We start from the raw sequence: 144,179 nt of genomic DNA, 5'->3' as shown, positions 1-144,179 counted from the left end.
CCTACTGAGAGGGGTCCTCCCCCTCCTACTACTATTAATACTAAATTAAAACATGAGTGGACGCAGCTACATGAGGCTGCCCTTGCGCCACGCAGTTCATAGGCAGATGCAACTGTCAGTTTAAGCTGACAGAACCTTCACAGTTGTCAACAGTGAACATCAATTCAGAACAGCGGGCAGGGCACATCCAAACAGCCTCACAGGGCAAAGCCTCCCAGCTGAATGTCAGGGCAAAGCAGCAGGGCTAACATTTTAACCGCCCGATCACACAATCCTGTGTTTCAAACAAACAAACATAAACACGAATAGCTGAAAGAGGAGGAGCCCCACACCCCGCACCACATACCGGACCGTCCATCCCAAGCGACACAGCACTCTGTGAAATCAATACCACTCTGTAGGGTCCAACAGCACACGGCAGCAGCATAAGCACTCAGCAGTGCACAGCCAGCGACAACTCCCAATGAGGTCTCTAAATAACAAAACCATCCACAACAGCACATGCATCGATGAGCCCACAGCTGTGGCTTGAACCTACCTTTCCTCACAGTAACGCGGAAGTGAACACGCCCAACAAACACCTGCAGCAAATCTCTAGTGAGCACAACAGAGAGAAGGGCGCACTCTGCCTTCTTTTATGAGAGCATTTTCCTGCACTATTTGGCTGAACTCAACCCACCAGCTGAAAATCATTAAGATCATTCACCTTGCTACAATCCACCCCCACAAATTGAATTATTGCCCTGACGATGGAACAACCTAAACCATTACAACCCATAGCCTAATTAGTACCACCTACATCTCACAGGGCGAAAAGGCCCCACACGCACTGCAGACCGCGGAAGATGGTGAACATTAGAATGATGACCCGCAATGGCCTTAGTTGTCCACCAAAGCACAATTCCCTCACAAGCAAGGAGAGAAGAAACACCGGACCCCACTGGAGCAGAATCTACTGGCAAAGATGGCACAACTATAACTGAGTCTGCCGGTGGACTCAAGTGCAGAGGAGCAGGCAGACTCACAACCTCCGCAACCTCTACCTGATAAGCAGGTTCGGTCACCACCTCACCTAACACAGGAGTAGACACGGGGTCCTTGGACCCCACCACCAACCATCCACCACTGTGCCACCAATTCCTCTCCGACTGCTCCACTGGAGGCGGATAAGAAACCACAGCCTCATCACGGGAATCAACACCTACCACAGCCTTAAACAAAGAACGATGAAACTGCTTGGCTCTGGTTGAATCATCTTTTGGGGCAATTGTATAAACCATTCCCTCCTCCTGTGGTGCCCTCAGGACACAGTACACCACTGAGGACCACTGATCCTGGATCTCGTGACGCCCCTGTATCCCAAATTCTCACAACCAGATCAAATGTTCCTCCTTCAAAGGAACATTGTGGACACGCTGATCATGATCTTTCTTACGGCACTCTGCAGGGGCCTTCAGCCAATCCCGAGCTCCATCGAAAGCCATCTGCAAGTAGGTCTGGTGCTGCCACATCCACTCATGAACAAATCCACCCACAGGCTCTTGAACTCTGCCCAAATGAAAATCAAATGGGAGTCTTGGCTCCTGACTGAACATCAGCAGAAAAAGAGACTCCCCAGTTGTCTGATGCAGAGAAGGGTTGTAAGCATATAGAACCTGAGGCAAACAAGAATCCCAATCATGCTTCCGAGATACAAGCAGCATACGCAACAAATCATGAAGCCTTCTATTAAATCGCTCACATTGCCCATTCCCAGATGGATGGTATGGCATAGTCCGGGATTTCTCTATGCCATACAAGTCGCACAACTGCTGAATCAATACACTCTCAAAACTCCATCCCTCAATCAATCAATCAATCAACTTTTTTCTTGTATAGCGCCAAATCACAACAAACAGTTGCCCCAAGGCGCTCCACATTGCAAGGCAAGGCCATACAATAATTATGAAACACAGTCTACGTCTAAAGCAACATAACCAAGGGATGGTCCAGGGTCACCCGATCCAGCCCTAACTATAGGCCTTAGCGAAAAGGAAAGTTTTAAGCCTAATCTTAAAAGTAGAGAGGGTATCTGTCTCCCTGATCTGAATTGGGAGCTGGTTCCACAGGAGAGGAGCCTGAAAGCTGAAGGCTCTGCCTCCCATTCTACTCTTACAAACCCTAGGAACTACAAGTAAGCCCGCAGTCTGAGAGCGAAGCGCTCTAATGGGGTAATATGGTACTACGAGGTCCCTAAGATAAGATGGGACCTGATTATTCAAACCTTATAAGTAAGAAGAAGAATTTTAAATTCTATTCTAGAATTAACAGGAAGCCAATGAAGGGAGGCCAACACGGGTGAGATATGCTCTCTCCTGCTAGTCCCCGTCAGTACTCTAGCTGCAGCATTCTGAACCAACTGAAGGCTTTTAGGGAACTTTTAGGACAACCTGATAATAATGAATTACAATAGTCCAGCCTAGAGGAAATAAATGCATGAATTAGTTTTTCAGCATCACTCTGAGACAAGACCTTCTGATTTTAGAGATATTGCGTAAATGCAAAAAGGCAGTCCTACATATTTGTTTAATATGCGCTTTGAATGACATATCCTGATCAAAAATAACTCCAAGATTTCTCACAGTATTACTAGAGATCAGGGAAATGCCATCCAGAGTAACGATCTGGTTAGACACCATGCTTCTAAGATTTGTGGGGCCAAGTACAATAACTTCAGTTTTATCTGAGTTTAAAAGCAGGAAATTAGAGGTCATCCATGTCTTTATGTCTGTAAGACAATCCTGCAGTTTAGCTAATTGGTGCGTATCCTCTGGCTTCATGGATAGATAAAGCTGGGTATCATCTGCGTAACAATGAAAATTTAAGCAATGATCAGAATGTGTACGAGCTGGAATCCTAAACCTTGAAACCACTGAGTCACCAAAACCTGAGCTTCCGTAGCAGCTCGCTGATCATGGGTAGGGACTGCTCACATGTATTTACTGAAGATGTCAGTGATCACAAGAAGATCTTCTATTCCACCATGGCTATGGTCTAAAATGGTAAAATCAATGGCAAGAGTCTCATTAGGCCGGGACTCCAACAGGTTTCCCATAGGGCCACGAGCTGCTGGTTGACTCACCTTGGCCACCTGGCACCTTTCACATGCCTGGCACCAATCTGCCACCTCAGCAGACATCCCTCGCCAACAACACCACTGACACAAAAGTTCTAATGTCCTCTCAACCCCTTAATGACCATGCCCTTGATGAACCTCAGTCAATACCATCCATCCATTTTCTTCTACTTTATCTGGAGTTGGGTCGCGGGGGCAGCAGCTCAAGCAAAGCCGCCCAGACCTCTCGATCCACACACACCTCCCCCAGCTCCTACAGGGGAACCCCAACGCATTCCCAAGCCATCCGAGAGACATAGTCCCTCCAGGGTGTCCTGGGTCTTCCCATGGGGCCTCCTCCCGATGGGACGTGTCCGGAACACCTCTCCAGCGAGACATCCGGGGGCATCTGGAAAAGATGCCCGAGCCACCTCAACTGGCTCCTTTCGACATGGAGGAGCAGCGGCTCGACTCCGAGCTCCTCCCGAGTGACCAAGCTCCTCACCCTATCTCTAAGGGAGCACCCAGCCACCCTGCAGAGGAAACTCATCGCGGCCGCTTGTACTCGCGATCTCATTCTTTCAGTCATGAGCCAAATCTCAAGACCATAGGTGAGGATCGGAACGTAGATCGATCGGTAAATCGAGAGCTTTGCCCCCCTACTCAGATCTCTCTTCACCACAATGGTCCGATACAGCAACCGCATCACTGCCGATGCTGCACTGATCCGTCTGTCGATCTCACGCGCCATCCGTCCCTCACTCGTGAACAAGACCCCGAGATACTTAAACTCCTCCACTTGAGGCAAGGACACTCCACCAACCTGGAGAGGGCAAAGCACCTTTTTTCCGGTCAAGAACCATGGCCTCAGATTTGGAGGTGCTGATTTTCATCCCGGACCACTCGGCTGCAAACCGTCCCAGTGCACGCTGAAGGTCCTGATTTGACGGAGCCAACAGAACCACATCGTCTGCAAACAGCAAAGATGAGATTCTGTGGTTCCCAAACCAGACCCCCTCTACACCCTGGCTGCGCCTAGAAATTCTGTCCATAAAGATAATGAACAGAACCGGTGACAAAGGGCAGCCCTGGCGGAGGCCAACGTGCACTGGAAACAGGTTTGACTTACTACTGGCAATGCAAACCAAGCTCCTGCTGCGGTCATACAGGGATCAGATAGCCCTTAGCAAAGGACCCCGGACCCCATACTCCCAGAGCACCCCCCACAGGGTGCCCCGAGGGACACGGTCAAACGCCTTCTCCAGATCCACAAAGCACGTGGACTGGTTGGGTGAACTCCCATGAACCCTCGAGCACCTGATGGAGCGTGTAGAGCTGGTCCAGTGTGCCGCGACCAGGACGAAAACCACACTGCTCCTCCTGAATCCGAGGTTGACTATCGGTCGAATTCTCCTCTCCAGTACTCTGGAATAGACCTTACCGGGGAGGCTGAGGAGTGTGATCCCCCTGTAGTTGGAACACACCCTCCGGTCCCCCTTCTTAAACAGAGGGACCACCAACCCGGTCTGCCAATCCAGAGGCACTGTCCCCAACTGCCACACGATGTTGCAGAGGCATGTCAGCCAAGACAGTCCCACAACATCCAAAGATTTAAGGTATTCAGGATGGATTTCATTCACCCCAGGAGCCTTGCCACCGAGGAGCTGTCTAACCACCTCAGTGACTTTGGCCTGGGTAATGGATGAGTCTGCCTCTGAGTCCCCAGTCTCTGCTTCCTCTTCCGATGATGTGACGATGGGATTGAGGAGATCCTCGAAGTATTCCTTCCACCGCCCGACAACATCCCCAGTCAGGGTCAACAGCTCCCCATCCGCACCATAGACAGTGCTGGTGGAGAGCTGCTTCTGCCTCCTGAGGTGTCGGACGGTTTGCCAGAATTTCTTCGAGGCCGAAAGATAGTCCTCCTCCATGGCCTCTCCGAACTCCTCCCAGACCCGAGTTTTTGCCTCTGTGACTGCACGGCTGCGGCACGCTTGGCCTGCCGGTACCTGTCAGCTGCCTCCGGGGTCCCACCTACGAACAAAGACAAGTAGGACTCCTTCTTCAGCTTGACAGCATCCCTTACTTCAGGTGTCCACCACCAGGTTTGGGGATTGCCGTCATGACAGGCACCAGAGACCTTGTGACCACAGCTACGAGCGGCCGCAGCGACAATGGAGGTGGAGAACATTGTCCACTCGGACTCCATGTCTCCAACCTCCCCTGGGATCTGGGAGAAGCTCTCCCGGAGGTGGAAGTTGAAGACCTCGCTGACAGAGGGTTCCGCCAGTCGTTCCATCAGACCCTCACGATACGTTTGGGCCTGCCAGGTCTGACAGGCTTCCTCCCCTCCCAGTGGATCCAACTCACCACCAGGTGGTGATCGGTTGGCAGCTGAGCCCCTCTCTTCACTCGAGTGTCCGAGACACGTAGCCGAAGGTCAGATGATACGACTACAAAGTCGATCATCGACCTCCGGCTCAGGGTGTCCTGGTGCCACATGCACTTATGGACACCCTTGTGCTCGAACATGGTGTTCGTGATGGACAAACTGTGACTAGCTCAGACGTCCAACAACTGAACACCACTTGGGTTCAGATCAGGGAGGCTGTTCTTCCCGATCACCCCCCTCCAGGTCTCATTGTCGCCGCCCACGTGGGCATTGAAATCCCCCAGGAGAACAATGGAGTCCCCAGTCGGAGCGCTATCTAGTACCCCTCCCAGGGACTCCAAGAAGCTCGGGTACTCTGCACTGCCACTCGGCCCGTAGGCCGAGACTACAGTGAGAGACCTGTCCCCGACCTGAAGGCGTAGGGATGCGACCCTCTCGTTCACCGGAGTAAACTTCACACATGGCGACTGAGCTGGGGAGCAATAAGCAATGCAACCCCAACTCTCCGCCTCTCCCCGTGGGCAATGCCAGAAAAGTGGAGCGTTCAGCCCCTCTCCAGGAGTTGGGTACCAGAGCCCAAGCTGTGCGTGGAGGTGAGCCCAAATATCTCTAGTTGGTATCTCTCAACCTCCTGCACAAGCTCAGGCTCCTCCAGGCTTTAGGAGCTGTGCACCACCAACCATTACCTGGAAGTCCTGCACCCCAGGAGGGAGCTAATAGGAGAGGGCATCAGCATTCTTATTGCTGTGAACTGAGCACCCGATTTGATTTCCTAACTCCTGGGCGGAGTGAGATGGCCTATTTGACTGAGAATCTGACAAAAAGGGTTGGCTGCGGGCCATCACCCGAACTCCATCACACTCCCTGGCAAAGTGACCTGGTTTCTCACAGTGCCTACAAATTATAGAACCCTGAGGAACTGGTTGATGAGACTGCTGGAAATCCCACAAGTGGGAAATACTCTGAGTCAGCAAATTCAACTGCTCCTGCTGCAACTGGAACATCTCCCTTACTTCCTGCAGTTCTGATGCCTGAGAAGAACTAGTTCCCACCTGCCCACTGCCCTGAACCACACACTAAGTACCCACAACAGAATGGATGGACGAGCTACCACCCTTCATACCGCCAGGTAGACCCTCTCATTCCCACCTAATTGCCTCACTCCTAACCTCCAGCAAGGTAGCGGTAGGCTGCTGGCACACAAACTGCTTCAACTCGCAACGCAGTGACCCATCACCACATACTCCACAAACTGATCACGTAACAAAACCTCTGCAATTGGGATACAATTGTGTGTGCGCTGCTTAACAGATGCCATCAGGCCCATCAATGTTAATGAAAACCCCAATAGAGTCTCTCCCTCGCATTGTCGGCGGGAGAAAAAAGCCTTTTGAAGTGCTACATAAGATTCTGTACACCCATACAACTCCTGCAACACCTTGATGAACTTTACTGGGTCTGAACGCTGTTCACTGGAACGTTGCTCAATTTCCTCACGTGCCTCTCCCTCCAGATGATCAAAATAAAAAAATGACTGATCGGCTTCAGGCACGACAGGCTCTCATATCCGCCAGCCATTTGGCCAACCCCATGCCTGTCTTTCTCCTAAACATTTTCTGTCTCAGGTAAAAAAAAAAAAAAAAAAAACTTTTCCATTACCAGAGCACTACCACTGGAGGACACATTCTGTGAGGGCTCTATACTCAGACCAGGCACCGCCTAAACCAACTCTCACTGCAAATTGTGCTGTAATGTTGGAATGTGATGTACCTGGATAACATTCAGGTGATTGTGCTCGTTCGATCGTTCCACACAGCTGGCATGGCTCGGCTCAAGGTTGACTGGCACACTCCCGACAGATCGGCCAGCTCATGCTGGAATGCTCCTCATTGTATTGCACTCAGGGCTGGGAGGAGTTCTGCACGCAACTCCAGTAACACTGGCCTTGGTAAACGAAAACCACTTATGAGCCACTTTTCATCATTTGCAAGTAAATCCTTGCATTCACTGAATACACCCTCACGTCGGATTGCACCATTTGCAAGGTCCTCTAACAACATTAAAGCAGCCATTTTTAATGCCATTTTATGCATCACTTTGCGCGTACTTTTATATCCACCCATATAAATGCAAACACGTGGGTGTGCTACTTGCTCATAAGTGTGTCTTTGGTGTGCACATCACTCTGATGACTTCTTGTTTTCACACTTTAAATGGTTCCCAGCATTAACTCTACATATCAGCAGAGGAACAATAGCTGTAGAAACGTTTGTACACTAGCCAGGATTTTTGTGTGATGCACTGCATTTCCATGGTCATTTCACTTTTGATACATCTTAATGTTGGCATGGAGACAATCGTACACCATGTTATTGTGTGTATCCACGCTTCGTACATGAGGCCCCTGGTCCTGATATATCACACATCAGTTTTTGTTTATGTTAAATGACAATACAGGGAATGGCTCAGGGGAAAAAAGGGGATGGCTATCCATGGAAGTTTAATTTGCAAATATCATCACAGTGTGAGCTTTAAGCCTTTGATATTCAGCTGAAAACAAACCTTTCAGAAACACATCTGTTCTAGGGCCGAAATCATTTCATCCATAATCGTGTCAGCAAACTGCAAAATGATGGTGAAAAATAAGTTTGATATAATACTCTGACCATTTAGAGATTAAAAAAATAAAGTTTAAAAAGATTGTATTAGTAACCATAGAAAAGAATCTCTTCCCATCTATACATAGGTTCAGTCAAGCTGATGAAAGTTGCAAGAAATGCTGAAGTTTGAGTGGGTGTTTTGAGACCTCAGAGCCCTGGACAGGAGCCTCATGACGTATATGTTCTAAGTGGCAGCATAGCAATGTGAGGACATTTTTTTTTCACTATCCAGCTGTGGGTAGTAATGAAAAACAAAAAGCAGATCTTCAAAATAAATGGACCTGACACTTGGACCTGCAAGAAAAACATCTACCACCTGCTAGGATCTCTTTTCAAAATGTTATGTTCGAGGTGCACAGATGACACGCCATGATGAACACGTTTCATTTGTTTGTGTGGTGCATCTGTGTGTGTGTGAGTGAGAGAGAGGATGCCACTTTCACCATGGTTCAAGGCATGCCTGCTGTCTTTTAGCCTGGTTTGTGACAGGGATTTTCTCTCTCTCGCTCATCTGTTCTTTGCCAATGTGGATTATAGCTCTCTCACAGCTATCATGATCTTACACAAACAACATTTGTCAGCTCATTTATCACTATTCCCTCAATTGTCCACTCTTATCTATTCATCTACATTCTATTTCTGCATCTTCGCCTCAGGGGTGAAAACGCACTTTACCTCTGCATCTGAACATAACCTCAAAAAGTCCTCCTGGATATAAGGACACATCTGCAAATGTCATTGGTAATAACTGATGCTTGACTGATTTGATAAATTTCATTGTGTTTCTTGGTAACTAGACAGGTGCAAAAATCTGTGAAAAAGGAGATTTAAATGCTGGTACAAGTAGCAGTAAATGGCCCTGGGGCCACCAGTTCAGCAACCTGTGTTACAACCCCAATTCCAGTGAAATTGGGACATTGTGTAAAATGTATAAGCGTTTGGGAACTGAGGACACTAATTGTTGAAGCTTTGTAGGTGGAATTCTTTCCCATTCTTGCTTGATGTACGACTTCAGTTGTTCAACGGTCTCCGTTGTTGTACATGTATTTTGCGCTTCAAAATGCACCACACCTTTTGCACAAGCCGAGGCTCGTAAGCATCACTGGTAGTGCAGAAAGGGTAATATGACAACTTTTCTCTGTTTTGTTAAGTTATTTACATTTTCGATTGTTGTATTGTATTACTTTTCAGAATTTCTCTTTTAATTTGCACATTTAATGTTTACATTGAAAAAAATGCTAATGTGCGCTTTGGAAATAAAACCAAAGTTTTCATTTTTGTTGTTTTCAAGTTAAGGTTCTATATATTTTTGTTATTATGGCTGGTTTTGCTTTCTGTGTTTTTTAACTCATAAGAATTGTCATTTTAAATTTGTTTGATGTTTGCATTTGGAAAAAATGCTGATTTTTTTGTCAGTGTTGTTTTTATTTAATTTGTATGATGAAAGCTGGTCAGAGGGCCCCCTAGGAATTTTTTGCTTGGGGCCAAATGAGGCCCTTGCAGCACCACTGGTCTTCAGGTAGTGGCGGTAGGTGGTCCAGATCTCAAATCCGTACAGCAGAGTTTGCATGACAACAGCTATACAGACGCAGATTTTCATCTCAAGTCGAAGGTCTCTGTTGTTTAAAACATGGGTGTAAAGCCAGCCGAAGGCAGTTCCTGCACACTTAAGTTGGTGTTGGATCTCATCATCGATGTTGGCATTTGACAACACATTGCTGTCTAGGTATAGAATGTTCTCCAGAACCTCTGTGAGGTTGGACTTTAAGGTTCTTGTTGTGGGCAGCCTGTTGTCTGAATCTCTCCCCTTCCCTTTTTCACCTCTTGCGTGTGTGTAGTTTGTTTTCCCTCCAGGTGACATGCTGCAGAGTCAAGGAACACCTGCTACTCGCACCTGAGATTCATCTGCGGCTCATCAGGAGTGGGTTACTTAAACCCCGGCTTTCAACTTAGTCATTGCCGGATTCTTCACATTGACTCAACATGAGCAATCCATCACCTTGACCTTGCCAGAATCTCAGCATGAAGTCTGCGCTTTCCACAGCTCATCTCAAGGTAACATGGCCTCCTCTAATTTCCATATTAGAGCTCGATGATCGTTTGGTGTTTCCAGACACCCTCCTGCACAGCTTCCACGCTGCACTCTCTGCACGACGTCACTTTGGACTTCATCTGCTCTCTGCCTCAGAGCGCACTGCTCTACCACATTCAGCTAAGTTCCTGCATGTCTCTGAGATCCCATTCTCACCTTGCTTCTGTTAGTGACTGTGCATGACCAAGAAAAGTTTCCAAGAACTAGTACCAAGAACTATTTCAAAGAACTATATGAAAGCTGATATTGAACCACTAAGAACTTTCCAAGTGCCACGGCCCTGGCCCATGTTGTTCAGTTTGCAGGTTGGGGAGGGCTTGTTTGTCTTTGTGGCTGCTCCTGCCTCTGCTTTCTGCCCAGGTGCTCCTGCTTCACCTCCTCCCTTCTTGTGTGGCTGTGGCTCCACCTGTGTCTGATTGCAGACTCATTAAAATCTGGGTGCAGGTGTGCATGGAGCACTCCTCCTGTCTCCACCACGCACACAGGGCTTGGACTGTTGGAGTCCTGCTGAAGCCAGCCATGGACTTTTAAGCTTTTCTGTTTATTTGATTAATTTACACTTCCACACACTACACGCACTGCAACACTTGCACACATACTCACACATACACGTTATTTTGTTTAAATAAATATTGTTAAACCTGGTCCATGTTTCGTCTCCCCTCTTTTATTACTCCCTTATCGAGCCAGGGGTGTAACAAATGGGGGCTCGTCTGTTTTAAAATAGGTGATTGTTCACGTGTGGCAGATGTGACTCAGCTTATTTAAGGTAAGAATCCTTTTGGTTACTTTTGCTAAATGTCATTTGATGTTGATTAGTACTGGATTGGTCGAGTGCGTTTGTAGTTTCTTTGGTTTGAAGTTTATGAATGGGATTTTTCCTATGTTTTGATGTCATTTGTCTTATATGGTGTTGTGCGCTTTTGGGGAGACGCAGGCTCGGTTGTGTGGCTGGAGATGTGTTTGGTCCGTTGTACGTATTTGTTGTTTTTATGAGACCCATTTGGTAACCGTATAAACTGTAATGTGTACCCTTTATTAAAAAGTGGGGATTTTCCTGGCAGGTTTTAGGCATCGTTCTCAAAAGGCGAGCGATTGCTTGAGGGTTTTTAGGGACGGAGGCCAGTGCGGGTTGAAGCATTCCACTCTTACCTTTCCCTTCATCAGCTTGGGGTGTGTTCAGGGCTATTATGGCTGCTGAGAGTAACACGTAATTCCCTCTCTCTCTCTCTCTCTCTCTCTCTCTCTCTCTCTCTTTATTTATATATATATATATATATATATATATATATATATATATATATATATATATATATATATATATATATATATATATATATATAGGCCATGTAAGGTTTCTCTCTTTGGCCTGTGTTTTATTACTTACCAGTTGCAGGCTATGTTTAGCCTGTATGTTAATTTCTGTGATGTGTGATGTTGGACAAAAATGAGCCTAAGGGCTAATCCTCCAAGTGCACTTTATAATTCATGATAAATCATAAGTTATCCAGCTTGCCATCTTTGTGCATGCCAAGTTTTATGCTGTGAACATCTTGAATTGAAAGAGTAAAACAACACATTTAAGTGTTCACACCATCTCTATCATACGTTGATCCTTTGGGATGCTGGCTGTGATTGTTACTTGTATTGCCTTTACTGCTCCATCACTGTGCCATTTACACTAATTATATTGTTTGTAGCCTCACGGGCCAATACATTGCCCTGTTTACTGCATTACAATTCAGGGATATTAATAATGTAATGTAACAAACTTCTTTGGAATAACATTAAATAGTAATCTATAATGTATTACATTTTTAAAGTAACTTGCCCAACACTGCATACAGTCAAAAGTTGTTAATCTTGGGGCACCCCACAAGTCTACCAAAACTGGTGAATGTAGATGCTAAGTTAATATTCTGTTGCCAAACTGATGGTTGACACAATGAATATGTATAAATAAGTGCCCTTATAGGTTTGTTTGTCATCACTGTCCACAAGGATGTTAAAATTCTGCAGATTACGCTGAGATTGGTTTTACAAGTTCAAAAGGGCTATTTTAAAATGAGATTGTAGTACTAATGTTATGGCTGCTTGACATCACATTATGTGGGGCCTTCTCCAGGGGGTCACCCCATTTCACCTGAAGTGAAAGATAACATGATATCAGATGATGTACCATAATCATTAATTACAATGCAGTCATATGTATTGTTCCATAATCGGCCTCTCTGCATCAGGAGCATGCTTACTTTAATGTAGTTTGAGTACATTTTCCACTGCAGTCCTCATTTAAAAAAAAAGAAAAAGAGAGAGAGAAAACAGTAAATTCGGTTCATGCAGTTCCTCTGTAGCTGGACAGGATGTGTCGGCATGTACAGCCGAAATATGCGTTCACAGCGGGGGCGCACATAGAACTTAGTTCCATGTGCGCAATTCAACTTAGTTGAATTGCTGGCTGTCTGAGTGGTGTCCAAAAAATGAGGTGGGCTTCATAGATAATTGGCAAAGCTTCTGGGGAAAACCTGGTCTTGTTAGGAGAGACGGCATCCATCCCACTTTGGATGGAGCAGCTCTCATTTCTAGAAATCTGGCCAATTTTCTTAAATCCTCCAAACCGTGACTATCCAGGGTTGGGACCAGGAAGCAGAGTTGTAGTCTTACACACCTCTCTGCAGCTTCTCTCCCCCTGCCATCCCCTCATTACCCCATCCCCGTAGAGAATAATATAGCACCTTCAACTGCACCACAGACTAAAACAGTTAAATGTGGTCTATTAAACATTAGGTTTATCTCTTCTAAGTCCCTGTTAGTAAATGATATAATAATTGATCAACATATTGATTTATTCTGCCTTACAGAAACCTGGTTACAGAAGGATGAATATGTTAGTTTAAATGAGTCAACACCCCCGAGTCACACTAACTGCCAGAACGCTCGTAGCACGGGCCGAGGTGGAGGATTAGCCGCAATCTTCCATTCCAGCTTATTAATTAATCAAAAACCCAGACAGCGCTTTAATTCATTTGAAAGCTTGACTCTTAGTCTTGTCCGTCCAAATTGGAAGTCCCAAAAACCAGTTTTATTTGTTGTTATCTATCGTCCTCCTGGTCGTTACTGTGAGTTTCTCTGTGAATTTTCAGAACTTTTGTCTGACTTAGTGCTTAGCTCAGATAAGATAATTATAGTGGGCGATTTTAACATCCACACAGATGCTGAGAATGACAGCCTCAACACTGCATTTAATATATTATTAGACTCAATTGGCTTTGCTCAAAATTTAAATGAGTCCACCCACCACTTTAATCATACCTTAGATCTTGTTCTGACTTATGGTATGGCAATTGAAGACTTAATAGTATTCCCTGAAAGCTCCCTTCTGTCTGATCATTTCTTAATAACATTTACATTTACTCTGATGGACTACCCAGCAGTGGGGAATAAGTTTCATTACACTAGAAGTCTTTCAGAAAGCGCTGTAACTAGGTTTAAGGATATGATTCCTTCTTTATGTTCTCTAATGCCATATACCAACACAGTGCAGAGTAGCTACCTAAACTCTGTAAGTGAGATAGAGTATCTCGTCAATAGTTTTACATCCTCATTGAAGACAACTTTAGATGCTGTAGCTCCTCTGAAAAAGAGAGCTTTAAATCAGAAGTGCCTGATTCCGTGGTATAACTCACAAACTCGCAGCTTAAAGCAGATAACCCGTAAGTTGGAGAGGAAATGGCGTCTCACTAATTTAGAAGATCTTCACTTAGCCTGGAAAAAGAGTCTGTTGCTCTATAAAAAAGCCCTCCGTAAAGCTAGGACATCTTACTACTCATCACTAATTGAAGAAAATAAGAACAACCCCAGGTTTCTTTTCAGCACTGTAGCCAGGCTGACAAAGAGTCAGAGCTCTATTGAGCCTAGTATTCCTTTAACTTTAACTAGTAATGACTTCATGACTTTCTTTGCTAATAAAATTTTAAAAAATTAGTTGGCTATGTACCACAGGCTTTTAAGGTGGCAGTAATTAAACCATTACTTAAAAAGCCATCACTTGACCCAGCTATCTTAGCTAATTATAGGCCAATCTCCAACCTTCCTTTTCTCTCAAAAAGTCTTGAAAGGGTAGTTGTAAAACAGCTAAGTGATCATCTGCAGATGAATGGTCTATTTGAAGAGTTTCAGTCAGGTTTTAGAATTCATCATAGTACAGAAACAGCATTAGTGAAGGTTACAAATGATGTTCTTATGGCCTCAGACAGTGGACTCATCTCTGTGCTTGTTCTGTTAGACCTCAGTGCTGCTTTTGATACTGTTGACCATAAAATTTTATTACAGAGATTAGAGCATGCCGTAGGTATTAAAGGCACTGCGCTGCGGTGGTTTGAATCATATTTATCTAATAGATTACAATTTGTTCATGTAAATGGGGAATCTTCTTCACAGACTAAGGTTAATTATGGAGTTCCACAAGGTTCTGTGCTAGGACCAATTTTATTCACTTTATACATGCTTCCCGTATTATTAGACGGCATTGCTTAAATTTTCATTGTTACGCAGATGATACCCAGCTTTATCTATCCATGAAGCCAGAGGACACACACCAATTAGCTAAACTGCAGGATTGTCTTACAGACATAAAGACATGGATGACCTCTAATTTCCTGCTTTTAAACTCAGATAAAACTGAAGTTATTGTACTTGGCCCCACAAATCTTAGAAACATGGTGTCTAACCAGATCCTTACTCTGGATGGCATTACCCTGACCTCTAGTAATACTGTCCCCCCACCCTTAGGACAAGTTTTTGTTTATGTGATGAGGGCGTCTCTTAATAAAAAGAGCGGAAAAGCAGGCCAGACTTTAGTGTAGCCTTGGTGTACAGCCTGGCCGCACTCCGCGCGTGATTAATTTGACTTTCTGTCTCACTGGTGTTTCTTGACTCTGTTTGTCTTATCAAAGGTTTTAAGAATGTTTGGAGGAGAAAATACCCAACAGTTCTGTTAGACCTCAGTGCTGCTTTTGATACTGTTGACCATAAAATTTTATTACAGAGATTAGAGCATGCCATAGGTATTAAAGGCACTAGACATAAAGACATGGATGACCTCTAATTTCCTGCTTTTAAACTCAGATAAAACTGAAGTTATTGTACTTGGCCCCACAAATTTTAGAAACATGGTGTCTAACCAGATCCTTACTCTGGATAGCATTACCCTGACCTCTAGTAATACTGTGAGAAATCTTGGGAGTCATTTTTGATCAGGATATGTCATTCAAAGCGCATATTAAACAAATATGTAGGACTGCTTTTTTGCATTTACGCAATATCTCTAAAATTAGAAAGGTCTTGTCTCAGAGTGATGCTGAAAAACTAATTCATGCATTTATTTCCTCTAGGCTGGACTATTGTAATTCATTATTATCAGGTTGTCCTAAAAGTTCCCTGAAAAGCCTTCAGTTAATTCAAAATGCTGCAGCTAGAGTGCTGACGGGGACTAGAAGGAGAGAGCATATCTCACCCATATTGGCCTCTCTTCATTGGCTTCCTGTTAATTCTAGAATAGAATTTAAAATTCTTCTTCTTACTTATAAGGTTTTGAATAATCAGGTCCCATCTTATCTTAGGGACCTCATAGTACCATATCACCCCAATAGAGCACTTCGCTCTCAGACTGCAGGCTTACTTGTAGTTCCTAGGGTTTGTAAGAGTAGAATGGGAGGCAGAGCCTTCAGCTTTCAGCCTCCTCTCCTGTGGAACCAGCTCCCAATTCGGATCAGGGAGACAGACACCCTCTCTACTTTTAAGATTAGGCTTAAAACTTTCCTTTTTGCTAAAGCTTATAGTTAGGGCTGGATCAGGTGACCCTGAACCATCCCTTAGTTATGCTGCTATAGACTTAGACTGCTGGGGGGTTCCCATAATGCACTGAGTGTTTCTTTCTCTTTTTGCTCTGTATGTACCACTCTGCATTTAATCATTAGTGATTGATCTCTGCTCCCCTCCACAGCATGTCTTTTTCCTGGTTCTCTCCCTCAGCCCCAACCAGTCCCAGCAGAAGACTGCCCCTCCCTGAGCCTGGTTCTGCTGGAGGTTTCTTCCTGTTAAAAGGGAGTTTTTCCTTCCCACTGTCGCCAAGTGCTTGCTCACAGGGGGCCGTTTTGACCATTGGGGTTTTTACGTAATTATTGTATGGCCTTGCCTTACATTATAAAGCGCCTTGGGGCAACTGTTTGTTGTGATTTGGCGCTATATAAATTAAATTGATTAAATTGATTGATGTGATGGTAATGCTCTCCCATGGCCAGACAGGACACAGGTGCACTGTGATCTTTTGGAAGTGCTTCAATAAAAATACGAGGTCTGTCAATAAAGTAACGGTCCTTTTTATTTTTTTCAAGAACTATATGGATTTCATTCATATGTTTTTTACGTCAGACAAGCTTGAACCCTTTTGCACATGTGTGAGTTCCACGCCTGTCGGTGACGTCATTCGCCTGTGAGCACGCCTTGGGAAGGAGTGGTCCCGCCCCCTCGTCGGATTTTCATTGTCTGGAAATGGCGGAATGAAAAGGACTTTTTTTCCATCAGAATTTTTTCAGAAGCTGTTAGAGATTGGCACCTGGAAACCATTCGAAATATTTATCTGGATTTCGGTGAAAATTTTACGGGCTTCACAGAAAATAAGGTCTGTTAGTACAGCTTTAAGGACAGCTTTAAGGACCCCTTTAAGGACGCTCGGCAAGCCACGCTTCGAGCTGTGACGACATGTCCAGCTCTCCACAATTTCACTGATACTTACTGGACTGGTAAGCATTGAAAGCCGAGATAGACATGTCCAAACTTGTCCTCTGACACGTTGAAACGGAGGTGTTCCTTTGTCTCACTTCCAAAGCGAATCGGTCGTGACTCGCGAAGCCTCCGCGTGGCTTTCCATGACAAAATCTCTTGAGCCATCCGTTTAGAAATGGTCCGGTCGTCGCAGCTTGGAGCGTGGCACGCCGAGCGTCCTTAAAGGGGTCCTTAAAGCTGTACTAACAGACCTTATTTTCTGTGAAGCCCGTAAAATTTTCACCGAAATCCAGATAAATATTTCGAATGGTTTCCAGGTGCCAATCTCTAACAGCTTCTGAAAAAATTCTGATGGAAAAAAAGTCCTTTTCATTCCGCCATTTCCAGACAATGAAAATCCGACGAGGGGGCGGGACCACTCCTTCCCAAGGTGTGCTCACAGGCGAATGACGTCACCGACAGGCGTGGAAAAACTCACGCATGCGCACGAGGGTTCAAGCATGTCTGACGTAATAACATATGAATGAAATCCATATAGTTTTTGAAAAAAATAAAAAGGACCGTTACTTTATTGACAGACCTCGTAAAATAAAAAATAATTTTGGCACACTGGCATTGTCTTCATTCCCTGCACACCGTCCATGAGTGCACTGAGGATCTAAAACTTAAACGTATTTGCAGTGTGGTCCTTAATAAAGATAAAATTTTAAAAAATGAAGTGGGAGTACTCATGTTGTCTTCATCTTCCACACAGGTAACATCCAGCACGTCGTCTATGCATGCACAGTGGGTGGGTACTAATCAGTGGCATTAAACTTATTTCCACTGCTGTCCTCAGAACAATAAGAAACAAATAAAGAGATAAAACATTGTTAAATCATCTCCTGTTGCATTTATAATAAACATTTGTATTTTGTTTACAGTGTCTCTTTTTTGGTTGAAATGCAGATAATAATCTACCAGACTTAAAATTGTACAGATTAATTTCCATGCTATTTTATTTGTCTAAAAATATACATGTCCAAGGTTTCTTATGATAATCAAGAAATTAGCTCATCTGAATCCGCAGGTAAGTATGGTTTTAATTTGCAGATGACAAAAGGTTTTGTTGGGGCAGTATGTCTCATGGCCAGTTTTCTACTTTGCTAACTTCATATAATAATAATAACTTCATATCTCCTTGTACAAATAATGATAATAATAATAACTTCATATGTCCTCTGGAATCCCATGATGCATACATTTCTTCTGCTTACCACACTACACGGACAGAACACTTTTACTTTTACACATACCGTTTAAAACAGCGCAAGCAGTCATCGCATATAAAGGTCAACATGCAACATCTTTCAACCAATCACATAACTTTACTGATCCACACTGAGTGGAATGGCTCCCCCATCTGGGTGCGGAGCTGGAGAGCAGGCAGCAGTGCAGGCAGAGCACTGTGTGTTCAGTTTGCAAACTGAAGTACTAACTCCCTGTTCAGTGAAGGCATCTGTTCAATACAGCGTCTAAAATTTAAGTCCGTTTCCTATTGGTTTTTGATTCTTCTGGTTTTGCTCCCCATTAAACCGAGAAAAGTCAGTAACTGCAACCCTTTATTTTCTAAAGAATCTTTTTTTTTACTATTTTAATTACAAGTGTCCTCATACAAGAAACGTTTTTACAGTAATCAGAAATTAATTTTGAGGTAAAAATAAAAATTGCAAGGATTTTCTTCAGAAAACTGCTGTGTATAAATGAGCAGTTCTTTGACACTTTTCCACGCTGTAGTCTTCCGTGTTTTGGCCTGATGCCTCGTTTCTATTGGGCAGTGCAAAGCTATGTCACAACGCACAGTGGCGAAAGCTGGATTGGACTGAACTTTGACAGTGGCATTTTGATGACAAGCAGCAGTGCGCACTTCCGGAAAAGCGTCGATTTAGAAAAAACGCGAAGCGTCTCATTGAAAATAATGCTTCTTAGAGCGATCCATGACACATCTAACACTCTCAATGCTTGCAGTGTGAAAGGCCCATTATTTCCGCTTCTGTTCTCAGACAAATAAGTAAAAAAAATAAATAAAGGAAAACACAATAAATAAAGTTTGTCTGCCTGTTTTGGCCCGACAGGTCGCATCCTGTCCGCTCACTTGTTTGCACGGCAGGTGGGTGCCGGCCCAGCTGCAGAGTTGGGTGGCTGCTGGACTCATTGTTCCCTGATCTGTTCAAAAAACAAGTGACACATGGGTACCACCTTGCGACTCAGGCAAGGGGATGTCGCAACTCAGTGAGATACTTGCTTTTGGTGTACAAGCCAGTAAAAGCTTCATTATTTGCAAGAATCATACTAACTTCTTCTTAGCTGCTTCATTATGTGTTGCCACAGCAGCTCATCATTATGCTGACATCTACTGGTCAAATAAATTACAGCAAAATACTAATGTTATAACTCATTTTTCTTTTGATTTCTCCAGCAAGTAATATAATAGTCATTATTGACTACATATTCAGAATAACTCCAGATCATCTAACAGTTACAAGGGACGATTGAGAAGTTCTGAGCCTGCCCCTGCTGCGTTAGCAGTGTCTGATTGAAGCAAAGACTGCAGGCAGTAACCAAAATGCGGCTATACTAAAATACGAAATGGATGAAATGGAGCCTGATAATCACTAAATGTGGGTGAAATGTAAGGAAATGGAGCAGATTGACCCCAGTCTGACTCCAAATATGATTAAATATGATTCAATTAATTTCTTTTCTTTCATTATTTTTAAGTGAAATGGAGTGAAATGGGCACTGATAATAAGGAAATGGGGGTAAAATGTAGCGAAATGGAGCAGACTGACTCCAAATATGATTCAGTTAAGTAATTCTCATTATTTTTTTTTGCAGAATGGGGACTGATAATAATGAAATCGAGGTAAAACATAACAAAATGGAGCAGACTGACCCACTGACTGAAGTTTCATTTCTTGAACGCCAGATGGCACACCTGCCCCTACTACATGTACTGAGCGCATCTCACAAAAAAAAAAAGCCAAACAATTAAACAAAAGTACTTATTTGGGGTCAGTCTGATTCATTCTGCTTCATTTCGCTCCATTTTGTCCATTTCATATTTTAGTATGGCCCACTAAAATGGGATGTAAGGTGAGACAAAGGTGATTTATTTTTCAAAAACACACGTGAGCGAGTTCAACAAACAAAGTGAGAGTCAAACAAAAACACAAAACCAACACGCAGGCAGGGTGAAGCAGCGAACAAATTGGATGAAACAAAGGGATGTAAATTTGCTCTGTTGAGATATCCCATAATCCCTTGCGCACCAGAGAGGCGTTACAGTCAAATCAACATAGAGAAACCACATGAATTGAAACAATTGAAAATGAATATTATATCACCATATTGCAAATTTGTATGCCTTTCATTACATTTATAAGAGACTGAATGCATGACACCCTGAAAACTTGCTAAAACAAATATTCCAAATATTACATGTGTGCTACATTCAACCTGCGTGGAACTTCATGAATGCAAACTGAATTTCAGACATCTTATATATATTACTATGGAACAAAAGGCACAAATAGTGTTGTAAAGGACAATAAGCAGGGCGTTAAAGAGCAACTTCACTTTCCCCCAAAATGACATGAACAGGAAGTGATCATGGCTCACAGCAATTCCCACTGTAACTAGATTAAATCACTTGAGATTCTCGCATGATTTACATGAAACAAACACAATAACAATGTCTAAAAACGTAGATAATATATTCACAAGAGTTTTATTCACAATAAACAAAGAGTTTTACCTTGCAATGTTAATGCTGTTGTCCATGTGTAGTGGTTAAATTGCAACATTATCTGATCATCTCAATGCATTTTTCAGTGTTACTGACATCTTGCACAGCATTGACCTCTCTGAGATTTTGCGGGATTTACGGGATTTGAAACCTCAATAGGGCGAATAAACGGTAAACACACAGAGGTGACAAAGATAATCCAAATAATCACAACTAAATCACAGGAGGAACCAAAGAAGAATCCAGCAACAAAACAGGAAACAGTGCAGGCTTAAATACTGAAACATAACTGACCAAGCAACTGACAGTTTGGAGTGCTCTAGAAAAATGGAGGCCAGAAAACAACACACGCACAGAAACTAACACACAAAGTGACTCATACTTCAAAAGAATCCTGGGGTAAGTAGAACCACAAACATCATGACAACAACAATAATAATAATAATAATAATCATACTAAAAAGGAGAACCACAAAACAACCTAGTACAAAAAAACAAGCAAACAAAGGCGGAACACCAACATAGAACTCAATGAAATGTAGAGAGTGCAAACAGGTGCAAACACAGGAAAACAACACGACTAACAGAGGAGAGAATACAGAATTGAAACACATTGATACTCAACATAGGGACACAGATGGGAATGATCACAAAGGCAAAACACAGAAAGAGATGGACAGAACACAATGACAATCAACACAGAGGACAAACCACAAAAGACCCAGAAAAGGTAGGACATGGTTTTCCATCTTATGCATTATCATAAACCAACATTTCTGAGCATTGCACCCATTGAGTCAAAATGTCACACATTCTTGAGAAATGCTGGTTTCTCGGAATTATAAGATGGATAACATGCCATAATTTTTAGGGATCAAGCTCAAAACTTCTCAAACACCCCTCATAGTTTCACTGTATAATTTGTCTTGATTATATGTGAAAATGGATCACTGAAAAAAATGCTACTTTGGATCAACTTAAAAAAAATTGATGTAATTTGTTACAGCTAATTTTTTTAGTTTCTCACAATGTATATTTATGATTTTGTAAAGTGATTCCAGCAGATTTAAAATGGAAACCACAAGTTTCCATTAGACCAATGTAAATAAGTACTTTGAATGAAGTGCACTGTGTTTCACTTTTTTCAGTGATGGATGGGTGGATATATGTTGGGATATTTATTACTACAGTGAACATTGACCATATTCCAAATTTATATTTCAAGGAATTTTGTTTATAAAACTGCAATAAATACAACTGTCAGGGTCAAACACCTTTAGACACAAGAAAGAATGGACACGGGATGCAGCAAATCTTTTTTGTCAGCTTTGCAAAGGGAAGAGCAGTCTCAGAGCACACAGTCTCCACCTTACTCTCTTCGACTGTCTCTCTTTGCTCAGCATCTTTTATTCACTCAAAAAACGTGATGTACATGCAGGGCGTGATTGTATAGTTATTGGTTAAAGGCTCACATGAGTCATACAACATGTCAGTTACCTTGAGTAGAGGCACATGCAAAACATCCTGTGCAGCTGTTGAGCAAAGATCAATTAAAATCCTTTCTTTAGGATTGTTGACTTCTACTCCCTTCTACTCCCATCAAACAACCCGTCTTCAGGCAGGATGTGAAACCGACTGGTGCTCATCAGTTCTGTTGCTTACTAACTTCCCACTGGAACTTTCCTCGTTGCAGGGCTCAGCGGTCAGCGCGGATGTGTAACACAGCACAGTACAGAAATATAAGCATGAGATAATGAAATATTGAACAAGTGATAATATATAATGCTGAACAAATGATAACTGTAAAATGATTTCCGTGGTATTAAGAGCATAATTTCTCCGACAACAACGTATTACCATTTCATGTTAGAAATTTAAACAAAAATATCTCTGCCTCGCTCCCTCACTTCTAAGGATTCACTTATTTTAAAATTTCCCAGTGGCATCCCTGTTGTTTATAATGGGAAAGGTTTGGATGAGTTGATAACTGCAGGCAATACTGTAATGTTTGCCACTATTACTTACTTCAAATGACTGTTTCAAAATGCTTTGGTTTTGAATATACCCTGTAGTTCTGACCTACAAGAAGTTCTTAAAAAATTAAAAAAAAAACAGCAGCCAACACAACTGGGGTTTTGCACAAGCTCTAAATCCGTGAAGGAATCTGAACACCTTGATATGAGGTCATGGAGACTTGTAATTTATTGACACATACTGAACAGTGTAGTCTATGTTGATATGAGACAGTAAGATATTTAATAAATTTTTTTTCACATCACAGTTAACAGCGGTTTTATTGCCAATTGAAAACTGAAATGGTAATACTAGCCATCTGGGTTTTATCAAGGGGAGGTGATAGTCTTAGGGGAGGTGATGGTTTAGTGGTTAAAGCGTTGGGCTAGAGACCAGAGGATCCTAATCAAATCCCAGCCTGACTGGAAAATCACTAAGGGCCCTTGGGGAAGGTCTTTAATCCCCTCGTTGCTCCCGGTGTGTAGTGAGCACCTTGTATAGCAGCAGCCTCACATTGGGGGGAATGTGAGGTATTATTTGTAAAGCACTTTGAGCATCTGATGCAGATGGAAAAGAGCTAAATGCAGTCCATTTACCATTTATCATGGTTTACTGTGAAACTGATAGTTTTATTTCTATGTGAGATAAAAAAAAAAAAAAGTTTTAAAAAGTAAAGTTTGACTATCACTGCCAGTATTATCCCAAATATAGTCAGTGTGCTGAGTGAGCTCTTTGTATGAAACTAAAATACTAAATGGAAGCAAATATAAAAAGAGCTACTGAAAAAGACTGATATTCTGAAGAAGACAAACAGACCTGTCACATAAAATCTTTTTTTGGAAAGTGTGCAGACAAGCAGAAATGTGTTTCATTTGCCCTTGCCACCTTAAAAATTGGAACATATACTACAGCTCTCATTTGAGAACTTGTCCTTCAGTATGAGACAGCCAGTTAGATGGCTGAAATCTCTTGAAACCTCAGTAAAAGAGATGAAACTTTATTGATTGGTAGGAGGAAATGGGATCATTGCCTCAGCACAAGAGGACAGGGTGCATTGAGGGAATAAGAAATGAACTGTAAGCATGCAAAGAGAATATAAAATAATAAAATCAGTTGTGGTGAAATAAACAAACAAAGGTAGACAACAACTGTTCAACTAACCATTTTCTCATTTCATTGCCCAAGTTGTCACACAATAATTGATGTTTAATGAGCAATGCAGTTGATGCCCCCATTATTTTTATTAACACTGTAATATTTGGCTTTTTGATTCATTAATTTTCTAAAACCTGAGCAAGGGGCAAGGCACACCCTGGACAGGCCAGCAGGCTATCACAGGGTTGACACACAGAGAATCAAACTCCGTCACACCTATGATCAATTTAAAGTTTCCAGTTGCCCAAGCCTGCATGTCTTTGGAGCTGTGAGGAAGTCAGCGCAAACACACAAACATGGGAAGAACATGCAAGCCAGGCCACCCATATATATATATATATATATATATATATATATATACACGAGGTCTATTAGAAAAGTATCCGACCTTATTATTTTTTTCAAAAACCATATGGATTTGAATCACGTGTGATTACATCAGACATGCTTGAACCCTCGTGGGCATGCGAGAGTTTTTTCACGCCTGTCGGTTACGTCATTCGCCTGTGGGCAGTCTTTGAGTGAGGAGTCGCCCACCCTCTCATCGATTTTTTCATTGTTTAGGAATGGCTCAGAGACTGCTGCTTTGTTTGATAAAAATTTTTTCAAAACTGTAAGGCACAACTGAGTGGACACCATTCGATAAATTCAGCTGGTTTTCAGTAAAAATTTTAACAGCTGATGAGAGATTTTGGTCTGGTAGTGTCGCCATAAGGACGGCCCACGGTGCCTGACGGCGATCTGCGCTTCGAGGCGGCAGCGTCTCGCCGTTTGAAGTTGAAAACTTCCACATTTCAGGCTCTGTTGACCCAGTAAGTCGTCAGAGAACAGAGAACTTTCAGAAGAAGTCGGTATGAGGAGTTTATTCGGACATTCCATTGTTAACGGACATTTTGTAATGAAAGAACGTGCGGGCAGAGTCGCATGTCGGGCCGGACCCGACTGCGGGGGGTCGCGACAGGAAAAACACCTCCGTTGGAAACCTTAACGGGCAAGTTGGAACATGCCCAAGCTGTTAAACAATTTCTCAGTTACTCACTTGTTGAAAGCCATCAAAAGCCGCCTGAATTTTACAAATGGTTTTCAACACAGAGGTGTTTTTCCTGTCGCGGCGCACACAGATTTGCTGAGTCGTCACGGAAACGACTTGGCGAATTTGCGCGCACGTCTTTCATTAAAAAATGTCCTTAAACAGTGGAATGTCCGCATAAAGTCTTCATGCCGGCTTCTTCTGAATCTTCTCTGTTCTCTCACGACGTCCTGGGTGAATTAAGCCTTAAATTAGGATGTGAAAATACTCACGCATGCGCACGAGGGTTCAAGCATGATTGGTGTAATCGCACGTCATTCAAATCCATATAGTTAAAAAAAAAATAAAAGGGTCGGTTTATTATCTAATAGACCTCGTATATATACCCTGCGGTTTTGCAAGTTCTCCCACTTAGAAATCATGGAGGGGTCTGAACTTTTCATCTTAGGTGCATGTCCACTGTGAGACACATAATCTAATAAAAAAAAAAACAGAAATCACAATGTATGATTTTTTAAATAATTTATTTGTATGTTACTGCTGCAAATAAGTATTTGAACACCTACCAACCAGCAAGAATTCTGGCTCACACAGACCTGTTAATTTTTCTTTAAGAAGCCATCTTAATCTGCACTCTTTACCTGTATTAATTGCACCTGTTTGAACTTGTCACCTGTATAAAAGACACCTGTTCACACACTCAATCAATCACACTCCAATCTGTCCACCATAGCCAAGACCAAAGAGCTGTCTAAGGACACCAGGGACAAAACTGTAGACCTGCACAAGGCTGGGATGGACTACAGGACAACAGGCAAGCATCTTGGTAGAAGACAACAACTGTTATGATTATTTATTAGAAAGTGGAAGATACACAAGATGACTGTCAATCTCCCTCAGTCTGGGATTCCATGCAAGATCTCACTTTGTGGGGTAAGGATGATTCTGAGAAAGCTCAGAACTACACAGGAGGACCTGGTCAATGAACTGAAGAGATCTGGGACCACAGTCACAAAGATTACATTAGTAACACATGATGCTGTCATGTTTAAAATCCTGCAGGGCAGCAAGGTCCCCCTGCTCAAGCCAGCACATGTCCAGGCCCGTTTGAAGTTCACCAGTGACCATCTGGATGATCCAGAGGAGGCATGGGAGAAAGTCATGTGGTCAGATGAGACCAGAATAGAGCTTTTTGGAATCAACTCCACTTACCATGTTTAGAGGATGAGAACAACCCCAAGAAAACCATCCCAACCGTGAAGGATGAGGGTGCAAACATCATACTCTGGGAGTGCTCTTCTGCAAAGGGGACAGGGCAACTGCACCGTATTGAAGGGAGGATGGATTTGGTCATGTATTGCGAGATTTTGGCAAACAACCTCCTTCTCTCAGTAAGAGCATTGAAGATGGGTCATGGCTGGGTTTTCCAGCATGACGGTGACCCCAAACACACAGCCAGGGCAACTAAGGAGGGGCTCTGTAAGCAGCATTTCAAGGTCCTGGAGTGGTCTGGCCAGTGTCCAGACCTGAACTCAATAGAAAATCTTTGGAGGGAGCTGAAACTCCAAACCTGAAAGATTTGGAGAAGATCTGTATGGAGGAGTGAACCAAAATCCCTGTTGCAGTGTGTGAAAACTTGGTCAAAAACTACAGGAAACATTTGACCTCTGTAATTGCAAACAAAGGCTACTGTACCAAATATTAACATTGATTTTCACAGGTGTTCAAATACTTATTTGCAGCAGTAACATACAAATAAATTATTGTGATTTCCGGATGTGGTGAGGGAGACAGCTAGGACAGTACTGGGTATGACATCTGGACAGTGGAAGGAAGACAAGGAGACTTGGTGGTGGAATGAAGAAGTCCAGGAAAGCATAAGGAGAAAGAGGTTGGCGAAAAAGTTTTGGGATAGTCGTAGAGATGAAGAAAGTAGACGGGAGTACAAGGAGATGTGGTGTAAGGCAAAAAGAGAAGAGGCAAAAGTGAAGGAAAAGGCATATTGCGAGCTGTACAAGAAGTTGAATAGTAAAGAAGGAGAAAAGGACTTGTACCAATTGGCCAGACAAAGGGACAGAGCTGGAAAGGATGTGCAGCAGGTTAGGGTGGTAAAAGATGCACATGGTAATGTGCTGACAAGTGAGGAGTGTGTGCTGAGAAGGTGGAGGGAATATTTTGAAGAGCTGATGAATAAAGAAAATGAGTGAGAAAAGGCTGGATGATGTGGTGAGAGTAAATCAGGAAGTGCAAGAGATTAGTAAGGAAGAAGTGAGGGCTGCTATGAAGAGGATGAAGAGTGGAAAGGCAGTTGGTCCAGAAGACATTCCAGTGGAGGCATGGAAATGTCTAGGAGAGATGGCAGTAGAGTTTCTAACCAGATTGTTTAATAAAATCTTGGAAAGTGAGAGGATGGCTGAGGAGTGGAGATGAAGTGTGCTGGTTCCTATTTTCAAGAACAAGGGTGATGTGCAGAGTTGCAGTAACTACAGAGGCATAAAGTTGACCACAGCGTGAAGTTATGGAAAAGAGTAGTAGAAGCTAGGCTTAGAAAACAGGTGAAGATCTGTGAGCAGCAATATGGTTTCATGCCAAGAAAGAGCACTACAGATGCAATGTTTGCTCTGAGAATACTGTTGGAGAAGTACAGAGAAGGCCAGAAAGAGTTACATTGTGTGTTTGTGGACTTAGAAAAAGCTTATGATAGTGTGCCAAGAGAAGAGCTGTGGTATTGTGTGAGGAAGTCTGGAGTGGCAGAGAAGTATGTTAGGGTAGTGCAGGACATGTACAAGAATAGTGTGACAGCGGTGAGATGCGCAGTCGGAATGACAGACTCATTCAAGGTGGAGATGGGATTACACAAAGGATCAGCGCTGAGTCCTTTCTTGTTTGCAGTGGTTATGGACAGGTTGATGGATGAGATCAGACAGGAGTCCCCATGGACTATGATGTTTGCAGATGACATTGTGATCTGTAGTGAGAGTAGAGAGCAAGTTGAGTCTAGGGTATATAGGGAGAAGGATGCTGAGGATGGAGCCACCAGGCAGGAGGAGAAGAGGGAGGCCAAAGAGGAGGTTTATGGATGTGTTGAAGGAGGACATGCAGGTGGTTGGTGTGACAGAGGAAGATACAGAGGACAGGGTGAGATGGAAACGATTGATCTGCTGTGGCGACCCCTAACGGGAACAGGCGAAAGACAAAGAAGAAGATGTCTCTCACAGTGGACATGCACCTAAGATGAAAATTTCAGATCCCTCCATGATTTCTAAGTGGGAGAACTTGCAAAATCGTAGGGTGTTCAAATACAGTGGTCCTTCGCTATATCGCGGTTCACCTTTCGCGGTCTCGCCAGTTCGCAGATTTTTTTTTAGTGCAATTTTGCATGCTTCTTCTTTTTTTAACTGTCTGCTGTGCTTAGTTGCAGCCAAAATCTGGCAACAGGTCCAGAGACTACACTCGCTGTTTTGATGAGCGCTGCAGCAGTGAAGAAAAAGCACGTGCACTGTGTTCTGCATGTGTCTGTTTATAAGAATCTTCTCACTCAGAAGAAAAAAGAGCGCCAACAACTACCCGTATCACTCAGAAAAAGACACCTGCACCGAGGTGGAAAAAGACGCTGTGCAGAGGCGCCACGACGAAGAGACACGATCAGAGGAACTGTGACATACTGGTCAGTTACTATTAATAATTTCTTATCCAACCTCGTAGGTTGATCGTTAAAATTAAATTTGTTAGTTCTAAAAGCCATCATAATTATTTATAGGAAAACGTTCTATTTTTATTTCGCAAACAAATGTTTGGGCCTGAAAACAGGTTTTGATCTTTGGTTTCATTCTATATAATACTGGACTTATTTTTGTACTAAGGTTTGAACTTGAACTGAGAGTGTTTACACAGGAGAGAAAAGTGAGAAAATGTTTGTAGTGAGGGGTTTTACAGCCTTAAAACATCTATAATAATTGTAAAAAAATAACGCTGCTACTTCGCGGAATTCACCTATCGCAGACTATTTTTAGAACGTAACTCCCGCGATAAACGAGGGAACACTGTACTTATTTTCCTCACTGTATATATATATATATATATATATATATATATATATATATATGGGTGTGTATATGTATATACATCTTATATATTATCTTAGCTCATACATTCTGTACATTTTGTAACATTGTATAGTGTGATGTTTTACTGCTCTATTTTTTATATTTTTTACTTTTTTGTCTTTTATGTTAGCACCAAGTACCGCACCAATTTCCTAATGTTGTGAACTTGTTCACTCATATGGCAATAAAAATTTTCTGATTCTGATTTGAACCTGGGACTTTCGCACTGTGAGACAACAACAATGCAAACAAATAAGTCATCATGCTGCCATGTGGCTTGGATTAAAAACATCTTTATATGTAATTAGAATGCAAAGGTGGGAAAATTGTATATATTAGTATGGTGAAACAATATACGGTCAAAATATATACACTTTCATGTCCGTACATAGTGAGAAAAACATCCACCATAACACTTGTGATCTTTATGACAATGATATTCTTACAAATGTAGTATAACTTGGTACTCTGCAAGAAAACAATACTCTTGTACAGAATTCAGATTCCCATGGTCTGATCCCAGATAAGTTGTTGAATTGGAGTGAATGAGTGAGAATTCAGATTTCATTTTCAACCCAACCATATGGAGTACGTAAGCCAGCACATTTTGTGTGTTGGTCCCAAGCCCGGGAAATTGAGGAGCATCATCGGAAAGGTCATGCAGCATGAATTTTACAAATCACAATATCCATCCATCATTTATACCTTAAACCCAATTTTTCCACTTAAGGCTTACAGAGGGACTGGAGCCTATTCCAGCAGTCACTGGGCAAAAGGTGGGATACACTCTGCACTGGCTGCCAGTCTGTTGCAGCACTGACACATACAGACAGACAAATTTGCAATCGCAATTACACCTACTGTCAGTTTAGAGTCACCAGTTCACTTTACCTGTATGTTGTTCACAGCAGCTTGTGGGCCACCTTACTGAGAATAACCTCTTAGACCCACCGCAGTCTGCAGTGCGGTGGGTCATGCACCATTTCACAGAGACAAGCTAGGGGTCTCCAATTGGCTCAAAATGCTGCTGCCAGAATTTTGACCAGAGCAGAAAGTCCAATCACAATACCCTGACTTTCACTGCCTGTCTGTTTCTCTGAGGTCTGATTTTAAGGTTCTGTTGTTATCCTATAAAATTATTCAGAGACTAGTGCTTCCCTACCTAACTGACCTAAATACACCCGATGTGCCAGCCCAGCTCAGTGTGCAGGACTACTTTGTGTCGCTAAGGTGAATATAAAGACTGCAGGCCACAGAGCCTTTGACTGTTGTGTGACTGTTTTGTGGAATGGTCTTGGAGATACAGCAGTCTGATTCTGTAGAGACATTCAAGTTCCAACTAAAAACTCATCTATTTTCCCTCTCTTATGGCTAGCATACTGGCATAGTATGGAACTGTGCTTCCCATCTTTTTAATTCATCTAAATAGCAACAGAACAGGTCTCAGCCTCATTTCACCTAAATTCTGGGTCTTCGTGAAGCTCAGGGCAAGCTCCTGGTGATCACCTTAGTAGTCTCTGTAATTTACTGTGACCTCATACCTTAGGTGCACTTACGTATTTCCAGCCGACTGATTCTGCTCTTTTCTCTCTGTCTGAGGCACTAATGAGACATCAAGGGCACTGGCCCTGCCCTGGCTAAAGCTGACACAGTGACCTGTGAACTACCTTTACACATTGGTGTGTGCACTAAACTGACAGGGTGTGTGGCCACCGACACAAGCGGCTGTGGAGATCTGTGGATCTGAACATCACGGCTGGAGAACATGTACTGTGTTTGGACGGACATGAACTAACAACTGTCCGTTGTGACGCACGTGTGTCTGCTTGCTGTCCTCATGTGGACATACATAAAAAAATATATTGCTGTTGCAATGGGCTGCAGCGAGTGTGCGCATGATGCGCACATTGACAGATGATACAGACCATCAGATCATAACACGCAGTGGGTGATCTCACTGTCACATCACCCACTTGAGCTCTGTTCCACATGATGCAGTGTCTGTCCTGTGGCATGGCGTCCACAGGACACACGTGTTGGGCAGGACACGTGCGGAGGGCTGGCTGGACAAGCCGCCAGCAGATGTGGACATGATAAGAGCACACTGCCTCATCATTCATGTCATTCATGATTGTATGTCTGTGACCATGAGTCATCTACAGAGGAACAGTTGGATCATACTTGTATTGCCCACTTGAAAAGAGGGATTCAATAAAATGAGGTGTTTTTATATGGTGTTTGGTTTTATTTTTTCTTAAATACATCCATGTTCGTCTTGATATCAGGCAGTTTCCGCACCTTTTACAGGACAGCGATGGTAGCTCAGTTGTAAAGTTTCTGGATGGCAATCAGAGCTTTTGGAAAGTGTAGGTTTGAATCCTGTGGGTGGCATGTATTTTTATTTTTTCACAGCAGCTGCGCAATGTGGTTACACATCACGCAGCTGCTTGCACTGTGTTACTGCGTGCATGACACCGTCGCAGCATGTATTTTTTATTTTTTTAATTTTTTTTCACAGTAGCTGCACGATGTGGTTGCACATTGTGCCCGCATGCACGAAACCATCGCAGCAGCATTGTTTATGCCTGACCATCAGCTCGATATTTTTGTGGTTCGTACCATGTGTGAAGGGGCTCTAAGTAATGCACTTTGGTTTTTATGCTATATATATATATATATATATATATATATATATATATATATATATATATATATATATGTTTGAATAATATTTAATAACATATGATATTTAATTAAATTCCTTGAAAGGGGCAGGAGTGCAGGAACTTGATCATGTTGTTATAACTGATAGAAGGAGGGGTTATCTCTCCTCTTTGTTGGTTACTTGTTGTGGACAGCCTTCTCACTGAGTTAAATAATCTCAGACTGTACCCCCAAGAGTATGCAGATGATTTAGCTAGCTTTACTGAGGTATTCTGTTTGAGGACTGTTTCAGATCTCATGCATAGGGCTGGCATTGAGGCAATATGGCTAAGCCTGAAACTAATTTGTCGAGGGGTTTGGGGGCCGCCCAGGTCCCCAATGGGGTCCAGGGGCAAAGCTGGGGGCCTTCTCAAACCTGTTTGGAAAGCTATCAGGAACACACCAATGTTAAAGATTTTAAACAATCATTACCATCTTTGTGGTCAAGTGGGTTGTGTTTTACAATGCAGTTTTCTAAAGCAAAAATAAAATAACCAAAAACAAAACTTGGGCATAGGTTTCCCTAACATCTGCAGGTTTTGTCTACATACTACCATCACTGAACACTGTTGCTGCTGGGCTCATATTTTCAGGGCAATTATTTAATTTGCCCTATTGACGTATCCTATAATCCTTTGCGCGCCAGAGAGTCGCTGCAGTCAAACAACATAGAGATGTTGTGGGCTGCCTGTTCTGTCCTGCTGCTGCTGCTCCTCTTTCCTCCCTCCTATCTCCCTCTCCTGCACAGGTGACGCACCGCAGGCTGATCGACACACCTGATTCACATCTAATCAACATCAGTTTATGAACCCCAGCTCCTCATTCCATCTTTGCCAGAAACTCTGCAAACCTTCCATGGTAAGATTGATCATTTTGTTCATGCTGTTATATTTTTCTCTCTCTGTGTTTCTACACACCAGCCGAAAGAGCCACCGCTTACATGTGACGCAACCTGTTGCCACCAAGACTCATCTGCCGCCTGTAACTGAGCTCCGACGCTCAACTTCTGCCAAGTTAAGTGCTTACTCATCTTTTGCTCATACAAGCTGCTGCACACTGAACTCTGCTTGGAATATCATACAAACTGAACTGTGAACTCTTCCTGATAGAGAACAACTAGAAGAAGAAACTGAACTGATTTCTATCTGTCTAACTGCCTGCTTATCTGGACCAAATCAAATCAAATCAATTTTATTTATATAGTGCCAAATCACAACAAACAGTTGCCCCAAGACGCTTTATATTGTAAGGCAAAAGCCATACAATAATTACAGAAAAACCACAACGGTCAAAACGACCCCCTGTGAGCAAGCACTTGGCGACAGTGGGAAGGAAAAACTCCCTTTTAACAGGAAGAAACCTCCAGCAGAACCAGGCTTAGGGAGGGGCAGTCTTCTGCTGGGACTGGTTGGGGCTGAGGGGAGAGAATCAGGAAAAAGACATGCTGTGGAAGAGAGCAGAGATCAGTCACTAATGATTAAATGCATAGTGGTGCATACAGAGCAAAAAGAGAAAGAAACACTCAGTGCATCATGGGAACCCCCAGCAGTCTAGGTCTATAGCAGCATAACTAAGGGATGGTTCAGGGTCACCTGATCCAGCCCTAACTATAAGCTTTAGCAAAAAGGAAAGTTTTAAGCCTAATCTTAAAAGTAGAGAGGGTGTCTGTCTCCCTGATCCGAATTGGGAGCTGGTTCCACAGGAGAGGAGCCTGAAAGCTGAAGGCTCTGCCTCCCATTCTACTCTTAAAAACCCTAGGAACTACAAGTAAGCCTGCAGTCTGAGAGCGAAGCGCTCTATTGGGGTGATATGATACTATGAGGTCCCTAAGATAAGATGGGACCTGATTATTCAAAACCTTATAAGTAAGAAGAAGAATTTTAAATTCTATTCTAGAATTAACAGGAAGCCAATGAAGAGAGGCCAATATGGGTGAAATATGCTCTCTCCTCTAGTCCCCGTCAGTACTCTAGCTGCAGCATTTTGAATTAACTGAAGGCTTTTCAGGGAACTTTTAGGACAACCTGATAATAATGAATTGCAGTAGTCCAGCCCAAAGGAAATAAATGCATGAATTAGTTTTTCAGTATCACTCTGAGACAAGACCTTTCTAATTTTAGAGATATTGTGCAAATGCAAAAAAGCAGTCCTACATATTTGTTTAATATGCACATTGAAGGACATATCCTGATCAAAAATGACTCCAAGATTTCTCACAGTATTACTAGAAGTCAGGGTAATGCCATCCAGAGTAAGGATCTGGTTAGACACCATGTTTCTAAGATTTGTGGGGCCAAGTACAATAACTTCAGTTTTATCTGAATTTAAAAGCAGGAAATTAGAGGTCATCCATGTCTTTATGTCTGTAAGATATTCCTGCAGTTTAACTAATTGGTGTGTCCTCTGGCTTCATGGATAGATAAAGCTGGGTATCATCTGCGTAACAATGAAAATTTAAGCAATGCTTTCTAATAATACTGCCTAAGGGAAGCATGTACACTCAACAAAAATATAAACGCAACACTTTTGGTTTTGCTCCCATTTTGTATGAGATGAACTCAAAGATCTAAAACTTTTTCCACATACACAATATCACCATTTCCCTCAAATATTGTTCACAAACCAGTCTAAATCTGTGATAGTGAGCACTTCTCCTTTGCTGAGATAATCCATCCCACTTCACCGTTGTGCCATATCAAGATGCTGATTAGACACCATGATTAGTGCACAGGTGTGCCTTAGACTGTCCACAATAAAAGGCCTGTCTGAAAGGTGCAGTTTTGCTTTATTGGGGGGGGGATACCAGTCAGTATCTGGTGTGACCACCATTTGCCTCATACAGTGCAACACATGTCCTTCGCATAGAGTAGTGTCAATTGTGGCCTGTGGAATGTTGGTCCACTCCTCTTCAATGGCTGTGCGAAGTTGCTGGATATTGGCAGGAACTGGTACATGCTGTCGTATACGCCGGTCCAGAGCATCCCAAACATGCTCAATGGGTGACATGTCCGGTGAGTATGCCAGCCATGCAAGAACTGGGACATTTTCAGCTTCCAAGAATTGTGTACAGATCCTTGCAACACGGAGCCGTGCATTATCCTGCTGCAACATGAGGTGATGTTCTTGGATGTATGGCACAACAATGGGCCTCAGGATCTCGTCACGGTATATCTGTGCATTCAAAATGCCATCAAAATGCACCTGTGTTCTTCGTCCATAACAGACGCCTGCCCATACCATAACCCCACCGCCACCATGGGCCACTCGATCCACAACACTGACATCAGAAAACCTCTCACCCACACAACGCCACACACGCTGTCTGCCATCTGCCCTGAACAGTGTGAACCGGGATTCATCCATGAAGAGAACACCTCTCCAACGTGCCAAACGCCAGCGAATGTGAGCATTTGCCCACTCAAGTCGGTTACGACGACGAACTGGAGTCAGGTCGAGACCCCGATGAGGACGACGAGCATGCAGATGAGCTTCCCTGAGACAGTTTCTGACAGTTTGTGCAGAAATTCTTTGGTTATGCAAACTGATTGTTTCAGCAGCTGTCCGAGTGGCTGGTCTCAGACGATCTTGGAGGTGAACATGCTGGATGTGGAGGTCCTGGGCTGGTGTGGTTACATGTGGTCTGCGGTTGTGAGGCTGGTTGGATGTACTGCCAAATTCTCTGAAACGCCTTTGGAGACGGCTTATGGTAGAGAAATGAACATTCAATACACGAGCAACAGCTCTGGTTGACATTCCTGCTGTCAGCATGCCAATTGCATGCTCCCTCAAATCTTGCAACATCTGTGGCATTGTGCTGTGTGATAAAACTGCACCTTTCAGAGTGGCCTTTTATTGTGGACAGTCTAAGGCACACCTGTGCACTAATCATGGTGTCTAATCAGCATCTTGATATGGCACACCTGTGAGGTGGGATAGATTATCTCAGCAAAGGAGAAGTGCTCACTATCACAGATTTAGACTGGTTTGTGAACAATATTTGAGGGAAATGGTGATATTGTGTATGTGGAAAAAGTTTTAGATCTTTGAGTTCATCTCATACAAAATGGGAGCAAAACCAAAAGTGTTGCGTTTATATTTTTGTTGAGTATATAAAGTGAATAAGATTGGTCCTAGTACAGAACCTTGTGGAACTCTATAATTATCCTTAGTCTGTGAAGAAGACTCCCCATTTACATGAACAAATTGTAATCTATTAGATAAATATGATTCAAACCACCGCAACGCAGTGCCTTTAATACCTATGGTATGCTCTAATCTCTGTAATAAAATGTTATGGTCAACAGTATCAAAAGCAGCACTGAGGTCTAACAGGACAAGCACAGAGATGAGTCCACTGTCTGAGGCCATAAGACGATCGTTTGTAACCTTCACTAATGCTGTTTCTGTACTATGATGAATTCTAAAACCTGACTGAAACTCTTCAAATAGACCATTCCTCTGCAAATGATCAGTTAGCTGTTTTACAACTACCCTTTCAAGAATTTTTGAGAGAAAAGGAAGGTTGGAGATTGGCCTATAATTAGCTAAGATAGTAGAGAAGCTTGAATCTTTGACTGGACTGGGTTGCTTGACGCGAGGACATTTCGCTTCAAATCGCAGAAGCTTCCTCAGCTAAAATTCTTGCTCTGGTGGTCTGACTTCTGTCTTGACTCTTGTAGAGAAGAATAATCAAGAAGTCACAAAAACTGGAGTTTTAAACCTAACCAGACCCCTCCTACCGAGAGGCAGACTGCTATAGGCTGGTGTTGTTCTTTAGCCCTTCCCTCTGCAGTTGTGGGCACCTGTAGGGCTCTGTGTTGAAGTGTCCTGATCACCCCGAGCTTGTGTTCAAGGGGGTGGTTTGAGCCAAAGAGCAGATATTGGTCAGTGTGAGTTGGTTTTCTGTAAACCCCTGTCTGGAGCTGCCTGTACTCTCCAATCATAACATCACAGTCCAAGAAGGCTAAATGGTTGTTTCTGGCATCCTCACGTGTGAACTTGATATTGGCGTCCACCGAGTTGATGTGTTCTGTAAAGTCCTCAACTTCCTGTTGCTTGATTTTAACCCATGTGTCATCAACATATCTGAACCAGTGACTGGGAGAGATGCCCGTGAAAGACGTCAAGGCTGTCTTCTCCACTCGCTCCATGTACAGATTGGCCACAATGGGGGATACCGGAGACCCCATCACACAGCCATGAATCTGCCTGTAGTAATTCCCCCTAAACAGGAAATACGTGGTGTTAAGACAGATCTCCAAGAGCTGGCAGATGTGGTCTGGTGTGAGTTTGGTCCTTTCAAGTAGAGACACATCCTCCAGCAGTCTCTGCCTCACAGCTGAGACGGCCTCAGCGGTGGGGATGCAGGTGAACAACGAAGTCACATCAAAAGACATGATTGTTTCATCTGCCTCCAGCTGCAGGTCCTTGATCTTGTTCACAAAATCTTGTGTGTTCTCCACATGGTGTTCTGAGGTACCCACTAGAGGAGCAAAAATCCACATGAGGTGTTTGGCCACATTGTACGTGATGGAATCTGTGCTACATACAATAGGCCTGAGTGGCACGTCCTGTTTGTGGATTTTGGGCAGTCCATAGATGCACGGAGTGGCGTCCCCAAGGTACAGTCTGTAGTATGTCTGCCTGTTGATGAGTCCCTCTTTCTCCAGTTTTTGGAGGTAGCTAATGATTTTCTTCTTATAGCTGCTCGTGGGGTCTCTCTTTAGACGTTCGTATGTATTGGAGTCACTGAGCAAGTTGTTGATCTTGGACTCGTAGTCAGATGTGTTCAGGACCACCATGCATCTGCCTTTATCCGCTGGCAGGATAAGGATGCTTTGGTCCTTTTGCAGTGCTGACAAAGCTTTCCGTTCTTCTCCTGTGATGTTAGACGGAGGAGGCTTAGCACTGTTCAGCACTGTTGTGACTCTTAGTCGGATGTCCCCAGCTTCCTTGTCCTCAAACGTGTGGTTAGTGTCTTTAAGGTGGAGATGAACTGCAGACTGAGGTCCACTGGCACCCTCTCTGTGGTGCTGGTATAGCCTTTTGTGTAAAGGTTGCTTAGTCTCACCTATGTAGTGTTCGTTACAGTTTTCCTGACATCTGATAGAATACACTACATTGCTCTGTTTGTAACTAGGGATCCTGTCCTTAGGGTGAACTAATTTCTGTCTCAAGGTGTTAACCGGTTTAAAGTAAACTGGGATTTTGTGCTGTCTGAAGATCCTCTGTAGTTTTCCCCCTACTCCTGCTAAATAAGGGAGAGACACTCCTCTTCTTCTTGTCTCCGTCTCCTGTCTATCGGGTCTCTTTGTTCTCTGGGACTTCTGCACTTTGTCCAGGGACCATCGTGGGTACCCACATACTGTGAGGGCTTTCCGGACAAGTTGTTGTTCTTTAGCCCTTCCCTCTGCAGTTGTGGGCACCTGTAGGGCTCTGATCAGGACGCTTCGACACAGAAAGTTTGCCAATTATCTATGAAGCCCACCTAATTTTTTTAAAACTATCACCAGCGGTGATAGTTATCACTGATTCAAACTGAACTGTGAACTTTTCCTGATAAGGTACAACTCGAAGAAACTGAACTGAATCATTCTGTTTAATTGCCTGCATCTCTGGACCAGGTGTGACAGTTATCACTGATTGTCTGTGTGAACCACTTCTGGAAGTGACTGGCTCAGCACTCACCCATCTGTGTCTCTTTCCCAGCCTTGTCGACAGCTTGTGGTGGCCACCTGGCTCTGAACCACCACTCCAGTACCCAAGTTGCCGGAACTACGGATCCCCTGGTTCCACTACCGTGCGAGCCCGTCTCCACCCGGATAGACTACGCCACTGCATCTCATTCTGTCCTCTGTATATTATTCCACTGTAAATAAATCCATTGTCTAACATCCATTTTCTGCTCTCTGCTTTTGGGTTCGTCCTCCACGCTCGTCTGAACCGTAACATAGAGAATCCACATAATGACAGTTCTAAATGAATATTCTACTACAAAAATGTAATTTTTTTTATGCTTTTCATCACTTTAATAAGAGTCTGCATGCATGATTTATAAGAGACTGAATGCATGACACCCTGAAAACTTGCTAAAACAATTATAACAAATAATCCGTGTCTGCTACGTTTAATCTGCGTGGAATTTAATAAATGCAAACCGAATTTCAGACATATTATATATATATTAGTCTGGAACAAAGACGACAAACAGTGTTGTAAAAAACAATAGTCAAGACGTTAAAGAGCAAATTTCACTTTCCCCCAGAACGACATGATCAGGAAGCGAACGTTTCTCACTGCAGCTTCCATTGAAAATAACGGAGAGACAGCCTGTGATTCTCGCATGTTTACATAAAACAAACGCAATAACAACGTCTATAAACCCAGAGAATATATTCATGAGAGTTTTAGGCACAATATAAAAATAGTTTTATGTTGCGATGTTAATGGTGTTGTCCGTGTGCAGCGGTTAAAGTGCAGTGTCAATGTTACTGAGATCTTGTAGCACGGCGACCTCTTCGAAGTTTTGCGGAATCTGAAATGTCAATAGGGCGAATAGTTTATTCAACAGACCAGTCCAAACGAACATCAGTGTTGAAAGAAAAGCAAGGCAGAAAATGAAAAGGGTTGGGTTTGCATCCACTCTGAGTTTCAAATATGTGAAAAATAATTATTATTTCAATAAATGAATGGTTATTAACTGACAACATGAGCTAAGCATTTTGTTCTCGAAATGCCAGAATTCATAAGCAATTACAATTTTGAAATTTATCGAACACTCGTCATGGATGCTTAATCCTTTTACTAAGACCTCTTCAAACTCCATAGATAAAAAACATAAAATACTATTTATGGCAGTCGGCTGCAATGGTCAAAATCATATCCACTAAATAATCTCTTTCTTCAATTTGATCGCTTTGTCTAACAGGTGCCTAAGAAAAGATTTTTGTTGTAATAGAGATCGAGCGACTTTAAAACACGTTCAATGGTTGTTTATCACATCGAGCTACACCAATGAAAAATTGTGTTATTAAACAAAGAACAGGGTATATTTCCCGGCGCTAATCGTCATTCGCAGACCATCCCCTCAAACTCTGTCATAATTGTGTTATAAACCAATTTGTTTTACTATACATCTGTGTAATTAATAAAATTATCTTCACAGACTATTCGTTCGCACATGCACGCACGTGAACAAAAAAATAAAACACCGGCTGTTGCTGCACTTCCTCGCTTTCTCCTGTCTATCTGAGTTGGTTAAGTTCCTTGGTGTCTAGTTAGTTAACAACCTTACGTGGAAAAGACACATAACTGAGAAATATCATAAGGTAATTCTCAGTTTAAAACAGTGCTGTCGTATTGTTGGATGACGATGGGCAGTTAGTCCTAATGTGATGAAATGGATCTACACTTCGGTGGTAAGACCCATGCTAAGTTATGCTGTGAGAGTTTGATGGGCCAGAGTGGAGCTGCAAGGGTTATGCTGACTCATGCTCAAAGAGCCTTTGCATCACTAGTGCCCTCAGGACAACACCGAAAGCAGCTTTAGAAGTACTTCTGAACTTAGCTTCTCTGAACCTTTACATTGTTGGAGAGGCAGTCTCGACTTCAGTAAGGCTGCACCAGCTGGGCAAGTGGTGAAGACTAGCAGATACCAGTCATACATTAATCAGGAAAAGAATATCAACAGATCTTCTTCTTATTACTTTCCAGTGTGATAGGGTAGGAAAAAGATATTCTTTTGTGAACAAATTTAGTACAGTGATAAGGAGAGAGTCGTGGTCACACTCTGGAACACAACCTGAACACAACCTCACCTGTAATCACTTGTTTTACAGACGGATCTAGAGAAACAGATATCTATCTATATATACATAGATACAGTGCATCCAGAAAATATTCACACTCGTGCTTCACTTGTTCCACATTATAAGTTACAGCCTTATTCCAAAATGGAGTAAATTTAAGTTTTCTTTTTTCCATCAAAGGTCTTCCCACAACACCCTATAATGACAACATGACAAATTTATTAAAAATACAAGAAAGTAAGAAGTCACATGAACATAAGTATCCACACTCTTTGCTCAATATTTTGTTGATGCACCTCGGCAGCAATTACAGCACCTTTCAAGTTCCATCAGATTGGATGTGAGTGTCGGTGCACAGGTATTTTCAGATCTCTAGAGATGTTCAATCAGATTTAGGTCTGGGCTATGGCTGGGCCACTCAAGGACATTCACAGAATTGTCCTGGAGCCACTCCTTTGATATCTTGGCTGTGTGCTTGGTGATGAGCGGTACCTGATTTCCTCCAAACATGATGTCTGCCATTCTCGCCTAAGAGTTCAGAGAGTTTGTTTCTCATGGTCTGAGAGTCCTTCAGGTGTCTTTTGGGAATCTCCAGGTGGGCTGCCATGTGCTTTTTACAAAGGAGTGACTTCCATCTGGCCACTCTACCATACAGACCTGATTGGTGGATTGCTGCAGAGATGTTTGTCTTTCTGTAAGGTTCTCCTCTCTCCACAGAGAAATGCCAGCGCTCTGACAGAGTGACCATTGGTTTCCTGTTCACCTCCCTGACTAAGGCCCTTCTCACCCCATTGCTCAATTTAGACAGACAGCCAACTCTAGGATGACACCAGGTGGATCTGAACATCTTTGATTTATGGATGATGGTGGCCACTGTGCTCATTGGGACCTTCGAAGCATCAGAAATGTTTCTGTACCTTTCCACAGATTTGTGCTTCGAGACAATTCCGTCTTCAAGGTCGACAGACAATTCCTTTGACTTCATACTTGGTTTGTGCTCTGACATTCACTGTCAAATGTGGAACCTTTTATTAGACAGGTGTGTGCCTTTCCAAATTATGTCCAGTCAACTAAATTTAACCCAGGTGGACTGTAATTAAGCTGTAGGAACATCTCAACAATGATCAGTGGAAACAGGATGCACCTGAAATCAATTTTGAACTTCATGGCAAAGAATGTGAATACTTATGTACATGTGATATCATGTTTATTTTTATTTGCTTTTAATACATTTGCAAAAATCTCAAAAAACACTTTTGTCAGATTGTCTTTATAGGGTAGTGTGTACTGAATTATGAGGAAAAACTGCATTTCATCATGTTTGGAATAATGTTGCAACATTATGTCAAAAAAGTGTATGTTCTGGATGCACTGTAGCTCCAACAAGTGCAGCTGGACAAGTAACTTGAAATTAAAAATGTATGGAATTCATATTGAAGTTTTAATTTAACACATTGTTTTGTTATCTTGGTGATATATGTAAACGAGGCATTAAATACTGAAAGTGATGCCACTGAATTTATGTATGTTTGCACCTAATTTTCTATTGGTAATGTTCTAGAAGGACATATTTATTGGTATAGTTGCTATGGGATAAATATAAGTTTTATTTTCCAGTGTACCAAGCTCTGTCAAAACTTTCTGTCTCCCTTTTTTCACTATTTCAGTCAGTACTGTGTGGGTGGCAAGAGTCATCCAAGCTGCACTGCTATTTCAGATTTCAGGTTTTGAGGCAAACTCTAGAGTGTCAGAGGATTAAAACTGGAAGCTGATAAATGCTATGTGATGCATTCTAATCATTGGCCAAGCCTACTGGCAACAGCACTTAAGTATCTGAAGCTTTCCCCACATTAAGAAGTCACACATGACATAATTTCAAAGCCATCTTCTTCATTGCAGAGGAAAGCATATGCCATGTGGGGAAAATTCATTTTATGCCATTAGAAGCAGCTTAAAATGAAAGAAAGGTGAACAATTTCAAATAAAATTGTTTCCATAAAAGCACAACATCCAACCTGATAAAAAATAACTTATTCTTTCCTCTTGTCCATATATATATATATATATATATATATATATATATATATATATATATATATATATATATATATATATATATATATATATATGTCTACGTAGTATGTCACAGTTGACTCATACTATTAAGAATATATGCATTAAAAATAAAATAACAACAACAACAATAATAATAATCAGAATCAGAAAATAACATCATGGGTGCAATTTGGTGGGGGATAGTTATAAATTGCGCCCTTGATAACAGTAGAACATATTGATACCTTTTGTTTTCTTCCCATTTGAATTAGTCACAAAGAAAACAAAGAGTGGATACAAACGTGACAGCATATATAATGAAATATGTGATAAATGGAGTAAATTTGAGAGGGTGCTTCAGTGACATATTGCCCCCACACTGCATGTGGGTCCCATCAGCACAACAGGGAGTGCCAAATCAGGGCAGACCCCCCACACTGAATTCCCCACACAAAGCATCATGCCCGGGCTGAGTATGGGGGTTTCAGTGGAAACCATTTTAAGCATGTTATGTCATTTAAGGGTCACCAATTGGGTTAGGGGTTAAGGTTAAGGTTAGGCTTAGGTAACCCAGTTTTCTGTGATGCCTAAACCTCCATACTTCAAATAGTTTTGGTTGAAACGCCCATACTCCACGCGGGCGTTAGTCATTACCGAATTCCCCACCCACCACACATACAATGAGAAGACAGGTGCCCTGAAAGTGAACATACAGCACCACCTGGAGGCCTGGAGTTCCCTGAAGGAACCAGTGATACAGGGTTCCAGAAGACACAATTATGCTACTTGTTATAGAGTTCTGTTTCTAGCATTCAAAAAAATTGGCAATTAAACAAGCTGCAGTAGTTTTCTTTGCCATATATTTCATTATCTCCTTCTCACTCCCTCAAATTTGGATTGACCAGTGTTTTAATGTTAACTATGGCTTCAGTTTATGCTACATATTACCCATTTTCTTCACACAACGGCTGTCTATAATGTGTAATTTCATCTAAGTCCCAAACTAAGAAATGAAGCCAACAAGCTCAGCAAATCAGAACATGTGGAAAATTGACTGAGGTAATGTCAAACCATGAATGAAGCTCAATGACAGCAAGACATCAATAATAATTATACTGGCCTAGCATTTTCACTTCAACTTGCTTTGTTAATGTTTAGGCTACCCAGACCAGTAGATGTTGTTGTTCTTTTGGCTGCTCCCATTTGTTTGCAGTCGTCACAGTGGATATAGTCAGATCCACATTGGTATTTGGCATTGGTATTTACGCCAGATGCCGTTCCTCATGCAACTACAGGTTTCCCTGGAGAAGCACACACAACCCTTAGTGTTCCAAAGAGGTCTCCCATCCAAGTACTAATCAGGAGACACACTGCTTTGCTTCTGAGATCTGATGGGATCAGACTGACACCGAGCAGACTGGATGCAAACCCAGACCAGTAGAAAAAGTAAAAAAAAAAAAGACATTTCACCATGTGAAACTAATAGGTACTGAGTGCTAGCCAACTTGTCATAAAGTGTAATTTGGCCTGATCAAATTCAATTGTCAAGAAACTTACATGTTTGTGTGAAATGTTTTTTTTTTTGTTTTGTTTTGTTTTTTCCCCACACCCTATGGAGAAACAGGACGGTCTCTTCTACAATCGATCACAGAGCAAGCAGAACTAAAGGTGCTTTCACTGGCTGCACTTGAAGCAGCAATGGACGCACTCATAAGGAGGTGAGTTCTGGTATATATGTGTGTCTCCCCCCAAAATTCAAGCAACTTGTTTCAGTGATCTAGTGAGATGTGCATGCTAAAGTACTTCTGTATTTTGTCTTGCTGCTGGTCATGACACAAGTCATTTTGGCCCACTCTGTGAAATCAGTGCTTGATCTTCTCTATCTCTGGCTTCAATTTCTCATTTCTAATGTCATGTTTTGTGTTTTTAACTTAATTTCCTTTGTTAATATACACGCATGCATGTAAGGCCTGGGAAATTAATTTTAAATATAAGGATTAAATCATCAATTTTACATACAGTTTTACTGACACAAGTCCGGAGATGCATACTGGAACGCTTCCAAGTCACTGAATATGTCTAGGACTTCATTTACATCTGTCATTATCAAGCAAAATCCATCTGTTAAAATATGATTGACGGAAGCCACCAAGACACCTATGACAGGTCTGAAAAAAAAAATGTAGGCTTCAGTGGATTTGAGTGCAGAAACTGGCAATGGTGCAACATTTGTCTGTTGCATTACTATTCACATTTTGTTAGAGTGGAGAAGGATTGGAACGTAGGAAAAAATACTGTTGCCTGCAAAGCTGTAACATTTTCAGAAATGCTAAATGTTGTCGTGTCTTGATCTTCAGGGAGACCATACTTATGGACTCATGTACAGTGCATCCAGAAAGAATTCACACCTTGTCACTTTTTCAACATTTTGTTATGGTACTGCCTTATTCCAAAATGGATTAAATTTGTTTTTCACTCAAAATTTTACACACAACACCCCATAATGACATTTTCTTTTTTTTTTTTGCAAATTTATTAAAATTTTTAAAAAAATAAGAGATCAAATGTACTTAAGTATTCACACCCTTTGCTCAGTACTTTGTTGATGCACATTTGTCAGTAATTACAGCCTCAAGTCTTCTTGAATATGATGCCACAAGCTTGGTACACCTACCTTTGGGCAGTTTTGCCCATTCCTCTTTGCAGCACCTCTCAACTCCATCAGGTTCGATGGGGAGTGTCAGTGCACAGCCATTTTCAGATCTCTCCAAAGATGTTCAATCGGATTCAGGTCTGGGCTCTGGCTGGGCCACTCAAAGACATTCACAGAGTTGTCCTAAAGCTACTCTTTTGATATCTTATGCTTAGAGTTACTGTCCTGCTGAAAGATGAACTGCCACCAAAGTGTGAAGTCAGCAGTGCTCTGGAGCAGGTTGTCATCCAGGATGTTTCTGTACATTGCTGCATTTGTGTTTCCTTCAATCCTGACTAGTCTCCCAGTTCCTGCCACTAAAAAACATCCCTACAGCATGATGCTGCCACCACCATGCTTCACTGCAGGGATGGTCCCTGGTTTCCTCCAAACATGACGCCTGGCTTTCACACAAAAAAGTTCAATTTTTGTCTCGTCAGACCAGAGAGTGTTATTTCTCATGGTCTGATAGTTCTTCAATTTTGCTCAATTTTGCCTTTTGGCAAACTCCAGGGAGGTTGCCATGTGTGGCTTCTGTCTGGCCACTCTACCATTACAGATCTGATTGGTGGATTGCTGCAGAGATGGTTGTCCTTCTGGAAGGTTCTCCTCTCTCCACAGAGGAATACTAGAGCCCCGGCAGAGTGACAATCAGGCTCTTGGTCATCTCCCTGACTAAGGCCTTTTTCCCTGATTGCTCAGTTAGAGAAGCAGCCAGCTTTGGGAAAAGTCCTGGTGGATATGAAATGAAGATTTGCATTTTGTATCACCAGTTATACAGCTTCATGATGACATGATATAGAGCAGGGGTAGGCAACCTGTTCCAGAAAGAGCCATGAGGGTGCAGGTTTTCTTTGCAGCCACTGACTCCACCAGGTGATTTTACTGATTAATATCACTTTGAGCAGATGGAATCAGTTAATCAGTGAAATCACCTGGTGGAGTCAGTGGCTGCAAAGAAAACCTGCACCCTCATGGCTCTTTCTGGAACAGGTTGCCTACCCCTGATATAGAGGATGATTTTCTTAAAAATAAGACCTGAAAGTTTAGCTACAAATTGCCAGAAGGAACATCTGAGATGCAAGCCTAGATTTGATCTGTTTTGGTGAGAGAATATCCTTCTCTGCTCTACTCCACTATGAAGCTAAGAGTGGTGAGGCAAAATGCAAAACATGCACTGTGCACAATTTCTTCAATCACAGCCACATAAGCCTATAACTTCTTCTGGTTTGTCTGGGTGTCTTGGTGGCTTTCCTCACTCTTCTCCTTCTTGCACAGTCACTCAGTTTTTGAGAAGTGTCTACTCCATGCAGATTTACCATACAGTGCCATACTGTTTGTATTTCTTCATAATTGATGTAAATAAAGTCTGAAACATATTCAGTGGCAGCTTTACCATCAGAGAGCCTCGTTCAACTAGGGATGAGCGAGTACACCACTATCTGTATCTGTTCAACCATTTAAATTATCTCTATCCGTATCTGTGTTCATAGTGGGTGGGACCTAAAGCGGAATTGGGCGTGGTTTAACCAGAAATGGCGGGGACTTAAATCAGTACATTATTTTAAGTCTGAAATTGATATGGATTGATCAGAAGTTGCTATATTTATTGTTTATTTGAAAACTATTTACAGAACAGCCTCAAAATTGAGATTCAAATCAATGGTAGGAAAGGAACTTATTTTGCAGAACAAGTTTTCTTTGTTTTTTTTGTTTTTTTTTTAATAAATTCAGAACATGAATATTCTTAAGTGTATGAATGAATAACAGAACAGCCTCAGAATTGAGATTCAATGTTTTTGATCACAATAGTAAAGGAAGTATTTTACAGAACAAGTTTTTATAACCTCAGAACATGAATATTCTTAATTGTACGAATGAATAACAGAACAGCCTCAGAATTGACATTCACCGTAGTAGGAAATTATGAACTACTAAGTATGCATGAACAAGAGTTTATTTTATGATCAAACTGTGATTTTTTTTTCAATTATTTGTTTATTTTTACTACCTAACTATCTACCTATTAAGGGCGTCTGGCCAGCTTTACTTAGATGTTCCAAGGTCAAGATATAAATGCTGGGGTGATCATGCTTTCGCGGTAGCTGGCCTGAGACTGTGGAATGAGCTACCTCTTGAGTTACGTACTATTACTGACCTAGCACTTTTTAAATCTAAGTTAAAGACTTATTTATTTAAACTGGCTTTTAACACTTAGTAGGGAGGTGACATGTTCTGTTTTTATGTTCTTTCTTATGTGTTGTTTTAAAATTTTATTTTATATGTGTTTTATTTTGTAAATTTGTGTTTTTAATGTTAAGCACTTTGGACACCAGTCGGTGCTGTAAAGCGCTTTATAAATAAATGTTGATTGATTGATTGATTGACCTAACATTCTTGGCATTTTTTTCCACACAAAGTTAAACAATATTGATTAAGGTGTGTGCCTGTGTGTGCATGTGTGTGTGACTGAGTGACTGTGTGAGAGGGAGAGAGAGGTTGTTCAACTGACCAATTTATTTTTATGAACTGCAGTGAGAAAGAGTCAGATATTGCATGCAGCCATATTCAATAAAAATATTAATATAGGCTACTTTGTGTGTTCAGCTATATGTGCGTATGTGTGTAAGTGGTCTGTAAGACTGTTTATTTTTGAATGATCTGTGTAAACTTGGTGATTCATGCAAACATCCAGTGATGGCAAACAGGGAAATAATATGTCAGTCTTGTTCACTGTATTCTTCTCAAAAGCACCGTGTTTTGTACGAGCAAAGTTTTCCAACTGACTTTATATCATCCAACCAAACGAAGAGCAAGCAAACGGTTAAAAAATAAATAAATAAATAAACCAGACTGGAGTGGAGGCAGTGACCGATGCAACACGAGCCGTTTTCAGCTGTCTTGTCAAATGCACCACGTACGATACGAAACAAGTTCACCAAGTAACTTTAAATATCATACAAAAAGAGGCGCGCTGAAGAAAACTTAAGGAGTACTGAGAGAGCAACGTGAGGTAGAATCAAGCCAAGCACAGAGAAAGAGATCCTGTCTGTGTGTGTGCGAGAGAAAGCCACAGGTCTGGCTGCAGAGAAATGTGTCTGTGTAGGGAGAGGCGGGCGCTGTGTGGGACTGGCCAATCACAGAGAGTGAAGACAGTCAGTTAGCCAATGAGAATTTTCCTTCAGCACGAGCACAGATATTGATGAGTTTTACTCGTATCATGCTCATACTTGTCAAAAATGCTTAATCCATACTGGAGCTCAACCCTATCCACAACTACCACAAAAGACTTCAAGCTGTCATTGATGTTAAAGGGGGCATTACACAATATTAAGAACTGGGGTATGTAAACTTTTGATCAGTGTCATTTGGGTAGTTTCTATTGCCATTATGATTTAAAAAGAGTGAACACAGTTGTTTGACTATAAATGGCTTCACCCAATCACAAACCATGAATTAAAAAAAAGTTTTTGTGCTGTCATTCATATTCTCTGAACTATGAGAAAATGATGCCAGGGTATGTACACTTGTGACCACAACCGTATGTAGACAGGTGTGTTCCTTTCCAAATCATGTCCAATCAACTGAATTTGCCCCAGTTGGACTAATTAAGCTGTAGAAACATCAAGGTTGATCAGTGGAAACAGCAGGCACCTGAGCTCAATTTTGAGCTTCATGGCAATGGCGATGAATACTTATGTGCATGTGATTTCTTAGATTTTTTTTTTTTTCTTTTCATAAATTTGCAAAAATCTCACTTTTTTCACATTCTCATTATGGGGAATTGTGCATAGAATTTTGAAGAAAAAATATTTTCAACCATTTTGGAAAAGGATGTAACATAAAAAAAATGTGGAAAAAGTGCTGCACTGTGAATACTTTCTGGATGCACTGTATTTAAAGGATAGAGTGACACAAGGCGTAAATACAGTTGTTGGTGGACATGCACATGGATATGTAGCCATGGCCTGGAGAGATTACTGAGAGGTGAGAAGCAAGAAAGAAAAATGAGGAGGTGAGAATAGAAGATTTTCCCCACAGCAATGTGATTCTGACCGCTTGTTCTGTTGCAGGTGGCACAGCCATGTATTAAAGCTGCACAGCCTTTCAAATTTCATAAAGGTAGCAACATTGAATTTCTACTTAATTTGAAGAATTATAATGTTGGTTGATTTTTGTAACTTGTTGCAGAATTACAGCTCATTGTAATGTAGAGAACATATTGACCTGTGGGGAATTCCATAACATTTTTTTTCCTTTTAATGCCATCTACAAATTCAGATCAGGGAGACAGATACCCTCTCTACTTTTAAGATTAGGCTTAAAACTTTCCTTTTCGCTAAGGCTTATAGTTAGGGCTGGATCGGGTGACCCTGGACCATCCCTTGGTTATGTTGCTTTAGACGTAGACTGTGTTTCATAATTATTGTATGGCCTTGCCTTGCAATGTGGAGCGCCTTGGGGCAACTGTTTGTTGTGATTTGGCGCTATACAAGAAAAAAGTTGAAGTTGAAGTGTGTGTGCCCATGCATGAGGTTTTGAAATTAGTGGAAATGACCTTTGACCTTGTGTGATACGCATTCAAGGGGTGTACATGCTAACATCCATAAATCACTTCAGAGGTGTTATCTGATATCACAAACAGCATTTTTACATTCACAAGTGTTGATTTCTCGCTAACTTTTCCAAAATGACTGAGAAACAGATTCATACAGAAAAAATAAGCTGTTTCTGAGCACACAGACACACTGACACACCAGCGTCAGAGTGCTGCCATGCAAGGTGCTCACTACTGTTAAGGATTTTATATATATATATATATATGTTATCACTGTTAAACATTTGGACCTTTGTCTTCTTTCTCATGAGAACGGTGTTGTGCTGTTTGCACTAACCCTGAGAATGTACGTGTTATTCAACCTTGTTTTAGCATGCTGGGGTCAATCTGAACTGGGAATGAAGAGCTGGATGTACTTATTGTTATTATACAACTTGTTTTTGTAGCCGCTAACGACTGGGAGTGAAGCATGACGGGGTCAGTCATGAACTGGGAGTAATAGACCTGAAGGTTGTTTTGACTGTTGTGATGTGATGCTTAGTGTGAAGACCAGGACACTCCAGGCAGATGCACAACAGCTGATAACTGCAACAGACGAACGAGATGTGCTGACCTCCGACGATAAGAGTAAAAGAAAGAAACTGTTTTTCCTTACAGCTGCGCTTATTGACGTATGTGTTTATGTTACGGGAAGAAACTTGTCTTGCGTCATCCTTCCCCCACCCTTAGGACAAGTTTTATGATGTAATGAGGGCATCTCTAATAAAAAGAGCGGGAGCACAGGCCAGACTTTAGTGTAGCTTTGGTGTACAGCCTGGCCGCACTCCGCGCGTGATTAATTTGACTTTCTGTCTCACTGGTGTTTCTTGACTCTGTTTGTCTTATAAAAGGTTTTAAGAATGTTTGGAGGAGAAAATACCCAACATTGACTGGGGGCTACGTCCGGGAGCTCAACAACACCGGAGGTGTCCGGCGGGGGTCGCCAAGTCCAGACGTAAATCCTTGGCCAAGGTCCGATTGATTGATCGTGTCTGCAATTGTCGACCACCGTTGGCATCGTCTGGTTGACGAGATTTTCCCGAAGAAGACAGACAGGAGGTCGAGTCAGTGAGTAGAATTTCTTTGTAACAGTACTGAGTGAGTGGTGATCAGATCACATAAACAGTTAAATTCCGCAAGCGATGATACAGAATCGTCTGTTAATGAAACACAGTTAAACTCTGTAAGGAGGGTGCGGACTCCTCTGTTTATATACGCGTACCGGTAGGGGATAAAAGTGATCACATAAAACAGTTAAACTCCGTAAGCGATGGCGTGGAATCGTCTGTTAATGCAAAGCAGTTAAAATCCGCGAGGAGGGCGGACTCCTCTACGGTTGCGAGGGACGCCCGTAGTTAAATTCCGGAAGGAGGGTACGGACTCCTCTGTTTTAATACGTAAAGGAAATCCCGGGTAGAAATACGTGCACTGTAAAAAAGCAGTTAAATTTGGCAGGGACGGCGGAGTCCCCTAATGCAGGACATTAGTTAAATTTCACGGGAGGGCGAGCTCCCCTGGCATAAGAATACGCGTACGATTATTAAAAGTGTTTCTATGTGTAAATAGTGTTTTGTGTAAGTGTAAATAACTGTGTGAAAGTGTAATACTTTGGACAACGTTAGTGACAACCGTGTGTGTGGATGCGGAGGCAAGTGATTCCGCTTCCTACGGGGAGGTGAAAGGAATCAACCACACGACGGCAAATTAATTGTCACGTCCAAAGAAAGTGTGAAAACTTCAGATTTAGAACACCCTAGGTGTGCCCCCGTCTGAAGTCCAAATTATAACAAGGGATAATAAAAATGGGGGGTAAGACGTCTAAAAAGAAGGAAAATTTATCAACTGACGACTGGAAATTTATGGAAGCAAAAAATCCAAAAGCAACAAAGAAATTGGAGACCTGGATAAATAAACATGACTTTGACGGACGACTGAACCTGATCAGTATACAGAAGCTAAAGAAGGAGTTAGAACAGGAACATAAAGGTGATGAGAAAAAGATGTAGAAAGTAGGGGCAGATTTAGTGGCATTTTGGGAGGAGGAAGCAGAGAACAGACGGAAGGGAGCAGAGAAGCGACGATTAGAGAAAGCAAGGAAAAAGAAAGCTGTAGGTAAGGCAGAAGAAGATGTGATAATTCAGCACAGAGAACCTGAACAACCTCAGAAACCACCGACGGCTGGACCGCCGGCAACAACGCATTTGTACCCTCCTCTACCAGAGGATGATGATGTGCCGCCACCACAGTATGATTTAGCAGTAAAACCTAAGGTAAAAAGTGAAAAACCAGAAAAACCAGAAAAACCACAAACACGCAGTCAAGCGAAAGTGCCCACAGCCCCTCCCATGGTGGAACACAGTGACCAGGGAGGTGCCTATCCTATGATAGAAGTACCAAATCCTCGTGCAGGAACAGCAGGACATCGATCAACCATGCTCGTATATCGAACATGGAATGCTGATGATATCAAAGCAGCAGTCGACATGATACCATCGCCACATGTCGATATTGAGGGATTTATGCAGGATATAGAAAACATTAGAAATTCTTACCACCTTAATGGACCTGAAGTCCAACAGGTGTGGATGAAAGCATGTGGCCCTAAATGGAGTCAGATACGCGGAGACTGGAATCCTGCAGACCAGGATGGCGTACCGTTGCCACATGATGATCCAGTCTTGAAAACAAGAGTGGAAGCTATGATTACACGAGCAAAAGGTGTGTTAGGACCAAAAATAAATTACACTGAAATTACCAGGACAACACAGAAAGAAGGAGAACCATGGACAGAGTTTAGATGCAGATTTGAGAGTGTATTTAGGGTCCATAGTGGCATATTGCCAGGAACACCAGTGTATGAACAACAATTGAAAAACGCTCTGATCCAACATTCCAATAAGGATATAAAAGCTTGGATACAGAAACATTGGATTGGATTGCCTACAGGCACATTGGAAGAAACACATACACACTGCTGTCATGCAGAAGGAGTCTTAAAGCAGAAAAAGACAGGGAACAGCAACAAAGGAGTGTATGTAGCACACGGAGATGATGAAATATGTTACCAACAGGGTAACTTAAGACAGCAGAAGCAGTGCAAACGCCCCCAACAGCCATGGCAAAATAGACAGGTGGACAGCCACAACGTCAAGGACCATGGCAACCACAACAGCAGCACAGACAGGGAGGGCCACCACCACCTACTGAGGGAGCAGCAGGAGGAATTCCACAACGGAATAATCCTCCGCAGCCACAGTATCCACAATGACTAGAATCCATAATCCATGATTCCACATCAGATAGGCAGTCTGATTGTGATATGGATCTGTGTGCCTTACTGGGAAATCCGGTACCAAAACCAGAAGTGACTTTGTTGGTAAATGGACGACCAGTGACATTCCTTTGTGATACAGGAGCATGTAGAACCACATGTAATGACAACATACCTGTCCATCAATTAAGCAACGAAATCTTTAGGGTTCGCTCTGCAAATGGACAAACATCAGACGTCCCTATCACTAAACCCATAACGTTGACAGATCCATTTGGCCTGACATGTACTATGTCAGTGTTGAACATGCCACAATGTCCAGTTAACCTTTTAGGAGGAGACGGATTGACTGCATTGGGCTTGTCCATAATTGTGGAACAAGGGAAATTAGTTGTTGAACGCACAGGAGGCGTTAACATGGTAAGAGAAGAAAGCGATGACCCAACATTCCACTATTACTATACATTTGACATTTCAGAAGAAGATGCTGCAGGATGGGGTAAAGATGTCGTCTTGCAAGCGACAGCCCTACTAAAAAATCCTGAACAAAAGATGTCACCACCTGACCTGCATGTCACAATGTGGCATAAAGATCCTCCAGGTCCGGATGGTGACTATGAAAACAAATTGAAAAACGTTTCACCTGTGAAGCTGACAATGACCGATTTGATTCATGATGGCAACTCAACAGCTGTCATAACAGTGACAGGTGCCACTGAAGACATTTTAAAATTGAGATTCACAGGTATGCCATTACATGTGTCACTTTGTAAGCCATATTTGACAGAATGGCAAGAATTGGGACTGACAGTCATAACAGCTTTGTCAGCTACTGATTGGAGCAGAGTTGGACCACGAACGGAGTTCAGTCCATCAACTAAATTGTATAAAGTGCCAGTTAATGTCTCATTGGTGCTGACAGCTGGAACACACATTGATGTGTCCACTTCACAATCCTGAGTGTTTCAGTTGAGTCCTGAAGAGGATGATCTTCTCTCTTTTGTACCATCAGGATTGTGGACAACAGGTCCTTCAGACGTAGGACTGATTAAAAATGCACAACCTGTAGTTATAAGACCAAAAACAGAATACAGACCATGTGTAAGACAGTATCCATTGAAACCTGATGCAATTGAAGGAATCAGGCCAGTAATAGAGAATTTATTAACAGCAGGAGTAATAGTGCCATGTCCAGATTCACCATGTAACACACCCATATTTCCTGTAAAAAAGGCTCCGCCCTCAGTGGGGTGGAGAATGATTCAAGATCTGCAGGCAGTAAATACTGCTGTGATTAAAAGAGCACCATGCGTTCCAGATCCACACACCTTGTTAAATTCGCTGAGACCAAATTCTAATAGTTTCTCAGTAATTGACATAAGTAATGCATTTTTCTCTGTGCCAGTACACCCAGATAGTCAATTCTGGTTTGCTTTTACCTTTAAAGGACAACGCACCAGATTACCGCAGGGTTACGCAGAGAGTCCAACTATTTATTCTCAAGTCATGTCAGCATGTTTAGCCAATTTTGTTCCACCGGCAGATAGCCAACTATTAGTGTATGTTGATGACATTTTGATTGCCTCTGACACATGAGAAAACTGCATAACTGACACAGTAGCATTATTATGTTTCTTATTTGATAATGGCCACAAAGTGAGTAAAAACAAAGTTCAGTTGTGTAGGGGTAAAGTAAAATATTTAGGACATGAATTATCAGCCACAGGGCGCACGATCCTGTCTGACAGGAAGGAAGCAATTTTGCACGCTCCAAAACCACAAACCAAAAAGCAGATGATGTCATTTCTTGGACTGACTAATTACTGCAGGGCATGGATTCCCTGCTATGTAGAATTGACTAGTCCACTTTCTGATTTGATGTACAAGGATGATATCTCAATGTCAACCGTGTTGGAATGGAACAAAGAAGCTGAGGAAGCTTTTGTAAAAGTAAAACAAACATTAGTGTCATCCACAGTTTTGGCACTACCAGATTATAGTAAACCATTCATTCAAACAGTTGATTGTAAGAATAAGTTCATGACTAGTGTTTTGGTTCAAGTGTATGGCTCAAAATTGAGGCCAGTTGCCTACTACTCATCTGAATTGGATGCAGTGGCAAGTGCTCTACCACCATGCGTACAAGCTGTTATTGCAGCCTCTATGGCTGTTCAAAGTAGCAGTAATGTTGTTCTATTCCATCAGTTGACACTGAAAGTTCCACATGCAGTTTCTGCACTTCTGTTGCAGACAAACATGAGCCTTTTGTCCCCAGCAAGACATCTTTCGTGTATGTCCTTGCTATTATCACAACCACACCTTACGGTAGAGCGCTGTACAACATTGAATCCATCCACATTGATACCTTTACCTGAGGATGGTGAGCCGCACAATTGTCTTGATGTAGCTACGGTCTGTACGAAAGCACGCCCAGACCTCCAGGACACACCCATCCCAAACAGTACAATTGTGTATGTGGATGGTTCTTCCACTAAAAACGCTTACGGACAAACACAATCTGGATATGCTGTTGTCACAAATTCAGAAGTATTGGATTCTGCTTCATTGCCATCGTCATTTTCAGCACAAGCAGCTGAATTAGTTGCTTTAACTGCAGCTTGCTATCTGTTTAAAGGTACGGCTGTAACAATTTATACAGACAGCCAGTACGCTTTCAGCACAGTGCATGTGTTTGCAAAACTGTGGGAAGAGCGTGGAATGGTGACATCATCTGGAAAGCCAGTGACTCATGCCACACTCCTAACTGCACTACTGAAGGCTGTGAGATTGCCTAACCAAATTGCTATATGCAAATGTGCGGCTCACACCAAAGACTCTGACAGTATGTCAAAAGGAAATGATTTTGCTGACAGAGCAGCAAAAGAGGCAGCAGAGGCTTCTTCTATTTTTGTTGTACAGGACACCCCTCCGGATTCGCATTTAGGTCATACACTGCTTGCTGACATGCAACAGCAGGCAACTGAAAGAGAAAAACAAATGTGGATAAACGTATGCAAATGATTTGTACGTATGACCACAAAAGAAACCCATATTGCCAAAAAATATGTTTAAATGGGCAGCTATTATGAGCCATGGCGTGACGCATGTCTCATCAGGGGGTATGATATCGCAATTGCAATCTATTTTTTGTCTTTATGGGTTCGATGCATATGCAAAACAGCATTGTAGAGCATGCATGATATGTGCAAAACACAACTCACAAGGCAATTTGAGACCCCAAAGAGGCAAATTTCCAACACCACAATATCCCTTTCAAGTGATTCATATGGATTATATACAGCTGAGTAAACATGAAGGGAAGGAATTTTGTTTAGTCATAATTGATGCCTTCTCAAAACGGGTAGAATTGTTCCCTACAAAACATGCAGATGCACTTACAGTGGCTAAGGCATTATGCAAAGACATCATTCCACGATTTGGAATACCAGAAACAGTCTATTCAGATAATGGAGCGCATTTTGTTAATACAATAGTGCAATACGTAGGAGAAGCGCTACAGGTCAATCTCAAAAATCATTGTGCTTACCACCCACACAGTGCAGGATTAGTGGAAAGGACAAAGGGCACAATAAAAATAAGATTAAGGAAATGTATAGAAGAGACAAAATGAACCTGGATTGAATGTTTGGACCTAGTAAAATTGTATATGAGAATAACACCAACACCATCAGGGTTAACACCATTTGAGATACTTTATGGACGACCATATCGTCTACCAATTTTGACATGGATACTAAAACAGCAGATGAGGAACAAACATTAGCAAATTTTATGAAAAAGACATTAACACAGAAAGAGATAACTTAAACACATTTACTGCCGAATAATTTTGATCTTCCACAGGACGGCCTTCCAGTAGTCTAGCCAGGAGACTGGGTGTTCATCAGAGTGATTAAGAGGAAGAACTGGTCCAGTCCTCGTTGGGAAGGTCCATACCAAGTGCTGTTAACAACACCAACTGCAGTAAAGATAGCGGAGAGATCAACGTGGATACATCACTGTAAGATACAGCGTGTGTTGGCTGCCTCCACAGTGTAAGGGGAAGTCTGGCTACAAAGGGAGTCTATTTAATTAGCAATAGATTGTCTCAATGCCAGTGAAGCAGGGAGATCCTTGCACTATTAGGTGAGGTGGTTAACAACACTGTATCCTAGCAATCATGACTGAACTACAGCAGACCCCGGAGCGGCGTGCTCAGCGCCGCCGCTGCCGGACTGTTGGTAGGGCAGCCGGTTGCGTTGTGATCTTAGTGTGTTTCGTGCTCCTCGGATTCCTGGCCTGGTGGTTGACCCAAGAATTGCAGCTCACTGTGGACCGAGCCAGAGAACAACGCAAGCAACGTCAGAAGAGGTTTATTCATAATGTGAATGAGACAGATGGACACCCTCATATATACCATACTAATATGTGGTACAGAGATGTTCATTTATTGGCTATGGAATTACGTTACTAATTGTTATGTTTGTTCGCAAATACCTATATCCTCAACACACCCAGCTCTGACGGCTAAACCGTACCCTGCTAGGGTGACAGAATGTCTTATCATACGGATGCATAATCAAACTGTATTTCGGGGGCAGCAGTTCTCAGCAAATCTGATAAGATGTAACACCACTTGCCTCAGTGCAACCACTTATATGATAGGGATTTCAACAGAGGACGTACAAGCGTGCCCAAGTGCTGCTCCATTGACTAGACTGAAGGGAAACGCAAAAATATCATCACGTTAAATTGTCATCACAACGGCCATTCCCAATTTGCTTTTACGGGACAGGGAATAAAACTGTAGGTAAAATTAAGAAACGTCTGTGTACCCAAACGTATGTTTTATCAAATAATTTAAGCCTAACCAAAACATAATATGTGGATGGTACTTATCTTCATCACATTGGACGGGGATGTAATTATACAGGCTCCTGTCCATGGGGAACGGATGAATCATGTGCTTATGTTAGTTTTTGCTACCACCTGTAAATGGTACTCCGGTGTATGATGACATCTATTGGCTTTGTGGTTCCAGACTGTACATGAGTCTCCCACCAAATTGGGGTGGTGTGTGTGCACCTACCCAGGTGACTGACCATACATATGTGGTAAGTGCCAAGGACCTCCACAGAGAAGAATGGCAGCACCAGACGGAGGAGATCGATATACCCAGATGTGTTACCACATGATCACATGTGGGGCTCGGATGTACCAAAGGACCAAAAATTGTGGTCTGTAGGAGATAAAATAGCACATTCATTGTTCCCCTGGATAGGAGTGGGAAAAAAAAAAAAATTTCATTTATGATTGAAACACTGAATTATCGATTGGGTCTGTTCATGAATGTAACTGAAAAAATAGTAGCAGCTCAAAACACTGAAATAGATGCTTTACGTACCATGATGAACCTCTTAGTGAAAATCTCAAGAAAGAAGTGCTAAGTTAGGTGATAACTACTACTATATGTTTAACAGGCGATAAACAGGTGGGAAATGTTAAGGATTATATATATATATATATATATATATATATATATATATATATATATGTTATCACTGTTAAACATTTGGACCTTTGTCTTCTTTCTCATGAGAACGGTGTTGTGCTGTTTGCACTAACCCTGAGAATGTACGTGTTATTCAACCTTGTTTTAGCATGCTGGGGTCAATCTGAACTGGGAATGAAGAGCTGGATGTACTTATTATTATTATACAACTTGTTTTTGTAGCCGCTAACGACTGGGAGTGAAGCATGACGGGGTCAGTCATGAACTGGGAGTAATAGACCTGAAGGTTGTTTTGACTGTTGTGATGTGATGCTTAGTGTGAAGACCAGGACACTCCAGGCAGATGCACAACAGCTGATAACTGCAACAGACTAACGAGATGTGCTGATCTCCGACGAGAAGAGTAAAAGAAAGAAACTGTTTTTCCTTACAGCTGCGCTTATTGACGTATGTGTTTATGTTACGGGAAGAAACTTGTCTTGCGTCATCCTTCCCCCACCCTTAGGACAAGTTTTATGATGTAATGAGGGCATCTCTAATAAAAAGAGCGGGAGCACAGGCCAGACTTTAGTGTAGCTTTGGTGTACAGCCTGGCCGCACTCCGCGCGTGATTAATTTGACTTTCTGTCTCACTGGTGTTTCTTGACTCTGTTTGTCTTATAAAAGGTTTTAAGAATGTTTGGAGGAGAAAATACCCAACAACTACACACCGGGAGCACCTAGGAATTAAGGATCTTGCCCAAGGGCCCTGAGTGATTTTCCGATCAGGCTGGGGTTTGAACTGAGGATCCTCTGGTCTGAAGCCCAACGCCTAACCACTAGACCAGGGGTGGCCAAGTTCAGTCCTCGAGAGCCACCTTCCTGACACTCTTAGTTGTCTCCCTGCTCCAACACACCTGAATCCAATGAAAGGCTCATTAAAACTCTGCTAACGAGTCTTTCATTGGATTCATGTGTGTTGCAGCAGGGAGACAACTAAGAGTGTCAGGAAGGTGGCTCTCGAGGACCAAACTTCGCCACCCCTGCACTAGACCATCACCTCCCCAAACCACTTCAGCTGGCTCCTTTCAATGTGAAGAAGCAGCGGCGAACTTTCGGTATTACAAGCTGCGTAAATGAGATTCCTCCGTCGGGTACCTGGGCTCACGCTTGGTGAAAGGGTGAGAAGCTCAACTGTCCAGGATGGACTTGGAGTAGAACCGCTGCTTGTTCACATTGACAGGATCCAGCCGAGGTGGTTTGGGCATCTGACAAACCAGATAGGTAGCAAAAAATAAATTTATAAATGAATGAATGAATTTTTATGTATTTTTGTTACCATCGGGTTACCATCAAAATTCCATTCTGCTTCACCTTGTTGTTACTTAGGGTCACCACAGCAGATCTGAGGGGGATTCGCAAGTTGATTTGCACAGGTTTTACACCAGATGCAATTCCATATTACATGGAGTATGGGCAGGGGTGGGTTTGAACAGAGAACCTTCTGCTCTGGAAACAAGGACACGTTTTTGTTGAATATTTAGACAATTGATTAAATAATAAATATGTCAGGAGCAAATAGTTATGCTGCTATAGACGTAGACTGCTGGGGGGTTCCCATGATGCACTGTTTCTTTCTCTTTTTGCTCTGTATGCACCACTCTGCATTTAATCATTAGTGATCGATCTCTGCTCCCCTCCACAGCATGTCTTTTTCCTGGTTCTCTCCCTCAGCCCCAACCAGTCCCAGCAGAAGACTGCCCCTCCCTGAGCCTGGTTCTGCTGGAGGTTTCTTCCTGTTAAAAGGGAGTTTTTCCTTCCCACTGTAGCCAAGTGCTTGCTCACAGGGGGTTGTTTTGACTGTTGGGGTTTTACATAATTATTGTATGGCCTTGCCTTACAATATAAAGCGCCTTGGGGCAACTGTTTGTTGTGATTTGGCGCTATATAAAAAAATTGATTGATTGATTGATTGATTGAAATACTTTTTTAAAGGTCGGGGCATGGTGAATCAGTAGCTATAACTGCAAAACTATATATATATATATATATATATATATGTGTGTGTGTGTGTGTGTGTGTGTGTGTGTATTATTCAGCCAAACTCCACACGTTTGATGTAGACTTCTTTCTTTTCAGGCCCTTGCAGTTGCCAATTTACGGTGCAGTGGTCCAACAACACGACTGGATAACACTGCTGACAGTGGCCTAGTCAGCAGCTGCTCCACAGGATGTTGTCATTTGAAATTGTGACATTGACCTGGGGTCTGATAGATGGTTCAATTATTATCAGCACTCTTTCACCAACACAGTCACAACAGCAACTTTCACTGCAGATGAAACTGGAAAGTTTTCAAAGCCTGCCTTGTGCCAGTTAAAGCCATAATCTTGTATTTTTTATCTCCATTAGTTCCTTTTGTTTCTGTTTGTTGGATTGTGAGCAAATGTATTTAAACATTTGTTGGAATTGTAAATGTATTCATCAAAAATTGTTGGAGCAGACACCATTGAATATGGCAGGTTTTTTTTTGTTGTTGTTGTTTGTTTGTTTTTTTAAGGTCCTCAGTCACGAGCCACTCTGGCCCTGATTTACTAAGATCCCATAAAAAGAGTGCTAAGTTGCGTGGGTTTACACAGTTTAGAATAACTGTGCAAATGACAGTGGGTGGTAAAGTGATAGACAGCAGTATGTAAATCAGGCTTTTGTTTTAATGACTAAGTGGAAAAGGAAAACAATTCACAGGGAACCGCTCTTAATCAGATTTATGTGCGTCTACACTGATCATGCAGCACTGGCTCAGTTAACAAGTTTTCAAACATGCTAAGTCATAGTCTTTATATATCAAGTCCAAAATGGATACTTGACCTCTTTGCATGTTCAACACACACAATATTCTTCACTCGTGTGGACACACCCCGAATTGCATATACATTTATTTTGGAGAAAATAATGCAGAGACCCTCCAATACAGTACAGCTGGTGCAATTTACGAGATCTGTCCATTTTTCAAAAACTATATGGATTTGAATTACGTGTGATTGCATCAGCCAAGCTTGAACCTTCGTGCGCATGCGTGAGTTTTTTTCACGCCTGTCAGTTGCATCATTTGCCTGTGGGCAGGCTTTGAGTGAGCACTGGTCCACCCCGCTCGTCGGATTTTTATTGTCAGTGAAATGGCTGAGAGACTGCTGCTTTGCTCCATGAAAATTTTTTCAGAAACTGTTAGAGACAGGCAGTTGGAAACCATTCGAAAGATTCAGATGGATTTCAGTGAAGATTCTGTCGGCGTCACACGGATTAAGTAGTGTTAAAACCTTTTTAAAGACGGCCCACAGTGGCAGAGGGCGCGCGGCGCACCGAGTGGCCATCGACAGGCTGAAACGACCAGATCATTTCTAAACTGAACACTGTGTTGATCCGGGACATCGTGTGACTACCACAGAAATGGCAAGAGAGCTGGACATAGCACTTTTGCGGCACATTCCACTGTTACAGGAGATTTTGTAATGAAAGCCGTGCGGAGGATTTCAAGCGTCGCCACTCATGGCGCGCAACAAAAAAAACACCTCCGTGTTGGAAGTCTCACAGGACATGTTGGGGCATGTCCAGCTGTTACACAATTTCTCGGATAATCACTCGACTGAAAAGCCATCAAAAGCCGTCTGAATCTTCTGAATGGTTTCCAACACGGACGTGTTTTTTTTTTTTTGCGCGCAATGAGCGGCTCCACCGGCATCTCCTGTACAAAGAAGACGACACACTCAGTGGTGCCGTGTCAATACATCCCCTCACATGCTTCAGTCTTACTGCTGAAGTGGTGTGGCGCTCGAGGTATGGCTCTCGGAGGTGAGGTGAGGATGGGGACCAGTGGACCTCATCAACCAGAAGCAGCAGCTGAGGTGTCAAAAGGTACTAGGCGTTGTGTACATTTTGGCACAAGAAAATCAGATACCCAATTGAGGCCTAAAAACATCCATAATTTGTGGTAAAATTAGCATTTTAGAGCATTGTACCTCATTCACCAACCTTTTTCAGAATATTCTTAGATTCCTTAAACTGTCCCTAATAAGGTTCTTAAGAAAACTCTACATCAGATCTATCAACGTATTATTAAACCGCAGAATTGTTCACAGCTGTGTTCTTAAATTGATGAATCTCATCTCCTCTTAAACTGAAAGTGCGTGCCTGGTGAGCCTAATTAACATATAATTAGCATAAGCAACCACCTATCAACGCCCATAAAAGGGCATGAGACTGCATTGCCATGAGCAGATGCAGATTTCATAAAGAGTTAACAAAATTGCAAAAGCAAAATGCAAATCAATTTCAGTGCAATGGGCAAAGAGGAAAAAAATACCTTTGGCAGTTCAGAGGTGGAAGTACTGCTGCATGAAATCAGCTACAGGAAGAAAATTCTATTCAGTAGCCTTAGTGCAGGTTACACCAACACCAACAAAAAGCAATCATGGGAGGCTGTCACACATCCACTGAATGCAGTATCCCCTCCCTGTGCAGCTGCTACTCCACTTGATTAATGCTGAAGTGTTGGTACACTGTAAAAACTCAAGTTCACCAGCTGCCTTGAAAATGTGAGTTAATTCAACTGAATATCAGTTAACTCACCTTAAAGGCTTCATTTCAACTCACAATTAGTGAAGACAATGAATAGCTTTGAGTTCAGATTTTGAAAACATAAACTTGAGTCCAGTATCCTAAACTTGCCATTACAAGTGGAGTAAATGAGAAGAAATAAGTTTGCTTAACTTAATGGGGCTATCATTTATTACAGTGTATATTTAATGTATTTTAAAATAAAAAAAAATCTGTAAATTACTAAAATGTAACATATAATAATGAACAGAGATACCATGGAAATATCACTGCAGTATCGGATTTTAATGAACTTCACAAAGACAGGCCAATGCAACCAATGTTAGCACTGTGTAAGAGTTCTCCTGAGTATAGCATTTGTTCTTACATAAGAACAAATCATGGATTGGAAAAAAAAATCATGAATACCACAATCTTCATAAAACTTTGTAAGCAGTACTTAGGAACAAATTTGTTCTTAAGGGCCCCTTCACACATCGTGTTAAGTTTGGATGAAGTGCACACTTAGTGCACATGACACAGGAATCTTGTGCAAACTGTGTACTTTCGTCCCTGCCTCTAATGCCTCGTGCACCTGTTGCTACAACTATTTGCGGAAACAAGAGCCTGAAAGACAAAGTGCGATGTAGTGCAGTTCGTCCCATGGAACACAATATGAGCTGCTGCAGCAGTGTGAGCTGCTGTTCCTGCTCGACAGACACCGTCGCGTGCATGAACCGTCGCGCTGGCGCCTGCTCATCGGCGCAGTGTTTCGTGATGCGCTAATTTCGAACTGTTTTGCCCTGTTTTGTCGTTTTTGTCCACACGTCATCCACACTTCGCACTATGTGTGAAGGGGCCATAAGAACGGGTTCGTGAATGAGGCCCATTGTCAGTAATCTGGAAAGTATTAAACTTCTTTTAAAAAACTGTGAAATTGAGACATGATCCAGAAAACATGAATAATCCCTTGTAATGTGTGCAAATGGGGTAACATTAAGCACAAGTCAGGGCATGCGAGCATACAGCATGTGCAGAGGAGCGGAGCAAATAGACTTTGGTCAGAGTGTGTCATTGTATACTTGAAAGAACTGGAGCATTAAGCCCGAACATATCTTGTTAAATTTTGCATACCAGAGTGGTATTGGAGCCAAACACATATGCCTTTAATATTATTTTTATGCATAGCTTTGTTGTTATTCTTTTAATTTTATGAGTGCATCTTGAAATATATAAAATATATATGGAAATATATAGAGGAGCAGTTGCTTGAATATGGATTTAGCTGATCAGTTTATGTTATCATTATTATTTATTTATTTATGTTTTGCCAAGCTATAGTTTAAGCTAAAATTTAAATACAGTTCAGATTGTTTTCTGTTTTGAAGTGAGTGGTGAGCAATTTCAATGGAGCAGGATGAAAAATGACTGGAGTGTTGAGTACTTACGAGTGCAGTGGTCTACAGAGGCTGTGTGAAGGGGAGGAGGGCAGCGGTATATACAGCCCCATGAGCGTAAGCTCCATCAGCAATCAGTGGAGCTGTGTGATCACTATGGCAAAATTCAATTTATTTATATTGTGTGAAATCACAATAAAGCTGCCTCAAGGCACTTCACATGGGTATGGCCTAAAGCATAGATATAATGCAGTCAGGAGCCTGGCTTTAGCAAACACAATTCATTTGTGTCTGTTAATCATGAGAGGAGGTACCAAAACTTGGAAACAAACAACAGAAGATGGATGCGAGTGGCTGTAAAACACAGACTGGAAGCTCTGTACAAATGTGGAAAAGTCTGAGATCAGATTTGAAGAAACAAGAAGGCATTTGATTCCCAGAGGAGTATAATATGAACGTTGGTGCTCATTGACGGCAGTACTGAAGCTGCAAAGACATTCAATTTTGATGCCATGCTAATGGATGTGAGTACATCATTAAATCTGGGCATATAAACCTTTGAGTTATTCATTGTGGTTTTTCAATATATAGCAGGCACTGTCATGATTACCCTAAAGTTTGCCAAGTAGGCTAATGAAAAACATTACATTGTGCTTTTGTTATGTATAAAATTTTATAATCTTAGGTGAGGACAATACAGAAGATCATAAGGGCAATGAGAGTGAACAAAGTTTTTGTTGCAAACACAAAATGATTACAAAATGTACACTATAGCCAACACCAAGGCAATGCATCAGATTATATCTAACATGTTTGTAGTTCTTGCAAATATTGCTTATACATCAACATGAAATAAAAGATTTATTAACATTTACTTTTTTCTTTACCAAATGAAATAGTATGTCACGGATCCCATAAATGTTTACATTTGACAAAACTTTGTGATTTTTCCACTGCTTGCCTCATTCATTAACTGCAGTGTGGTACTGTTACTGGGTGTGCTGTGAGCTATACTTATTTTCTCATGGAGTAAGCATATGGTTTCAGAACAGAATCTTGGCAGATATATTTCAGGGAGAACATACTATATACCTAGAAACAGGTTGGGTATCTTCCGTAGACAGGACACTTTGGCCCTTGATATAGTTATAAAATGAGTGCGCTCAGGTTTAAACATTACATAAACATATTGCTGCCTCTTTCACACAATGTAAAAGGCAGATTGTGCACATATATTTCACTAGCTGAATTACCTGTTCTACGCACGGGTAATAGAGAAGAATTTTAGCCATGTCATTGTATATTTATATGTCACTTTAGTGATAGTAAGTTGCATTGTATTGTTAGATAATATCAGTGCTAATTCCTTATTCTATATTAATTATCAAGCGTCTATGTTATTTATTTGGAAGTTTCTGAGAGTTAAGTTTCAGTTCCATCATACGTGCAAGTTACAGAAACAGTGAGATCTTCCCCTGTTGGCAGAGGTGTCAAATCCAGCTTCAGAAAGTAAAAACCCTCCCATGTGTTGCTTCTACCTGTGCACCTAAAACAAGTGATCTCAATAATTAGCTCATCCACCTGCCTGGAGCATTAAACTAATTACAATCAGCTGGTTTATTGGGAAGATGGAACAAATAGGTGTTTGGACTTTTAAGCCTGGGTCCCACCGAATAATGAAGGATGAGTAATGAGCCATGCAGCATGTTTTCTTTGCTACGAGAAGGTTTCTTCAACTATCGTGGGAGTTTCGTGGATCTGAGTGGCTTTTAGAGGCATTATCTTCAGTTAACGAGGCTCCTCTCTGAGTGTGGCGCTAATTTCAAGAAGTTCAAAATTTAGCAACAACAGCGTGGCGCAGTTTGTGTTTGAGTTACTGCGACGGCTTAGAGGCATTTGCGTGGTGATTACGAGTCTGCTAAAAGCCCATTATCCGTGTACTTGGCACCTATGCAGGACCTGAGAGGCTATTTTTGGAGCGGCTCTCCTCTTGCGCACACAAATTCCACCTGCTCTGTGTGCTGGACGTTGTATATAAAATAATTGTTTTGTACAGATTAATCATTTTCTGCCAAACCTTGGATACTGAAAACACCTCTAATCACTTCTGGAATCACAGAGGACTGTTTCATCTGGACACTTTTTTCCTCTCTTTCCTGCTCCATGTGAAATGTATTTTGAAACAGCTTAAAGTAACTATTTTTAATGTTTTTTTATAGTTTGATAAAATAGTTCCTAGATGTAAACGTATGTCTATGGTTGATTTAATATCTTGTTAATGGATCACATGAGCTCCGCTGTGTATGCGCACTGATCCAAACGAGCATTTAGGCCGAACGTCAGCTCACAAAAGAGTGATTTTTCAGTCAATATTGGATGAACACAAAGTTAAAATTTGGATGACTGCGTGAAGTGGATGTGTGTTTAAAGCCGCGGAAGAAATAACTGCAGTGAAGCCGCTAAAAGCAGTGCGGGAGCTGTGCGACAACACAGAAGGAGAAGCGCGCAAAAGACCGATTTTGAAGACATAACACATAGTTAAAAGTTGTATCATGGTGACTTGTAAGCTGCGGAATAAATAAATAAATAAATATATATATATATATATATATATATATATATATATATATATATATATATATATATATATATATATATATACGAGGTCTGTTAGAAAAGTATCCGACCTTTTTATTTTTTGCAAAAATCATATGGATTTGAATCACGCGTGATTGCATCAGCCAAGCTTGAACCTTCGTGCGCATGTGTGAGTTTTTTCACGCCTGTCCGTTGCGTCATTCGCCTGTGAGCAGGCTTTGTGTGAGCAGTGGTCCACCCCTCTCGTCAGATTTTTATTGCAAATAAATGTCTGAATGATTTGGAGCTTTGCTGCATCAAATTTTTCCAGAAACTGTGAGAGACCTCCAGGTGGACACCATTCGGAAAATTCAGATGGCTTTCAGGGACGATTTTATGGGGATCACACAGATTAAGGAGTGCTCCAGCCGGTTTAAAGACCGCCCACAGCGTCTGAGAGCGCGGTGCACTCCGAGCACCGATCGACAGGCTGACACCCCACTGAAACAACCAGATTATTTCCAATGTGAAGGCTTTGTTGATCCGGGACGTCGTCTGACTTCCACAAAAATGGCAGAAGACGTGGACATCAAGACTTTTTCGGCACATTCCACTGTTACAGGAGTTTTTTTTCATGGAAAGAGAAGTGGAGGGATGTGCCACGGAGCCGCTCATGGCGCGGGACAAATGCACCTCCATGTTGGTCTCACAGGACGGCTTTCAGGTGGCTTTCGGTGGCTTTTCAGTCATGTGACTATCCAAGAAATTGTGCATGAGCTGGACATGCCAGAACATGTCCTGAGAGGCTTCATCACGGTGTTGCTTTGCGCCATGCGGCTCCACCGTGATGCGCGGAATTCCTCCGCTCCTCTTTCCATGACAAAAACTCCTGTAACAGTGAAATGTGCCATTCATTTCCACACTGGACGCTGTGTTGATCCGGGACATCGTCTGACTTCCACAGGAATTGCGGAAGACACGGACATCTGCACTTTTTCGGCACATTGAGACAGACGTGCGGAGGAATTCCACGCATCACAGTGGAGCCGCATGGCGCAAAGCAACGCCGTGATGAAGCCTCACAGGACATGTTCTGGCATGTCCAGCTCATGCACAATTTCTCAGATAGTCACACGACTGAAAAGCCACCGAAAGCCATCTGAAAGCCGTCCTGTGAGACCAACCGACAGGCGTGAAAAAACTCACGCATGCACACGAAGGTTCAAGCTTGGCTGATGCAATCACACGATTCAAATCCATATGGTTTTTGAAAAAAATAATAAGGTCGGATACTTTTCTAATAGACCTCATATATCTATATATACGAGGTCTGTTAGCCTATCTCGGCTTTCAATGCTTACCAGCCCAGTGAGTATAAGAGAAATTGTGGAGAGCTGGGCATGTCCCAACTTGTCCCCTGGCACTCCGAAACGGAGGTGTTCCTTTGTCTCACTTGATCAGCGAATCGGTCCTGATGCGCGAAGCCTCTGCGCGGCTTTCCATGACAAAATCTCTTGTTAAAAGTGAAATCTGCCGGAAAATGGCTGATGTCCAGCTCTTGTGATAACCAGAGAAATTGCTCACGACGGTGCCGGCTCCACACAGCCATCCGTTTAGAAATGATGTGGTGTTTTCTGCTTCTCGATGGCAGCTCGGAGCGTGGCGCGCCATGCGCCATTGTGGGGCATCCTTAAAGCTGTAGTAACAGTCCTTATTCTCTGTGAAGCCCGTAAAATTTTCACTGAAAGCCAGATAATTTTTTTCTAATGGTTTCCAGCTGCTTGTCTCTAACAGTTTCTGAAAAAATTCTGATGGAAAAAAAGCCCAAATCATTCCGCCATTTCCTCGCAATGAAACAACGATGAGAGGGGTGGACCACTCCTCCCACAAGGCATGCTCACAGGCAAATGACGCAACCGACAGGCGTGGAAAAACTCACGCATGCGAATGAAGGTTCAAGCTTGGCTGACGTAAAAACATACGAATCAAATCCATATGGTTTTTGAAAAAAATAATAAGGTCGAATACTTTTCTAATAGACCTCGTATAGATAAATATATATAGATATATACGAGGTCTGTTAGAAAAGTATCCAACCTTTTTATTTTTTCAAAAACCTGATGGATTTGAATCACGTGTGCTTGCATGAGCAAACCTTGAACCTTCGTGCGCATGTGTGATTTTTTTCACACCTGTCGGTTGCATCATTTGCTTGTAAGCAGCCTTTGTGTGAGGATGGGTGGAGTCTCTCGTCGTTTTTTTCTTTGCAAGGAAATGGCGGAATGACTGGAGCAGCACAACTGCATCAAATTTTGCCACAAACTGGCCAATAGCCAGGTGGAAACCATTCGGATTATTCAGATGGCTTTCGGTGACGATCCTCTGGGCATCACACAGATTAAGGAGCGGTACAACCGGTTTAAAGATGGCCGCACAACGATGGAGGGCGCGCCAAACTCCATTCGGCATCAACACGCTGAAACAACCGGATCATTTCCAAAGTGAACGCTGTGGTGATGTGGGACCATCGTGTGATTATCCGAGAAATTGCGGAAGAGGTGGACATCAGCACTTTTTTGGCACATTCCACTGTGAAAGAAGATTTTGCCATGAAAAGAGTGGCGGTGAAATTCATCGGCACGAAGCTGATGACGCAGCAACAGCGCCTCCATGTTGAAGTCTCACAGGACATGTTGTGACATGCCCAGCTCGTCAACCATTCGGAAGATTCAGACGGCTTTCGGTGGCTTTTCAGTCGTGTGACTATCCGAGAAATTGTGGACAAGCTGGACATGTCAGGGCATGTACTGTGAGGTTTCATCACGGAGGCGCTGTTGCTGCACCATCAGCTTCATGCCGATGAATTTCACCGCCACTCTTTTCATGGCAAAATCTTCTTTCACAGTGGAATGTACTGAAAAAGTGCTGATGTCCACCTCTTACGCAATTTCTCGGATAATCACACAACGGTCCCACGTCACCACAGTGTTCATTTTGGAAATGATCCAGTCGTTTCAGCATGTTGAAGCCGATCGGAGCGCGCCGCGCTCTCCACCATTGTAAACCGGTTGTACCACTCCTTAATCTGTGTGATGCCCATAGCATCGTCACCAAAAGCCGTCTGAATAATCCGAATGGTTTCCACCTGGCTGTCGCCCAGTTTCTGGCAAAATTTGATGAAGTCGCGCTGCTCCAGTCGTTCAGCCATTTCCTTGCAAAGAAAAAACGACGAGAGACTCCACCCATCCTCACACAAAGGCTGCTTACAAGCAAATGACACAACCGACAGGCGTGAAAAAAATCACGCATGCGCACGAAGGTTCAAGGTTGGCTCATGCAAGCACACGTGATTCAAATCCATCAGGTTTTTGAAAAAAATAAAAAGGTCGGATACTTTTCTAACAGACCTTGTATAATTATATATATATATATATATATATATATATATATATATATATATATATATATATATATATATATATAATTTAAGCGGCCACCTCATTCTGTATGCAGAACGGCACCGCACACAAAAGAGTGATTTTGCAGAAATAAACAGACGAACACAAAGTTAAAAGTGATCACGGCTTTAAAAATAACTGTGTTTAAAGCTAGGGACAAAATAAAGCCAGCAAGCCAAGGATGGATTTTAAGCCAGTGAGACTGAGCACAGAGGCGGCTGTCCAGGAATGGACAACAGCGGCGGGTGCGCAAAAGAACGATTTTGCAGAATTAAATGGAAGAACACAAAGTTAAAAGTGATCACAGTGTAAAAATGACTGTGTTTAAAGTCAGGGAAAAAATAAAGGCATCAAGCCACGGATGGATTTTAAGCCAGTGAGACTGAAACACAGAGGCGGCTGTCCAGGAATGGAACAGCGGCACGTGCGCAAAAGAGTGATTTTGCAGAAATAAACGGACGAACACAAAGTTTATAGTGGGATTATGGTGTGTGTGTTTAAGCCGCAGAAGAAATAAAGCCAGCGAGCCGGGGAACCAGCGAGGAGCACAGAGGCGGCTCTCCAGGAACCTGTGATTCGGTTCTAGCTGGTCTGGTGCAATACAGGTGGACAGCAGCCTGGCGCACGGCGCACAATTGTGGGACTGTACTAGAGCGTCTATTTTTGGACTGCATTTAAAAAATGTGACATCTTTAAATGCTGCTGTGATTCTCTGAATTGAAAATCCATATTTTAAAGGGAGCAGGTGTGGGAGGGCTGGAGGTTTGGACCAAACCCATGTCTAAACGTGCGCCAACATGGCGTTATCATGACGCTATCATGGCAGTACGTGGCTTAGTGTGGTTGATGTTAGCCATTCGAGGCTCTAATGACAGGTTGGTCATGGCTCACTAGAGGCTGCTATGTGGCACCTGCGAGGTAGAGAGAGGCACATAGAGGCACCTTCATAGTGGATACATGATAGATGAAAACGTGGGTCATTCTTCAAATAATTGCTGACACACCCATGTGTGGCTCATTATTCATCCTTCATTATTTGGTGAGACCCAGGCTTTACTTTCTGAAGCTGGATTTGACACCTCTGCCTGTTGGTGAGAGCCAGTAACATGAGAAATGTGAGACTACACCACACCTACTGTGATGCCCACAAGATATAAAAAGTGTTGTATGACTCATTTTAGGGGTCTTTCACAAGATGAATACTGTCTGTGAGGGTCCCAGGCCTGGTTTCTAATGTGACCTTTAATAAACTCAAAATGAGGAATACATTGGTTTGGTTTTGGCAAGGGGCAGAATCTTGCATGAATGAACCCGGGGAAATAACAGTGTGGTATCATTAATTTTAATGGAGCAATTTGTGACATTCATGAGACTCAAGCGAATGATTATAAAAAGGTGATAGCATGCTATATCACTGCAGTGCATTTTAATTGAAAAAATGCACATTTTAACTTACACGTGATGGATGCTGGCCTGCTCAGATTGTAATTAAACTGCACCCTAGCCAGCTGCTACTATGTAATAAGTAACGTGTGATGTTCGCTACCTGTCCTGAGTAGCACATGAACTGCAAAAATAAGGGCTTCAGTGAGCATGTCGTGATTGTAATTAAAGCGCACGTACGCACGCACACTTTAACTCACATGTGGCTGATGTTGGCTCGTTCGGATTATAATTAAAGTGAACCCTAGCCAGCTGCTACTACATAGTAAGTAAAGTGTGATGCTGCTACCTGACCTGAGTACTACGTGAATTGCGAAAATAAGGGCTGCGGTAACCGGTTTGTGATCCCCTTTGTGCCCCCAGCCACCAGCAAATTGGCCATTGATTGCTTAATTATTGTGGCTGTGCATAGTGAACACACATGCTCAGCCTTATATATTAGAAGGCTGAGCGTGTGTGTGTTGTTGCACGTACACTTTCAACCTAAGAGCCCCAGTGACCTCCCCCTTGATGTTCCCAGTCACCATAGCATGTTTGTTGTTGATTGTTTAATTATCGTGGCTACACACACACTCAGCCATCTAATATATAAGGCTGACTCTGTGTGTGTGTGTGTTCGTGCATGTACGCTTTCAACCTAAGGGCCCCAGTGACCTCCCCCTTGGTGCCCCCAGTCACTATAGCAAGTTTGGTGTTGATTGTTTAATTACTGTGGCTTTGTATAGTGAACACACACACAAACACAGTCAGCTTTATATATTTAGATGTACGCGTACTGGTGAAATGATACTCGGTTTCAGCTTCTGAAATGTGCTGCAAATGCTAACCTGAACAGAACTCATTCAGATATTCAGATGAGTGTGGTGTGACATTACACCAAGATGCATTCCCATCTGTGACATATGGTGCTGTCCTTCTTGACATGTTTATTCAATTTCTCTTTTTACAATTTAAAAAGGAAGTCTTCCAGTTAAATAACACAAAATCACAGTGAAAGTGAAACAGATTTTATGGATACATTATACATGCAGGAATAAATTATTGGGTTTTATGAGAATTTTCAATACTTGGATGGAAAATATAAGCAAACATACATAAAAATGAAATATAAATGCACCTGGGCTCATCTTCATTGGAGTTTGTTCTGCCTGTAGTATGTGAAATCAACTCACTGCAGAGATGACCAGACCCCTATTTTTTGTTCCATTGCTGCTTTCATTTCTTCAAGACATAATTTGGCAATCAATATTCTTTGAAATCAAATCACTCTGGAGAAGGAAAAAAATGAGCCTCGGTTTTGGAAGAGTGCCTCTTGCAGATTATTGGGTTTATATGATACTGCAGTCACTGTCAAAGGCATTGTGCCTGCTTTCTCAAATGATACAATATTGTGTGTACTCTCTGGGTGCACAGGCGCCATAAAGCTTCATTAATCAAAATAGAAAATATCAACACCCATAACTGTAGTAACAGCTTAACAGAGGCCCTTCTTAAAGGACTTTCAAATATTTAAGATAACTGCAATGTCTAAAGTGCCCCAAAAAGCACATACCTCTGCTAAGTCCAGTGTCCATGAGTTGAAAAATCAGGAAAGTTTCTTCACTTTTTCTCTTGTTCCATCTACCGACTAATTGTGACTGTAGTATGGTTGTAAATGTCTGTCAGGACACTCAGGATTGGAACACAGATGCAGAAATACCAGGCAACAAGGGTTTATTTTAAAATACATGACGGGGATGAGTTTTTCCCACCGAAAAAAGATGGATCAATATATTTGACAGGTGGGGATGGATTGGTGGTTGCAAAGCAGTAAACTTTGGCAGTCCTAAATGAGGCACACCCGGAACAAGAAAAAGTTGCACTTCCTTGACTGGCTGCTTAAAACTGGTTCTATAAACGAACAGGCTCCCATTGAATCCCATCTTCAAATGTCCAAATTTAGAGCAGAAATAATCCTATTTATAGTTTGGTATAAACAACCAAAAAGGTCTCTGGTCTCTGTAACCAGTTTCCCCCTACATGACAATGGAACTTGAGGGCGAGGGTAATTCTTAATTTAACATGTTTGAAGACATAATGTTATGCATATAGTGTAGGATCATTTGTAATTTTTTTTCTTTTTTTGTAAAAGCAAAAACACGCTTGATTTTGACAGAAGACATTATAAGGTTTTCAAAAAAACAAACAAAAAAAATAGGGTGCTATTTATGCTTCACATTCTAAATGTCCAAAATCCCAAATGGCCTCTGTTTAGCAAAAATCCAATATTTTTGCTAATACACAAGATATAATTAGAAACAAAGTATCTAAATATAGGTTTTCTGACACAAGAAAACTAATGGAATCATCAAATTATGTAATTACATAATTAACAGGATATCAAAGGGTATTCAGTTCCTCTAAAAACTGTTGAGGTCTAATGTTCGAAAAACATTCTAGAGTCACACACCATTCCAACTCTTATAAGAAACTGCATAATTTATTACCACCCTTGAAACATGGCCACTACCTATTTTATAGGCACTGCCCAATCTAGAGCCAGTGGATCCCCACAGGCAATGCCTGGTAGTTTGTATAATGAGTTTGTTTGCTGCTCAGCTGACAAATAAAGGAAAGTCCGAAATCAAGATTTTTTTGGACTTTTTGTTAGATGAAGACACTGCCATGTTGGTTAATATACAGTGAGGCAAATAAGTATTTGATCCACTGTCAATTTTGCAAGTTTTCCCACCTATAAAGATGACTACAAAGAATAGTCTGTAATTTTTATTGTAGGTACACTTCAACTGTGAGAGATAGAATGTAAAAAATAAAAGCCAAAACAATAAAACAAAATCACATTGTATGATTTTTAAATAATTCATTTGGTAAATATAACATTAAATGAAACAGCGAGATTGGAATAGATTAATCTCTGTTAAATTATGTCTGATTTCACCAGACCCGGTGCCAGAAAAAAAAAATATTAAGGGGGAGATGAGTTCCCCCCCCCCCCAAAAAAAAGTGTACACCGGAGGGGACATGCCTCTGAGCGTGCATAATGAATTGGGTGCGCTCCTGGAAAGCTTGTGTATTTAGGCTGCACCGTTGGAAGAGACTGACTGAGTAAGAGTAAAGAGTGATGACAGTTTTTTTTTAATTATTATTTGAACGTATACACCGTCGGTCAAGTGATCTCCTGCATACCACACAGAGCTGGTGTTCTGTCAAGATGAGGTGCGCCAACTTTCAACACTGAGCTGTGACATACCTTCGCGTTGTCCAATAGGAACGATGCGTCGGGCCAAAACATGGAAGACTCGTGGCAGAAACCACTGCATTTTGTAGAGATCCGTGGATCGGTGCAGAAACCACTGATCTGTACAAAACATTAACGTGTGACAGGACTGCTCATTTATAGAGCAGTTTTCTGAAGAAAAATAATTGGAAATGTATTTTTGTTGTTGTTTGTTACCTCAAAATTTCTGATTACTGTTAAAAAAGGTTTAGAACACTTGTAATTAAAATAGCTAAATAAATCAATAAATGGTTCTTTAGAAACCTTTCATCTGTAATTTAAAACCACCTGTTATTTCAGATTAGATCATTTCTTGTTTAACATAAGGAACCTTGGACATTTATTTTTAGACAAATAACATGGAAACGTGTACATTTTTTGTAAGTCTGGTAGATTATTTATATCTCATTTCAACCAGAAAAACAAACACTAAATAAATACAAATGTTTATTATAAATGCAACAGGAAATAATTTAACAATGACTGCAGTGTGATTGTAAAATAGGATTTCTGTGACATAAACCTCATGATGTTTTTATATATATATATATAGTCATTTAAACTTGTAATTTCGTCAAAATATGTAATTGCCTTTAATATTATCAGGACAGAGTCATTTCTAAAATATGAATTTGAGCACAATAAGTGGAGAGCTTCTACCTGTGCAAATGTCTTTTGACTTTGATTCGTGGACATTTTTAATGATCCGTTCATTTATTGTTAAAATATAAAATGAAACAGCTTTGTAAAAAATAATAAAATAGTTGCTGTTGAAAGAGCCTTTTATTTAGAAGCAGGTGATGTTATGCTGGATTCTCTGAACCAGATGAAGGTCTCTTCTGCAGCTTTGAACTCTGGTGGTGTTGCTGAAGACACTTTTGTCTATTTTGAAGAGCAGAGATGTTTTCTTTCGACTGGACTTTGTGGTGTTGAGACTCATCAATGAAAGTTTGGTTGTCTGCACAGCAAATGTTCCTGATTAGGACAAATTAAAATATTTCTTTAAATATAAAGAAACACTAAACGGTTTATATATAAAAAAGGGAAAAAAACGGCAAAAAAACAATGAAAAAAACGCCCCCAAAAATAAGTTATTTAAAGTTGAGCTTTATATATATATATATATATATATATATATATATATATATATATATATATATATATATATATATATATCTCCACCCCTTATACTATAATAGTAAGAAATACATCCACACATATATACATGCATGCACATATAAACACAATTTTATAAGTACATATCTACAAACACACAAACACACACATACACACACACACACACACACACACACATATATATATATATATATATATATATATATATATATATATATATATATATATATATATATATATATATATATATATATATATATATATATATATATATATATACAGTAGTGTTCAGAATAATAGTAGTGTTGTGTGACTAAAAAGATTAATCCAGGTTTTGAGTATATTTCTTATTGTTACATGGGAAACAAGGTACCAGTAGAGTCAGTAGATTCTCACAAATCCAACAAGACCAAGCATTCATGATATGCACACTCTTAAGGCTATGAAATTGGGATATAAGTAAAACAAAGTAGAAAAGGGGGTGTTCACAATAATAGTAGTGTGGCATTCAGTCAGTGAGTTCATTAATTTTGTGGAACAAACAGCTGTGAATCAGGTGTCCCCTATTTAAGGATGAAGCCAGCACCTGTTGAACATGCTTTTCTCTTTGAAACCCTGAGGAAAATGGGATGTTCAAGACATTTTTCAGAAGAACAGCGTAGTTTGATTAAAAAGTTGATTGGAGAGGGGAAAACTTATACGCAGGTGCAAAAAATTATAAGCTGTTCATCTACAATGATCTGCAGTGCTTTAAAATGGCCAAAAAAAAAGACGCGTGGAAAAAAACGGAAAACAACCATCAAAATGGATAGAAGAATAACCAGAATGGCAAACGCTCACCCATTGATCAGCTCCAGGATGATCAAAGACAGTCTGGAGTTACCTGTAAGTGCTGTGACAGTCAGAAGACATCTGTGTGAAGCTAATTTATTTGCAAGAACCCCCGCAAAGTCCCTCTGTTAAATAAAAGATGTGCAGAAGAAGTTACAATTTGCCAAAGAACACATCAACTGGCCTTAAGAGAAATGGAGGAATATTTTGTGGACTGATGAGAGTAAAATTGTTCTTTTTGGGTCCAAGGGCCCCAGACAGTTTGTGAGATGACCCCCAAACTCTGAATTCAAGCCACAGTTCACAGTGAAGACATTGAAGCATGGTGGTGCAAGCATCATGATATGGGCATGTTTCTCCTACTATGGTGTTGGGCCTATATATCGCATACCAGGTATCATGGATCGGTTTGGATATGTCAGAATACTTGAAGAGGTCATGTTGCCTTATGCTGAAGAGGACATACCCTTGAAATGGGTGTTTCAACAAGACAATGACCCCAAGCACACTAGTAAACGAGCAAAATCTTGGTTCCAAACCAACAAAATTAATGCCTTGCAGATATGAAGAAATCATGAAAAACTGTGGTTATACAACTAAATACTAGTTTAGTGATTCGCAGAATTGCTAAAAAAGCAGTTTGAACATAATAGTTTTGAGTTTGTAGCGTCAACAGAAGATGCTACTATTATTGTGAACACCCCTTTTCTACTGTTTTTTACTAATAGCCCAACGTCATAGCCTTAAGAGTGTGCATATCATGAATGCTTGGTCTTGTTGGATTTGTGAGAATCTACTGAATCTACTGGTACCTTGTTTCCCATGTAACAATAAGAAATATACTCAAAACCTGGATTAATCTTTTTAGTCACATAGTACTACTATCATTCTGAACACTACTGTATATATATATACCGTATTTTCCACACCATAAGGCGCACCTAAAAGCCTTAAATTTTCACAAAAATCGGCTGTGCGCCCTATAATCTGGTGCGCCTTATGTGTGCACTGAATTCCAAAATCTGTAAAAACGACCAACGTTGTCTTTGACCGTCGGAATATCGGACCATTTCCCGCTGACACAGGGATGTAATACGTAAAGTACGTACGCTGGCAACATAGAGTATGTACCCTGGCAGCGATAAACCAATCGGAGAACATTACGTAATACGTAAAGTACGTACGCTGGTAGCGTAGAGTACATACGCTGCCAGCAATAAAGCAATCAGAGAAGTGTCCGTGAGTCCGTGGTACGTACACTTACCTCCGCCACTCCTCCGGTAGTTACCGTATACTACAGGTATCCTGCAAAACAACATTTGTTTGTCTAAGGACCCCGGACAGAAGAGACATGCTTACGAGGCACAATTCAAACTGCAGGCTATCAGTTACGTGGTTGTTCATGGGAATAGAGCAGCTGCGAGAGGAAACAAGAAAATGAACTGTGCCAAGTTAAAAAGACCAAACGGAGTTTCCACAGAAACAAAGCGAGGTGGCCACAGCTAGAAGACCAACTCGAGCAATGGGTCATTGAACAAAGAACAGCCGGGAGAAGCGTCTCTACAGTCACCATTCGGCTGAAGGCAAAAACGATAGCGATGATTAGCGGGAACCTGGCGTGTTTGATGGTGAAATTGCCCAGCTGCTCAATAAAAAACAATGTGAGTACCATATTGTTAAATACCGGTAGTTCAAAGTTGTTAAAACGTTCAAATAAACTCACCGTTTTGCTTCCGTGACCTTTTTTTTTTTTGTAGACTATATGTTTTAGCGTGCGACTTTTGTAAGGGTTAAGTACCTGCTAAGTGAGGGCGCGCCTTATAATCCGGTGCGCCTTATGGTGCAGAAAATACGGTCAATAAAGCAACGGTCCTTTTTATTTTTTTCAAAAACTATATGGATTTCATTCATATGTTTTTACGTCAGACATGCTTGAACCCTCGTGCGCATGCGTGAGTTTTTCCACGCCTGTCGGTGACGTCATTCGCCTGTGAGCACTCCTTGTGGGAGGAGTCGTCCAGCCCCTCATCGGAATTCCTTTGTCTGAGAAGTTGCTGAGAGACTGGCGCGTTGTTTGATCAAAATTTTTTCTACACCTGTGAGACACATCGAAGTGGACACGGTTCGAAAAATTAAGCTGGTTTTCAGTGAAAATTTTAACGGCTGATGAGAGATTTTGAGGTGATACTGTCGCTTTAAGGACTTCCCACGGTGCGAGACGTCGCTCAGCGCTCTGAGCCGCCGTTGTCAGCCTGTTTCAAGCTGAAAACCTTCACATTTCAGGCTCTATTGATCCAGGACATCGTGAGAGAACAGAGAAGTTTCAGAAGAAGCCGGTTTCAGCATTTTATCCGGATATTCCACTGTTAAAGGAGATTTTTTTTTAATGAAAGACGTGCGGACCCGTCCGCACGTCGGGACGCAGCCGACGCGGTGCGGCGGCACAGGAAAAACACCTCCGTGTTGATAACCATTTGTAAAATCCAGGCAGCTTTTGATGGCTTTCAGTGGAGTGAGTATATGAGAAATTGTTTAACAGCAGGACATGTTCCAACTTGTCCTTAAGGCTTTCAACAGAGGTGTTTTTCCTGTGGCCGCGGACCCGTCCGCACGTCTTTCATTAAAAAAATCTCCTTTAACAGTGGAATATCCGGATAAAATGCTGAAACCGACTTCTTCTGAAACTTCTCTGTTCTCTCACGACGTCCTGGATCAATAGAACCTGAAACGTGGAGGTTTTCAGCTTGAACAGGCTGACGACGGCGGCTGAGAGCGCTGAGCGACGTCTCGCACCGTGGGAAGTCCTTAAAGCGACAGAATCACCTCAAAATCTCTCATCAGCCGTTAAAATTTTCACTGAAAACCAGCTTAATTTTTCGAACCGTGTCCACTTCGATGTGTCTCACAGGTTTAGAAAAAATTTTGATCAAACAACGCGCCAGTCTCTCACCAACTTCTCAGACAAAGGAATTCCGACGAGGGGCTGGACGACTCCTCCCACAAGGAGTGCTCACAGGCGAATGACGTCACCGACAGGCGTGGAAAAACTCACGCATGCGCACGAGGGTTCAAGCATGTCTGACGTAAAAACATATGAATGAAATCCATATAGTTTTTGAAAAAAATAAAAAGGACCGTTACTTTAAAACTTTAAAGGAGATTTTTTTTAATGAAAGACGTGCGGACGGATTGCAGCATCGGCTTGCAGCCGCCGCGACGCTCCGCCACTGGAAAAACACCTCTGTTGGAAGCCTTAAGGACAAGTTGGAACATGTCCAGCTGTTAAACAATTTCTCATATACTCACTCCACTGAAAGCCATCAAAAGCCGCCTGGATTTTACAAATGGTTATCAACACGGAGGTGTTTTTCCTGTGCCGCCGCACCGCGCCGGCTGTGTCCCGATGCGCGGACCCTTCTCTGTTCTCTCACGATGTCCTGGATCAATAGAGCCTGAAATGTGGAGGTTTTCAGCTTGAAACAGGTTGACGACGGCGCCTGGGAGTGCTGCACGACGTCTCGCTCCATGGGAAGTCCTTAAAGCGACAGTATCACCTCAAAATCTCTCATCAGCCGTTAAAATTTTCACCGAAAACCAGCTTAATTTTTCGAACCTTGTCCACTTTGATGTGTCTCACAGGTTTAGAAAAAATTTTGATCAAACAAAGCGCCAGTCTGTCAGCAACTTCTCAGACAAAGGAATTCCGACGAGGGGCTGGACCACTCCTCCCACAGGGAGTGCTCACAGGCGAATGACGTCACCAACAGGCGTGAAAAAACTCACGCATGCGCACGAGGGTTCAAGCATGTCTGACGTAAAAACATATGAATGAAATCCATATAGTTTTTGAAAAAAATAAAAAGGACCTATATATATATATATATATATATATATATATATATATATATATATATATATATATATATATATATATATATATATATATATATATATATATATATAACAGCTGTGCTCAAAAGTTTACATACACTGGCAGAATTTTTGGGCCATTTTTAAGAGAATATGAATGACAACACAAAAACTTTTTTTCACTCATGGTTAGTGGTTGGGTGAAGTCATTTATTGTCAAACAACTGTGTTTCCTCTTTTTAAATCAAAATGACAAGAGAACTTCCCAAATGACCCTGATCAAAAGTTTACATACCCCTGTTCTTAATACTGTGTATTGCCCCCTTTAACATCAACGATAGCTTGGAGTCTTTTGTGGTAGTTGTGGATGATGGTAAAGGTGCCACTTAATATGAATATGCATTTTGTATCACTAGTTATCCATCTTCATGATGAAGTGGTATAGAGGAGGATTTTCTTAAAAAGAAGACCTGAAAGTTTAGCTACAAATTGCCAGAAGGTACATCTGAGATGCAAGCCTGGATTTGATCCGTTTGGTGAAAGAAAATCCTTCTCTGCTCTACTCCACTATGAAGCTAAGAGTAGTGGTGCAAAATGCAAAGCTTGCACTCTGCATAATTTCTCCAATCACAGCCACGTAAGCCTATAACTTCTTCTGGATTGTCTGGGTGTCTTGGTGGCTTTCCTCACTGTTCTACTTCTTGCACAGTCACTGTTTTTTGAGAACTGTCTACTCCATGCAGATTTACCATAGAGTGCCATATTGTTTGTATTTCTTTGTAATTTATGTAAATAAAGTCCTAAACATATTCAGTGGCAGCTTTACCATCAGAGAGCCTCGCCCACAACTACCACAAAAGACTCCAAGCTGTCACTGATGTTAAAGGGGCAGTACACAGTATTAAGAACAGGGGTATGTAAACTTTGGATCAGGTTCATTTGAGTAGTTATTTTGTCATTTTGATTTAAAAAGAGGAAAAACAGTTGTTTGACAATAAATGGCTTCACCCAACCAAAAACCATGAGTGAAAAAAAAGTTTTGTGTTGTCATTCATATTCTCTTAAAAATGGCCAAAAAAAGCAAAAATTCTGCCAGGGTATGTAAACTTTTGAACACAACTGTATACACACACACACACACACACACATGCACACACCCTTGATGACAAATGCCAAAAAAAAGTGCGCAAAATTAGTCAATGAACTCAATTTTACAAAACCCAACCAGGCAAACAATGACACACAACACACAATCCCAAAAGCAATAACAAAATCAATAAACCTCAGTCTTCAAACTATAGCAAGCAATTTTCTTGTAGTGTCAGTTAAAGCCTACTAAATTACCAAGTTCTTTAATATTGTCAGGACAGTTGTTCTAGATGTTAACACCTTTAACAGAAACACAATGACTTTTAGCAGTAGTTAGGATCCTTATTGCCTCAAAAAATAAAATTTCTCTCAAATTATAACTGAAGTCCCTCAATTTAAACAGTTTATTTTTAACTTCACATATAAGTTGTATTGTGATGCACTCAACCAAGTCCCAGAATTTTAGAATATGCAAACAGGCAAACAATGGATTTGTTGGCTCGCAATATGATTTGGTACAGATAATTCTTATAGCTTTCTTTTGCAACAAAATATTGGATTAGTATTAGTTTCATATGTATTTCCCCATACCTCAATACAATAGGCCATATATAGAAAGAGCAATGAATGATATAAAATAGTTAGTGAGCACTGGGAAATGAAATCTTGTGCTTTATGCAAAATTGCAATAGCTTTTGACATTTTAGATTTAACAAAATTAATATGTGTCTTCCAGCTCAGTTTATCATCAATAACAACACCAAGAAATTTATTATCAATTAAGATTTAAATTTCAATATAGTTTAATGAGAAATTTCTTCACGAATTCCTGGACTTGTTTCCAAATATGATACACTTTGTTTTACTAAGTGGAGCGATAATTTGTTTGAATCAAACCATTGTTTAAAGCTGCTTCTCCATCATGTCCAAGGTCTGTCTCAAATGATCTTGTCAGGCTGAGCAAAGGTGAGGCACAAACAGAGACTGGACACAAATGCAGGCTCTCAAACTGGACGTATGAGTAAAAATACTGGTCTTTATTACAGGCAGGGGTTTGGTGACAAGAAGGCAGTCCGTGGAGCAAAAGTATCAGGCAGGTGCGAGACAGAGAATGTGGCCAAAAACAAGCAGGGTCAGTACACGAGCAGACTGGGTTTTCAGACCTGAGGCAAAAGCAGGATCTGGTATACAGAGCAGAATCAAAACACGGCTAGAGCAAAAACAGGACGAGACAAAGTGCTGATAAGTGATGAACATCATCAACAAATAAGTAGTGAGGGAGTGAACAGACGCAGTTTAAATAAGGAAGGCAGTGACAGGAAAACAAGGTGCACGTGAGGACGAAGGATCTGGAAAGGGGCGTGACTGACAGATGAGGAACAGGTGCAAGAGAGTGAGGGAGGTAAACGCAATGCAGACAAACCAAAAGAACTAAGTGACTGGAAAATTAATGGAGGAAAATGAGACGTGCTTAAGGCAGACAATAATAAAAGTGAGCAAAACAAAAGAGGAAAAACTAGGAAATAATGTGACTAATCAAAGTGAAAAACCAGGAGATCAATAATAATAAACAAAACTGGAACAGAACTGACACTGAATAAAATATAGAAATAAATACAATGACAATACAAAATAACTAAAACAGAGAATACAATAAATCACAAACTGAACCTAATCAGATATGAAACACTGAAGATAAACAAAAAGCAAAACCTGAGACTAAAGCATAATATAAAAATGTGAAAAGTTAAACCAATACATACATGACTAATAAAATAAAAGATAACCAAGAATGAAACTAGTGACAGAAAGAGAAGCAATACATGACTAAACCGAAAATGCAATACATGAGAGAACCAAGAATACAATAAAGAACCAAAACACAGGAACACAGAATAATACATAAACATAATCAGAAACAGACAAGAATGAAAATAATCAAGCGGCAAAAAAATTATAACAATAAAGTCAAGAACCAGCTAAACTGAAGGAAAAGAAAAGGGGACAAATAAGACAGGAACCCAAACAGGACAGAAACATGACAGAACCCCTTCCTCTGTGCATTTTTAAGTCCTACATCTTCCTCTGCAAATGTGTTGTTCACCAGAGAGGCAAATGTCTCCTTGGAAATTATTAAATTTTTACAGTGGAAAGGCCTAAACCCAGTGGACTTAACTGCAAAGAGAGAGGGATTAAGACCGAGAAGAAGAGAAGGCAGTGAGAGTGAGAGAGTCACTTTGAGCACAAATGGATAAAGTAAAAGCAAACTTCAGCTTAAAATGTGATACCACATCTCAGAATGTGGAGATGTGCTAAATTCAAACACATAAAAAAACAAGGCAGAATGAGTGTGCATTCGTGCATATTTTATTACCTGTTTCCAAATAGCTGCTGTCAAACAGCATTTACCTACTGACTGTAAGCAATAAACCCACACATACGTAATCAAAAATAAAACTTTATATGAAAGCATGAGTTTGTGTGTGTGTGTGTGTTTCTTTTTCTTTTCCACTGTGGGCAGCATGGTGGTCTCATAGACATTATAAAGAGTATTATTATCATTATTATTATTATTAATTATTAATATAAGGTGCTGAGAGCTGCAGAGAGGGTGATTGGCCAAGCTTCAACAAAGCAAGCTGCAAAGGTGTCAACAGGCACACACACATGGTCCAGGAGGAGATTGGAATGGAGGATGTTTTTCTGCACCACAATGCCAAAGTCACATGCATGAGAAAGAAGCTCTACAAACAGTCCTCTTTCAGGGCTTTTAGCTGCAAAATGTTCGCAAGCAAGTTTGTACATGTGTAAATATGGTTAGGAGTGGGGATGTCATGTTCTTGTGTTCATTTGACAATATACATTTACATTACATTTTATTAATAAATAATCAATCAATCAATCAATCAATCAATCAATCAATTTTTTTATATAGCGCCAAATCACAACAAACAGTTGCCCCAAGGCGCTTTATATTGCAAGGCAAGGCCATACAATAATTATGTAAAACCCCAACGGTCAAAACGACCCCCTGTGAGCAAGCACTTGGCTACAGTGGGAAGGAAAAACTCCCTTTTAACAGGAAGAAACCTCCAGCAGAACCAGGCTCAGGGAGGGGCAGTCCTCTGCTGGGACTGGTTGGGGCTGAGGGAGAGAACCAGGAAAAAGACATGCTGTGGAGGGGAGCAGAGATCGATCACTAATGATTAAATGCAGAGTGGTGCATACAGAGCAAAAAGAGAAAGAAACAGTGCATCATGGGAACTCCCCAGCAGTCTACGTCTATAGCAGCATAACTAAGGGATGGTTCAGGGTCACCTGATCCAGCCCTAACTATAAGCTTTAGCAAAAAGGAAAGTTTTAAGCCTAATCTTAAAAGTAGAGAGGGTGTCTGTCTCCCTGATCTGAATTGGGAGCTGGTTCCACAGGAGAGGAGCCTGAAAGCTGAAGGCTCTGCCTCCCATTCTACTCTTACAAACCCTAGGAACTACAAGTAAGCCTGCAGTCTGAGAGCGAAGCGCTCTATTGGGGTAATAATAATATAATACATTTATTTTCCTCCAGAAGAAAATAATAAATATTCACATAACAAGCAGTAAATATAAGTGTCAAAAATTAAAATGGAATCAATAACATATTTAGAATATACGAGTATTTGTCCTAAGGGTCACAGCTGGACAATAAAAATCGAACACTGTCTGTCAGACACATGGCTAGATCTTTTCAGATTTGACCTGACACTGGAGGAATATTTAGGATCAAAAATGTATCATAGAAAATAAATGTCACGTTTACAACAAATAGAGTAGACATGGGACAAAATCCCTTCTGACTAGATACATTCAAATTACAATAAGACAAATTCAGTAAATGCAAATAAACTGACCTTGCACGTGAGGTGGACATAAAAATTGAGCTGATCAAATCTAGGTTAGAAATGTCAACTGAATTCTCCAACCCATTGCATTAAGAACTGGGATTGTTCTACAGAATTTACGTACACTAACCATTGCCTTTACTAACTTTTCTTGGAGTTTCTCAGCATCACCCAGGGACCTTTTGGTCACATCAACCGTATTCATTCCATATAACAGAACAGGCCTGATAGCGGCATTCCATACATACGATGGACACTTGATATCTGTCACACAATTATTGAGACCTGCACACTGTAAACTGTAAAACGATTTACGACACGCATTGATACACTGTGTAACATGTGCGTTCGGATCAGTGTGAGACAATGAAATACCCAGATACTGTATCAATGACTGAGACTTCTCTCTCTGCTTTGTACAGCCGTGTGTACCTCTTTCTCTCTCTTACCTGATATGAAGTATATTGATACACTACGGTATTTATGTATTATCATTTTCTGATATCCCATATATATATATACGAGGTCTGTGATGAAAAAAGCGGTCCTTTTTATTTTTTTCAAAAAATAAATGGATTTGATTCATATGTTTTTACGTCAGACAAGCTTGAACCCTCGTGCGCATGCGTGAGTTTTTTCACGCGTCGGTGACGTCATTCGCCTGTGGGCAGGCCTTGAGTGAGGAGTGCTCCACCCCGCCCGTCGGAATCTCTTTGTCTGAATAGCTGCTGCGGAAGGGGCGCGTTGCTTTATCAACATTTTTTCTGGACCTGTGAGGGATATCCGAGTGGACACTATTCGAGAAATTAAGCTGGTTTTCTGTGAAAAGTTTAACGGCTGATGAGAGATTATGGGGTGTTTCTGTCGCTGTAAGGACTTCCCACGGAGCGGGACGTCGCGCAGTGCTTCCAGGCACCATCGTCGGCCTGTTTCGACCTGAAAACATTCTAATTTAAGGCTTAATTCACCCAGGACGTCGTGAGAGAACAGAGAAGATTCAGAACAGGCCGGCATGAAGACTTTATGTGGACATTCCACTGTTTATGGACATTTTGTAATGAAAGATATGCGCGCAAATTCGCCGAGTCATTTCCGTGACGACTCAGCGAATCTGTGTGCGCCGCGACAGGAAAAACACCTCCGTGTTGAAAACCATTTGTAAAATTCAGGCGGCTTTTGATGGCTTTCAACAAGTGAGTAACTGAGAAATTCTTTAACAGCTTGGCCATGTTCCAACTTGCCCGTTAAGGTTTCCAACGGAGGTGTTTTTCCTGTCGCGACCCCCCGCGGTCGGGTCCGGCCCAACATGCGACTCTGCCCGCACGTTCTTTCATTACAAAATGTCCGTTAACAATGGAATGTCCGAATAAACTCCTCATGCCGACTTCTTCTGAAGGTTTTCTGTTCTCTGACGACTTACTGGGTCAACAGAGCCTGAAATGTGGAAGTTTTCAACTTCAAACGGCGAGATGCTGCCGCCTCGAAGCACAGATCGCCGTCAGGCGCCGTGGGCCGTCCTTAAAGCAACACTACCAGACCAAAATCTCTCATCAGCCGTTAAAATTTTTACCGAAAACCAGCTGAATTTATCGAATGGTGTCCACTCAGTTGTGCCTTACAGTTTTTGAAAAAATTTTTAGCAAACAAAGCAGCAGTCTCTGAGCCATTCCTAAACAATGAAAAAACGACGAGAGGGTGGGCCACTCCTCACTCAAAGACTGCCCACAGGCGAATGACGTAACCGACAGGCGTAAAAAAACTCTTGCATGCCCATGAGGGTTCAAGCATGTCTGATGTAATCACACGTGATTCAAATCCATATGGTTTTTGAAACAAATAATAAGGTCCGTTACTTTTATCACAGACCTCGTATATATATATATATATATATATATATATATATATATATATATATATATATATATATATATATATATATATATATATATATATATATATACCCATATATATATAAAATGATATTTTCTGATATATAACTTTAATGTCATTGATTTTCTATATCTGATTTATAACTTAGCTTCTGTGAGTTGGTGTGGACAGTCCTGTGGTAAGTGGCTGATGTAGTTAGCCACATGGTATCTGTGTGGCTAAAATGGGGCAGTGAAGAATAGTTATTTACACAAATTTTATTGTTTGATTGTTGAAAATTAGCTTCATAAAAAGACAGACATATCAGATTGGATAAGATTATATTTTTGGTGGATACAATATGAAGACTTCACTGATTATATATATATATATATATATATATATATATATATATATATATATATATATATATATATATATATACACTCAACAAAAATATAAATGCAACACTTTTGGTTTTGCTCCCATATTGTATGAGATGAACTCAAAGATCTAAAACTTTTTCCACATACACAATATCACCATTTTTATCGTAGGTACACTTCAACTGTGAGAGACAGAATCTAAAAAAACAAAATCCAGAAAATCACATTGTATGATTTTTAAATAATTAATTTGCATTTTATTGCATAAAATACGTATTTGACCCCCGAGAAAAGCAGAGCTTAACAATTGGTTCAGAAACATTTGTCTGCCATTAGAGAGGTCAGACGTTTCCTGTAGTTCTTGACCAAGTTTTCACACACTGCAACAGGGATTTTGGTCCACTCCTCCATACAGATCTTCTCCAAATCTTTCAGGTTTGGAGTTTCAGCTCCCTCTAAAGATTTTCTATTGACTTCAGGTCTGGAGACTGGCCAGGCCACTCCAAGACCTTGAAATGCTTCTTACAGAGCCCCTGCGTAGTTGCCCTGGCTGTGTGTTTGGGGTTATTGTCATGCTGGTAGACCCACCCATGTCCCATCTTCAATGCTCTTACTGAGGTTAAGGAGGTTGTTTGCCAAAATCTCGCAATACATGACCCCATCCATCCTCCCTTCAATACAGTGCAGTCATCCTGTCCCCTTTGCAGAAGAGCACCCCCAAAGTATGATGTTTCCACTCCCATGCTTCAAGGTTGGGATGGTTTTCTTGGGGTTGTTCTCATCCTCTAAATATGGTAAGTGGAGTTGATTCCAAAAAGCTCTATTTTGGTCTCATCTGACCACATGACCTTCTTCCATGCCTCCTCTGGATCATCCAGATGGTCACTGGTGAACTTCAAATGGGCCTGGACATGTGCTGGCTTGAGCAGGGGGACCTTGTTGCCCTGCAGAATTTTAAACCATGGCAGCATCATCTGTTACTAATGTAGTCTTTGTGACTGTGGTCCCAGCTCTCTTCAGGTCATTGACCAGGTCCTCCTGTGTAGTTCTGAGCTTTCTCAGAATCATCCTTACCCCACAAAGTGAGATCTTGCATGGAATCCCAGACCGAGGGACATTGACAGTCATCTTGTGTTTCTTCCGCTTTCTAATAAATAATCATAACAGTTGTTGTCTTCTACCAAGATGCTTGCCTGTTGTCCTGTAGTCCATCCCAGCCTTGTGCAGGTCTACAGTTTTGTTCCTGGTGTCCATAGACAGCTCTTTGGTCTTGACTATGGTGGACAGGTTGGAGTGTGATTGATTGAGTGTGTGAACAACAACAACAACAACTTTTTTTCTTATATAGCGCCAAATCACAACAAACAGTTGCCCCAAGGCGCTCCACACTGCAAGGCAAGGCCATACAACAATTATGAAAAACCCCAACGGTCAAAACGACCCCCTATGAGCAAGCACTTGGCTACAGTGGGAAGGAAAAACTCCCTTTCAACAGGAAGAAACCTCCAGCAGAACCAGGCTCAGGGAGGGGCAGTCTTCTGCTGAGACTGGTTGGGGCTGAGGGAAAGAACCAGGAAAAAGACATGCTGTGAAGGGGGGCAGAGATCGATCACTAATGATTAAATGCAGAGTGATGCATACAAAGCAAAAAGAGAAAGAAACAGTGCATCATGGGAACCCCCCCACAGTCTACCTCTAAAGCAGCATAACCAAGGGATGGTCCAAGGGTCACCTGATCCAGCCCTAACTATAAGCCTTAGCGAAAAGGAAAGTTTTAAGCCTAATCTTAAAAGTAGAGAGGGTATCTGTCTCCCTGATCTGAATTGGGAGCTGGTTCCACAGGAGAGGAGCCTGAAAGCTGAAGGCTCTGCCTCCCATTCTACTCTTACAAACCCTAGGAACTACAAGTAAGCCTGCAGTCTGAGAGCGAAGCGCTCTAATGGGGTAATATGGTACTACGAGGTCCCTAAGATAAGATGGGACCTGATTATTCAAAACCTTATAAGTAAGAAGAAGAATTTTAAATTCTATTCTAGAATTAACAGGAAGCCAATGAAGAGAGGCCAACACGGGTGAGATATGCTCTCTCCTGCTAGTCCCCGTCAGTACTCTAGCTGCAGCATTCTGAACCAACTGAAGGCTTTTTAGGGAACTTTTAGGACAACCTGATAATAATGAATTACAATAGTCCAGCCTAGAGGAAATAAATGCATGAATTAATTTTTCAGCATCACTCTGAGACAAGACCTTTCTGATTTTAGAGATATTGCGTAAATGCAAAAAGGCAGTCCTACATATTTGTTTAATATGCGCTTTGAATGACATATCCTGATCAAAAATGACTCCAAGATTTCTCACAGTATTACTAGAGATCAGGGAAATCCCATCCAGAGTAACGATCTGGTTAGACACCATGCTTCTAAGATTTGTGGGGCCAAGTACAATAACTTCAGTTTTATCTGAGTTTAAAAGCAGGAAATTAGAGGTCATCCATGTCTTTATGTCTGTAAGACAATCCTGCAGTTTAACTAATCCTGCAGTTTAACTAATTGGTGTGTATCCTCTGGCTTCATGGATAGATAAAGCTGGGTATCATCTGCGTAACAATGAAAATTTAAGCAATACCGTCTAATAATACTGCCTAAGGGAAGCATGTATAAAGTGAATAAAATTGGTCCTAGCACAGAACCTTGTGGAACTCCATAATTAACTTTAGTCTGTGAAGAAGATTCCCCATTTACATGAACAAACTGTAATCTATTAGACAAATATGATTCAAACCACCGCAGCGCAGTGCCTTTAATACCTATGACATGCTCTAATCTCTGTAATAAAATTTTATGGTCAACAGTATCAAAAGCAGCACTGAGGTCCAACAAAACAAGCACAGAGATAAGTCCACTGTCCGAAGCCATAAGAAGATCATTTGTAACCTTCACTAATGCTGTTTCTGTACTATGATGAATTCTAAAACCTGACTGAAACTCTTCAAATAGACCATTCCTCTGCAGGTGATCAGTTAGCTGTTTTACAACTACCCTCTCAAGAATCTTTGAGAGAAAAGGAAGGTTGGAGATTAGCCTATAATTAGCTAAGATAGCTGGGTCAAGTGATGGTTTTTAAGTAATGGTTTAATTACTGCCACCTTAAAGGCCTGTGGTACATAACCAACTAACAAAGATAGATTGATCATATTTAAGATTGAAGCATTGAATAATGGTAGGACTTCCTTGAGCAGCCTTGAACAGGTGTCTTTTATACAGCTAACAAGTTCAAACAGGTGTAATTAATACAGGTAAAGAGTGCAGAATAAGAGGGCTTCTTAAAGAAAAATTAACAGGTCTGTGAGAGCCAGAATTCTTGCTGGTTGGTAGGGGATCAAATACTTATTTCATGCAATAAAATGCAAATTAATTATTTAAAAATCATACAATGTGATTTTCTGGATTTTTTTTCTAGATTCTGTCTCTCACAGTTGAAGTGTACCTACGATAAAACTAACAGACCTCTCCATTCTTTCTAGGTGGGAAAACTTACAAAACTGACAGGGGGGCAAATATTTATTTTCCCCACTGTATAACTTAACTTTTATATATGAATGTCATTGATTCTCTGTAACTGATTTATTTATTTATTTTATCTAACTTATAACTTAGCTTCTGTGAGTTGGTGTGGACGGTCCTGTGGTAAGTGGCTGGTGTAGTTAGCCACACGGTATCCGTGTGGCTAAAAGGGTGGAGTGTAGAATAGTTATTTACACTAATTTTATTGTTTGATTGTTGAAAAATGGCTTCATAAAAAAGATTGGATAAAGGAATAATCAAGACTATATTTTCGGTGGATACAATGTGCAGACTTCACTGATGGAGATCCAAATTTTACAATACCTAAAATAATTTATGAGACTTCTAGTATGATTTCAACATTGTTGGCACTTATCTTGGGACACCAAAATAGTGGATAGAATTTCAGGGGGATTAAGTTAGTGAAAGTTTGTGCTGATCATATTGGTATTGAGGGGGGCATACCTTTACAGAAGATTGGCATGGAATATCTGCCATCACTTCTTTATTGCTCTATTAACTAATATTAATATTATGGGAAGGGATTTAATTCAGTATTCTAGGGATTATAGAGTAAAAAGGAAGCCTGTTAGTATTTTACATATAATAGTTGAAATATATGCCAGTTCAGTACTTCGGGGGTGCCTGACGATTCTAAAGTGGTGGTTCTAAATTGTAAAATTGTGGGCGGAATCAGTTTTGTTTATTTCAAGGTGCAAAGATGAATAATCAGACCAGAGATGCTGTGACTGGACTAGATGAATAATTTTCAGCCATTTCACTGATGGCTCATATATCTATTCTAGTAAAAAAAAAAAAGAATATTTCATATATTTGGTTAAGAGTGTTGCACATTACTTCCAAATGATATTGTATTTGACGGCCCTGTAACCAGAGCCCCAATGGGACTAAAGACGTGCTGAGGGATTGGCTATGAATTTGGTATCAGTAACCTAATTGTTGACTAAGTTGCTAGAGTTGCTTCTTTGTTATATTCTCCAATGCCATATACCAACACAGTGCAGAGTAGCTACCTAAACTCCGTGAGTGAGATAGATTATCTCGTCAATAGTTTTACATCCTCATTGAGCACAACTTTGGATGCTGTAGCTCCTCTGAAAAAGACAGCATTAAATCTGAAGTGCCTGACTCTGTGGTATAACTCACAAACTCGCAGCTTAAAGCAGATAACCCGTAAGTTGGAGAGGAAATGGCGTCTCACTAATTTAGAAGATCTTCACTTAGCCTGGAAAAAGAGTCTGTTGCTCTATAAAAAAGCCCTCCATAAAGCTAGGACATCTTACTACTCATCACTAATTGAAGAAAATAAGAACAACCCCAGGTTTCTTTTGCACTGTAGCCAGGCTGACAAAGAGTCAGAGCTCTATTGAGCCGAGTATTCCTTTAACTTTAACTAGTAATGACTTCATGACTTTCTTTGCTAATAAAATTTTAACTATTAGAGAAAAAATTACTCATAACCATCCCAAAGACATATCGTTATTTTTGGCTGCTTTCAGTAATGCTGGTATTTGGTTAGACTCTTTCTCTTCGATTGTTCTGTCTGAGTTATTTTCATTAGTTACTTCCTCCAAACCATCAACATGTCTATTAGACCCCATTCCTACCAGGCTGCTCAAGGAAGCCCTACCATTAATTAATGCTTCGATCTTAAATATGATCAATCTATCTTTATTAGTTGGCTATGTACCACAGGCTTTTAAGGTGGCAGTAATTAAACCATTACTTAAAAAGCCATCACTTGACCCAGCTATCTTAGCTAATTATAGGCCAATCTCCAACCTTCCTTTTCTCTCAAAAATTCTTGAAAGGGTAGTTGTAAAACAGCTAACTGATCATCTGCAGAGGAATGGTCTATTTGAAGAGTTTCAGTCAGGTTTTACACAGAAACAGCATTAGTGAAGATTACAAATGATCTTCTTATGGCCTCAGACAGTGGACTCATCTCTGTGCTTGTCCTGTTAGACCTCAGTGCTGCTTTTGATACTGTTGACCATAAAATTTTATTACAGAGATTAAAGCATGCCATAGGTATTAAAGGCATTGCACTGCGGTGGTTTGAATCATATTCATCTAATAGATTACAATTTGTTCATGTAAATGGGGAGTCTTCTTCACAGACTAAGGTTAATTATGGAGTTCCACAAGGTTCTGTGCTAGGACCAATTTTATTCACTTTATACATGCTTCCCTTAGGCAGTATTATTAGAAAGCATTGCTTAAATTTTCATTGTTACACAGATGATACCCAGCTTTATCTATCCATGAAGCCAGAGGACACACACCAATTAGTTAAACTGCAGGAATGTCTTACAGACATAAAGACATGGATGACCTCTAATTTCCTGCTTTTAAATTCAGATAAAACTGAAGTTGTTGTACTTGGCCCCACAAAACTTAGAAACATGGTGTCTAACCAGATCCTTACTGTGGATGGCATTACCCTGACCTCTAGTAGTACTGTGAGAAATCTTGGAGTCATTTTTGATCAGGATATGTCCTTCAATGTGCATATTAAGCAAATATGTAGGACTGCTTTTTTGCATTTGCGCAATATCTCTAAAATTAGAAAGGTCTTGTCTCAGAGTGATGCTGAAAAACTAATTCATGCATTTATTTCCTCTAGGCTGGACTATTGTAATTCATTATTATCAGGTTGTCCTAAAAGTTCCCTGAAAAGCCTTCAGTTAATTCAAAATGCTGCAGCTAGAGTACTGACAGGGACTAGAAGGACAGAGCATATTTCACCCATATTGGCCTCTCTTCATTGGCTACCTGTTAATTCTAGAATAGAATTTAAAATTCTTCTTCTTACTTATAAGGTTTTGAATAATCAGGTCCCATCTTATCTTAGGGACCTCATAGTACCATATCACCCCAATAGAGCGCTTCACTCTCAGACTGCAGGCTTACTTGTAGTTCCTAGGGTTTGTAAGAGTAGAATGGGAGGCAGAGCCTTCAGCTTTCAGGCTCCTCTCCTGTGGAACCAGCTCCCAATTCTGATTAGGGAGACAGACACCCTCTCTACTTTTAAGATTAAGCTTAAAACTTTCCTTTTTGCTAAAGCTGATAGTTAGGGCTGGATCGGGTGACCCTGAACCATCCCTTAGTTATGCTGCTATAGACTTAGACTGCTGGGGAGTTCCCATGATGCACTGAGTGTTTCTTTCTCTTTTTGCTCTGTATGCACCACTCTGCATTTAATCATTAGTGATTGATCTCTGCTCTCTTCCACAGCATGTCTTTTTCTTGATTCTCTACCCTCAGCCCCAACCAGTCCCAGCAGAAGACTGCCCCTCCCTGAGCCTGGTTCTGCTGGAGGTTTCTTCCTGTTAAAAGGGAGTTTTTCCTTCCCACTGTCGCCAAGTGCTTGCTCACAGGGGGTCGTTTTGACCATTGGGGTTTTTCTGTAATTATTGTATGGCTTTTGCCTTACAATATAAAGCTCCTTGGGGCGACTGTTTGTTGTGATTTGGTGCTATATAAAGACGGGTGGCTGGACTGGTACCTTCATATTATCCAAATTGTCTTGAATTTAGTAGTAGCTATACTGGTCCTTTGTATAAGACATTTGTTTTTCAAATGCATCACCACTGCCTTAGACACCAAATTAGGGGTATCTTTCCCCTATCAAATGTTATAACACTCTTAACAAAGTAATACCCATAAATTCCCCTCCTGAAGAAGACCCTGGAACAGGACCCTAGAAGAAGACGAGAAAGAAGGTTGATGTGTTTTTGCTGCCTAATTAAAATATTGTGCTGCTAAGTGTTAACAAATATAGGCCACGGTTCTTTTTGGAGATGTCTTCTGTGTTTTTTTACCTTTTTTTTAAAATCAGTTTTATCAGTAGCTTCTTCAGGGGCCTTTCACAAGATGGACAATGTCTGTGAGGGTCCTGGTCTGTTTTTCATTGTGACCTTTAATAAATCCAAAATGAGGAATACAGTGGTTTGATTCTTGGGAAGGGGCAGTAAATTACTATAAAGAACCGGATAGAAATTACAATCTCAAATGCACTTTCTGTCAAATTGTAGCTGAACTTTCAGGTCTTCTTCTTAAGAAAATCCTCCTCTACACCACTCCATCAGGAAGCTGGATTTTAGATTTTTAATTGATTTATATCAAGTTGTAGAGATTTGCTTTCAGTTTGAGTTAAGGAAGATGACTTCAGAAAAAAAATGTATTTGAAATGGAATTAACAAATTAAAATGTATAGTGCAACAGATAAGAGAATATTTAGAGTGGAATCCTGCAAATAGTGATACAAGCATCAAATTTGGCACAAATAACCCATACACATGAACTCTTAAAAAAAAAAAAAAAACTGACTGGTCACTTGAATTTTCAATAGGCAGCCAGGTAGGGGTCAATTGAAGAATTACACAGGGTCAAAATTAAAAGATGCTCCAATCATATAGAAAACCACACCACATTATTTGCCTGATCATAAATATTCCAAAAAGGTATAGTTTGAACAAAGACAAAGACCAAAGGTTGAACCATATACAACACCTAAGCCTATCCAGGGTCCTGAAGCAGACAAGGAACCAGCAACAGTCGGGGAGGAGCCAGGATTTAGAAGCAGACGGACTACAAGCTTGAAATAGAGCACTGACGACCCGGGAAAAAGAAGCAGACGAATCTACTTCTTTGAAGAACAGGCCACGAGAAAATCCAGCTCTATTCCTGTCTACCTGCATTTACAGAAACATCAAGAACAGGGCACAGGACAGAGTACATGACACATTATTTTACTTCCAATTGCAGCATGCTTTACACATACTGATGACAGTACAGATTTATGCACTATAGCTGAAGGGAAGTAACATAAAAAGAGTTCCTGATTCCCTCAGTCCCTTGCTGAACTGAACTGAGACTGTGAACTGTCACCTTCGGCCCCTAAGCCCAGACAAACTGAACTTTTGAACTGTCACCAAAGAAAGAAGACATCTTCAAGACGAGACCTGTTCTCTCTCTCTCTGTCCCTAGAATGAAAGAGAAGAAAAAAACACAAAAGAGAGAGAGAATGAAATATCAACAGGTTGTTTAAAAACTGTTTTAGCTATGGAGAGCTTTGCTGCCAGAGCAAACTTCGCACCCTGCTGATGATTCTGACAATTATTGCTGTGATTATGGCATTTACTGTGTGGTGGTCTAAAAAAATATATGTACCTCATTATAATTCAGATCATAAGAAAGTGAAACCATGAAGTTTTGAGTGGATGTTTGATACACCATGTAACCCATATCAAATGAACATGTGGTATAGGTATACTACGTTTTTGACTAATGAAGTGAATGTGAACAACTGTATGTTCTTTGATACCTGTCTCTGCTGCACACCCATGTATAACACCACTGCCACTTCTGAATGTCAGTCTTTTGTTTCCACACATGGTAGCATCAGCAGTTGATCCTATGGTACTCAATCACTCAGTTCATGAACTTACAGGCTCTTACATCACCATCAAGGCACCAAAAAACATATCATTTAAAAATTTTCTAGCAGCATAAAGGTCACTTGAAGCATCTGTGCACACTAATCTTTTCCATGATCCCAGAGCTCAACTCATCTGTTATGCAAACAACCAGCCTTTGTTCTCTGGTCCAATTACCAATTTGGGCAAGGTAGCTAAGCCGTTCTGTAAAGTGATTTTGGGGCCATGCACTCGCCTGCTGGATGGAAGCTTTAATCAATCAATCAATCAATCAATCAACTTTTTTTTTATATAGCGCCAAATCACAACAAACAGTTGCCCCAAGGCGCTTTATATTGTAAGGCAAGGCCATACAACAATCATGAAAAACCCCAACGGTCAAAACGACCCCCTGTGAGCAAGCACTTGGCAACAGTGGGAAGGAAAAACTCCCTCTTAACAGGAAGAAACCTCCAGCAGAACCAGGCTCAGGGAGGGGCAGTCTTCTGCTGAGACTGGTTGGGGCTGAGGGAAAGAACCAGGAAAAAGACATGCTGTGGAGGGGGGCAGAGATCGATCACTAATGATTAAATGCGGAGTGATGCATACAGAGCAAAAAGAGAAAGAAACAGTGCATCATGGGAACCCCCCCACAGTCTACGTCTAAAGCAGCATAACCAAGGGATAGTCCAGGGTCACCCGATCCAGCCCTAACTATAAGCCTTAGCGAAAAGGAAAGTTTTAAGCCTAATCTTAAAAGTAGAGAGGGTATCTGTCTCCCTGATCTGAATTGGGAGCTGGTTCCACAGGAGAGGAGCCTGAAAGCTGAAGGCTCTGCCTCCCATTCTACTCTTACAAACCCTAGGAACTACAAGTAAGCCTGCAGTCTGAGAGCGAAGCGCTCTATTAGGGTGATATGGTACTACGAGGTCCCTGAGATAAGATGGGACCTGATTATTCAAAACCTTATAAGTAAGAAGAAGAATTTTAAATTCTATTCTAGAATTAACAGGAAGCCAATGAAGAGAGGCCAACACGGGTGAGATATGCTCTCTCCTGCTAGTCCCCGTCAGTACTCTAGCTGCAGCATTTTGAATTAACTGAAGGCTTTTTAGGGAACTTTTAGGACAACCTGATAATAAAGAATTACAATAGTCCAGCCTAGAGGAAATAAATGCATGAATTAGTTTTTCAGCATCACTCTGAGACAAGACCTTTCTGATTAATCATTCTATCATTCTCATTCCTATGGGGGTAAGTGTTTCAGGCTCCTCTCCTGTGGAACCAGCTCCCAATTCAGATCAGGGAGACAGACACCCTCTCTACTTTTAAGATTAGCCTTAAAACTTTCCTTTTGCTAAAGCTTATAGTTAGGGCTGGACCAGGTGACCCTGAACCATCCCTTAGTTATGCTGCTATAGACGTAGACTGCTGGGGGGTTCCCATGATGCACTGTTTCTTTCTCTTTTTGCTCTGTATGCACCACTCTGCATTTAATCATTAGTGATCGATCTCTGCTCCCCTCCACAGCATGTCTTTTTCCTGGTTCTCTCCCTCAGCCCCAACCAGTCCCAGCAGAAGACTGCCCCTCCCTGAGCCTGGTTCTGCTGGAGGTTTCTTCCTGTTAAAAGGGAGTTTTTCCTTCCCACTGTAGCCAAGTGCTTGCTCACAGGGGGTCGTTTTGACTGTTGGGGTTTTACATAATTATTGTATGGCCTTGCCTTACAATATAAAGCGCCTTGGGGCAACTGTTTGTTGTGATTTGGCGCTATATAAAAAAAAATTGATTGATTGATTGAAGTGTATAGATTACTTCCAAGTACCGGACCCGACGGGGACTTACGCTCAGGTGAACATGTACTGGCTGTGTGGCCACAATGCCTTCATAGCCCTCCCCGCGGGATGGACAGGTAGATGTGCCCCAATAACCACGGCTCTGCACTCCTATGTCGTAGCTGCTCACCTCTCGACCAGTCATTGCTTTAAACGTGACTTGGTTCCCCACGACCCTATATGGGGAATGCACGTGCCCCAGGATGCAAAGCTGTGGTCTATGGACCAGAAAGTCCTGCTGTCACTCTTCCCCTGGGTGGGTGTGGGCAAGATCTTGCTACGTTTGGAGACACTAAATTAGCGATTTAGCTATTTTTTGAACTCCACTGTTGAGGCTCTTAGAGGCATAAGGGCAGAGTTGTCAGTTCTGAGGATCATGGAAATGCAGAATCGAATAGTTTTGGATCAATTAACAGCAGCCTCAGGAAGGGTGTGTGCCATGGTGGGAGAGAGCTGTTGTACATTTGTCCCTGACAACGACGACGATGGAGGGTCCATAAGTCTGGCCATTCAGAATTTGATATTATTGAGAAGTGCAGTAAGCAAGGACTTTGTTTCTAGTAATGGCTGGACCTCATGGCTCTTTTCTGGATCATGGTATCACATTCTGTTAAAACTGCTTAACCCAATTATCATTCTGTTGGGTGCACTAAGTATTATGATTTGTTGTGTAATTCCTCTTGTTCGATCAATGGTTCAATGGATGATTTCCACCACAGTTGATGGCTTATTGCTAGACCATAACTATATTGCGTTGTTGCTATCTGATGCTGATTCATGAATGGTTAAGTGTCTTGTATCCTCTGAATGTAAGGTTTTGATGTTTCTATGATGTTGGTGTTGCAGATGTAGACATTAATTCTGATAAAACAGGGGGGGATGTCAGGAATTTTCAATATATTATCAATTATTAATGTCTTTACTTTGATTTGCTGTCTTTGATTTTGTCTTTGATCTCATTCTATATATACACATTTATATACATGTGTCTCAATTATATAATGTGTTGCATTTTAATATTACTCTCTTTGTTAATCACTGAATTGCTAAAGTAGTTATATTCACTACATTGATTGATTGATACATATCTATTCACTATATTCACTGAACTGTTTAAGTAATCATTAAACTGCTCACAAGATGACCTTTGGCTCAGTGAGAGGGCAGACTGTTTTGCTGCGATCATGTTTTTGCTGAGCACAGATGTACATTTTAATTAACAGTCCAGCTTTGAGCAGGGAGCGGTGTGACCTGCGTATTAGTTCAGGGTTACGCTGTTTACTTTGTGAGACTGGAGGTTTTAAAGCCATAACAATTTCATATTGACATGAAACCAGACTCTGTGTCGCTTATGTGTTTGTCTTTTGTCCTTCCTATATGCTTGTATGTAACTTTATTTTAATAAATATGGGAGGCAGATGGGCGGGGCCTTTCAGAGCTGACGGGACGGTCGGTGACAAGGGTGAAGCTCGTTCTGCTCTCTCCTGATCAGGAAAAGAAATTCAGTGTCTCCTGCGTGATTATTTTCTGTGTTAACTGAGTTGTTCTTTTCAGGTCTAACTCTGAAAAACTCTGACACTGTGACTGAATGTTATGGAGTTATGAGGTAAAAGCAGCAAGAATGGCGACAAAGGTCAGTTTCAGTTTGTACAGGGGTCAAAAGTTAAAGTTGCTCCATTCATTTTTCTCCAGCGATATTTGTGCTGAATTTGATGCTTGTATCACAATTTGAAGGATTGTTTCAGTTATCTGCTGCACTATAATAAACCAACAGAGCATGAACCAGCTGCTGTCTGTTAGCTTTAACATGTGAATATAAGGCAACCAGAATTAAAGGACAAATGTTGCTTTAATAACCTGGAACTGATTTCTGGCATAAAATACGATAGTTTACTCACCAATATAAATTTGTTGTGATTAGAGGTCCATAGTTTAAACGATGTATGTAAGTCCCTTCGGCTGCTCCCTTGTTTGCACTCGGGGTCACCACAGCAAATCCAAGGTGGATCTGCATGTTGAATTGGCACAGGTTTTACGCCGGATGCCCTTCCTGACACAACTCCACATTACATGGAGAAATGTGGCAGGGGTGGGATTTGAACCCGGAACCTTCTGCACTGAAACCAAGTGCATTAACCACTTGGCCACCACCCACCATAGTTCCAACGATGTGTTCAGTTTAAATCTGAAACAAACATTTTTTCTTCTTCTACTAAGTTGGATTAGAACTTTTTGTGGTACACAGCACCAAGTACTGGACAGGAGGAACCTAGCAGTCAATGTGACTCACTAATTTCAAAATGCAGGTCTTTCAATCAGAGGTGTGGTGCTGTGACATGTCAATCATTTGTGTCCAATCATATGTCAGGGGAGTCCAGTGAAACCCCGGCCTCCGCTCTAGCTCCAGCCATGCCAGGAAGTGTTCAACATTTGACATTTCCTGTTTCACTGTGACTGAAAATATGGCACTTCTTGTTTTTTTTTTTGTGTGAGCTTGCCACTGAGTTCATGTGAGATTTCAAGGGATCTCGTCTGTCAAACCAGGAAGTGTTTGACATTTGAACATTTCCTGGTTTACCGTGGATTTGAAATTTTGCACTTCCTGTTTAGGACGCCCTGTACCATGAGCGAGCTTCATGCTGCTGCGTGACACTTAAGCTTATATAATGTGTGTGTTTACAGTGTTTGCAAAATACCTCAAACGATATCAGAATATTCTATTACTGTTAATCCCACTATGAATATTAAAATATGGTGAACCATTTGTCCTGTATCATAGCTACACTGTAAACTGTGATTTTGTCTGTTTGTTATCTTAATATATTATTCTATGTCATTAAGACACATGATTACTGAGGTTGTTATAATAACATGAAATTATTAGTTAAAAACGTCTCAACTACACAATAAATGCTAATTTGAAAATCCAGGCCCAACTGAATTAGAAATGTAAGTCAACTTGACTTTGGGAATAAAAACGCCTGCGTCATCATGCTTTTCTTGAAATGCATTGTGGGAATGCAGCTCAGACCCGGCGCCAGAAAAAAAATACTAAGGGGGCGGTGAGTTTATCACAGGGGGCTGGGTTGCTCCCCCCCCCCCAAAAAAAAGTGCGCACCGGAGGAGACGTGCCTCTGAGCGTGCGTAATGAATTGGGTGCGCTCCTGGAAAGCTCGTGTATTTAGGCTGCACTGTTGTAAGAGACTGACTGAGTAAGAGTAAAGAGTGATGACAGTATTTTTTTAATTATTATTTGAACGTATAGACCCTCGGTCAAGTGATCTCCTGCATACCACACAGAGCTGGTGTTCTGTCGAGATGAGGCGCGCCAACTTTCGACACTCTGAGCTGTGACGTACCTTTGTGTTGTCCAATAGGAACGACGCGTCGGGCCAAAACACGGAAGACTTGTGGCAGAAACCATTGATCTGTACAAAATGGACTGGACCAATCCGACTGGTGCAGAAACCACTGATCTGTACAAAATGGATTGGACCAATCCGATTGGTGCAGAAACCACTGATCTGTACAAAACATTAATGTGTGACAGGACTGCTCATTTAGAGAGCAGTTTTCTGAAGAAAAATCATTGGAAATGTTTTTTGTTGTTGTTTGTTACCTCAAAATTTCTGATTACTGTTAAAAAAAAGTTTAGAACACTTGTAATTAAAATAGCTAAATAAATCAATAAATGTTTTTTCATCTGTAAATTAAAACCACCTGTTATTTCAGATTAGATAATTTCTTGTTTAACATAAGGAACCTCAGACATTTATTTTTAGACAAATAAAATAACATGGAAACTTGTAAATTTTTTAAGTCTGGTAGATTATATCTCATTTCAACCAGAAAAACAAACACTAAATAAATACAAATGTTTATTATAAATGCAAAAGGAAATAATTTAACAATGACTGCAGTGTGATTGTAAAGTAGGATTTCTGTGACATAAACCTCATAATGAATTTTTATATAGTCATTTAAACTTGTAATTTTGTCAAAATATGTAATTGCCTTTAATATTATCAGGACAGAGTCATTTCTAAAATATGAATTTGAGCACAATAAGTGGAGAGCTTCTACTTGTGCAAATGTCTTTTGACTTTGATTCTTGGACATTTTGTTGTGTGGGCCGCTGAAGAGGAGGTACTGCTGGCCCACCACCAGAGGGCGCCCTGCCTGAAGTGCGGGCTTCAGGCACGAGAGGGCGCTGCCGCCTCAGGAACAAGCCGTGGCGACAGCTGTCACCCATCATCCGTGACAGCTGTCACTAATCATCCACATCTGGTATAAAAGCAGGAAGACACCTCCACCACACTGCCGAGATATCATCTTCTATCAGAGGTAATACTCTCAGCCTTTTTGTGAGATTTGTAAATCTGTTATTGTGAGTGTTTGCAGGAGTACCGGTCGCTTTTGTGGAGGCTGTGCAAGACGGCGCTCTTTTTCTTCTGAGACCGCTGCAACGTGTTGAGTGAGAGGTGGAGGTGTAATTCCCTCCAGGATTGTTACTGGGTGTTCACACACCCACCCTTTGACTGTCTTTTGCTTTTTGCCAGCAGTACCAGATCCGACACGCCGTGAAGGTGGCCACCTGGGGACTCCGGGACTTGGCGGCTCCAGTATTCCTCGGGTTCGGTGGCGGTGGAAATCGTGTGGTTCCGGTTTGTTTCCAGACGGGCGTCTCCTATCGTCGAGCCTGCCCACACGACACCTTTATTGATTGACTGTTGCACATTCTGAATCTGCTGTGTTTGGTTGTGTCATTCACAACAGTAAATGTTATAATTTGACTCCTTCCATTGTCCGTTCATTTACGCCCCCTGTTGTGGGTCCATGTCACTACACTTTCCCAAAACATTTTTAATGATCCGTTCATTTATTGTTAAAATATAAAATGAAACAGATTTTTTAAAAATAATAAAATAGTTGCTGCTCAAAGAGCCTTTTATTTAGAAGCAGGTGATGTTCTGCTGGATTCTCGGGACCAGATGAAGGTCTCTTCTGCAGCTTTGAACTCTGGTGGTGTTGCTGAAAAGCAGAGATGTTTTCTTTCGACTGGACTTTGCGGTGTTCAGCTCATCAATGGAAGTTTGGTTGTCTGCACAGCAAATGTTCCTGATTGTGACAAATAAAAAATATTTCTTTAAATATAAAGAAACACTAAACAGTTTATACATAAAAAAAAGGGGGAAAGACGGCAAAAAAAAGATGGAAAAAAACGCCCGAAAAAATAAATTATTTAAAGTTGAGCTTTTATGGTGTCTGAAAAAAGCTGTAGCTTTATTTGGTAAAAATAAAAAAGACTGAACCATTTACAAATTAAGGTGTTCACTCAGATCAACTGTGCTAAAAGGCTAAGCTAACGTTAGCCGATCATTAAACCTTCACAGTTCAGTAAACGTCACATTTTATTTTTACATTATTCTCACCTCAGTAAAGCTGCAGAACTAAACTCCGTTGGGCAAACTGGGACTTTGCATATATCCAAAAAGTGGGAGATTTCGGACTGAGTGGGTTTGCTCCATCACCCCGGCGGCCTGGATCGCTCTGCCCAGTGATGATGCCTGAAGGCCAGCTACTCCGTGTGGGTCGGCCCGCTGTCGCAGTTCGATCAATATCCCACCAAGTCGACAGTCCTCCCTCAGTCGGTGTTACTCCGAAAAGTAGCTGAAAAAAGCTTCTCCCAGCAGGGTGATGGGAGAATCGTTCTACTGCTGTTTTTTAAAGTTTTTTTTGTGGTTCAGGCGACCGAAGTTCAAGACGGCGATCGATTAATTTTTTTCAGATTGTGGAAACAGCCAGAGTGTGACGTAGCTCTCTGCCCCCTTGCCGCTTCCGAAGCGACGCGTCTGACGTCATGACGCGTTGGAAACGCACCACCCTCTGCCGCACTGACAAGTGCAACCCTCAACCTATCAAATCCCTTGAACACAGACACACGCCATATCTGTTTGTTTTAAAATTAATTACTTTAGTTAATTAATTTGGTTTATTTGTTAAATATGTGATATTACTTAATAACTAATATTTTGCTGTTGTGTGGGCCACCAGAAGAGGAGGTACTGCTGGCCCACCACCAGAGGGCGCCCTGCCTGAAGTGCGGGCTTCAGGCACGAGAGGGCGCTGCCGCCACGGACACAGCCGAGGGTAACAGTTGTCACTCATTATCTCATGACAGCTGTCATCCATCTACACTTCATCATTCCACTCCATAAAAACCGGACGTCATCTCCACCTCGTTGCCGAGATATCATCTACCTGTGAAGGTAATATTCTCAGCCTTAACACTAAACTGTGTCTTAGTCTGAACTCTTTTTGCAGCTGCTTTCCTGTGGTGTTCCTTATCTGAGAGATTGGCGTTTGGTGTGATCAGCGACGGCTTCGCTTCACACCCCAACCAGATAACAGTACCAGATCTGACACTCAGAGATGGTGGCCACCTGGGGACTCAGAACTTGGCGGCTCCAGTATTCTCCAGGTTCGGTGGTGGAGGAAATCGTGTGATTCTGGTTCTTCTCAGGACAGACGTCTTCTATCCTCGAGCCTGCCCACACGTCACCTTTGTGGATTGACTGTTTGCTCAAATTCTGTAATCCTCTCTGTTTTTGTTGTGCTCTTTCACAACAGTAAAGTGTTCATATTCGACTCTTTCATTGTCCGATCATTTGTGGGTCCGTGTCACTACACTTTCCAAACAGGATATCTCAGCCAATGTCATGGATCCCGAGGGGCGTCAACCATCTGTTGGACAACCAATGGAAGAGCAGGGTGCACAGGCATCTGCAGGAGGTGTGATTGGTGAGTTGCAGCAAATCCTCACCGCCTTTACCGCTCGGTTGGATTTGATGACCGAGCAAAACGTCATCCTTAACTGCAAGATGGAGGCTCTCACCACGCAGCTGGAAGTGCGCGCTCAGGGCGCTGTTGCAGCTCCTCCTCCTGTCGACCCGGTGCAGAATATAGACGTTCCACTGGTCGTTCAACGACCCCCCCCCCACCATCCCCTGAAGCATACATAAGTCCCCCAGAGCCGTACGGAGGTTGTGTGGAGACGTGCGCGGACTTATGCAGTGATCGCTCGTCTTTGCACAACGTCCCGTAATGTATGTGTCTGACGCTGTAAGGTGGCTTATGTAATTAACTTACTTCGTGGTGAGGCACGCGCTTGGGCTACAGCGCTATGGGAGCAAAATTCACGGCTCCTTACCACTTATACTGGGTTTGTGAGGGAGTTCAAAATGGTTTTTGATCACCCTAATAGAGGAGAGACTGCTTCAACTGTGCTGCTGTCAATGAGACAGGGGCGCCAGAGCGCAGCCGAATATGCAGTCGACTTCCGCATCGCGGCTGCGAGGTCCAGCTGGAATAACGTTGCGCTCCGCGTCGCCTTCATAAACGGACTGTCGTCGGTCCTGAAGGAGCACCTGGTAGCCAAGGCAGAACCACGGGATTTAGATGGGCTTATTGATCTCGTTATACGGTTAGACAATCGGTTAGAGGAACGTCGTCGGGAGCGAGACGAAGGACGTGGCCGGGCACGCGCCGTCCCTCTCCCTGCCGGATCCGAAAAGGTTCCGCCCTCCCCACGCTCCACAGCCTCAACGCTCCGTGTGGCTACAGCTCCCCCTGCTGACAAAGCTATGGACACGAGCAAGGCCACATTTAGACCACCTAACAGACAGAGGAGGCTGGCCCGCGGGGAGTGCTTTGTCTGTGGCTCGAGTGAGCATCTGCAGAGAGACTGCCCCAAGCGGTTAAACACCAACGCCTGCCCCTAGAAACTGGGCTTAGGGTGGGCCAAGACATTCACGTGGGACATACATATATTTCCACACGACTCCCAGTTACAATCCTGAGCGGGGATTTAACCTTTCAAGCCCCAGCACTGATGGACACGGGGTCAGAAGGGAATTTGCTAGACAGCAGATGGGCTAGGGAGGTAGGGCTCCCTCTGGTGGTGCTCCCTTCGCCATTGCAGGTGCGGGCACTAGATGGCACCCTTCTCCCTTTAATCATGCACAAGACACAAACAGTAACTCTGGTGGTGTCTGGAAATCATCGGGAGGAGATCGAGTTTTTTGTGAATCCTTCTACCTCCCGTGTGATTTTGGGCTTCCCTTGGATGTTGAAACACAATCCCCGGATTGATTGGCCGTCTGGGGTGGTGGTTCAGTGGAGTGAAACCTGCCATCGGGTGTGTTTAGGATCCTCGGTTCCTCCCGGTTTACAGGCTAAGGAGGAGGTCAAAGTCCCTCCCAATCTGACAGCAGTGCCGGTTGAGTACCACGATCTTTCTGATGTCTTCAGCAAGGATCTGGCACTCACCCTTCGCCCGCACCGTCCGTACGATTATGCCATTGATTTGATTCCGGGCCTTGAGTTTCCATCCAGCAAGCTGTACAACCTCTCACGACCTGAACGCGAATCAATGGAGATCTACATCCGGGACTCATTAGCTGCTGGGCTGATCCGGAATTCCACCTCCCCGATGGGTGCTGGTTGCTTTTTTGTGGGCAAGAAAGACGGCGGACTCCGTCCATGCATTGATTACAGGGGGCTGAATGAGATTACGGTTCACAATCGATACCCGTTGCCCCTGTTAGATTCAGTGTTCACGCCCCTGCATGGAGCCAAAATCTTCACCAAGTTGGATCTTAGAAATGCATACCACCTGCTTCGGATCCGGAAGGGAGGACCTTCTGGTCCACCACGTCGTTTGTCTGCATGGGATACCAGCTGACATAGTCTTGGATCGTGGTCCCCAGTTTTCCTCTCAAGTCTGGAGGAGTTTCTGCAGGGAACTGGGGGCCACCGTGAGCCTCTCGTCCAGGTACCACCCACAGATGAACGGACAGGCAGAACGGGCCAACCAAGAGTTGGAACAGACCCTCCGCTGTGTGACATCCGCGCACCCGATGGCCTGGAGTAACCAACTGGCCTGGATTGAGTATGCACACAACAGTCAGGTGTCTTCTGCCACCGGCGTCTCCCCGTTTGAGGTGTGTCTGGGGTACCAGCCCCCGTTGTTTCCCGTGGTGGAGGGAGAGGTCGGTGTGCCCTCGGTCCAGGCCCACCTGCGGAGGTGCCGTCGGCTGTGGCGCACCACCCGTTCTGCCTTATTGAAGGCCCGGACGAGGGCCAAGACACATGCAGACCGCCGGCGATCCCCGGCCCCTGCATACCAGCCCGGGCAGGAGGTGTGGTTATCTACTAAGGACATTCCCCTGCAGGTGGACTCACCCAAACTTATGGACAGATTCATTGGACCCTTCAAGATCATCAAAATCCTCAGTCCTGCTGCAGTGAAGCTCCAACTCCCGGCTTTACTGCGGATCCACACTGTTTTTCATGTCTCCCAGATTAAACCACACCTCACCTCACCCCTCTGTGCTCCCGGTCCGGCACCGCCTCCTGCCCAGATCATCGACGGGGAGCCGGCTTGGACAGTGCGCCGGCTCCTGGACGTCCGTCGAATGGGCCGGGGGTTCCAGTATTTGGTGGACTGGGAGGGGTATGGACCCGAAGAACGCTCCTGGGTAAAGAGGAGCTTCATCTTGGACCCGGCCCTCCTGGCCAATTTCTACCGCCGTCACCTGGACAAGGCTGGTCGGGCGCCAGGAGGCGCCCGTTGAGGGGGGGGGGTCCTGTTGTGTGGGCCGCCAGAAGAGGAGGTACTGCTGGCCCACCACCAGAGGGCGCCCTGCCTGAAGTGCGGGCTTCAGACACGAGAGGGCGCTGCCGCCACAGACACAGCCGGGGGTGACAGCTGTCACTCATTATCTCATGACAGCTGTCATCCATCTACACTTCATCATTCCACTCCTTAAAAACCGGACGTCATCTCCACCTCGTTGCCGAGATATCATCTACCTGTCAAGGTAATATTCTCAGCCTTAACACTAAACTGTGTCTTAGTCTGAACTCTTTTTGCAGCTGCTTTCCTGTGGTGTTCCTTATCTGAGAGATTGGCGTTTGGTGTGATCAGCGACGGCTTCGCTTCACACCCCAACCAGATAACAGTAGCAGATCCGACACTCGGAGATGGTGGCCACCTGGGGACTCGGAACTTGCCGGCTCCAGTATTCTCCAGGTTCGGTGGCGGAGGAAATCGTGTGGTTCCGGTTCTTCTCAGGACAGACGTCTTCTATCCTCGAGCCTGCCCACACGTCACCTTTGTGGATTGACTGTTTGCTCAAATTCTGTAATCCTCTGTGTTTTTGTTGTGCTCTTTCACAACAGTAAAGTGTTCACATTCAACTCTTTCATTGTCCGATCATTTACGCCCCCTGTTGTGGGTCCGTGTCACTACACTTTCGCAACAATTTGCTATATTTTCCAGTATTTCTTTTTCTTTCTTTTTATTTTTTTGATAACTCTAACATCAGAGGGGGCGAGGTTGATGACGTGAGGGGGCCCCCTCGTGGCACCGGCTATGATGCAGCTGCGGGCAGGTGAACATGTGTTCCTTTCCTCCCTTCCTCCATTTTGGACGCACATTGGAGGGCATCGTCGACCGCATGTTTCTTCGGAGGTAAAACTTTCACTCGGTGAAATTAATCGATTTCATTTAAGTGTGTGTGTGTGTGTGTGTGTGTGTGTGTGTGTGTGTGTGTGTGTGTGTGTGTGTGTGTGTGTGTGTGTGTGCAAATTCAAATCACAACCAAGCAGGTCAATCAATTAGTAAATCCAAGTCAAGTTAACTGACACAAAAGGTTTACACAACTTACAGTTTTAATTAAAATGAAACAGATTTGCTATTTCTGACAACAGCCTAAATAGTTAAATCAACTGACAAATCCAAGTCAACTTAACTGAAGCAAAAGGTTTATAAAACTGACCATTTCAGATTCAAACAACTACCTGAATGAGTTAAATCAATTATGAAAGATAAATCAACCCAAACTAACGCAGGTGTTTACCCAACAAGGAATATCTAACCTAGATAACAACTTATTTTCTTTCACTTAACTTGAAATTTTAAGGCCGCCCTTTCACTCGTATTTTTAAGTTGAAACGACACGTTAGATTTTACAGTGTAGATGTATGATTATTTGCAGAAAAAAAAGTGAAAATCAGTTTAGTATTCATAGAGTTACTATGGATTAAATGCGCTGAAATTCCATTACACCTGCCAAACAGCACTGAGTGGAGCGGGTCAGATGACCGGTCAAAGATTGTGGCTCCGCGGCTTGTCAGTGCCAATAGGCAGTAGCAGTCGATGCAGCGTTTACTCTTTATAATGTTTATGGGTGGCCTCACAACAAGAAGGTTTGGGGGTTAGTTACACACATGCCCAGTTTCTGTGTGGAGTTTGTATGTTTTCCCCTTGTCTACCTTAGAGGAGGTGATGGTCTAGTGCAGGGGTGGGCAGCGAGGGCCGAGACACTGCAGGTTTTCCTTGCAACCAATCATCTCAGCAGGTGGATTGCTGATGAGCTTCTCCCCTGAACATAAACACCTGATCGTTAATGAAACCACCTGCTGAGACAAGTGATCATTAATGAAATCACCTGCTGAGGTGATTGGTTGTAAGGAAAATCTGCAGTGTCTCGGCCCTTCATGGCACATGATTGCCCACCCCTGGTCTAGTGGTTAAGCATTAGGCTTGAGACCAGGGGATCCTCGGTTCAGATCCCAGCCTAGCCACTAAGGGCCCTTGGGCAAGGTCCTTAATCCCCTAGTTGCTCCCCGTGTGTAGTGGGCACTTTGTATGGCAGCAGTCTGACATCAAGGTGAATGTGAGGCAGTATTATTGTAAAACGCTTTGAGCGTCTGATGCAGATAGAGAAGCGCTATATAAATGTAGAGGTGGTCCCTGGGTACTGCACCATGGCTGATCTTAGTGGTTAGATTGTGCCTAACTCTAATTAGAATGGGTTAGATGCAGGGGACAAATTTTGGCTCTTCATCTTCTGTATTTCACTCAAAAGACAAGAGCAGGGCTAGTGTTGGCTAAATAAGTCCTCTTGAAGTATTTGGTATATTTGTGGGCCCACTGAATGGCAGTATTTATTTAGAAGTGTTTGAAGGAAACAAAAGTGCATTTTTATTTATTTATTTATTTTGGATACACACTGCAATCTAGTGGGCTCAAAAAATACAAAATACTTCAAGAGAACTCATGTATGCAGTTATTGTCAAATGCTTCATGAGGCCTCATGTGGTCACCATTGGGTCCATTTCAATCCAATCATTAGATAGTTTGGGTAGATGTGAACATGCATCTAATATCTGATGTGGTTTACACAAATGGACCATGGTTGGGGGAGGGGGGGTAAAGGCTATGTACCCAACACCCAGAGCATGGGGGGCCCACAAAAAAACTAGCATTAAATACATTTTTGTGTTAATGTCCATACAATTCATGTTGTAAAAGAATATAATTTGAATGAATGTATAAATGTTGCAAAACATAATTCTGCTCTAACAATAATATTGAAAGATCTCTGAGGGCCCTTCCCACCCCTGCACAGTTGTACAATGGTTTAGTCCAGGCGCACAGGCGGCACACTGCCATACACACACACACACACACACACACACACACACACACACACACACACACACACACACACACATCCCAAACGGGATCTGAAAGAAAGAGGAGGTCTTTAGTAGAGCTGAAACAACTAATCAATTTAATCGATTATTGAAATAGTTGTCAACTAATTTAGTCATCGATTAGTTGTTAAATAACTTTGTTTTACCGCAAATGTTTCGTTTCTTCCATATAAATCAACCGTTTCTGCAGTACAGCTTTGCTTTGAACCTTGAACCAATTTAAGCAGTGATTCGCAGATTGAAGCAGTGCTTTGATCTGTTGCTTTGTTGATCCATTGTTTTATTTCACTTTATCTTAATTTTTCCCCACTAAAACCCTAAAGAGCATATGTCTGTGAGTAATATTTACCTTTTTATGCTAATTGGACCTGTTAGGGTCTTCCGAAACAATTAATAGTTGTATTTTATAACTTAAAAACAGGACCAATGCTAAGGCGTTAGCATGTCTATGGCATTTTCAATGTTAAAATTAGCATTAAGCTGTTGCAGCTGTCAGCACATTTGTTTTCTGTATAATAATTCATGGATCAGCGTTTGTTGTCATAAAAGAGTCAAATGTATTACAAATTGTAATATTTTTTAATTTATTTCTTATTTATATATTAGTAATAATAGCAACAACAATAATAGTAATAATAACCAGTAATGCTACAATACAATTTTAGAGAAAGAAACAAAAGAACCTGATTAAACACAATAGAAAAATATAAATCCAACTAACAATGAACATAAATAATAAATAAATAAATGTAGAAATAAATAACTGTTTCCTGTGAACACCTAGTGACTCTTAAACCTCCACTTCACCCCTGTTTTATTTAAGTTTAATGACAGTTTGTTTCGGTCAAACCACATCTAAGCTGTTTTTACACAAGAAAAAATAAAATGCAGTTAACTGCACATTTGTGTCCTTTTTTCATGAAAATATGTTATTAAAGATCACATATTACACTTTAGTCAGGCCTTTAAAATAGTTTCGTGGACTCTTGCTGTAATATGTCAGTGGTTGAGATAGTTGCTGTAAGCATCTAAAAATGCTCATTATTGGGTGAAACCTGATTGAAATGTCTTTGTGGTGTGTCAGTGATGTATGTTTGTGCAAAATAAAACAAAACACTACTCCAGGTATGTTTTTGACGAGAATATAACATAACTTTGTTACAAGCTCAAACGTTGATGTTGCGTGATAAAGTCCTTTTAATAATAAGTCACTTAAAGAAACGATGGCAAAACTCACATGCAAGTAAAAAAACAAAACAAAACAAAACAATTAATTGAAAAAATAATTGACCGATGAATTGATTACTAAAATAATCATTAGTTGCAGCCCTAGTGTTTAGGGTGAAATAAAATATGACTTTCCTAAAAAATCAAAGTCTGGATTTCAAAAAAGAAGAGAAAAAAAGGACAGGGAAAGAAAACTAAATGAGGGAAAGCAGCTGCTAACCAAATTGTTTGAAAAGAGAAGTGAGCTTGAAAGCTAGCTATATTGAGTTGGGGGGTTTGTGGGACCAAATTGCACCATTTTCTAGAAAAATGGTGCAATTTGGTACCCCAGGCCCCCCAAATCAATATTGCTCCCCAACTTTAAAAAGGGTTCTGACTCCCAGGTGTGATCTAAGGTATACATGATTTAGACCTGGTTTGACTACGCATTAGAAATTTGGTGTTTGCGTTAATAAAAAAGAACATAACAGTGTGTGTGTGTGTGGGGGGGGGGGCTTCAATATGGCTAGTACTTAAGGCCCAGACATGACCTTGTTTTAAATCACTTCTTACTGTGATCCTTTTTGTTGTCTTCTGATGGTAGAACAGGGGTACATTCAATGCAGTATGCGGCTTTTGCCACATTACGCATAACCTCTGTTGCATGTTCACACTCTGGCAATTAAAAAGAAAAGGTAAAAGCAATCTCCTATTTCTGAGGTTTACTAAGCTACTCTGGGTGCACAATAACACACAACATAATGCACATGCAGCAAGTACAGTCATGCATGCATTATGCCAAAATAACAATGCGTGCACAGCTAGGAGTCTGTGAGGGATGATGCACAGCTGTCTCATGTTGTTTCATAGGTGGCTGCACACAGTTGTGGAATATACAAACTGTTGTCCCTGTGTCTTCAGAATGCACAGCTTTGTGCACACCATTGTCTGTGTGTGCTTGACCCAGTGAATGCACATGCAGCGTGGCTAGAAGTCCATGCATAATCTCTCATCAACCCCGAGATGAGCATGTGTGTGTTTATTTGGGTAAAACAGTTTGACACATCAATAACTGTAACTATCATGTGTTGCACTAAAATGCAGAGTGGCGTCGGATTTATGAATTGGTGCACATCTGACAAGTGTCAGTGTCAGTTCCAAAACGTTCTGACAGCCATCTGCTGAAGTCGACATGGTCAAAATTGGCCGGCGGCCCCAAGTGTGACGCACATGTTCTAAACTCTCCGACGGCGGTCCATGTGTAATCTGATGACCATCTGACCATAATTTACATATTCTGATGGCATCAAAACAGCATCTGAAATGATCTGATTGCGGTTGATTGAGCTCTCAGATCGATCAGTCACAGCAAAGCCTGCCGACATGTTGTGCCACATTTGTCCTCCACTGGATGCCGGCTAGGGAGGGCGAAGGAAATGTTGTTATGTAATAACGTATGTGGCAATGTGCACACACCAGAGGCTCGGTGCAGCACCGCAACGCAGCTGAATGGGATGTCACCATTGTAATGCACATATTATTACACGTTCACCTTAGCAGATATGATGTGGAAATATTTGACCAGCACATGACGACATAAATAAACATGTAACTCACCTCCGGTACCTCGCGTTCTACAGTGCAGCGCAGACAGCTGGTCAAGTCCCTTTCACCCCGCTGTGCTGCGTGCTGGCATCAGTGATCAGCTGACAAATACATAATCCACCTCTGGTATGAATAAATCCCATGTGAATTGCCGTCCGACAATGATAATCCAACTACAGGTGTGTTAAGATAAGTATCAAATAAACTGACCACAAAAAAGAGTTTAAAAAAAGAGAAAAGAGAAAGTCCACTGGCTGCATCTGAAAGTTGCGCACATGTGGGAAGTTGGCACACTGCCAGCACAGTTCAACAGCAGTTACGCAGTCCAGCTGGACAAATAAAATCTAGCAATGCAAGTATATACTGATCAAACACCTAAAGGGACTTTTCACTGGACTAACAGCAGGAGATCACTGACAGTTGTCATCCTGTTTGTGTGCTCTCTGGATGGGCAGCTCCTGTACTCACATGCAAAGTGGCTGGTACAGTGTTTATGAACACATATACATGCAGCTGAGCGAACATTTCTGCCACACACTTGCACACAGCTTTGATCGCCTGTTCTACACATGCAGGCACATGCGGCTCTTTCAGCCATTGTGAACACGTGCGCAGCTGAGTGGACACACACTCATCACTCAGTTCGCCTGTTCTACGCACTTACACGCGCGCACTCCGTCATGTGAGACACACACTGATGAGAGGTCAGTTTAGCGGTGGGAATGTGAGGACAAGTGGAGATTTGATTGCGTGAGTGGGTGAGTGGCTGAGTGACAGCTCCAATATCAGTGCTGTCTGACAGCAGTCTGTGTCATCTGACTGTTGTCTGAAATATGTTTGGGCTGCATCCTGCAGGTGTGCACGAAGCAGTCCTGATGCGTTCCGACCATGGCTAACCACGCCTCTTTGACTCCTGACTGCGTTGGATTATGGCAATATTTGCTTGCTATCTGTGACGGGGGCTTTAATTTACTGTGTGCATTGCACAAGAGCCTGTGTGTGTGTGTGTGTGTGTGTGTGTGTGTGTGTGTGTGTGTGTGTGTGTGTGTGTGTGTGTGTGTGTGTGTGTGTGTGTGTGTGTGTGTGCATGTGTGTCTTAATGTGTTATGTTTGTACATATGAGCTTATTGCCTCTGAAAACTCTTTAAATTTACTTTTTAAAGAAAAAACAAAGGTGTATTATTAAAGCCCCTCCTATCCAGTTAATCAAAGCAGTTCAATCATTTTAAGTTATAAGCCCGACTTTGTTACAAGTAGTATGTTCAAATTCTCTCCAGGCATCATGAGATATCCCAGCTTATTATATGGGTGCAACATTACTGATTACCGGCCAGATATTTTCCCATATCGGAACAAACCAGGAAGCTAAAAACACGATTACAAAATCCAAGTCGGATATGAATATATAAACAGCATCGGAAAGAAACACACAAACTGAAAGCTTACCAGCTAATGACCAGATCATCTATTAGCAAGTTCTTCATGAAGAAGAAAGCGAACAAACCCAACACTGTCAGCAGCATATTCGGGTGATACTGTAAGTTTGCGTGTTTTTATATATATATATATATATATATACGAGGGCTGTCAATAAAGTAACGGTCCTTTTTATTTTTTTCAAAAACTATATGGATTTCATTCATATGTTTTTACGTCAGACATGCTTGAACCCTCGTGCGCATGCGTGAGTTTTTCCACGCCTGTAGGTGACGTCATTCGCCTGTGAGCACTCCTTGTGGGAGGAGTCCTCCAGCCCCTCGTCGGAATTCCTTTGTCTGAGAAGTTGCTGACAGACTGGCGCGTTGTTTGATCAAAATTTTTTCTAAACCTGTGAGACACATCGAAGTGGACACGGTTCGAAAAATTAACCTGGTTTTCAGTGAAAATTTTAACGGCTGATGAGAGATTTTGAGGTGATTCTGTCGCTTTAAGGACTTTTCACGGTGCGAGACGTCGCGCAGCGCTCTCATGCGGCGTCATCAGCCTGTTCAAGCTGAAAACCTCCACATTTCAGGCTCTATTGATCCAGGACGTCGTGAGAGAACAGAGAAGTTTCAGAAGAAGTCGGTTTCAGCATTTTATCCGGATATTCCACTGTTAAAGGAGATTTTTTTAATGAAAGACGTGCGGACGGATCCGCGCGTCGGGACGCAGCCGGCGCGGTGCAGCGGCACAGGAAAACACCTCCGTGTTGATAACCATTTGTAAAATCCAGGCGGCTTTTGATGGCTTTCAGTGGAGTGAGTATATGAGAAATTGTTTAACAGGCAGGACATGTTCCAACTTGTCCTTAAGGCTTTCAACAGAGGTGTTTTTCCTGTGGCGGAGCGTCGCGGCGGCTGCGTCCCGACGCGAGGACCCGTCCGCACGTCTTTCATTAAAAAAATCTCCTTTAACAGTGGAATATCCGGATAAAATGCTGAAACCGACTTCTTCTGAAACTTCTCTGTTCTCTCACGACGTCCTGGATCAATAGAGCCTGAAATGTGGAGGTTTTCAGCTTGAACAGGCTGATGACGCCGCCTGAGAGCGCTGCGCGACGTCTCGCACCGTGAAAAGTCCTTAAAGCGACAGTCTCACCTCAAAATCTCTCATCAGCCGTTAAAATTTTCACTGAAAACCAGCTTAATTTTTCGAACCATGTCCACTTCGATGTGTCTCACAGGTTTAGAAAAAATTTTGATCAAACAACGCGCCAGTCTCTCAGCAACTTCTCAGACAAAGGAATTCCGACGAGGGGCTGGACGACTCCTCCCACAAGGAGTGCTCACAGGCGAATGACGTCACCGACAGGCGTGGAAAAACTCACGCATGCGCACGAGGGTTCAAGCATGTCTGACGTAAAAACATATGAATGAAATCCATATAGTTTTTGAAAAAAATAAAAAGGACCGTTACTTTATTGACAGCCCTCGTATATATAATAGCCGTATAATAAACAAATTATTAACCTCGCTTGCTCGGCCTGTACAGCAATATCAGACCTTTGTGTTTGTTGCACGGACCTCACTGACATGCAGTCTGTACTGTCAACACCTCGTACAGACCTCTCACTCAGTTAATAATGCTTTATTATTGCTGCTATCATGGATAATTACATGTATTCACAAGCATCAATCTTCTCACTTCTTAATTGCTGCTCAGTGTTTCACACAAACCAATAACCCTTTACAAGCAATCTGATATTGGAGCTTAAACTCATAGACTGACCTCTTGGGTATCCATGTCATGAATGAAGGACTAATGTTAATTGGTAGTATAACTCTTATGTTTGTTAGTCTCCTTGCTATGATGCTTATTAAACCTGCTTCAAGATCATTTTTATTGAAATACATTTTTTTTCCAATCTTAATGATGTGTCAATAACCTCAGCATGTACTCTTCATCCTGTCTTAAAGTCTGCTGCAGAAACCACACTGTGCTTTGCTTGAGGGCACTACGACAGACATAAAACATGAAAAATCTCATGGATTTTTTTCCCCCCTTTTTCACGTTATTTTTGAACTCATGGAGACTAACACTGAAGAGTTTTCTTTTTTTACTATCTCTCTCTCTCTCTCTCTCTCTGTCTTTGTGTTAAACCTGCCTCAACATATTTTTATTGAAAATACATATCTTTGTTTCCATCTGAATGGAGTCAGATTGTATATATTTGACACTTTTATGTATATACTGTATATCTATTTAAGTTCTGATAACTTATACTGTTTGTAGCAGAACTGCCTAATTACATTTGACAATGATGGATATGGGAGGAGATTGGGTTTTAGGGGAATCGGTTCTCAGCGGGGGACTTTCTGGGGACTATTTCAGTGTGGAACCTCCACTGCTGAGGAAGATCGAAATCAAGAAGCAAAGAAATTTCTAAACATTTTATTTTAATGTTATTAAATAATGTGCTCATCTAGTTGCTTTGTAAAGGTGCTCGACATGAACACAATGACAATAATATGTTAGATACTGTAAAGAATAAATTAAAATATATGCTATTTTACTCATAATTAACTTTGCATGCTAACAATGCTGGAAGTCCCTTCGGCTGCTCCCTTGTTTGCACTCGGGGTCACCACAGCAAATCCAAGCTGGATCTGCATATTTAATTGGCACAGGTTTTACGCCAGATGCACTTCCTGACACAACTCCACATTACATGGAGAAATGTGGCAGGGGTGGGATTTGAACCCGGAACCTTCTGCACTTGTTGTGTGGGCCGCTGAAGAGGAGGTACTGCTGGCCCACCACCACCAGAGGGCGCCCTGCCTGGAGTGCGGGCTCCAGGCACCAGAGGGCGCCGCCGCCGTACGAGAGCAGTCAGGGTGACAGCTGTCACCCATTACTGGACACAGCTGACTCCACTCAGCCCGGGGGTATATCATCAGGACGGCGTCTCCACCTCAGTGCCGAGATATCGCCTTAAGACTGAGGTAACGTTCTCTGCATTCATATACTGAATAACCAGCTAAAACTTGTTAAACCTTTTCAGGACTGCTGACTACTGATAGCTAAATTGCTTGGATAAGTACTCACCTTCCTGCTATATATTGACAAGAGGTGGAGGCGGCTCTTCCCCTCTCCGTTACTGGGTGCTGTCGCATCCACACCTGTGTGTTGTTGCTCTCTCCCGCCAGCAGTACCGGATCCGACGAGCGGAGGCAGTGGCCACCTGGGAATTCGGGACTTGGCGGTTCCAGTATTTCCAGGGTTCGGTGGCAGAGGAGATCTGGGTGGTTCCGGTTCGACTGAGACGGACGTCTCCTACCTTCGAGCCTGCCCACACGACACCAGCGGATTCGACCCCAAATTGTTAATTGTTGTATTCGTTGTGCTCGTTTCACAACAGTAAAACTTGTTATTCACCTTTCTCCATTGTCCGTTCATTACGCCCCCTGTTGTGGGTCCGTGTACCTACACTTTCACAACAGGATATCTCGGCCAGCGTCATGGACCCCGAGGGGCGTCAACCGGCTGTTGAACGGCCAATGGAAGACCAAGGCGCGTCGGCGGCTTCGGGAGGGGTAATCGGTGAGTTGCAGCGGATCCTCACCGCTTTCACCTCTCGGATCGATTTAATGACCGAGCAGCACGTTCTCCTAAACCGCAGGGTGGAGGCTCTCGCCGCACAAGTGGAGGCGCGCCCTTCGGGCGCCGCTGCGGCTCTCCCTCCCGAGGACCCTGCGCGTGAAAGTGACGTTCCACTGGTCGTTCAACGGTCCCTTCCTCCGTCCCCAGAAGCATACATAAGCCCTCCAGAACCGTACGGAGGCTGTGTGGAGACGTGCGCGGATTTTCTGATGCAGTGTTCGCTCGTCTTCGCACAGCGTCCCGTGATGTACGCGACTGATGCTAGCAAAGTAGCTTATGTAATAAATCTGCTTCGCGGGGAGGCACGCGCTTGGGCTACAGCGCTCTGGGAGCAGAACTCACGGCTCCTTCATACATACGTTGGGTTTGTACGGGAGCTCAGAACGGTGTTCGACCATCCCAACAGAGGAGAGTCCGCTTCAACCGCGCTGCTGTCAATGAGACAGGGGCGTCGGAGCGCAGCTGCCTATGCAGTCGCCTTCCGCATCGCGGCGGCGAGATCCGGCTGGAATAGCACTGCCCTCCGCGCCGCCTTTGTAAACGGACTGTCATTGGTCCTAAAAGAGCACCTGGTGGCGAAGGACGAACCGCGGGACTTAGACGGGCTCATCGATCTGGTCATACGACTCGACAACCGGTTAGAAGAATGCCGTCGGGAACGAGGCGAAGGGCGTGGCCAGGCACGCGTCGTCCCTCTCCCTTCCGGTTCCGATCGAGCTCCGCCTTCCCCACGCTCCACAGCCCCTGCGCTCCATGGGGTCACAGCTCCCCCTACTGACGAAGCTAGGGACACGAGTAGGGTAACATTTAGGGCACCAGATGCACAGAGGAGATGGACCCACGGAGCGTGTCTTGTTTGTGGTTCAATAGAGCACCATGTGAGAGACTGCCCCGAGCGGTCAAACGCCAAACGCCCGCCCCTAGAGACTGGGCCAGGGGTGGGCCAAAACATTCACGTGGGACACACCCACATTGCTACACGACTCCCAGTCACGATCCTGTTTGAGGATTCAACCCTGAAGGCCCCAGCAGTGGTGGACACGGGCTCTGAGGGGAATCTGCTTGACAGTAGATGGGCCAGGGAGATAGGGCTCCCTCTGGTGGCTCTTACCTCGCCTGTGCAGGTTCGGGCGCTAGATGGCTCCCTACTCCCACCAATCACGCATAAGACACCTCCAGTAACTCTGGTGGTGTCAGGTAACCACCGGGAGGTGATCGAGTTCTTTGTGACTCAGGCCACCTCCCGTGTGGTTTTGGGTTTTCCCTGGATGCTAAAGCACAATCCCCGGATCGATTGGACGTCCGGGGTAGTGGTTCAGTGGAGCGAAACCTGCCATCGGGAGTGTCTAGGTTCCTCGGTTCCTCCCGGCTCCCAAGCTAAGGAGGAGGTCCGAGTCCCGCCCAATCTGAAGGCGGTGCCGGCGGAGTACCATGACCTCGCTGACGTGTTCAGCAAGGATCTGGCTCTCACGCTTCCTCCCCACCGCCCGTATGATTGTGCCATTGATTTGGTTCCAGGCAGTGAGTTCCCGTCCAGTAGGCTGTACAACCTCTCACGGCCGGAGCGTGAATCAATGGAGACCTACATCCGGGACTCATTAGCTGCCGGGTTGATCCGGAATTCCACCTCTCCGATGGGTGCAGGTTTCTTTTTTGTGGGTAAAAAAGATGGCGGGCTTCGTCCATGCATTGATTACAGGGGGTTGAACGAAATCACGGTTCGCAACCGATACCCGTTGCCCTTGTTGGATTCAGTGTTCACCCCCTTGCATGGAGCCAAAATCTTCACCAAGCTGGATCTTAGGAATGCGTATCATTTGGTTCGGATCCGGAAGGGAGACGAATGGAAGACGGCATTTAACACCCCCTTAGGTCATTTTGAGTACCTGGTCATGCCGTTCGGTCTCACTAATGCTCCCGCGACTTTCCAAGCGTTGGTAAACGATGTCTTGCGGGACTTCCTGCACCGGTTCGTCTTCGTGTATCTAGACGATATACTCATCTTTTCCCCGGATCCTGAGACTCATGTCCGGCATGTCCGTCAGGTCCTGCAGCGGTTGTTGGAGAACCGCCTGTTTGTGAAGGGCGAGAAGTGTGAATTCCACCGCACTTCTTTGTCCTTCCTGGGGTTTATCATTTCCTCTAACTCCGTCGCCCCTGATCCGGCCAAGGTTGCGGCGGTGAGAGATTGGCCCCAACCCACAAGCCGTAGGAAGCTGCAACAGTTCCTCGGCTTTGCTAATTTCTACAGGAGGTTCATTAAGGGCTACAGTCAGGTAGTTAGCCCCCTGACAGCCCTGACCTCTCCAAAAGTCCCCTTCACCTGGTCGGATTGGTGCGAAGCCGCGTTCAAGGAGTTGAAACGGCGCTTTTCGTCTGCACCAGTTCTGGTGCAGCCCGATCCTAGCCGCCAGTTAGTGGTTGAAGTGGATGCCTCGGACTCAGGGATAGGAGCGGTGCTCTCCCAGAGCGGGAAGACCGATAAGGTCCTTCACCCGTGTGCCTATTTTTCCCGCAGGTTGACCCCGGCTGAACGGAACTATGACGTCGGCAATCGGGAACTCCTTGCTGTGAAAGAGGCCCTCGAAGAGTGGAGACATCTGTTGGAGGGAACAGACGTGCCATTCACGGTTTTCACTGACCATCGGAACCTGGAGTACATCAGGACCGCCAAGCGGCTGAACCCCAGGCAAGCCCGCTGGTCACTGTTCTTTGGCCGTTTTGACTTCCGGATTACCTACCGTCCCGGGACCAAGAATCAAAGATCGGATGCATTGTCCCGGGTGCATGAAGACGAAGTCAAAACGGAACCGTCGGATCCCCCGGATCCCATCATCCCGGAGTCCGCTATCGTGGCCGCCCTCACCTGGGACGTGGAGAAGACCGTCCGGGAGGCCCTGACCCGTGACCCGGACCCCGGACACGGACCAAAGAACAGACTATATGTCCCACCAGAGGCTAGGGCTGCAGTCCTGGACTTCTGTCACGGTTCTAAGCTCTCCTGTCACCCTGGGGTGCAAAGGACCGTGGCAGTCATCCGGCAACGCTTCTGGTGGGCGTCCCTGGAGGCCGACGTCCGGGACTACGTCCAGGCCTGTACCACCTGCGCCAGGGGCAAGGCAGACCACCAAAAGACCTCAGGGCTGCTACAGCCACTGCCCGTGCCTCATCGCCCCTGGTCCCACATCGGCCTGGACTTCGTCACGGGTCTCCCGCCGTCCCAGGGAAACACCGTCGTCTTCACGATAGTGGACCGTTTCTCCAAGGCGGCCCACTTCGTGGCCCTCCCGAAGCTCCCAACGGCCCAGGAGACAGCGGACCTCCTGGTCCACCACGTCGTCCGTCTGCATGGAATACCATCAGACATCGTCTCCGATCGCGGTCCCCAGTTCACCTCGCACGCCTGGAGGAGCTTCTGCCGGGAACTGGGAGCCACGGTCAGCCTCTCGTCTGGGTACCACCCCCAGACCAACGGGCAGGCAGAGCGGGCAAATCAGGAACTGGAGCAGACACTTCGCTGTGTGACAGCCGCGCACCCGACGGCCTGGAGTACCCACCTGGCCTGGATCGAGTACGCCCACAACAGCCAAGTGTCATCAGCCACCGGCCTCTCCCCGTTTGAGGTGTGCTTGGGGTATCAGCCCCCCTTGTTTCCGGTGGTCGAGGGAGAGGTCGGTGTGCCCTCGGTCCAGGCCCACCTACGGAAGTGCCGTCGGGTGTGGCGTGCCGCCCGCTCTGCTTTGTTGAAGGCCCGGACGAGGGCGAAGAAACATGCAGACCGGCGGCGGGCCCCGGCCCCCAAGTATCGTCCTGGGCAGGAAGTGTGGTTGTCCACCAAGGACATTCCCCTTCAAGTGGACTCCCCCAAACTCCAAGAACGATACATTGGTCCCTTCACAATCCTCAAAGTCATCAATCCCGCCGCAGTGAGGCTCCAGCTTCCGGCCTCGCTGCGGATTCATCCAGTTTTTCATGTCTCCCGGATAAAACCCCATCACACCTCACCCCTCTGCACCCCGGGTCCGGCACCACCTCCTGCCCGGATCATCGACGGGGAACCGGCTTGGACCGTGCGCCGGCTCCTCGACGTCCGTCGAATGGGCCGGGGTTTTCAGTACCTGGTGGACTGGGAGGGGTACGGCCCCGAAGAACGCTCCTGGGTGAAGAAGGGCTTCATCCTGGACCCGGCCCTCCTGGCCGACTTCTACCGTCGCCATCCGGACAAGCCCGGTCGAACGCCAGGAGGCGCCCGTTGAGGGGGGGGTCCTGTTGTGTGGGCTGCTGAAGAGGAGGTACTGCTGGCCCACCACCACCAGAGGGCGCCCTGCCTGGAGTGCGGGCTCCAGGCACCAGAGGGCGCCGCCGCCGTACGAGAGCAGTCAGGGTGACAGCTGTCACCCATTACTGGACACAGCTGACTCCACTCAGCCCGGGGGTATATCATCAGGACGGCGTCTCCACCTCAGTGCCGAGATATCGCCTTAAGACTGAGGTAACGTTCTCTGCATTCATATACTGAATAACCAGCTAAAACTTGTTAAACCTTTTCAGGACTGCTGACTACTGATAGCTAAATTGCTTGGATAAGTACTCACCTTCCTGCTATATATTGACAAGAGGTGGAGGCGGCTCTTCCCCTCTCCGTTACTGGGTGCTGTCGCATCCACACCTGTGTGTTGTTGCTCTCTCCCGCCAGCAGTACCGGATCCGACGAGCGGAGGCAGTGGCCACCTGGGAATTCGGGACTTGGCGGTTCCAGTATTTCCAGGGTTCGGTGGCAGAGGAGATCTGGGTGGTTCCGGTTCGACTGAGACGGACGTCTCCTACCTTCGAGCCTGCCCACACGACACCAGCGGATTCGACCCCAAATTGTTAATTGTTGTATTCGTTGTGCTCGTTTCACAACAGTAAAACTTGTTATTCACCTTTCTCCATTGTCCGTTCATTACGCCCCCTGTTGTGGGTCCGTGTACCTACACTTTCACAACAGCACTGAAACCAAGCACATTAACCACTTGGCCACCACCCCTGCTGCATGCTAACAATGCAATGCTAAAAGTTACCAAACTGAATATAAGGTTTTGTGTTCTTCTTCTTCTTACTTATAAGGTTTTGAATAATCAGGTCCCATCTTATCTTAGGGACCTCATAGTACCATATCACCCCAATAGAGCGCTTCACTTTCAGACTGCAGGCTTACTTGTAGTTCCTAGGGTTTGTAAGAGTAGAATGGGAGGCAGAGCCTTCAGCTTTCAGACTGCTGGGGGTTTCCCATGATGCACTGAGTGTTTCTTTTTATTCACCTCTTTTTGCTCTGTACGCACCACTCTGCATTTAATCATTAGTGATTGATCTCTGCTCTCTTCCACAGCATGTCTTTGTCCTGACTCTTTCCCCTCAGCCCCAACCAGTCCCAGCAGAAGACTGCCCCTCCCTGATCCTGGTTCTGCTGGAGGTTTCTTCCTGTTAAAAGGAGTTTTCCTTCCCACTGTCACCAAGTGCTTGCTCATAGGGGATCGTTTTGACCATTGGGGTTTTTCTGTAATTATTGTATGGCTTTTGCATTACAATATAAAGCGCCTTGGGGCAACTGTTTGTTGTGATTTGGCGCTCTATAAATAAAATTGATTTGATTTGTTCATTATTTTCTAAAAGTAACAAATGTTTAGAAGTATGTACACCATGTAGGTTTAAATGAACTAGATATTGTATTGAATGAATGAAGTTGAATAGAGTCTATACTTATGCCATAATGTGTTTAAGGGTTTTATCATGATGTCAAATGAATAAAAATGTTGTGTGGGCCGCTGAAGAGGAGGTACTGCTGGCCCACCACCACCAGATGGCGCCCTGCTTGAAGTGCAGGCTTCAAGCATGAGAGGGCGTTATCAGCACTAGCTGTCACTCATCCACATCACATCACCACCACCATAAGGCCGGACTGCAACTCCACCTCCCCGCCGAGAAATCAGCTATCAGAAGAGGTAATTTCTCTGCTGAACATGAAACTGCATTATAGTCTGGACTCTTTTTGCAGCCGTATTCCTGTGGTGTTCCTTATCTGTTGGATTGGCGTTAGGTGTGATCAGCGACGGCTTCGCTCCACACTCCATCCAGATAAGTGGTTAGACAGGAGCTGCACGAGTGTGTGATTGGAGGTGGAGGTGCTCCCTCCCAAAAGAATACAGACTGTGGGATTACTGAGTGCGAACTCACACTCATCAATACTGTTTTTCTGTTCTCTGCCAGCAGTACCAGGTCTGACAGCGGGAGACGGTGACCACCTGGGGACCCAGGACTTGGCGGCTCCGGTGTTCTTCAGATCCGTTGGTGGTGAAGGCCGTGTGCGATCCGGCTCAGCTCAGGACGGATGTCTCCTATCCTCAAGCCTGCCCACACGTCACTCAAATCTGTAATTCGGTGGTACCTAAACTGTGATTGTCTGTATTTCGTTGTGCACTACAACATTAAATTGTTACTGTTTGGCTTATCCATTGCCCGTTCATTTAACGCCCCCTGTTGTGGGTCCGTGTTCCTACACCTTCACAACAAAAAATGTGTATTCCTATGCTTCGATAGGTGTTCAATTGATTTATGATGGTTTTGAAATGATACAATATTATACAGTTTGATTAATGATTGAAATATGTGCTTATGATAAATTGTATTGAACATGTGGCACTTCTGACAGGTGTGTTGACTCTCAAATCAGTAAAGTGTTTTGGTTTAAGGTTTTCATAAATAACATATGCTTAAGTAGGGTGTAACATGTTGGTTTTAAAACATGTCAGACATTGACCATTTTTAATAAAGTCATGACTAATGCCTGACATGATGTTTCATGATATGTTCAAAGGTCATGAGGTCAAGATGTGTACTGCAAATAATATTGTTGTTGCCTTTGTTTATAATCAAATGGTTTGTACATTTATGTTTGAACTATGCTGATCAATAATGAACAGTTGAATGACTGAATTGTTCAAAATTAATTGCTGTTTCTGCATTCTGTAAAATGTAAGTGATCTCATTTTGACTGTGTGAAAGAACTTTGCTTCCAAGGGAAAACAATGACTGTGTTATTTGTTATCGGGGAGGCAACCTTGAAAGTGTCTGGAGAGACACAATAACGCCACTGAACTGAACACATGGACCTGTTCTCATACGGAGCTGAAAACAGGAAAACTGATTTCACATTTTAATGTGAATTGTTGTATATAACTTTGTCTATGCTACATTTTACATATATTTTTGAAGTTTACAATTTATATTTACATTCTAACTTATGAAAATGGTTCATTAAAAATATTTGTGGTTTTCACAGTAAAAAACTAACTTTTTTTCTGATTCTAATTTTATGTTTTGGGGTGAATATTGGGTCACTGTTTTCATGCAGTATGTCAGAATGAAAGAAAAACTGTAAAGTCACACAGGTGATGTTGTGCTGAAAAGAATGACACCAATCAAGGCCAGGTAAACAGTTTGTTAAGGTAAATTATGAAGGTAAAACCAAAAGTAGTCAAAAATGTCCCAAATAGCCAAGACTCAAGAGGGTTAAACTCCAAATTATTCCTTCTACATTCTCAGTGTTTTTATTAAATGGAATGCTTTTCCATCTGCATTAGAAGCTCAAAAGGCTTTACAATTATGCCTCACATTCATCCATTCAAACAGACACACTGACACAGCAATATCAGGGTTCTGCCATGCAAGGCACTCACTACACACCGGGAGCAACTATAGGCGCTTTTCCACTTCACAAAAGTAGCACTACTTGGCTCGACTCTCGTTTTTTTTGCTTTTCCATTACGGTAGTATCTGGTACCGGGTCCTTTTTTTTAGTACTTGCTCGGGAGCGGTTCCAAGCAAGCCGAGCCGATACTAAAATGTGACGTCAACAGGCTGCCAGCCACTGATTGGTCAGAGAACGTCGTCACTGGATGAGTCATGAGTGTGCCGTCCAAGAGGAAAATCAAAACCCGCCATTTTTAAATAGTCACAGCGGCGTTACAGCGACCGTCGTTTTCTTTCGCTTCACGGCGAGTTTTTTTTTTTTTTTTACGCGCATAAAACCACACCGTGGTCTGTGGATGAGCTGCGGACGTTTATGTTTGGTGGCGGAGGAGAGAATACAGAGAGGTGGATGAAGCGATCCGAAAAGAGGCCGCACTCGGCTCACCGGACATTACAGCAACTCAGAGAACAGCTGAAAAAGCTTAAAAGTGATTAAAGGACCACAATGACTGGAGTAGGTCGGACCGTAAGGGCTGGAAACGGTTCGACCGCAGGAACGCTGTATACACACACTGACCGGTGAGCAACAGGAGGCAGGATGACCGCGACTTGGCTTTGTTGGAAGCGACGGATGGTAAGTGTTTTTGTGACTGTAGTCTGCTTGAAAGCACTGTTTAACGTTACTTATCCTATTGGTGGGAAGTACACTTTAACAAACAAAGATTGTGAGTCTAAACTTGTGTTAAAGTAACATTGTTGTCTCATGTACGCGGACACAGTGAGCTAGCTGACTGCTAACTAGCGAGCTAGCTAACCCCGTGCTCCGCTTTGAAGTATTAACTTCTGACAGAAAAACACCTCAAGTCAGCAAGACGACAAACGTGTACATTTGACTCATTTAGTGCCATTACTGTGATGTTTTTTTTTTTTTGACATGTCGCCATTTTGTGTTTTTGTTGAAGAATCCAGTTCTATAAGCGAGGAGGGTTCGAACACCAGTTTCAACATCTGTATCAACGTCCAGCACCACACAGTAACATGTCATCACTGGTAAGAATAATGTGTCTCACATCACCTTAGCTTAACAAATTTTGCTGCACCTTCCCAAAGTTTCAGTTATCTTGATCGCTTTGCATAAAAGTCATGTTCTTTCAAAATGATGCTCCAAATGATCTGATTTGTTGGAGAATAAGTTTGAAAGAACATAATTTTTATGCAAAGTGACCAAGATAACTGAAACTCTGGGGAATGATCATACAAAGACTGAAGTTTTTTTTTTTTTTTTTTTTAAGTTTTTTTAAACTTTCTTTCCCATTTCTACCTTCATTATTGTCCAGGCAAGAGATAAAGGGAGCCTGTTCCAGCAGGAGAATCTCACCATCTTGAGTGACCTTGAGGCTGAAGCTGAACTGGGTTCAGTGTGATCGACACATCCGACTGATCCTTGAGGAAGCAACGGTGGTGGAAGCTGCATTTAATCAGGCATATCTTGGCATGCTGGGTGACCTTGTGCACGTGATGCGTGACCGGGGCATGTGACCTGCGCCCCCAACCCAGACTACAGACACATGAAACTTATACGTATAGTTTGTGTTGCTTTTTTTTTTGTGTGTGTATTTGCTCTTTTTTGTTGCAGTAAACAATTTGACTCATGTGACTGTATCATAATTTGTCATTTCATTCTGAGTCAACAGTAAAAAAAACATTTTGGTTCATTTCTAAGAATTTTTAATTTGGGTTTTGCCGCTCCAGAAGACACTGCACACTACACCTGGATGAATCTTTACACAGATGCTGGAATAATCATGTCTAAACTGAGATTTTACCAAATGGTATTTAACATAAACAAAAAGGTTTAGTCACTTCAGTGAAGGCACCATTACATCAAGGAATTTTGAACAACCCGTTTTATTGTTACATTTACATTTATGACCCCATTAAATGTAAACCTTATTTTACTACTGGATTATGCTTAAACAGCTTTTCAAACTGTTACCCAACTTTTACCAATCAAAATGATGTTACACAAAAGTGGAGACATTTTAGCAAAAAGTACAAAAATTTATTCAAAATTTACAGTGAAACATAACTGGTGTATAATAACATGATGATGAGAAAGGTGTCCCATTCTGTGGCATGAACCTCTGCAGCGGTGACTCTGAGAAAACCATCTGAAACACACACAGCATACATATTTTAATTAGTACTGTCAGGTTATTAAAAAAATGTGATTACAGGGTTTGTGATTAATCTAAATGAATCATTTAATTGCAGGCATATTTAAAAGAAGTCAGATCTGTGTGTGTTTGGGGCATTTAATAATCAGGTAAAAAAGGATCATGGTTATTTTTGTTACATATCAAGGAGGTATTAAACAAGCTGTAAATTAGTCTTAAATTGGGAGAACTGTCTAAGTGTAATTTGGATGGGTTAAATGCAGGCAAATTTCATTGTATTTATGTGTACAATGACAATAAAAGGATATATTATAAAGAATGTCTATAAAAACAGAATTGTGGTAGTTTGGAGGCTGATTCTTTCTGCACAATATTACTCCTTTAATAATTATCTTAGATTTCATATTTTAAATCTGTCCATTGAACATTAAAATCCAGATGAAAAACAAACATTTTTAATGTGTTTTAAGCCTGTTCGCGTTCAGTGACGACGTTAATTAACGGTCATTAAAACCGAATCAACATTTTGTGCGTGAACGTCAGTAAATGCACAAACTCCCACATTAGAGATTTAACAATAAGTTATCAAAGCAAGTTACTTTGGTAAAAAAAAAAACAAAAGTATGGACATTAACACGTCTATTGCTCAGAAACGCGTCTTTATTTACAGACCAAGTCACTGACGTCAAAACAAAATGGAGCAAAGTGTGGCTGAAGGACTGATAGGTATTGTAATTAATCTAAATTAACGCTTTATTTTGACAGCCACAATTTTAATAGTTAATAGCAACAGCCTGCAGTTATTAATTATTTACGAGCTACTTAGGAAGCTAACAATTAGCTTACCGTCATGCTTTGTCACTTCATCTCTAGCAGCTTGTATCTTCTCGTCTTCATCTTCATATGAATTCCCAAAGTCTTCTGTACGTCTCAAGCGTGTTTTTCTCGCCGCCAGCAGCTTTCTCTTAAAAACTCACAGCAGTAAACACACGGAGTTCGCCATTGTTTATGTTTGTGTCGCGTATAAAACAACGTCACTGCAGTTTGCTCTGCTGACCCCGCCCACGTTGAAGAGGTACTATTTGCAGTAGAAAAGCTCGCGCTTGGAACCAAACCCAGTAGAGCCGAGTAGAGTAGAGCCGAGTAGTGCTGGAGCTTTGTAGTGGAAAAGTGGCTTATGGAATTAAGGACCTTACCCACGGACCCTTAGTGATTTTCCAAACTGCCTGGGGTTTGAACTGAGGATCCTTGGGTTTGAACATTTATCCACTAGACCATCACCTCCCTGATTTACAAATGTGACAAATAATTTTATATTTTAGTTAGTCCTCTGTAAAATGTTTCTCAAGAGCAATCTTTCAGCTCCACTGCTGCCAATAATTATGTCCTCAGATGCCAACAGAATTCTCCTGTGAGTTCAAGTACAGGTTGAAATAAGTGCTCCTAATTGGTGACACTTTGGGACAACAAATATTCTGGCCCCTCTTCTGCCATGCATTGCACCATTGTCACTGCTGGATGAATGCCCATGAAAGGTGAATCAAGGTATTCTTTTCTCTGGAAATATTACACAGATAATTGCAAAAAAGTATTTTCTGATAAAAGTAGCCATTATAGTTTATGCCAGTATATTATTGCTGCACACTAGAGGTGTGGATTCAAGGAAGTCTGCTAAAAAAGTAATTCATGCAGAGGTTAGCTTTATTCCTTCCACACATACAGTATAGTAATGGAAATGCAGCACATCACTGAACCAGTGAAGTGGTTGTTTCAGGTTCCAGTTAGTTGCAAATTAGTCATGCTCCAAATTATGCAAGAGAGAAACAGGGATTTCAGGACCACACTATTCACATTAATTTACCTTCAGCCAAGTCTCACACAAGTATAACAAAGCTTTAGGCTTCTACAAAAGCCAAAATGTAATTAGTCACAGAGTATCATGGAGAAGGAAGTGCTTTGGCTAGAGCCCTTTGACTTGATGCTTGGTTTGTGCTCTGCAATGCATTGATAACTGTGGGACCTTATATGTAGACAAGTGTTTACCTTTCCAAATTATGTTGATTCAGCTGAACATTCCATAACATTCTGGGGAAATGTTACAGAATGTATGACATTGTTGAAGAACTTTTTTTGTTATGTTGTTTTGACTTTGTGTTTTCTGTTTATTCTGTTTTGTAAAACTTTGCAAAAACCTTGTAACTGTTAGAATGGCCTAAGCAGTGGGTCACCCCTCTGAGTCTGGTCTGCTTGAGGTTTCTTCCTCAATATCATCAGAGGTAGTTTTTCCTTCCCAGTCACCTGTGTGGGTGCTCTCGGGGTTGGTAAGGTTAGACCTTACTTGTGTGAAGGCAGCTTTGTTGTGATTTGGTACTACAGTAGTGTTCAGAATAATAGTAGTGATATGTGACTAAAAAGATTAATCCAGGTTTTGAGTATATTTCTTATTGTTACATGGGAAATAAGGTACCAGTAGATTCAGTAGATTCTCACAAATCCAACAAGACCAAGCATTCATGATATGCACACTATTAAGGCTATGAAATTGGGCTATTAGTAAAAAAAAAAAAGTAGAAAAGGGGGTGTTCATAGTAGTAGTGTGGCATTCAATCAGTGAGTTCATCAATGTTGTGGAACAAACAGGTGTGAATCAGGTGTCCCCTATTTAAGGATGAAGCCAGCTGCTGTTGAACATGCTTTTCTTTTTGAAAGCCTGAGGAAAATGGGGCATTCAAGACATGTTCAGAAGAACAGCATAGTTTGATTAAAAAGTTGATTGGAGAGGGAAAAATTTATATGCAGGTGCAAAAAATTATAAGTTGTTCATCTACAATGATCTCCAATGCTTTAAAATGGCCAAAAACAGAGACACGTGGAAAAAAAACGGAAAACAACCATCAAAATGGATAGAAGAATAACCAGAATGGCAAAGGCTCACCCATTGATCAGCTCCAGGATGATCAAAGACAGTGTGGAGTTACCTGTAAGTGCTGTGAGAGTTAGAAGACGCCTGTGTGAAGCTAATTTATTTGCAAGAATCCCCTGCAAAGTCCCTCTGTTAAATAAGACATGTGCAGAAGAGGTTACAATTTGCCAAAGAACACAACTGGCCTAAAAGAGAAATGGAGGGATATTTTGTGGGCTGATGAGAGTAAAATTGTTCTTTTTGGGTCCAATGGCCGCAGACAGTTTGTGAGATGACCCCCAAACTCTGAATTCAAGCCACAGTTCACAGTGAAGACAGTGAAGCATGGTGGTGCAAGCATCATGATATGGGCATGTTTCTCCTACTGTGGTGTTGGGCCTATATAGCACATACCAGGTATCATGGATCAGTTTGGATATGTCAAAATACATGAAGAGGTCATGTTGCCTTATGCTGAAGAGGACATGCCCTTGAAATGGGTGTTTCGACAAGAAAATGACCTCACGCACACTAGTAAATAAGCAAAATCTTGGTTCCAAACCAACAAACTAAATGCCTCGCAGATGTGAAGAAATCATGAAAAACTGTGGTTATACAACAACTAAATACTAGTTTAGTGATTCACAGGACTGCTAAAAAAGCAGTTTGAACATAATAGTTTTGAGTTTGTAACGTCAACAGCAGATGCTACTATTATTGTGAACACCCCCTTTTCTACTTTTTTTTTACTAATAGCCCAATTTCATAGCCTTAAGAGTGTGCATATCATGAATGCTTGGTCTTGTTGGATTTGTGAGAATCTACTGAATCTACTGGTACCTTGTTTCCCATGTAACGATAAGAAATATACTCAAAACCTGGATTAATCTTTTTAGTCACACAGCACTACTATTATTCTGAACACTACTGTATATAAAACTAAATAAATTGAAACTGAAATTGAAGAACTTAGCTGAACACCAAGCAAAAGCACCTGGGGATGACAACGTCAACTGCACCAACTCATCATCAAAATCTGGAATCAATAAGAAATACTAGCAGACCTGAAAGATTCAATGACTGTCACCATCTACAACAGGAAAGGAGGCATGTCTGACTGAGGGAACCATCAAACAATCTGCTTGGTACCCCGGGGTTCCCCTTGGTTCCTCCAAGTATGCCCCCGGGGAACTCGCTCTCTTGGATTAAAAGCTCCACCCCCCAAGAATTCTGGGTACTGTCGTTTTTCTCTGCATTTCTTTGTCTAGTTTTATAATAAAGCAGTATCTGCTATCTTAACTTCCTGCTTAAAAACCAAGCAAGCACTGTATTATAAAACTCTAGTAAAAAATTTCCTTAGAACTACCACACAACACAATTATATATGAAAAAGCACATTTGATAAACTTTCTACAATCTATGATCAGAGCAAAAAGGCACAAGACATATACATTCCATGTGTGAGGTTAAATGACGACATATTAGTCTTTCTTTTATTTCCCTCTTTTTTTTCTTGTTACAACACCAAAGTACAACTTTTCAAATGTGGTTACAACTTTGTCATTGCACGAGTTGGGCACATGTCCTTTCCCAATTCCCCCAACAGGGGTCACTCTTGTTCCACAGACTGGAAGGGGCTGGGTTTTGGATTCCATCATAAAACATGAAATCCGTTAATCTTGCATCGATTTTAACCAGACATAATGCATTGTGATGACCAAGTTGAGGGTAATCCTTCTGTGATATGACCTTACTGGAATCTTGCTATAGAGACATAGTTCTAGGACTTTTGGGGACAAATATGTCTTTCGGTGGTCTGTGTTTTTAGATGACATGAGGCTTTTGGGATCTGTAATTCATTATTATCAGGTTGTCCTAAAAGTTCCCTGAAAAGCCTTCAGTTAATCCAAAATGCTGCAGCTAGAGTACTAACGGGGACTAGAAGGAGAGAGCATATCTCACCCATATTGGCCTCTCTTCATTGGCTTCCTGTTAATTCTAGAATAGAATTTAAAATTCTTCTTCTTACTTATAAGGTTTTGAATAATCAGGTCCCATCTTATCTTAGGGACCTCTTAGTACCATATCACCCCAACAGAGCGCTTCGCTCTCAGACTGCAGGCTTACTTGTAGTTCCTAGGGTTTTTAAGAGTAGAATGGGAGGCAGAGCCTTCAGCTTTCAGGCTCCTCTCCTGTGGAACCAGCTCCCAATTTGGATCAGGGAGACAGACACCCTCTCTACTTTTAAGATTAGGCTTAAAACTTTCCTTTTTGCCAAAGCTTATAGTTAGGGCTGGATCAGGTGACCCTGAACCATCCTTAGTTATGCTGCTATAGACTTAGACTGCTGGGGGTTCCCATGATGCACTGAGTGTTTCTTTCTCTTTTTGCTCTGTATGCACCACTCTGCATTTAATCATTAGTGATTGATCTCTGCTCTCTTCCACAGCATGTCTTCTTCCTGATTCTCTCCCCTCAGCCCCAACCAGTCCCAGCAGAAGACTGCCTCTCCCTGAGCCTGGTTCTGCTGGAGGTTTCTTCCTGTTAAAAGGGAGTTTTACCTTCCCACTGTCGCCAAGTGCTTGCTCATAGGGGGTCGTTTTGACCGTTGGGGTTTTTCTGTAATTATTGTATGGCTTTTGCCTTACAATATAAAGTGCCTTGGGGCAACTGTTTGTTGTGATTTGGTGCTATATAAATAAAATTGATTTGATTGATTTGAATTGATTTGATCTGATAAGGGGTTTCACAGCTCCATGAGGAATGCACTTTAAAGAGTCTTAAATCCTGTTAGTGGTGGGGGTTGATGACAGTTGGCCATCCTGTGCTAAACCAGAAAAGCCTCCTTTTGACAACTAGATATATCCCAGATCTTTGGGATAAATTGGTTTCTCTGAAGACAGATTTTATGACTTTTGCTTAATGCAAACTTAGGAGGTTGAATGGCGACTGCAGGCTTCTCGCTGCAAACATCAAACTCTCAGACTTACCCTTTATTACTACTTCCATTAAATGCCTCAAGTTTTTTAAAAATCCATTGATCTCCTCCACTCTGACAGCCTGGTGGAAAACTTTAGGGTCACTTAGCAGGAATGAGCAATGGGAACAAACAGCCAGAATTCGAGCTGCAGTCATATGGGACAGACATTTGCACAGCCGTGTATGACTGCCGTACGAATACCCAGAATATGTGTCGAAGCTGTCTCAAATGATTCTCGCACATTCGGAGTGCAGCAGCTCCCAAATCCAAGTTGACCACCCAGAGTCCAATTCGAATGCATACACAACACAGCACGCAACACAAAATAATTAACAGAATAAAATAATAAAGACAGAGAATAAAAAGAACATAACATGAAACCCCATAATGCCAGCAGAATGCAGCAGGAATATGCAGAATTTCTGACACGTGTAAAAAGGGGGAATATATAAAAGTATAAAAATGACTGAATGTTTTCCCTCCAAGATGGAACCACCGAGTGGTTCCATCTGGAGCCATTCCATAGGTGACTATTCTATTCATACTGTGAAGGCTTGGTAATACAGTTGTGACGCCAGTCCTTCATATGTGGTCCTGTGATATAATGTGTATTACACCCGTGACAGCGCTTTCAGCCATGCACGGTGCAGTGCAGCTCTGAGATGCACTAACTCACTGCACAGCTCAGGCTGTTACAGATACGTGGTCATGCCCTTTCATTTGTTACATAAAGTATGTGAATTATGACTATCATAGCTGTACCATCATGTGCAGCTGTGCAGCACCCTTCCCCACAGGGAGTCAAAGGCTCTGCACGGTGCACCACTTATGCCCATAATGTGCATGATATTACAGATCCATTGTCAGTCCACCTAATGTGTTCAGACATGTATCTATAATATCATTTTATCATGGCTGTTAGACCCCATCTAGATGGCCGCACTGCGGAGACGCACTGACGCGTCTCCTATGATCATGGTGTAACGTACAGAATGAGCATGATATCACGGATCCATTGTCAGTCCACCTCATGTGTCAGAGGATGTGTCGCAATGGCACAGGTACATTATCTATCCCGTAAGTGGGGATGTCATTGTATGTCATTGTAACAGATGTTATTGATTGCGCAATGTTCACGTGTAGTGCACATGATTGCTTGATTACATGCCACAGACTTTATACATTACCATATTTCCTTTGCCATCCCAAACAGGATGCACGGAGGTCCAGCTCATCAGGGGCACAATAGGGAAGCACCGGCAGGATTTGGCATGCCTGATCCATTTTGAGGTTCCCTCGAAAACGTTCAGAATGTTTTTGACTGCATTCAGACAGCGGTACAACTGCACATTGACCACTGTTTAGTTTCCCCAGATTGATTGCAGCTTGACAGTGGTGTGCATGTCAAAACATTCGAGCTGGTTGCATGATTGTACTTGACTGTGTGGCATGCACTCACAAATGCTGTACGAGGTTTCCGGATACAGCTCAAATTTGCCTGACTGGAGTTTGAATATCCATTCATGTGGAATTTGGGCTCCATAGTTTCCAACACAAGCACAACACGAATGCAGAGCGTATGTGCTCTGGTGCACGAATGTGCTGTAAGAATGCTGTACGAGGTGTCTGAGTGTAGCTCGAATTTGCACGACTGTCATTCGAATCCTCATTCGTATGGCATTTGGGCTCATTCGTGCTCAAGTGTGATGGGGGTATTAGAAATTACAAACTCGCAAATGAAAATCTGTATGGATGTTGCTATTTGGCGCAGTCCAGGCTTTAAGATAAGCAAAGCAACTCTTCACTTCAGTACATGGGAACAGAAAGGAATCACACACCTTCATCACCTCATTCAAAAAAACATGCTCATGTCCTTTAATAACTTGAAATTATAGGAGGAAATTTTATTCATTACCATCAAGTAAAACACGCAGTGAAGTCAAAATTTCAGACACGTCAGTGCCCACCACAACCACCCACATTAGTGATAGGCATCAAGAACCTCTTTCTAATAAAGAAAACCATGTCTAAGGTATATACGTTAATTTCATGCATGGACACTTCTATACATTTACGAAGTTTAAAATGGGGGATGGACATCCTCCTCACCTCTGACCCTGACCACTGGACACAGATTTGCAAAAACACATTTTCAGTGACAAAAATATGAATTTACAACTCATCCAACACGAAATCCTTCATATAACACAAATTACACAGTATAAAATGTATAAAATAGGCTCTGATCTTTGTTGACCACTGTGACACCTATTGTCATGCCCGTTGACTATGCTCACCTGTCCAGCTTTTTTGGTCAAAAGTCACTGAAAAACTGTCCTCCATCTTGTACTGCCCAATTGCGTACTGCTGCCACCTATTCTGGATCCATTTGGATCTCTCCCTGTGCGATTACAAATCCTAACAAATGACAGTGGGTCTATGAAATTCACATTTTTCAGCTTTAACGAACAGGTGAATGTGTAACAGGGTCTCAAGAACTGAGCTGACATGCCGCGTGTGAGTTTCTTCATCTGGGGAGAAAATCAGAATGTCATCAAGATAAACAAATACAAACTTATTCAAGTACTTGCGCAAGACGTCACTGACCAGATTCTGGAATACTGCAGGTGCCTTAGTTAAACTGAATAGCATGACAAGGTGCTCGTAGTGGCCAGTGGGTGTATTGAATGCTGTGTTCCATTCATCCCTTTGCTTTATACGCACTGAATGGTATGCATTATGTAAATCAAGCTTTGCAAAGACTATGGTGCCCTCTAGCAGTTCAAATGCAGTGGCAATGAGAGGCAGGGGTAATTGTTTTTGACTGTTACAGTGAGGAAAATAAGTATTTGAATACCCTGTGATTTTGCAAGTTCTCCCACTTAGAAATCAAGGAGGGGTCTGAAATTTTCATCTTAGGTGCATGTCCACTGTGAGAGACATAATCTAAAAAAAAAAAAAAAATCCAGAAATCACAATGTATGATTTTTTAATAATTTATTTGTATGTTACTGCTTCAAATAAGTATTTCAACACCTGTGAAAATCAGTGTTAATATTTGGTACAGTAGCCATTGTTTGCAATTACAGATGTCAAACATTTCCTGTATTTTTTCACCAGGTTTGCACACACTGCAGCAGGGATTTTTGTCCACTCCTCCATACAGATCTTCTCCAAATCTTTCAGGTTTGGAGTTTCAGCTCCCTCCAAAGATTTTCTATTGACTTCAGGTCTGGAGACTGGCCAGGCCACTCCAGGACCTTGAAATGCTTCTTACGGAGCCCATCCTTAGTTGCCCTGGCTGTGTGTATGGGGTCACTGTCATGCTGGAAGACCCAGACATGACCCATCTTCAATGCTCTTACTGAAGGAAGGAGGTTGTTTGCCAAAATCTCGCAATACATGACCCTATCCACCCTCCCTTCAATACGGGACAGTCGAGAAGAGCACCCACAGAGTATGATGTTTCCACCCCCATACTTCACGATTGGGATGGTTTTCTTGGGGTTGTTCTCATCCTCTAATCATGGTAAGTGGAGTCTCATCTGACCACATGACCTTCTCCCATGACTCCCCTGGATCATCCAGATGGTCACTGGTGAACTTCAAACGGGCCTGGACATGTGCTGGCTTGAGCAGGGGGACCTTGCTGCCCTGCAGGATTTTAAACCATGACAGCATCATGTGTTACTAATGTAATCTTTGTGGCTGTGGTCCCAGCTCTCTTTAGGTCATTTACCAGGTCCTTCTGTGTAGTTCTGAGCTTTCTCAGAATCATCCTTACCCCACAAAGTGAGATCTTGCATGGAATCCCAGGCTGAGGGAGACTGACAGTCATCTTGTGTGTCTTCCACTTTCTAATAAATAATCATAACAGTTGTTGTCTTCTACCAAGCTGCTTGCCTGTTGTCCTGTAGTCCATCCCAGCCTTGTGCAGGTCTACAGTTTTGTCCCTGGTGTGCTTAGACAGTTCTTTGGTGTTGGCTATGATGGACAGGTTGGAGTGTGATTGAGTGTGTGAACAGGTGACAAGTTCAAACAGGTGCAATTAATACAGGTAAAGAGTGCAGAATAAGAGGGCTTCTTAAAGAAAAATTAACAGGTCTGTGTGAGCCAGAATTCTTGCTGGTTGGTAGGTGTTCAAATACTTATTTGCAGGAGTAACATACAAACAAATTATTAAAAAATCATACATTGTGATTTCCAGATTTTTTTTTTTTTTTTAGATTATGTCTCTCACAATGGACATGCACCTAAGATGAAAATTTCAGACCCCTCCATGATTTCTAATTTGGAGAACTTGCAAAATCGCAGGGTGTTCAAATACTTGTTTTCCTCACTGTACATCATTGAGGCCATGATAATCTATGCATGGGAGGTGTGACTTATCTGTCTTTTCTACGAAGAAGAAAACAATCATAAGCTCAATGTCTAGGTACAGATTTAGCTTTGGTCTTACTGAAAACCTCCACGAGATCATAACACAATGGAACACTGGTGAGATCAGGATTAAGCATAGAAACAGTATCAATGGACCTGATTAAACACGACCCATACAGGCGGGTCCACAAGAACTAATTTGTCCTTTAGACCAATTAAACTGTGGGCTGTGTTTCTTTAACCAGGGGTGCCCCAAGATCGCCGAATGAGTCATTTTGTCGAATACATGAATACATGAATACATTATCATCTCAGAGTGCTTCTCTGCAATAATTAGCCAGACTGACTGCATACAGTGGGTGATTTGACTGAACTCATGGCCATCCACAGCATGCACCACCAGAGGGTGCAAGAGGCGGAGTAATTTAAGGTACAGGGACCTGGCGAGAGAAGATAGCAACAGATTTGCATCAGAGCCAATAAACACCAGCACAGAACAGGAAAAGTATTCAGAGATGAATTTAGCAGAGATTACGTTCTGAGGAATTACAGAATAAATGGAGCTCTGACTCACCCATAGTACCGGTTTTGACCATGCGGGGACACCCTTGGACTGACAATCTGTGAACACATGCCTTGCCTGCCCACAGTAAAAACACAGGCCCTGGTGTTTATGGCACTGATGTTCTTCCCTGGACAGCAAAGTGCAACCCAGCTGCATGGAATTGCGAGGTGAGCTTGAGCTGAGATGAGACGGATAAGTGGATCGAGCTGGAGGCATAACAGTGCTGAGCCGGGAGGTGAGCATCCCACCGAGGTTGGTCTGCCAGACGGTGGTCGGTGGAAATGGCAAGAGCAATGAGCTCATCCAGATCTTCGGGGAGATCAATGGCGACAAGCTACGAGGTCTGTCCATAAAGTATAGGTCCTTTTTATTTTTCAAAAACTATATGGATTTCATTCATATGTTTTTACGTCAGACATGCTTGAACCCTCGTGCGCATGTGTGAGTTTTTCCACGCCTGTCGGTGACGTCATTCGCCTGTGAGCACTCCTTGTGGGAGGAGTCGTCCAGCCCCTCGTCGGAATTCCTTTGTCTGAGAAGTTGCTGAGAGACTGGCGCTTTGATCAAAATTTTTTCTAAACCTGTGAGACACATCAAAGTGGACACGGTTCGAAAAATTAAGCTGGTTTTCGGTGACAATTTTAACGGCTGATGAGAGATTTTGAGGTGATACTGTCGCTTTAAGGACTTCCCACGGAGCGAGACGTCGTGCAGCGCTCTCAGGCGCCGTCATCAGCCTGTTTCAAGCTGAAAACCTCCACATTTCAGGCTCTATTGATCCAGGACGTCGTGAGAGAACAGAGAAGTTTCAGAAGAAGTCGGTTTCAGCATTTTATCCGGATATTCCACTGTTAAAGGAGATTTTTTTAATGAAAGACGTGCGGGCGGATTGCAGCGTCGGCTCGCAGCCGCCGCGACGCTCCGCCACAGGAAAAACACCTCTGTTGGAAGCCTTAAGGACAAGTTGGAACATGTCCAGCTGTTAAACAATTTCTCATATACTCACTCCACTGAAAGCCATCAAAAGCCGCCTGGATTTTACAAATGGTTATCAACACGGAGGTGTTTTTCCTGTGCCGCCGCACCGCGCCGGCTGCGTCCCGACGCGCGGACCCGTCCGCACGTCTTTCATTAAAAAAATCTCCTTTAACAGTGGAATATCCGGATAAAATGCTGAAACCGACTTCTTCTGAAACTTCTCTGTTCTCTCACGCCGTCCTGGATCAATAGAGCATGAAATGTGGAGGTTTTCAGCTTGAAACAGGCTGACGACGGCACCTGGGAGTGCTGCACGACGTCTCGCACTGTGGGAAGTCCTTAAAGCGACAGTATCACCTCAAAATCTCTCATCAGCCGTTAAAATTTTCACCGAAAACCAGCTTAATTTTTCGAACCGTGTCCACTTCGATGTGTCTCACAGGTTTAGAAAAAATTTTGATCAAACAAAGCACCAGTCTCTCAGCAACTTCTCAGACAAAGGAATTCCGACGAGGGGCTGGACGACTCCTCCCACAAGGAGTGCTCACAGGCGAATGACGTCACCAACAGGCGTGGAAAAACTCACGCATGCGCACGAGGGTTCAAGCATGTCTGACGTAAAAACATATGAATGAAATCCATATAGTTTTTGAAAAAAATAAAAAGGACCTATACTTTATGGGCAGCCCTCATAGTTCTAGATCTGATCTGGAAGAACACGTCCTAGAGCGTGGCTGGGTTCCACTCGCTGTTTGAAGCCAGGGTGCGGACGTTGATGGCGTAGTCCAGTGGGGTCCAAACTATTCCAGAAAGGGCCAAGAGGGTGCAGGTTTACTTTGCAGCCACTGACTCCAGCAGGTGATTTCACTGATGAACTCATCCCACCTGCTCAAAGTGATGTTAATCAGTGATATCACCTGCTGAAGTGAGTGGCTGCAAGGAAAACATGCACCCTTTTGGCCCTTTCTGGAATAGTTTGGACACCACTGGCATAGTCGGTGACACATCTGCTGCCTTGCTTAAGCCACATCAGGGAACGGGCTGCCTCGCGCCCGGTGATGTGTGCTGGAATACGCGTTCTTGAAAGCGTGGAGCGAGCCACATGATGGAGACTGCCTGCTCCACTCTGCCGACACCCACACCGCTTCCCGGCTGGCCAGATGATTTATTATGAATGCTATCTTTGTCCAGTTGGATGGAAACATTGCTGATATTAATGCAAAATGCAGTTCACATTGAGTGAGAAAGGCTTAGTGTCTCTGGATTCTCCAGGGAAAAGCTCTGATCGTGACAGCTGATTGCAGAATACAAGCAGAGCCGCTGATGCTGGTGGGGCAGCACTCAGCTGAGGTGGGTGCCGAGTCAGAAGAGGCCTGATGTGAAACAGTGGCAAGAAGCTGCTCTATCTGCGAACTCACAGAAGTCATGAAGGCGTCTTGCTACTTAGCGAGGTCACTGATTCCGGAGCTCAGTGCAGTGAGATGGTCCTCTTGTACTAGCTCACAGCTATGGTGGCGTACTGCCAGCTGGAAAGGACTTGAGTCTACTGTGTCCATGGTTGGCCAGATCGTTCTATCAGGTTTGATGGACAGAAATGTCTGGACACAATTGAAGGACTCAACATAGTAGCTCTGGTTAGTAAAAATGTTTGGTTGACATGTAATCACGTCATGAGCTGGATGTCATTCGAAATCAAGTAGGGAGGGAGATGACCATGGTCCACGGCCAGTGCTGCATTCCTGCAGCTTGTGCTGCTCTACATGGTAGCCATCACATCAGCGCAATGCAAGGCTAGGAAACACATATTGTCACATGTGGTCCAGTCACCCATGTGTAATGCACAGTGGTGCACGTGTGTCTGCAAAAGATGACGACATGGGGAAAAATAAAAACAAACTATGTCACCTATGGATCACCCTAAAAATGTCTCAGCAGGCAGAGGGATGAGCATGCAGTCAAAGCTGCACCTGACAGCTGCATCATCGCTACGCACAGCTGGTGAACAAATATTGTGCCATGCAGAAGATCATCTTCAACACGCCACCACAATGCACATGTATCGTGGGCTCTCCTCACATGGTCATAAATAAAAACACATATCACCTTTGCAACACGGTCACCAGTGCCTCAGTGCACACAGGACACCATCAGCCAGGCTGCCCCATGTGAAAACAGCTGTCTGATCATGTGAACGGCCGGCAAACCAAATGTCACATCCGCCACGTGAGTGATAGTCCACATGACTATGGTGGTTGGCTCTCACTGCGGTATTGTATCACTTCCTGTTCCGGAGCACAGCGGTGTTTTTCTGTATCTGTTAGCTGTTTAATCTGCGCAGTTAGATTGATCTAGTTATCTAGATTACGATTTGTTTCCCAGTGTAATCTTTACGTGCCTTAACTAAAGCACTCCTTCTGCTGAATCACCTCTAAATTATTTACACATTATTCACTTTGCGTGTTTTTAGGAATCCGCTAGCTTAGCGCAGCTACTAGCTCTTAGCCGATTTAGCATGGCGGCTTCTCCTGTCTCTCCCGCACTTTTCTGCTCTGGGTGTGAAATGTTTAGTTATTCCTCGGCCTCCTTTAGCAGTAACAGTACTTGTAATAAGTGTAGCTTATTCATAGCTTTGGAGGCCA

The sequence above is a fragment of the Thalassophryne amazonica genome, chromosome 1, assembly GCF_902500255.1.
Source record: "Thalassophryne amazonica chromosome 1, fThaAma1.1, whole genome shotgun sequence".
Lineage (NCBI taxonomy): Eukaryota > Metazoa > Chordata > Actinopteri > Batrachoidiformes > Batrachoididae > Thalassophryne > Thalassophryne amazonica.
Note: the sequence above shows the minus strand (reverse complement) of the source record.